The following is a 144,179-nucleotide window of genomic DNA, read 5'->3' on the forward strand; positions in this document are numbered from 1 at the left end:
TATATTAGAGAGGTAACTCGTGATTTAAAAATACTCTAAAATATATTAATGTATGTATCATGAAATATGTAATAATTTTGTCCGCCTCCGTAGTGTAATGGTCAGCACGCTCGGCTACCGTTCTGGAGGTTCCGGGTTCGATTCCCAAGGGGGTAAAATAAATATTAGTGATTTTTTCACTGTAATATTTATTCAAAATTACCATGGACTGGTAGGTACCTGAAGCGGTAGGCTGATCACCTTTCCTTCATGTATAAACGATCAAGATAACACTGCGTTTATATGACAGTGCCTTATGCACCATTTGGGTGCGGATAAGGGTTTTATATTATTATATATATATCATGAAATATATAGACAATACTGAAAATAAAGTAATGACAAAACACACTTTGTAATATGTTTAATTTCACAGTGCTTGTGGGTTTACAATATCTTAACAGAAATCAAGAAGTACGTAGTCCGCTATAAGTAATGTACAGTATTGCATGTACTCCTGTTCGTTCCTGAACGTTAAACAGATTGCTACTGTGGTAAAAATATCCTTTCATTAAAATACTTACATTCCGCATTATTTTCAAGTACTGTATGTGAAGCCAAGTCTAAATTTTAGAGTTGTATCCTTAGGACGTTGAAGGATGAGGAGGGGGTAGGTAATAAATGGATTTTCAAAAATAGTGGTATGAGTATTTACCATGTAAGACTTAAATAGAAAACGCGTAGTATTGTTTGCACGCTACTACTACAGTAGCGTGCAAACAATACTAAGCGTTTTCCTGACTGTCCTGACTAAGAGACGGGTACACTAAAACGTCGGTAAGTAATTACATACCAACATTACTAGCATTTTCTTAAAACAAAAAAAGGGAGTACGGAATGACCCACGGCAGTGACACCGATCAGATCACCCTGTCCCATTGGGATTTAGTTCTCGGGCTAACTGTCATGTTGGAGCTGAGAGATGAGTCTTAGTCCGGAGTGCCTACCCACGGCAGACCTGGCCTCTATACTCTTAGGCAGTAATTACTGATCACCGATCACCCTGTCCCTTTTAGATTTAGTTCTCGGGCTAATTGTCATGTAAGCCCGAGAACTAAATGTCATGTAAATGCCCTGTCATGTTGGAGCTGAGAGATGAGTCGTAGTACGGAGTGCCTACCCACGGCAGATCTGGCCTCTACACTCTCAGGCAATGATCACAGATCTGATCACCCTGTCCCATTGGGATTAAGTTCTCGAACTAACTGTCACGTTGGAGCCGAGAGACGAGTCGTAGTACTAAGTGCCTACCCACGGCAGAGCTGGCCTCTATACTCTAAACTCTCAAGCAGTGATCCTTGATCACCCTGTCCCATAGGGATTTAATTCTTAGGGTAACTGTCGCGTTGGAGCTGAGAGATAAGTCGTAGTACGGAGTGCCTACCCACGGCAGAGCTGGCCTCTATACTCTCAGGCAGTGATCACAGATCTGATCACCCTGTCCCATTGGGATGTAACTGTCGCGTTGGTTGGACGAGTCGCCTCGCGATTTGGCTAACTGTCCGATGATGACATTGGCCAGTCCAGCTGGCGGGGGGCGGTGGCGGTGCGCGGGGAGCCTCTCCCTACAAGGCCCGGCGGGAGCGGACAGTTCGCAGAAGGCTCCTGCCACTTTTTGTCCCCCGGCCTCGCTCTGCGCTGCTATCCCGTAACGCCACTGGCCTCCGACACGGCCATCGACATAAAATAATATAACTATATGCACGGTGTCGCGAAACTAATCACCCTTTCAGCTTCGTGTGATTGGGCTATTTTTTGTATATTAAAATCATTGTTTACTTTGTGGAATGGATAAGTTTGATAATAATAATAACTATATAATAATAATGATAAATAAGTTTGATAATAATAATGTTTGAGATGTCAAAAAAAATGAGGAAAGTGTTCCTTATTATTTTTTGACATTTTGACATCTCAACATAGATGAAGAAGAATATGGAAGTCTGGCATTTACGGGGCTTACGACCGTAATAAGCGATTTATTTTATCACTTTACGTGTAACATTCACCAATTCTACCCATGATTGACAACCACACTACTGAAATTCTTGAAAGTTCTATATATATATATATATATATATATATATATATATATATATATATATATATATATATATATATATATATATATATATATATATATATATATATAAATATATATATATATATATATATATATATATATACATATATATATATATCTATATATATATATATATATATATATATATATATATATATATATATATATATATATATATATAAACATGATCTAATTTCAAAACATGTATATTAATCACTAGAATTTCACTAGACATATATTGATGAGACGAAGAAGCCTTTTTATTGAGCAGAAACTCTTATCGTATGTGAGGTCCTAATCCTGGATTATAATCACATACATGAGAAACGACAGAAAATGTCCTTTTATTTTATAATTATATGTGGTTTATACATAAGACCAGATAATTTATAAACAACACTAAGATTCCGGATCTAGATTTGTCAACAAGTATTTGAACACACCCAAGTGTGTTCAAATACTGGTTCATAAATCTGTATTATCTCCAATTATAGGAGTTATTTATCACATTCTTATTTTGACATCTCAACGTAGATGAAGAAGAATATGGAAGTCCGGGCATTTCCGTAAATGCCCGGACTTCCATATTCTTCTTAATTAACGTTGTGATGTCAAAATAATAATATGGCTAATTATTTCATCGAATAGTGTGTGAATGGTTTGGGCCACCGCATACATCTATGGGCAGTGCATACAGTGTACAGTACACACGCACAGTGCGCATTCCTTACCAATATAGTACGTTATTAGAAGAATCTCACCGAGCCAGAGTGCGCGGTGTGAAGCTATAGTAAGCGTGGTGTGGAAGGCGAACTCTCGGGATAAACTTCACATGCGAGATTAACTAAATAAAATACTTGCGCAATCCAAGAAATATATTTGATTTTATATAAATATTGTAATACCTGGAAGGATATTAATACGAAGGCGCTAAGAAGGAATATGGAAAAAGACGTTCGCAAGCTCTCACTAGATATTGTCGCTCAAACATTAGGGAAGAAAATGTATACTTAAAAATATTACTTACTTATAACCCTTATCCGTACCCAATGGTGCATAGGGCACTGCATCGAATTTACGCAGTGTTATCTTGATCATTACTTACATGAAGGCAAGGTGATCACTCTTCGCTTCAGGAAGCAGTCCAGGGTAATATTAAATAAATATTACAGTGTAAAATCACTAATATTTATTTTCACCCCCCTGGGAATCGAACCCGGAACCTCCAGCACGGTAGATAAACACGCTGACCATTACATCACGGAGGCGCACAAATTTAAATTTATTAATTTATGTTAATTTGTTGGTACATAGGTAATGTCATAAAACTAGGAGTAAAATTTTAAAAGGTTGTTAAAAAAATACACTGAAAGTCTATTAGTGAAATCGGAAAACAGATATATCTGGAAAAATCCCAAGCACGATTCGAAATTATGAGAGGATAATATACATAGCATTTTTCTGTGAAATATATATATGTACGTAGTAAGATAACTAGGAGTTATATTTAATATGAGAATTAAAATAATAAACTTATTGTTTTTTAGTGAAAGCGGTTGACAAAACTGAAAAATTCCCAAACCCGATTTGTAATTATGAGAGAATAATATTGCAATATAATGAGCATTTTTCAATATATTATAATAAGGATTTTAACTAACTAACTAACTTACCATCACGCCGCTTCCCCGCAGGAGTAGGCAGAGAGAATAGAGCTCCACACCACTCTGTCCTTGCAAACATTCTTCGCCTCTTCCACGTTCATGCATCTCCTCATACATACCCGCCGATTGTTACGACTCCTAACCTGACCACTTTCAAGTATTTGACATACCTGATCGTGCCATGTTTTTCTCGGTCTTCCTCTGCAATAAGTATTTTTCAAGGTTTTATCGTAAAATCATGTGAGTAAGATTTAATATGAGTGTTTAAAAAATACACTTCGTCTTTGAGTGAAGCAATTTTCAAACCCGATTCCTAATTATGAGAGAATGAAATTAAATAAGCATTTTTCTACATTATATATAGACGCCAATATACGAGTATATTTAAGTATCTGAAAAAAAATTATGAATTTAATTATTTTTTTACTTTTTTTATTTTATTAATTTGGGAATTGTACAGCTTACATATAAAAAATGATATAATAAACAATAGTTACATTAACAATAATAAACATTACATTACATTAACAAAAAATAGTTTCCGTTAAAAAAAAAGCCAATTAAACAATTCCACATTTATGTTATAAAACTATTAAAAAACATTCAGAGATTAAACAAAAAAAGGGTATTATATAAAATAATAGATTTAGCAGGAAGGAGAAGGAAAGGAGAGGAGTTAATAAGGGTGGTTAAAGGTTTTTTTTTTCTAGGTAAGAAGTTTATAAATATATTTATAAATAAATCCGCCTCCGTAGTGTAATGGTCAGCACGCTCGGCTACCGTTCTTGAGGTCCTGGGTTCGATTCCCAAGGGGGGTAAAATAAATGTAAGTAATTTTTTCACTGTAATATTTATTCAATATTACCCTGGACTGGTACCTGAAGCGGAGGGCTGATCACCTTTCCTTCATGTGTAAACGATCAAGATAACACTGCGTTTATATAACGCAGTGCCCTATGCACCATTGGGGTGTGAATAAGGGTTTTATTATTATTATTATTATTATATATATAAATATATATATATATATATATATATATATATATATATAAATATATATATATATATATATACATATATATATATATATATATATATATATATATATATATATATATATATATATATATATATATATATATATATATATATATATATATATATATATATATATATATATATATATATATATATATATATTATATATATGTATAACATATATGTATACCTACATATACACACATACATACATATACATATACATTATATTTAGAGAAAAAAATTGTCATGCACCGTTCACCCCCCACCCATAACGTAACTAGGTTATTGGTGGAGAGTAAACAGAGTATGACAACTTTCTACTAACCTCTTGTTTATGGGTTGGTATTAGATATTGATTCTCGATTCGATCCCTTATTTAAAAAAAAGTTCATCAATGAACAAAATTAAATTTTGTTTTAATCTTCGAATATTTCTTTTTTTTTAAATTACAATTAACCTATTTTTCCATATTAACACCTATGTAATTGGAAATATGGAATCGGCGTCTAGTTAAGTGCTTCATACATTTCGTAACATTTCTTTTGATGTATAATTTAATAAACTCATATAATACATCAAAAAGACCGAAGTACTTTGAACGTAAACTTGCAAGGTACTTACACTTGTAAAATAATAATATTATTATCTCCATCGCTGCTTAGAGTTAGAAACACGGCTTGGTTTATCACGTGAAATGGCGTTTATGGTAACTGTCGGATGGTCTTTAAAGATAACTTTAAAACCTTTTATGATAGAGCATTGTTCTACGTGGGAAGTTGTATATTCAATTGCTGCATTTCTCTGAGTGAGCTAAATAGTATTGTAGGAACTGGACATTTTATCACTTTTAATGCTTCAGTAGCAGTTTACACGCATCGGGCTTATTCGCGTCTAACGGTGAAAACCCTTTGATGGCCGTGAATATATTTAATTTACTTTTTTTCTTTCTTTGCTGACCACCTCACGAACACCGATTGAAGAAAACAAAAATTAAATTATCATTTAAAAAACCCAACTTAAAAAAATGTGGATAGAAAATTATCACTATATTTTATGTCCGCCTCTGTAGTGTAATGGTCAGCACGCTCGGCTACCGTTCTGGAGGTCCCGGGTTCGATTCCCAGGGGGGTCAAATAAATATAAGTGATTTTTTCACTGTAATATTTATTCAATATTACCCTGGACTGGTACCTGAAGCGGAGGGCTGATCACCTTTCCTTCGTGTGTAAAAACGATCAAGATAACACTTTGTTCATATGAAGCAGTGCCCTATGCACCATTGGGGTGCGGATAAGGGTTTTATTATTATTATTATATTTTGAGTGTCCAAATCTTTATTCACAAATTCTGGGTTTGTCTCCACTTTGGAGTATTTTATGTCGAAATCTCGATTTAAAGATAGTAGCCTCATTATTTCTTATATTCAGCTTTTAATTTGTAAAAAGAAAATAAAAATGTTAAAAATAAATGGAGAAACCCTGATTTGTGAACAAAGACTTGGACAAGACCAAAATGTTGTGAATAAAATAACTGTCAAATTTTAAGCTGCAAAAAATCACGTTTTCAGACGTTTTCCGTAAGTAAAAGAATTCATTAATGATCTTGCATAGATTTAAATAAATGAGTCTCTGCTAAATAAAATCTTTCTCAGACCAACCATAGATACTACCGCGAACTCAAACATGAAGTGACGCGAGAATAATACGATATATGTATGAGTTCCAAACATGTTGGTAGTATGATTGTCAATCATGGGTAGAATGGTAAATGTTAGACGTGTATAAAGTGATCACTTAAACCAGCCTATGACAAATCGTAAACCTTGTAATATCTAGACTTTCATATTGTTCTCCATCCATATTGAGATTTCAAAAAATGTAATAATACCGCCTTGGTGGAGAAACCCAGATTTGTGAACAAGTATTTGGACACACCGAAAATGTTGTAAAAGGATCATCAATTCGTATTACACCGGATACCAAACTGTTTTGGTTTAACTGTTGAGGGAAATGAGCTTAAAAAAATGAAGTATTAAAAAAAATAATAATGAAAGAAATAACCCGCAAAGCTTCTATTTTAGATGCTTGTCTGCAGGTAGGATAGTAAGGATAGGGAAGGTAAATGTGAAAAGCACATTACAAACACCCAGACCAACTTAAAATAAATATTTCTTAAATTCATTTTGCAATTGGCGGGAATCGAACCCGCGACGCCAGTTTCGCAGTCGAGCGTCTACCCAACTACGCCACAGCGCCTGATTCAATTTTTTTATTTGAAATTCTCTTTTTTTAATCAATGTTTTACTTACTAAATACCACTATTTCTTCAAATCTACTGTGACACGTGTTTCGATGCATTCCGCATAATTTTCAAACAAATGATGCGGATTGCATCGAAACACGTGTCACAGTAGATTTTAAGAAATAGTGGTATTTACTAAGTAAAAGATTAATTAAAAATGGATAGATTTAACCACAAAGTGACTGCCGAATCAAATAATGAAATGAAATTCTCTTGTTGCGAACATGCATAATTTCATATTATTTTTTTGACATCTCAACAAAGATGAAGAAGAATATGGAAGTCTGGGCATTTACGGGGCTGACGACCGTCATAGGCTGGTTTATATGAAAAATACTCCTATAATTGGAGATAATCCAGATTTGTGAACTAGTATTTGGACACGCTCAAGATGTTATGTATAATTTCGTCAAATTAATCATTTAGGATTGTCTTAGAGCCTCTAAGACAAATAATATTTAGTATAAAATTCATACAAAAAAGCAAATTTATTAGAAATACAGGTCTATGTCTCTTACCTTGATCGTCAGTAGATTAATGGTAAAATACATTATACGTCAAATTATTTTGGGCATACGTCGGCACATATTTAGAAATTGAGTAATGCGTACCCACGGACATAATATATCATATGTTTATATAGGGTAAACATTATATAATATTACGAATACCCATGCTTATATTTTATAACAGGGCTCTTCAAAATAAGACCCGAGGGCCGCATACCACTTACATACTAATTTACTACTTACTTTCTTAATTTTAAGTTTGACCAATTTATTTATGTACCTTTTTAAGTATGTACAATTTATCGATATTATTATTATTTTAAAATAAAACAATATCTATTATGGTACTATAAATACGTTAGTTTCAATAATTTTAAATTTTATAACATAAATAATGTTTATGATCTTTTAGTAACATTATTTATTTATATTTCTCCATACACATAGTTACAGATAACAATAATGTGCCCTTACTGAGTTTTCCCGTGCCGAGGGCACATTTTACAATACATAATTATTTAAAAAAGTATATGAAAGAAATTTGTTTATGACATGCAATTAAATACATGGACAAATGATGCGATCTATTTCAGATCTATCCATTTTCATTATCCATTTATGGATTGCTCTTTTATACTTAAATTTATTTTTTGATGACTATGGATAGTGGGAGCAGGTTATAAAACTTTATTGCATAATAATCAAAGTTTTTTTTACCAAAAAGGTATGTGTTATCTTTTGTTTGATGTGTTTTGGTTTTTGTAGTTCTATGTACGTTCCCATAAAATTGTGTTTTGTGTGCTTTGCAGCGAGGTGCTTTCTTGTGTTGTGTGAGAATAATTATTAAATTTATGTGTTAGGAATAAGAGTAGTATCGGGATAAATGAATATATATTATATTTATATTAATTTACCACTATCGTTATCATTCATAGTTCACTTTGTGTAATTCCACATTTAAAAAATTATGTGGTATTACACAAAGTGAACGGCGAATGATAAGGAGAGTGATATACAACACATGTTATCTTACCACAAAGTAAAGAGTGCTTTCAAATTACAAGATAAAATATTATTAAAAGTATGTTTTAATTTTTAAATGATTTCATTCAATTACATTTGAGGATGTATGCTCTTTTTGGAAAATGGTGCCATTTAAATTATTCAAAATTACTATCATTTTACGGAAATATGTTCCATAAAATTATTATACTTTATTCTTTGTCAAATAAAACTGACCCTTTTACTAAGGGATTAAACATTAATGTAAAATTTACTTCGGATAAAATTTGCGCAATTAATTTTGCCTGGGAATTAAGGGGTTAATGGTAGGTGATGTATGACCATTAATGACTTGTAGTTCATAAATACCATACTTACGTATTTACAAACCCATATAGATGTAACCTATTTTTATTTATCATTATTATGGGGTGCTGGAGACTAATTTTCAACCACTGTGATGAATGGATGTAATCGCTCGAAATCAGTGCTAAATATAATTTTATCCTAATATTTCAGTGACTGATTTTTTTTTAAATATTTATTAGTTGCCTTACAAAAATCTCCTTGCGTATTATGTACAAGGATTTATAGCATATTCAGTTTATATGTCTTCAAAATGATAGTGGATGTGTATTCATAATAAATTCATAAAGCTGATCCCTAAAAACAATACAAAAGATACAACAATACAATAGACACAATGAATTTCATATCTTATATCAATCAAGATTTGTCACATAGATTTATTTGTCTAATTTAATATCTTATCTTTTAATTATTTTTTTAATAAGACACCACTGATTCCGATAAATCATTATGTCCTATTACCTCATCAATTTTTGTGAACTGTATACCTTCTTTTGCACATTCTGATTCCGATTTCCTGTTTTCAGTGACGGATTATCAGACGGAAGAGGCACTCACTTGGGGCCGATTTTTAGGGGCATCTAAATTTACTTGTTCTTTTCGAAATTTGCAACTAGCAAAATATTATCATCGTCAGAAATACGTTGAAGAGTCGTCGAATGGATTTTTCAAATTGACAATAAAGTTACAGATGTCTCAAATAGAGAAAAATCTATGTTTTTTTGCTGAAAAAAAAAACGGAAGTCCGAAAATCCCAGGGTAGCATTTACTACCTAGCATTTGGCTTTAAGTTAAAATTAGAGTTGAGTGATCAATTTATACGCCTGTGTAACGTTTACCATTCTGCCAATTATTCAACATCAATATCGAATTAATTTTTGGAACTTGTATATTTACAATGTCGGTGGATTCCTTTCACATGCTAGTTCTCAGTTCATAGATTTGGAAGTATTGTTGATTGTGGCTGAAGTTAAAAAAAATTGAGAAACCATCATGATACTTCTAGAACAAAATCTCGACTTCGAACCTCCGAGATGAAGACTCTCCGATCCATAACCGGAAACACATTGCGACCGAGTGAGAAATACCGATATCCGGAGCATGTGTAAGACGGAGGATATCGTGAGGTGGGGACGACAACGAAGGCGATACTGGAATGATCATGTAAACAGAATATCAGATGACAGATTTCCACATATCGCCCTTCAAGGAATCCTTGAAGTACGTAGACCCTCGGGCAGACCTCCAAAAAGGTGGAAAGACAGCTGGGAATCAACATCTCAAGAGCTACAAGCGGAGGCACAAAAAGATCCTTAGGATCTAGAAAAAGAAGAAGAAGAAGAAAAGAAATCATCATAAGATTCCACGAAGTTAATGCCAAATCAATAAATTATAAAACTAATTTTGAAACTACACAGTCATAACACATTTTGTGAATGCATTTTTGTGTTACTCAATTATTAAGTTTAAAAAATATATATATTTTAAATGCACGACAATTATAACACGTGAGCAAATGAGAATAATATTAATTCGATTAGGTTATGAAGGGGAGAAAGATTCGACCAAATAAATACATAAAATTATTGTTAGCGTTCCGGTATACGGCCAACTGTGCTGCAATAAATACTCGAGGATGATTTTACTTTACTCCTACTTACCTCCATAGCTACACGCATTAATTGATTCTACAATTTGACATCATTATAATACTATTACAAGTGTATACTTATTAGCTGTACCTGGCCACGCGTTGCTGTGACTCAATCTGGTTAAACGAAGAAGAAAAAAAGAAAATTGAAAGCATACATCGCTCACTCCTTTCAAGAACGTTATAAATCAAACAACCTGATTTTTCAGGAGATCGTTTTTAAAGTTTAAAAATATAATACAATGTTTTAAAAATAAATATCACGCCACTTATTGAACTTTTTACTGTGCAACAGATCTTTTAAGGTAAAACCTGAAGGTTTTTTTTCCATTTGAAAAATATTTAGTATATTTAAAAAAATTATTAAACAATACCTTTTCTTTAAAATGCAAAAACAAGTCTTTCTGCCCTGTAGCGGGTAAATATTAAGTTAAAAATATGTTATAGTACATTTTCTGGGCATTCCGAAAACATGCACAACTGAAAATTGACGATTTTTGATTTATGACGTTCTTGAAAGGAGTGAACGACATTTCGAATGTGTATAATTTCACTGAATTTGTAAAACAAAGAAAACATTAAAAATTAAGCACGCTCTCAGCCATGCCTGAGCAGTACATGGATTGCGTGTAGCTATTACTTTCGACAGATGGCCCTTATTTATATGGATGAATAAGGGCCATCTATAATACTCGAAGATGGTACTTTTTGCCAAGGTATGACATCTGTCATACCTTACGCAAACAAACGCAATGCTAAATAATCTGGCTAGGACCTTACATACATTCAAATAAAAGGGTCTCTGTTAAATAAAAGCTTTCCCAATCCAATCATAGATGACTCCAGTGAACTCACACGTACAGTGTCAAACGATTAATGATATGAGTATGAATAATAATATATTAATAATATTATTTTCATCTCACCAATAGATGTCTCTAGTGATGTTCTAGTAATTCAAGAATAATGTTTCAAAATTGGTTCATATTTATAGAACATCCAAGAATTTGAGTAATGGGTAGAATTGGTGAATGTTACACGTGTGTAAAGTGATCACTCAAACCAGCCTATGACGGTCGTCAGCTCCGTAAATGCCCAGACTTCCATATTCTTCTTCATCTTTGATGAGATGTCAAAAAATAATGTATGTAGGAGTTCCAAAACAATTGAGAAGTGTGGTTGTCAATCATGGGTAAAGTGGTGAATGTTACACGGGTGTAAAGTGATCACTTACCAGCCTATAACAGGTCATAAACCCTGTAAATACCCAGACTTCATTCTTCTATATTAATTACTAAGATATTTTAATTATTTTACCCAATGATCCCTGCAGGAAAATTATTTAAAGCTGTTAATTATAAGTGTGCTGTTAAAAATCTGAATTTTACACTAAAGAGAAATATTGAAATATTTTGATTATTTATTAGAGAAATATTGTTGATGCCTATTTGACTAGTTGATAAAGAAAATTTCTATTATTTGATAAAAACATGTAATGTAAATTTATCATATAGTTATACTTTTATATACATGACAGTTTATTTTTAGATTACTGAAGTGAAAACCTCTGATTGGAATGTTATTTTTTTGATTTTATTACATAATGTTATTTTTGTTAAATATTCTGTTGGTTTTCCATTAAATAAATAAAATTAAAATAAAATAAAGGTATCAAATAATCTATGTTGAGATGCCAAAAACTGTAAAAAAATTACTCTAATAAGTGGAGAAAACCCAGATTTGTGAACAAGTATTTGGACACACTCAAAATGTTGTGAAATGATCATCACTTTGTGTTACACCGGAAACTGTTTTGGTCTAACCGTTGAGGATAAGTGAGCTTATGGGTAGGGTACTTAAAAAATTGTAGTAAACTTGTCTCATTGATATCGACGTGCCCTACGTAAAGTGCTCTAACTACATTTTTGTCAATTTTGAGATATTTGGTGTATGTTATCAACTGACTGTTATCTACAAATATAAACAAACAAAAAATATATATAAAATAAATTATGCCTAGTTTTCAAACGTATAAGACGCTATCTACATCGAATTTTTTAAATGAAATGAACTCCTAAAACACTAACTTCTTAATTTTGACAAAGCATAAAGTTTTAAAACGATTCAATACATATTATTTTTTTACATCTCATCAAAGATGAAGAAGAATATGGAAGTCTGGGCATTCACGGGGCTGACGACCGTCATAGGCTGGTTTAAGTGATCACTTTACACACGTGTAACATTCACCAATTCTACCCATTATTGACAACCACACTACTCAAATTCTTATACGTTTTATATATATGAACTAATTTAGAAACATTATTCTTGAATCACTAGAACTTCACTAGAGACATCAATTGGTGAGATGTAAAGAAGCTTTTATTAAGCAGAAATTCTTATAATAGTATGTGAGGTCCGAATCCTGGATTACAATCACGCACATGAGAAACGCCAGAAAATACCATTTTCATTTTTATTATTTAAGCTTATATTTTGACCAGATAATTTATTTACATTTTGAGTAAAAAAAAATTAAAAATTGTTCGCAAAATCTGGATTATCTCCAATTACAGGAGTTATTTAATAAATAACTCCTGTAATTAGAGATAATCCAGATTTTGCGAACAACTTTTTTTTACTCACTTAAAATGTTGTAGACTTAATACATTATTTTATCGTGTTTTTGAATGTTTAATACTAGTTTAGAATTTCAGATAAAACCGTCAATTAATAAAAAAGAATACGTTGAAAAAATCTTCTAAGCTCTCTCCTGTAAAGTAACAGATTTGCAGAGTACTTTACGTAGGGGCCGTCGATATAGTATGTAGGTAAGTGTACTGGACGTATCGCTACTCTTATTGCTAATAATCTTTCAGGGAGTACAATAATTGGTGTTTGACTTTCCCTGGTAAATGGGTTCTTTCTACATGGAAAAAAAAAATCGCAAATCCATGTATTATGAAAATAGAAATTAAGTAAAAAAAAAAAATAATAATAAATAAAACACACCATCTCTAGGTTTTATTTTATAACACAATTATATACAAATTCCTTTTACAAAATTCCATAATGCATTGATACGCACCACTGAATATGGTACCCATGTTTTAATGACTTGTCGCCAAGGCACTTTTACGCATGCGCCGGTTACGCACGGAGATGTATTATCTTCACTGTTCTAATGCATGATTTGTCCCTAAGAGTTTAGTCTGTCTCGCTCATGTCACTATCCCGATGAATGTAAAGGTCTATCATGTTATAATAGTACAGAATCACGTGCAAACTAAAATATGCACGGTAACTCATTGCGCATCAAGGTGGTATTGAAGATAGTTTGGCATTAGTTCTAGTGGGACCTTTCATTATTCAAACAATACTGGATAACCTTTCCGGGAGTACAATAATCGATGATTAACTTTCTCTGGAGATTGGGTTAATTTTCTTCTTCTTCTTTCCATGTTCGCTTCCTAGGTGGAGCATATGGCCAACACAAGACGTCTCCAAGTCACTCTGTCACGCGCCATCCCCTTGGCTTCCTCCCAGGTCAGCCTGGCATCTCGAAGTTCCGCTGAGTATAGTCGGTGAATGGTCGTCAGCGGCCTTCCGGGGCGCCGGAATCCTCGGGGTTGGAAGAAGAGACACGGGGGGTTGATGCACTCAGGTGGCATTCTAAGGACATGTCCCAACCATGTCCACCTTCTCCTCTTTAGGACTTCCAGTATAAGGGACTGTTGAGTTCTTCTCCTCACATCGTCATTCCTGACGAAGTCATACCACTTTATACCCAGTATTCGCCTCAGGCACCTATTTTCAAAACTTGCTAGTTTCTTGCTTTGAGCTTTATGAGCAATTTTATCAAAAATATTTTACATTTTTAAATGCAGTATTACAAGTTCACAATGTTTAAAATGTCTATAATATATAGGACACACATAAATCCTAAAAATGACTCAGTTAATATGATTTGCCTCTAACATAAAGTTATTTTTTTACATAGGTTATTTTCAGTCGATTTATGTGACCTCTTTTCTGAGATACATATCAGTTAATTAAAGAATTGTGACAAATTTTTAGTGTCAATGTTTTTTAAAGTGTTAAAAATGACTTCATAAACAAAACAATTGTTTTTTTATTTACTTTTATTTTAATAAATGTATATTTATTGTGAGAACACAAATACAGTACACAAAATTTAAAAAAAGTAATTCTATCATTAGTGTATTTCCAGCATCAGGAAAAGCATTATGTTTTCTTACCTTTTACTGTTTTATTACCCTTTTAATTTTATGGATCACATTGAGAAAATAAAACACAAATTTGGTGGTTAACTTTGTATAGGACGGGAAAATGAAAGACGGTATAAAGTGCATAAAGTTTTATATGATATAATAGTCTTCATGTACAAGCGGAGTAATATTACATTCGAAATTGTCATCATCTAGATCTTCTCAAAATCAATTCATTATTATGCAAATATTTATTCTAAAATAATGAATAGAGCTCACTGCTGCGGTCACTGCCGGAGGTCGCTGCCGCCGCCCGCGGTGCGGTCCGGTGGCCGCGGCTTGCCCTGAGGCGGGCCGGAGGGGGCGCCGGGGGCGGGGGCAGGTGCCGGCCGGGGGCGGGGGGCGGAGGCGCAGCAGCTTGCGCGCTCCGCTCCCCCCTCCGTGTCCAGTCTGGACCCGAAACATTCCCATTTGACTAATGCTCGAAATGCCAGCGTCAACAGTGAAACGTATCAAGTTGAAGGTGGAACACTGCGCTAGGAATCTGGGCGCATGTCTGCCGCGACCGTTCGAGGTCGCCGGCGAAGGTTCTCCGTATAATAACAACGGGAAGTGTATATTATCCTTAACAACATCATCCTCGGCGCAAAACATACTATAAGGGGCGGACCGCCGACGCGTCGGCCCGAAAAATTATATAAAAATCTAATGAAAAATAAAGGCTCGTCTAAATAGTGTCCTAAAAGCCCGAGTTGTTTGGCGGTCCGGAAGGATCCCGCCGGAACAAATAATCCTAACTTAGTAAGGAAACTCAATGGGGATTATATATTGTATTCGATAAAGGAAAAGTATTCCCGTAAACTAGAGCGGGTGTTCTAAGAGCGCGCCTCGGAATTTTAGCGGGTAAGGTCTCGGCGGAACAGTCCGCCTACCCATTTGTATATACCGACATAAATCCTTTTCCATAATAACTACGGCCGCCGTATTAAATTAAAACGGCGTAAATAAGATTCAATAATGCCATCTTTAATATTTTTATCCATATAATATCTCTCTATTTTCTACTTCTCCTCCGTAGCGAAAAGATCCGTTACAATTGAATATCCGCAGCGTGCCGACCGCTCTCTAGGAATTATATAAAGTTAAAAAACAACAAGCGGTCAGCACGGTCCCGTCGATGCCGACTGCCGTCCCCTAACATCGGGCGACTCGAGTCGGTCACAAATCCTCGTCGCGCTCGGACGAGCGAACATCGGCAGTGAGTAGCGTCGGTAGAGGAGCGTCTCGTATAACAAGCGGAGTACGTCTATACATATCGGTGTACGCACACTTAACGGTAACAAAAATTATCTAGAAAAGCGTCCGAAGAAACTCTCCGTAAACGGACACACCAAGCGTGTGGAGATGCGAAAATTACCATTTTATGGAATAAGTTTTAAAATCCGGTGAAGCGACGCGAAGTGATCGACTGTACGGCGTGTCGGCGCCGACTCGGCCCGGCTCTGCTAGTGGGTCCACTTGCTCTGCCAGCCCTGCGGACAGAGGAGAGGTTAGCGGGTGTGGGGGCTGCGGCTGCGGGGCGCGGGGCTGCGGCGCTACGGGCACCAGCCACTCACCTGCGGTTTCTCCGGAGTATGGTGGTGCGGCGGGGCCGACTCCCAGGGAGGGGGGAGCTGGCTGGCCGGGATGTACGGGTGGTGAGGCATGGACAGCCCACTCACTCCGAACGCGTCCATCTGCGTCTGCAAAAAATATTGCCAACATATTAAACCTTAAATCAACCCATATTAACACATAAAGTGTTTGATAATGTATGTCTTAATAATGCGTCAGAAATTATCATATTTACGTAAATAAAAGTAGAATTCAATCCAATAACCGTGTTTAATTTGGATATATTACCCAACAATACAAAATGGAATTCTACCAACTGTCTGCAGTTACAATAAATGATGTAAAAATTGTTGTTGCAGAATTGCAACGGTATGCATTTAAGGGTTAAAACCCAGGTTTTTTTTACAATAAAAAGGCATGATGTTGAAGGCATACATGTTTTTTGCGTGCGTGTGTAGATTTTTTTGAAGCTTCGAAGGACATCATATATCACTCACTCTTTTCAAGAACGTCATAAATCAAAAAACTTCAGGAGAACGTTTTTAAGGTTTAAAAATATAACACAATGTATTAAAAATTAATATCAAGCCACTTATCGAACTTTTTACTGTGCAACAGATCTTTTTAGGTAAAACATGAAGGTTTTTTCTCCATTTGAAAAATATTAAGTATATTTAAAAAAATTATTAAACAATACCTTTTCATCAAAATGCAAGAACAACATTTTCTGCCCTGTAGCGGGTAAATATTAAGTTTAAAAAATGCCTCTTTTACTGGGATATAGTACATTTTCTGGGCATTCCGAAAACATGCACAACTGAAAATTGAGGATTTTTGATTTATGACATTCTTGAAAGGAGTGAGCGATATGTGACCCCTTTTTCTTGTTTTAGAATTTTCTTAAGCTTTTTAAACAGATACCAAGGTAAGCGAGCGTGGCATTACCTGATAGCGGTCCATCTCGTCGTAGTGCTGGTGGTGAGCGGGGGGCGGCTGGTGGTGCGAGGGCGGCAGCTGGTGCAGCAGCGGCGGCGGCGGGCCCGGGAAGGCGCCCCAGTCCTCGCCCGCGCCGCCCGCGCCCAGGTGCTGCTTCCACGCGCGCTCCGTGCCGATGGGGCGCGGCTTGCGCTCCTCGGGCGCCGCCTCCGCGCCCCCCGCCCCCGCCCCCGCCGGGCTGCCCTCCTGCCCTGGCGAGCCCTGGAACCCGCCGCCAAACGACGTCCAACGGCTCATGGTGGACAGCCCGCCCATGCCCACAGACATCTGGTTGCGGGCCGGCTGCAAATGCAAACATCCCAGAGTCAGTATTCAGTATATATATTTATCGCTACAAAATGAACGACCAAAATCTGATGCGAGCGTCGCATGTTAGGGATCTGGGCGTTAGGTTTGTGAGCACCCTGACATTTCACGATCACATAGAGGCAGTCAGTGGTAATGCATTGAAAATGCTAGGATTTGTTCTGCGTACTGCCAGGGTTTTCGAAAATACCCGCGTGCTGAGAACTCTTTATAACTCCTCGGGGCGAAGTAGACTCGAGAGTGGCTCGATGATTTGGGGGCCACACGAGCTTAAGTACTCTCTTATGGTAGAGAAAGTCTAAAAGAAGTTTCTGAGGTATCTCTACGTGAGAGAGTACGGCTATTATCCTTGGCTCTACCCGACCGAGTTTCTCCAGGGTATGCTTGGCTACAATAGTTTAGAGACTAGAAGGAATGTGTATTTGATTACGCATTTTTATCGATTGTTGCGCGGTATGATCGATAATCCTAAAATTATCCGGAACATTGGTCTGTATGTTCCCGATAGTTACCTAAGACAACGTCAACATAGATTGTTTCACATTCCTATACACAGGACCAACCTGCCGATGGTTATGCCTGTAGGAAGAGCTACCGCTATGTTGAACAATATCTCATTGGATATTGATCTGTTCCATGCGTCTGAAAGAGTTTTCCGATGCGGGATTCTTCTACACCTTTAGCAATAGTTCTTGCATATATTTTAAGAAAGTTTTCAATGTTCTATAAACTGGCAAAATACACTGAGTAGTTTGAAATTTCATATATTTGTGGTTTTAAAAGTAAATTCAACTTTAAGTTTAATAGCGGGTATTTTATTCAGGCTAAACGCTTTCAGGAACAGGAATTATTCAAACAGGGATTTCAGATTTAGAGTTGAAGACATAATGTATACTGCTACCCCTGAAAAGGCAGTGCGACTTACGCTGACTTGGTGGAAGGAGGGCGGCGGCTGGTGGTGCTTGGGGGGCGGCGTGGAGGGAGGCGGAGGCCGCTGGCTGTTGTAGGCCGAGGCCAGCAGCAGCGCGTGCAGCGCCCCGCCCTCCACCCCAGTGCTCGGGTACCCCGACGAGAACATGGAGTTCTAAAACAGACCATCCCGTACTTAAATAAATATCAATACAGTAAACCCTTCTAAAACATTCATTAATTCCATGGATCGTTAATTCCAGTAGTGATCAGGTCTTTATAAGAAATGTAGAAAGTGATTTCATTAAAGTCCAGGTGTAATTATTTTATTGTAAAACCTTTATACTGTAAATTATTATTATATCTCTTGTATGTAATGTATATAATCTAATAATAAAAAAATAAAACAAATAATAATAATAAATAATTTAATAAAAAAATTTAAATAAAAAATTGTATTAACCGGATCCACGCGGCTCGCATAACCGTATGTGTTTTCACAAAACATGCCCCATACGCGGCTGACATAAGCGTATGTGTTTTTACTTTGCTCCAAGTTTCGAACCTCAGTTCAACTTGGAGGGATTTTTTCAGGGTGTGGAACTTTGGAAAAAATAATACGTCAATCCTTGGCCTTATGACATCTGTTAAAATATCTGACTAATAATTTGTAACATCACAATTATAAATAAAAGAACAGATCCCTGATTTTTCTTGAGGTTGGTAATTAGTCCGCGCCATAATCTGTCTCACTCTTGACGCTATGCATCGCCAGTGGGTAAGAGTGACACACGATGCGTGCTTTGATTTATTTATGTTACAATCTTATCTGTTTATATTACGATATATATCAAGAACAATGTGACACAAGTGAATTATAGAGTACCAAAAAAGCACAATGAATTCCATTGAACGTTTTTGTTTACGAAAATAAATCGTTTCTTAACTAAATACATGATAAAAGTAATCATTTAAAAAACAGCGAAATTCTGCCGCGCACGGGCGTCTCTCAGGAACAAAGTTAACGCAGTTAAAAGGTTAAATTGTATTTCAATTTTAACCCTTTTTACTCTGGCCATTTTTCTCATAACTAATCAGCTACTCTGATAAAAAAATGCGACATTTTTCTACCATTAACCGGTTAACTGCCGGCAGGTACATGTATGGTGGTACCCAGCACGCCGCGAATTTTACTTCAAAAATAAAACCTTCTAAACATATTGTTATTAAAAGTGTATTAACGTTTATTTATAAAACTTGCCAAATAAATGAAGAACGCGCCAGTCGTTCAGTCATTTATCCATAATCATAAAATTAATTGTTTATGGTGCAGGGTTGTCACAAAATTTGTCATAGAAAATATGAAAACTAAATTATATGTCAAAAGTAATTGTTTATGTTAGTTTAATATTAAAAGTATACACACACACACATTGATTTTAAAAAATTAAAAATTAAAAATCATCAGAATCGACACTAAAATCACTGTCATCAGATTCGGCAGTGACAGCAACTCGGGGATTATTGGACAACCCTGAGCGCCATTAGTTGTTCTGACGACAAAGCTCTCTTTAATTTACCTTTAAAGTGGTAAAAACAAATTCTGTTTCAATTCTAAGTATGCAAAGATATTCTCAATAGATGTCACTATGCGTTCGATATATTTGTACATTTCAAATCATTGATTTTCTGTACTAAAAGCCCATTTAAAACGGCGCGTCTTAAGACGTAATTTTTGTATGAGCGGCACTCCGTTCACAGAAAATTATGCGTCTTAAGACGCTCTTAGCAGTTAACCGGTTAAAATAAATATTTTGGCTCCCTAATTTTGGGACACTCTGTCTGGCAATTCGTATGACCATGCAAATTAAGATTAACTGTATTTATCTGAAATATTTTTTGGTAGAATATACTTGGGTGATAGAGAAATCAGTGATTAAAGTTATACCTGCGCCGGGCCAGACATTGTGGCCCACGGAGCTGCCTACTAGAATCATACGGGCCAGAATGTCTGGCCTACAGAGTGGTAAGAGTTAAATGACTCATTTCAGTCATTTCCGCTAGTTAAAATGTAAGAATACAATTTCAAAGATTCAAATCAGCACTATAAACCGACTAGAGGCATTCGAAATGTGGCTACATCGTAGAATGCTACGCATTCCACGGACCAATATGGTCAGTAAGGCAAATGTGCTCCAGAGAGCAAGAGCAGGGAGACAGTTGCTGACTGATATCAAGGTCCGGAAGATGTCCTATCTGGGGCATGCGCTGAGAGGACAGAAGTAAGAGCTATTACACCTAGTAAAAATACAAAATAGGCAGATCTCCTGGATCAGGATCAGACGGGGATCAGGACATCATAGTTGACGTCAGGGGGACCTGACATGACACGAACAGAAGAAAGGGAAGATTTGTTACAGTACCTGAGCAGAGTGTTGCATGAGGTTGTTCTGCGGGGGTTGGCTGAAGTCGGGGGCGCGAGGGTTGAGTCTCGAGGGGCCTCCGGGGAGGTTGGGGAACCCTACAAGGCCCCCGCTCGTCTCATACACACTGCCCATTGACATAGGGACTTGTTGCTATAATTCAAATGCACTCATATAATCACAAGTATAAAAGAAAAGTATTTTAAAAGGAAATGTCATAAAATTATGTAAAACTAAGGAAATAAAAAAAGTGTAAAAAATAGCATTTATATTCTCAATTTTCGTAACATATACATACATACCTACTATGATTTTTTCAATTTATTTAGTTATATGTGGGAATTCGTTATTACGAAGAAATTTTTTTTGGTCTATTGCGATTCTACTGTAGTGCACAAACGCCCTTAGAGTGTAAAATCACTAATATTTATTTTCACCCCCCCCCCCTGGGAATCGAACCCGGGACCACCAGCACGGTAGCTCAGCACGCTGACCATTACACCACGGAGGCAAACAATAAAATAATATTTGATCGAAATTAGCCCTTAATGAAACCGGATGGTAAAATGTGGCAATAGGTAAAAAAAAAAGCAATACCATACAGCAATGATGATATCAATTTCCTTCGCAGAAACTATTGTCAAGACTGATTATCAAATTACTAAATCAAGCCCTAACAATAGTTTCTGGGAAAAAAACCAGCGCTGCACAAAGACTGGGTCCAAACTGGAACTAATTCATAAAAAAAAAATTAAAAAAACAAATTACCATAAGGTTGTGGTTGTTTCTTGGTGCGTCGGACGGGTAGATCGGTCCATTACGCACCATATTCCCCATATCCACAGATCCTATTCCATTTCCTGGAACAATCAAATACAATATATCATTCAGTAAGAATAAAATCGATGCAGAGGAGATTGTTGATTGAGAGCTATCACAAAAAATTATATGAAAAAATATATTTTTGAGTCACACGCGTAACTTTTTGGCAAACATTTTAATAAACTTTATAAAAATAAAACACGTTTTTTTAGTATTTTAATTTTATAAATATTCTATGATAGATTGTTTACTGAGGCAGAATGTGCTAACAAAGGAGAGCCTATTGACAAATAGCATAGCAAAGAAGCCATAAACAATAAATGTATATATTCTAATAATTTATGTAAAATTCTTGTAAATTGTTTGTCATTTATCAATTAGATATTAGTACATACTCATTAATTTCTTCATTTTTATGGCATTCATTAGTTTGAATTGCGACTTATTGTATTATATGATCATTCCAGATACTTTGTCTTCATGTTTATAAAAAATACCTATTCTCGGATATAACAAGTAACAGTTATAATGAGCAAATTCAGTCGGTCCCATCTTCCTTGTTATAACCGAGTTTGACGGCATATTATCATTTGAATAGCAGGCAATGGATAGTTAATGCAGATTGGTAAATAGGGAAATATACTTTTCTTATAAAATAAAAATTGGTAAAAAACAAAGTAGTTTTATTTTATAAAAATTAGGTTTCAACTTACCAGTAGCAGAGTTGGGCATCCTGATGGCTCCGATAGAAGGAGCTCCTTGTACCAGGTTCCCACCTATGGACACCAGTCCCGCGCTGCGTATGCCCACACCTTGGGCGCCTGCCAATCGCAAATCACATAAGTCAACTGACAATATATTTGCAGATTTGAAGACTTCGCGATTGTGGCCGCTTCTACATTAAGCCCTAGTATGAGGTCTTCAAAATAGCTAGCTTAAAAGTGCCCTCAAATTGTTCAAAAAGTACATATCGTACAAAGTTGTTTACGGTGAATTACTTTAAAGACTAGCTTGATCATTCAAAACAGTTCTACTGCTGTAGGAAAAAAACTCATTGATGAAAAAATCATTATGCCTGTTGGTATGAAGATTTCCATTCACACAAAACTGTTAATTTAATTTAATTAAATTGTAAATACATTGTAACATAATTCATATTCATTGCACTGTTTTGTCTTATCATAATAATAAAAAAATATTATTTTACCTATATTAACATGTAATTTATTATTATTAAAAAACGTGATAAAAATTATAAAATCCCATATTATGCTCCCTCAAATAAATATGAGGCCCTGATAAAATTCCTAACGAAAATGTGTAATAAAAATATTCTCTTTCTGTGTCTACATAAAGTCCTACATAAATTGCCCACTAGAGATTTTTTATGCTTATTTTTTTTGTAAATATGTACGAGAGGGTTAAAAGACCTAGGGAAAAGTAAAATTTAACTTGGGGATCCGTCGCAATAAATCTATGGTTCTGGAGCCCTACTTGCCGGTATTAACATATTTCGGACAGGTATTTTTTACGTCTGCGGAACTGCTGGCGACGGGATTTGATAATTATGCACATATCGCTCACTCCTTTCAAGAATGTCATAAATAAAAAATCGTCAATTTTCAGTTGTGTATGTTTTCGGAATGCTAAGAAAATGTACTATATCCCAGCAAAAGAGGCATATATTTAATGTAATATTTACCCGCTACAGGAGAGAAGGTGTTGTTTTTGCATTTTGAAGAAAAGGTATTGTTTAATTATTTTTTTAAATATACTAAATATTTTTCAAATGGAGGAAAAACCTTCAAGTTTTACCTAAAAAGATCTGTTGCATAGTAAAAAGTTCAATAAGTGTCTTGATATTTATTTTTAATACATTGTATTATATTTTTAAACTTTTAAAACGTTCTCCTGAAAAATCAAGTTTTTGATTTATGACGTTCTTGAAAGGAGTGAGCGATATGTGTGCGTTTCAGAAACATGTTGAGGTGGTATGCACAAATTCACATATTTGAATTTGTGCGTTTCAGAAATAAATTAATTATTTTTTTAAATATACTAAATATTTTTCAAATGGAGGAAAAACCTTCAAGTTTTACCTAAAAAGATCTGTTGCATAGTAAAAAGTTCAATAAGTGTCTTGATATTTATTTTTAATACATTGTACTATATTTTTAAACTTTAAAAATGTTCTCCTGAAAAATCAAGTTTTTTGATTTATGACGTTCTTGAAAGGAGTGAGCGATATGGTTAAGACCTTAACAAAGAGATTCTTATATAATATTCGTATAAAACATTGGATAATTCCTTCTTTTATTCTGCCTTTGAAATAAGGCTGGCCGGAATAGCCTGCACTGGTGCAGAAGGTAAGAATACCCTACCCGTAATTGAGTATCAATCAACCGAACGGGTGGAAATACCTTTCCCGCCCAAAGTGTGTGGCCTCAGAGCAAGAATAAGTCATAATGCATATATAAATAACATAAGAGGGGTCGTCTGAAGTGAATATAATTACCAGGAGGCAGGTCGGAGTACTGAGTGAGGTAGGCGGGCCCGGGGGGGCCGGGGGGGCCCGGAGGCCCGGGCGGGCTGCTGCTGTGGGAGGAGGTGCGCGAGGAGTGCGACACGGGGGAGCAGCCCGCCGTGCCCCGGTAGCCGGGGGCCTTGGACGCGTCCACCTGGATGGGCGGATTCGGGTTGGTGCTCTGGCTGTTCTCGGAGGAGACGTCGCCCGCATTCCCCCACATCATTCCGCGGGAGAAGTTCTTGAACAAGGAATATTCTAGCGTCGCACCGCCACCCAGATTAGGCTGGAAAGAATAAAACATTTTTTTTTAAATTATTTTCAATGCAGGTTTTCGCATATTTATTTTTTTACATGTAAAATTACTATCCGCCTCCATAGTGTAATGGTCAGCACGCTCGGCTACCATTCTGGAGGTCCCGGGTTCGATTCCCAGGGGGGGGTCAAATAAATATAAGTGATTTTTTCACTCTAATATTTATTCAATATCACCCTGGACTGGTACCTGAAGCGGAGGGGTGATCACCTTTCTTTCATATGTTAACGATCAAGATAACACTGTGTTTATATGCAGTGCCCTATGCACCATTGGGGTGCGGATAAGGGTTTGAAGAAAATGAAGAAGAAAATTATTAGGGCTACCTTAACCGCTATAATTGTACGATGTGAATGAAAAATTATGACTCTTCTTATCATTCATCATTCACTTTGTGTAGCACCACTTAAAAATACTACTTATGTACTGATGATGTACAGTACTTTACTACTGATGTTGGAATGGTTATTTGGTTTCGGAATAACCATTCTATCGCGGGGTCATATGAAGACTAATGTAGAAGTAGTGTTTTTATGCGGTATGATAAGGATAGTCTTATATGTATAACCATACCATAAAGTTAACAATTCTTTTTACAATAAAAATTAGGCTCTATTTTCTCAAATTTCATAAGTATATTCTGCCATCGAGTGAAAGCGTAAATATTAGATTTTTTTGCAAGCGAAGTTGCATACAACCCAGGATGGCAAAACGGTATGTGGTTGATAGCGCATTATAGTAATGAAATAGGCTAAAACATGTTTTCTAAGCAAGTTTCCAGTGCAATTGCACGGTCGGTAAAGTATTAGTACATCTGTATAAGTGTATCGGAAACTGGCAGGAATCGAACTCAACTTTAAGGAGACAGACAGATTTTTACATTTTAATTGCTTCAAGTTTGGTTCAGATTACTGACTGGAATGAATTACCTCTCCTTGTAAAAAATGCACTGTCTCTGATATGTTTTAAGAACGTCCGAGACATTACTATCTATCATTAGAATCCTAACTGTCCATAAAACTTTATCCCTTACTTTTTTCCTCTACCTCCTTCCCTAAACTCCCTTCTTCCTTTGCCTTCTTTATGATCATCAATTTGTAATTTTCAAAAATATTTAATATAATATATTCTTCAAACCCTCATTCGCACCAGATGGTGCATAGGGCACTGCATCATATAAATGCAGTGTTATTTTGATTGTTAATACATGAAGGAAAGGTGATCAGCCATCCGCTTCAGATACCAGTCCAGGGTAATATTGAATAAATATTAGAGAGAAAAAATCACTTGGTATATTTATTTGACCACCCTCCCTGGGAATCAAACCCGGGACCTCCGGCGCGGTAGCCAAGCGTGCTGACCATTACACCACGGAGGCGGACATATAATATTTAGTAGTTGCTAAATAAATACAGCATTAGTTGTTTTTTTTTTCTTCTCATTTATACTTTAGTGTTTTAGCACTATCTACTCTCTGATTGCAAACAGCTATATATGGCATCAAACATTTTGACCAGTATCACTAGTCTGTTTTTGATTGGTTGGAAGATATTAGCAATGAGCCCCCCATGTACATTTTTTTTTGTAACAAAGTTTTAATAAATAAATAAATTTATGTATTAATTTTAAATCAAACACAGATTTTTTGAGTCTACTAAGTTGTATTTTATTAACAAAAACAAAAACACATTTATTAACAAAAACACTTTCCCAGAAAATAAATATAAGGGTACATACCTACATCCCCCATTACCTACTGTTGTCTCCCATAAATTATTGCTGCACGTGTTAAAACTGTCACTTAGAATTGTATAGCTACATAAGGACCGTAGTCCATTTGATCTTCACATTCCTTTGATAATGCCCTAACAAGGCGAAACAATTGTCACATAAATTTTTTATGTGTTTTTGTTAATAAAATACAACTTAGTAGACTCAAAAAATCTGTGTTTGATTTTAAATTAATACATAAATTAAAATGGAGTTCTACAAATTACACGCCAAATCAATAAATAATACCTAAATTACTGAGTAATTAGTCTCACCTGGCTGGAGTACGGAGTGGAGGTGTTGATGGACAGCTGCGTGTTGTGGTGCATCAGCTGCTGCATCATCTGCTGCTCCTGCTGCGAAGGCAATTGCTGCTGTTGCTGCTGCTGCTGCTGCTGTTGCTGCTGCTGCTGCTGCTGTTGTTGCTGCTGCTGCTGCTGCTGCTGCTGCTGCTGCTGCTGCTGGTGGTGCGGCGGCGGCGGCAGGGGGTGCTGCGACGGCAGGAGCTGCGGAGGCGAGGGGGCGGCGCTGGCGCTGCTCGGGAGCGCCGGCACGGGGCTGAAGGAGGCCGAGGGCTCTGGGGCCGGAGGCGGAGGCAGCGGCGCGGACAGGGAGACGCTCACCGGACTCTGCTGTGGAAAATAGAGTCATTTTTATTGATATGCTATTTTTTTATTTATACATGGAGGCAGCGGCGCGGATAGGGAGACGCTCACCGGACTCTGCTGTGGAAAATAGAGTCATTTTTATTGATATGCTATTTTTTTATTTATACATATTATTTTTGCCCTCTATAAGGTTTTACACCAATTATTGAAGGAATCGTCTTAATGCCTATTTTTAAATGGTGTATATTTGGTGTATTTTGTAAATTATTTTGGACTGATTTGGCAATTCTGATATTTTTTTACACCTGTGGACCGCTGACGTCAGGATTTGATAGTTAAGACTGTAACAAAGAGGTTTATAATATTCATATGAAAACATTGTATAGTTCTTTCTTTTTTTCTGCCTTTGAAATAAGGCCGGCGCAAATGGTAAAAATACCCTACCTGTCCTTGACTATCAATCAACCGAACGGGTAGAAATACCTTTCCCGTCCAAAGTATGTTAACCCTTCACTGCATGACTTTTTTTGCATGACTGCATGACTGCATCGACAGTTCGTCTTCGAGAGACAAGTGAAGTTATTATTTTGGCGTTCACAGCGCGTCTCTTAGCGCGCTAAATTATGAACTATATACGTGAGTTATGAATGTATCTAATCAGTAACAACAAAGAATGGATGCTTATATTTTTAAAGAACGTTTTAACACTAACTTTTGGGTATGTAACAAATTTGATATATTAACACTGTGCAGTGAAGGGTTAAACCCACTCCCCAGAGAAAGTGGAACATCAATTTTTGTACTCCTGGAAAGATCAAAACTAAACAGTTCTGTTAAAATGAATAAACATACCGAGTGGTTTTGCACCGGGGCGGCGGGCTTCCTCTCCTCGAGTGAGGGGGGCGGGGGGGCTATGGGGGCGGACGCGGGCGCGGGGGCGGGCAGGGCCGCCGGCAGGGGTGCGGGGGCGGGGGCGGGGGCTGCGGGCGCGGGGGGCGGCGCAGCGGGCGGCGCGGTCGGCACGCTCGGAGGGCTGTTGCTGGAGGAGTTGCTACTGGCGCTGGTGTTGGCGCCGCCGCTACTACTGACGCTGGTGCTCACCCACTGGAAACATCAAACGTAGGTAAAGAATGATTTTCGGAGGCGAATGTAGTTGGAAAAATAAGCAGAAGACCGAGAGAAACATGGCATGATCAGGCATGTCAAATACTTGAAAGCGGCCGGGTCAGGAGTCAAAATCATCCTCAGGCATGTATTAGGAGATGCATGAAGTCCGACTCTTTGGTGTAATGGTTAGCGTGTTTAGTTACCGTGCTGGAAGTCCCAGGTTCGATTCCCAGTGAAGGGTAAAAAATAAATATTTGTGATTTTACTCTCCATATTAATTCGATTTCACCCTAAACTGGTCCCTGAAGCGCAGGAGTGATCGCTTTCGCGTCATATAAGTAATAATCAAAATACAATGCAGTGACCTATTCACCATCAGGTGCAGACGAGGGTTTGAAGAAAAAGGTATCACTAACCGTGGATTGCTGTTTAGAAGAGCGGGTGTTAGCGGTTGGCTCCGTGGACGCGGAGAGCTTGGCCGCGAAGGTGCCCCCTTGCTGCTGCTGCTGCTGCTGCTGGCGCCCGGAAGCCATGATAGCCGAGGTGTAAGACATGGTGGTCTTGGTGGACTGGGGAGTCGGCTGGCTGGCCGGAGGGGGACCCGTGCTTGCGCTGGCCGTGGCCCGCTTCTCTGCTAATTATTGAAATAGTGATTATTACAAAAATAGGCATTTAAGTATTGGATAAACATTATATTTAACCTTTCAGGGAGTATGGACGTAAATGAACATCGGTGCAAATTTTCCTCAAAGGAGTATCGACGTTAATCAAGTCCATCTGTCGGTTGGTATGATGTAACTTGTATAGCATTGACATCTGTGGATATTTGTATGTAGTTTTATCATGACATAAAACCTAGATTTTGTGAGTTTTTCTTAATAATTTCTATCTTCCCAATACAAATTTTGTGAAAAAAAATCATGTAAAAAGAACCCACTCTCCAGAGGAATTCGGATATCAATTATTGTACTTCCGGAAAGGTTAAAATAAAACCACTGAAAGCTGCTAGATTTAACATTTTTCAAGATAAAATTAAACATATTTATTTTTATTATATACTAAAGAAAAAATATTATTAGGGTAGCATTACTGAATTCAATACTTCTAGATGAAAAAGAGCGCAGTTACAACATTTTTTATTTAAATTTTACTTGGTAATTTTCAACCGATTTACGGTGTTCGAAAATAATGCGGAATGCAACACCGTGTTTATAGTATCACAAATTTTATTTGAAAAATCAAATTTGTGACAATTGTTTCGCCATGTTAGGGTATTATCAAACTACTGAAAGTAGTTTAAATGTAGTTAGAAAAAGAAGCAGAGGAAGACGGAGGACAACTTGGCATGATCAAGTAAGTCAAATTCTTGAGAGCAAGAGGTCAAGAGTCGAAATAATCGGCAGGTGTGTATGAGGAGATGCATGAATGTAGAAGAGGCAATGAAAGTTTTCAAAAACAGAGTAGTGTCTCGTTCTATTACCTCTGCCTAACCCCTGCGGAGCAGCGGCTTGATGGTTAGTTTAGTTTTTTAGTTTTTAGTTTTGAAAATACTAATAATGTGTTTGTTTGTATGATCGATAATTATGAAATTATCCGGAACATAGGTCTGTATGTTCCCGATAGTTACCTAAGACAGCGTCGACATAGATCGTTTCACATTCCTATACACAGGACCAACCTGCCGATGGTTATGCCTGTAGGAAGAGCTACCGCTTTGTTGAACAACATCTCATTGGATATTGGTCTGTTCCATGTGTCTGAAGGAGTTTTCCAAAGTTCGATTCTTCTACACCTTTAGCAATAGTAATCTTGCTTATTTTCTATTTTTGTTAATGTATACGATTTAAATTTAAGTTTGTAATGTGTATATTATCTATAAATAAAATAAATTTAATTGAATTGAAAAAAAACAAGAATGAAAAAAAGAAAAATGTCAATGTGGAGGTTCGCGTGCTTATTGCGTCCAATTGTGCTGTACCTTGCGACATGAGCCGGGGCGCCGTGGCGGCGCGCGCGGCGTGGTGCGGCAGCGGGAAGTGCTGTGGCTGCTGCAGCGGCGCGGCGGCCTTGGCGGGCGCGGCGGGCGGCGGCGGGTTGGCGGCGGGCGCCTTGCCCGCGCCGGCTCCCGCCAGCGTCAGCAGCCCGGGCACCTTGCCGCCCGCACCGGGCTTCGTCTTGGCGCTCACCTGGTACAACCGTTCAGTCTAGTTAAAATTTATTTATTTCATTGTATACATAATTACAATTACAAATAAAAATATACAGTGGAACCTCTTAAAACGAGCACCTCTCATAATGAGTCTCATCTCTCAAAAAATAATAAAGTACCGCTAGATCACACTGTGCAATGGTTAGAAATAGTGAGAGTGAGATGATCTTTAGAAAAAAACTAAAAGCATATTTGTTTGCTAAATTATTTCCACCATCGTCTTTTTCCCAATTCATTCACAGTGAAGCGCCCTTGAGGTAGTATTTTACGAAAATGGCGCTATTTAAATTATCTAAATTTATTATTATTTTTATTACTTACAGAGAGCTGGTGTGTTTTATCCCACACGGAGGAGGGCGCGGCGGGAACAACGGGTTTGGAGGTGCGAGGCAACATCTGCATGATGTCCACATCCGGGTCCCGGATCATGGTGGCGATGAGAAGGTGGGCTTGTCTCATCGCTTCCGCTGAGCCCCTAGCCAAACACAATTCGCATATAAATATAAAATGTGTTTCATCCATAATAGCTTCCAAAATAATGTTCTCAATATTATTCATATTTAAAGCATTTCTTGAATGTTTTTCGCAGATACTTGGTATGTTTTTGAGTATTTCAATATTTTAGAATTTAGTACATAAACCCTAATGATGACAAGGTTCTTGTCGAAATCAGTTGGATAAAGTGTACCAATAAAAACTGGTTAAAACAAAGTTTTTTTATTTTGTAAAGTTGAATATTTAAAGCATTTACTTTGTGGTTAGTAATTTTTACTTTTATATTTTTTTACAAAAATGTTAGCTATATCAGTATATAACCAGTGTGCATATCAGATATCGGCTCTTAGTGCATGTTTGTTCTGCAATCCCTAGTAGTAAGGATAGGGAATGTAAATGTGAAAATTGTATCCAAAATGCCTACTTACTGTTTGCGGGAAACGCTTAAAAGCGTCTTTTACATACTATTGTTACAGAACGAGAGACGCTTATAAGCGTTTTATTTGCTTACTTTTGTCCGCCTCCGTAGTTTAATGGTCAGCACGCTCAGCTACCGTTCTGAGGGTCCCGGGTTCGATTCCCAGGGAAGGGGGTCAAATAAATATAAGTGATTTTTTCACTCTACAATTTATTCAATATTACTGATACCTGAAGCAGAGGGCTGAACACCTTTCCTTCATGAGTCAACGATCAAGATAACACTACGTTTATATGATACAGTGCCCTATGCACCATTGGAGTAAGGCGCGAGAGATGCAAAAACATTGTACAGATCGGAATTGGGTTTGCGGTTACTTGTGATCAGTATATGACTTTAATTAGTACATTAATTAGGGTCGAATTGATAAAAAAACAATGTGTTAAGAGTTAATGGAGGCAAACAAAAAAGGGCCACCCCATCGTAATATCCATCTAAAATTCAAAGGCATTTTTTTAAAGAAAAGTCCCTGAAATACAATCAAATGATCTGGGATTGTGGTCGTGCGGTGAATGTCGCCGAAGTTAGAGTATCTGGGTTCGACTCCACTCTAAGTCTACTTTGGCCTTCAACAAAACATGAAATTAAAATATTTGTACTAAAAAAAAAAAAAAAAAAAAAAAAAAAAAAAAAAAAAAAAAAAATGGTTACATGGTCCTAAATATCGGAGTTTTACCTACCATTAAAACTCTTATTATGTTTCTATTGATTTCTGGAGTCCATCATGAGAGAAGCGTTCATTTTCTTTTCCGTTATCGCGGTTTCTACTGTCTATTCCTGGGTCAGTGTCCTACTCTATGGTCGCTTTGTCCGTTTCCGCTGATTTGGTATCCGGTCATCCATGGATTTGGGTTGTTCATAAAGCTCATGATGCACCAGGTAGGTCTTACCTGGACTCCAGAAATCAATAGAAACATAATAAGAGTTTTAATGGTAGGTAAAACTCCGATATTATGTGTTCTGAATTGATTTCTGGAGTCCATCATGAGAGATCTGTCTGTTATCTCCTGGTGACCGGGTGATGCCTTTATTTGATGTTAACTGGTTGAAACAGGCTTGCTAGAGAGGAGTCTTTTGAGACGGTGTGATTAAGCAACTCTCTTTGGTAATATTTCCTGAAGGTATTTTCACTTTTCCAATTTCCTCTCTCTAAGATATTATCAATTGGGTAGTTTTCTAACCAATTGAGGGATGCGACCGCTGAGCGTGTACTGCCGGGGGTAGCTTCCACTCCTGCCATTTTCAGCGTGCTCTTTACCCATCCTCCTATTATGGTTCTTGTAGCCGCTTTTACGGGGCCCCTCGTACTTATAAATAGGTTATTAAGGTTATCCACTTCCGACCTTCGATCCTTGGACAATTCTACTAGTTTTCTTGTCCAAAAGACTGGGTTTATATTAAGCTCCGGTGATTCTAAAAGTTTCCAGCTGGATTGCTGGTGTAACCGGGTGTCAGTCTTTGATCCAAAAGACGGATGTAATATAATAGAAGTGCCTTCATCCTGCAGGTTTCCATCCGAGATGTTTAGTAACGTCAGGTCGTGTACTCTTCGTCCTGACGAGAGCAGCAATAGTGTTGCCACTCTACACGATATCTCGTATAAGGAGTTTAGTTTAGGGCTATTTTTACAGAGCCAATCTTTAACAATCTGTGGATTCCAGATTGGAGATTTTGGGAGAGTAGGCTTTGCCATGGCTATTGCTTTAAGGGTATGTTTTACCAAAAAATTAGAGCTGAGACTTTCCTCAGCTGTTGGGTTACAGAATGTTGCTATCGCTGACTTATGTACTAGTATAGTATTGTATGACAATTTCTCTTCGATAAACAACTGCGCCAGGTATCTGGCCACCTGGTTTGCAGACGGTTTGTTAGGATGGAAATTGTTATTTGATGCCCAGCGGCACCATCTATCCCAAGCTGGCTTGTAGGTATTTAGCGTCGAAGCTCGCCACCCTGATAGAAGCAAATTCTTTTCCTCAGGATTCCATCTACTCAAAACGCCGTCCCACCCCCAATTTTCCAAACTTCTATTTCCAGTTCTTGGATTTTTGGGCGGAGGTTTGCCGGTGGATGTGTCGATTAGTACCGATTCCAGGTTTGCTATTTTGAGTGGTGGCGCTAATGATCGGCGTATTAGGTCTGGTCGCCAGAACGCCCTCGGCCACCTTGGGACTGCGAGAAGGTATGTTCCGGTCGCCTTGTTCAGGTGTGCTAGGATTCTTGGTATTAAATTTGGCGGAGGAAATATCCAGGCCAGATTGAAGTCCCAACATTGACTGAAAGCGTTTTGAAAGATTGCGCACGAGTCCGTGCAATCTCTTGACACGTATGTCGAAGTCACGTGTGCCGTTACGGAAGCAAATAGGTCTATATCGGGTTGCCCGAAGAGATTGAAAATCGGTTGGGTTGCTGCCGGTAAAAGGTGCCACTCCGGAGATGTTTTTCCCCGAGATAGGTGATCCGCGTCTCCGTTGTATTTTCCGGGAAGAAACTGAGCTGTCAACGAGATATCCCACTTGTCTGCAAGGATCAGGAGGTCTTGGGTCAGATTTAAAAGTGTTAAGGATCTGGTGCCCCCTTCCTTGGAGATATACGCAACCACTGATTTGTTGTCCGATTGCACTAAGACTTCTGAACCGGAGAGGTTGTGAGCTGAGTGTTGAAGGGTTGCAAGCACTGCGAACAACTCTTTTCGGTTTGAATGCCACTTTTTCTGTTGGACGGTCCACTGACCTGATAAGGTTAAATCGTCTAAAGTTGCTCCCCAAGCCAGGTCTGAGGCATCTGTTGTCAGGAAATGACTGAACATTTCCTTGTGAATGGTGCTTGACGAGTTCAAGTTCTCTAACCACCATTCCACCTCCTGCAAGCACTCCTCGGTCATTGGAACTAATCTTCTGGGTGGAAGTTGCTTCAGCGGTTTGCTCGCTATCTGCAATTGTCGGCAGTGCAGCCGTCCTCTTCTCACCACGAAGTTGGCAAAGTTTAACCTTCCCAGGAGACTTTCCGCTTGCTTTCGTGACCATCGGCGAGAAGACAGTATCGCTCGAAGTGATTGGTGGAATGCCGCACACTTCCGTTCTGACAGGGACTTGCGATTGTTGCGCATGTCCCATACGACCCCCAGGTATTCGCACTTTTGTGTTGGGGAGAGCACTGACTTTTGGAAATTTACATTCCATCCCAGATATTGTAGAGTGTTTACTGCTAGCCGCGTTTGTCGGCCTAGATCTTCCTTGGATTGGCTCGCAAGGAGGAAGTCGTCGAGATACACGATTGTCCGTATACCTTTCTGACGCAGTAACTCGGCTACCCAATTTGTAAGGGTCGCGAACATTCTGGGAGCAGATGAAAGGCCAAAGGGCAGACTTGTCATCTGAAGCAAGTTTCCTCGGTAGACCAAGCGCAAGAATCTCCGATGCTTTGATGCGATCGGGAGATGGTAGTATGCTTGTGAGAGGTCTATCTTTGTCAACCAATCGTTTGGTTGCAAAAATTCCGGAACCTTGCAGTGGCTTATGAGTTTGAATGGAGCAGGGTTTAAAAACAGGTTTAGGGACTTCAAGTTGAAGATTACCCGTGAGGAGCCGTCCGATTTTGGTGTTAGGAACATTTTTGATAAGAAGCTGGGAGTGAGATCCGCGGCTTCCAGAACACCGCTCTCGGTGAGTTCCTTTATTTGGGAGTCCATCTCGGCAGAAGGGGGTGTGCTGAAGTGATTTAAAGTATTCTTGTGTGGCATTATCAAAGGAGGTTTTGACACAAATGGTATTCGTGTCCCCCTTATCATTTTTAGCATAAATGCTGGTGCTCCCAGTGTCGCCCATGCTGCCTGGAATAACTTTAAGCATCCCCCGCGAAATGGATTCCTTCTGGCGTCAATTTCGAGTGTGCCTTCCTCTAAACTTTCCTTTTGAACTACCAGAAGTAGACTTGTCTCCCCCTTTTTTCTTGGTGGAAAATTTGCTGGGGCCAGCTTCTCCTCTGGGAGGACCGTTATTTTTGTTAGCGAGAGGCCTTCGCTGTTCACGAAAAAACTGGTTATCTGGCTTTTTTCTGGTAGGAACCTGGGGTCTTGATAAAGGATGGGTTGTTGCAGGTTTTATCGTAAGCTTGTCAGAGGTACCTACCCTAGAGAGGAAGGCCGTCAGATTCCCCTTTTCAAAGAGATATTCTGAGCAAGGAGGGATTTTGCAAAGTCCCTCTCTGACATGCTCGTCTCTGACTTCCCCGAGGATGGATTTTCTGCGGAATTGTACCGCCTCTGTGCGCCTGCCACATACCATCTGAAGAATATCTTCGGAAACCTTCTGGTATGCGGAGTCAGGAGCAAACAAAACTTTTACTTTATCGAATACGTTTCTTTTATTAAGAATTGTGTTCTTATCAGCGGCCCAATTGACCAGTTCTTGGAGCCCTGATTGAAACTCCTCTTTTTGTATGAGGAGGGCATGAGATAGAGCGGCGAAAGACCTTTCCAGCGAAGCCTGGGCAGGGGAGCTGACATCGCAGCGTCTGAGCTCGTCGTTGACTTTCAATTCAACAAACGATGGCTCTGCCAGAAATTTCTTCTGGACATCAGCATATCGCACGCCTGCCCAGTTTTCACTACCAAAGTGTTGCAGCTTTTCTAAGGCTCGAATCCTGATGGGATTTGCTGTTGGATGGATAGGTTCCTTGACTACTGTGCTGGGTTCCTGGAAATCCAGCTGCAGCTCTTCTTGGATATCCTGAGGATCCTCGTGTTCCTCTAGTCCAGGAGGCTGCTGTAGAAAACCGTCGTCGTCTTCTTGCGATCCCGAGTCTACGGGAGAAGTGTCGCCTGGCGCCGCGACCTTAGCCCCGGTTTGACTTTGGAACACGGCGTCAGTCAAAAGTCCTATCTGCTGAACTAGATAGTCTATCCGTGGGTCCATTAACACTTTAAGGCGCTTTTGCTGACGCGGTTCAGGAGACTCTGAATCTGACGATAAAACGGATGGATCGCAGGATCTTTTTCGAGATTCACTGCGCTGAGAAGGCCCAGCTACCGGCGATAATGGCGAAACATTTTCTGTATCACTCATTTTCTATAAAGATCGGTGTTTTCGGACAGATGTGAAAATTTATATGAAATTAGGCACAAAGCATAAAGTTCTATAAAAATTTAATTAACTATCCGTCGCCCTTGAAAATCTTGACTCGCACGATGTTTGTAAACAACAAACACGTGTTTCAAGATGGCGTCGTTTTGTTTATAAAATATTCGAAATGAAAAGTTTTTTCGGTAAATGCGCGACAATGCCGTTTGGATTGAAGCGAAAGTTTATAATACGAGCACTTCTTTAGTTTTGTTTTTATAGAAGACGAGACACTTAATAATAATAAGATTCACACACTTCTCACGGTGTTTGTAAACAATTACCGCGCACTCAAAATGGCGGCGGCGTCTCGCAATCAAAATAAACACGATAATTATCCGTTATACACAAGAACTTGACGTTTTAATGACGTAAATTAAAAGAACTAAATATGTTTTCAAAGTTTATAACACTATCTACGATATACTGCCCAGGAATGAATACGATTTTTTCGAATTGATCGGACAAAATCAACGAACGTCGTTACACGATGGGAAAATGACGCTTTATGAACAACCCAAATCCATGGATGACCGGATACCAAATCAGCGGAAACGGACAAAGCGACCATAGAGTAGGACACTGACCCAGGAATAGACAGTAGAAACCGCGATAACGGAAAAGAAAATGAACGCTTCTCTCATGATGGACTCCAGAAATCAATTCAGAACACATAATGAGATTTATTATCATAATGCAGCCTGCACGTAATTACATGCGGTCTATGCCTGACTTGATGTAAAGAGAATGCTTTGGGGTGAAATTGTGTGTGGATGCTGTAGTGGACAGAGTAGGGAAAGTTGTAGCTCACTTGAGGGTGATGGTTCTCTCCCCCTGGCCCTTGCTCTGCTTCTCCACCTCGATGTGCGCCCCCGTGGCGGCCCGGATGGCGTTGATGTTGCTGCCAGCTCGCCCGATCACCCGGGAGATGGCGTGGAGCGGCACCGACACTTTCTTACACCTGTACAAACCAAAACGCATCTCTCAATATCGCATTGAACAAATACGCACAAGGATTTCAGAGATAATATCGTGTTGAATGATTCGTATGCCGATTCGGATTCCAAAAGTTGGCAAGTCTTATAAAAGTATTATACTCATTAGTCCCCCTTTATGTATATTCAGTTCTACTTCCTGCAGCAATGGTGATGTTATTTTCATCACATTGTTTTCTTTAACAAGGATAATGACTAAAGCAGGGGTTCTTAACCTGGGTTCTATCGAACCCCAGGGGTTTCCCCCCCCCCCCCCCCCCGGTGAGTCGGTCTCTCGGGTTCGGCAGAGATCAAAACACACACCCGACTTATAATAAACCCATATCCGCTCCCTAGGTGGGGCATATGGAATCCATAAACTGTCTACAGGCTTTTCTGTCGGCTGCCAGCTCCCTTGCATCCTCCCAAGTCAGATCCGTGTCCCCAAGTTCTGACGAGAACTGCCGGCGAATTGTCAGCAGTGGTCGTCCTGGGCGGCGCGAACCTGATGCCTTGTAAGAGAGGCAAGCTTGATTAAGGCTCTCAGGAGGCATGCGGAGTACATGGCCAAGCCAACTGAATCGCCTTTTCTTGACGACAGTTGTGACCAAGATTTGCTGCGTCCTACGCCTTATCTCTTCATTCCTCACAAAGTCAAACCACCGCACGCCTAAAATTCTTCGCAGACAACTATTCTCAAAGCTTAGTACACGGCTGCTCTGGGCCCTTGTAAGGTGCCATGTTTCACAGCCGTATAAGAGAACAGGCGCAATGCAGGCATTGTATAGGCGGCATTTGGTCTTCACCGAATATAAATCGCACCAGACTTATTGTACGATATTTTGAAAAATGATAAGACGTAGTTGAGAAAGAAGCTGTTTACTTGGAAACTGTTCAGCGTTATAATTAAGTTATAAGATATATAGTGATTTTGTAACATAGTTATTAAGCAAAATTAATTATATCAACAATTTAGTTACCCTGGATCAACCGAAGAGACTTGCACGCTGGATTTGCGAACAACCTCCTTCCAGCCTTCTTCTCTTTTACCGCTTTGCTTAGGACTTTGAACTTTCGCTGTGTTTACTATGTCATTCTCATAGCTAAAAAGAAAAAAATATATGAAGGAAAATAAGAAGTAAAAGCTAGTCATAAAAACATAGAAAAACAGATAATTTTGTAATGAAAATACAAAATGCTAGATACTGCGAGATATATGTTGGCTGAAAGAGTTACGGTCGGTAATAAAATATGACTTTTTTTACAACATTTTGAGTGTGTCTAAATACTTCTTCACAAATCTGGATTATCTGATCAAATAATAAGCAAAATTGAAAATGATACATTCAAGCGTTTCTCAAGTATGTGAATAAAATCCAGGATTTGGACCTCATATACAGATGAAAGAGTCTCTGCTTAATAAAAGCATTCCTCATCCCACCATAGATGGTTATAGTAAATACTGTGTTACGAGTTTAATCAATATATCTAGAAGTCTCAAGAATTTAAGTAGTGTGGTGTCAATCACGGGTAGAATTGGTGAATGTTACATGTGTAAATCACTTAAACAAGCCCATGACGGTCGTAAACCCTGTAAATTCACAGACTTGCATATTCTTTCTTCTTCATCTATGTTGAGATGGCAAAAAAGAATGTAAAACATATTACTGTCAGTAAATGGGTATTACAGGGTACATACCGGTATGCGACAACGTTTTGAATCTTCTTTCCTTTGGAGTTAGGAGATGTAAATAGGTTTTCATTTCCAGTTGCTTCAAAGTCTTCTCTATCGGCCGGATGTCCACTGGATTCAAAGTCTTCTCTATCGGCCGTATGTCCACTCGATTCGAGGAAACTTTTGAAGAGGACACCGACGGGAACGGGACGAACGGGACCTTTGATTCTGGATTTCAGTAGATCATCGTCTTCTTTCCTACAAAATAAACAAGATGGGCTATGAAAAACAAGGAACTCACACTGGTATTCGGCAATGTGAAGGGAGTAACGGATGAAGAAATGGGAGATTGGGATGCAATGCACAAGGCGAGGAAAAAGAATTCTTCACTCGAACCTAAACTGAGTGCTGGTCAAAATAGCGTGGCCAAATTTTTTTTTTTTAATTCTGTTCTCCTGGGGACATTCAAATTCAAATTCTCTAGTGAATTTGACATTTAGAATTCAGGATTGTTTACATTGTACCAATTATATGATGTAAATTCAAGATTAGTTTACTTTATTTATTATTATTGCCAGATAAATTAAATATGATAATCACAACACTATTATTGCTACTATTATTATTAAAATCATTAAAGATATAAGCGAGATATGAAGAATCAAACCATGTGCAGTGAAACCCCTAAAAGGATGTAGGATTTTAAGAATAAAAAATAAGTAAAAAACAGAAAAACTTATTTAGGTCTATCTGAGGCATTTGAGACGTGATGCTGACCATGAAAAGCTAAGCTAATTTCTGCCAAGAAATGACACTATTGAGTTTTGCGCTATGTCAAACAAAAAATGTAGTAATCTTTATAAATTTAAAGAACTTTGTTTTAACCATTTTTTTATTGTTACACTTTATCCAACCGGTTTCGACAAGAACCTTCAGGGTTTATTTATGCACTAAATTCTATAACATTGAAATACTCATAATTAATTACCCTTCCCTTGCCAAATACTTCCACGCACTCCGTACACCATATGAAAATATGATTTAAAAAATATGATTTAAAAATATGATAAAAACTCCTAAATGTTGATTTTATTGTGCATTGCGTAGCGAAAATGTCAATTCCAAATGACAACTACAAATGGAATAATACGGTTGGATAAAGTGTACCAATAAAAAAGTGGTTAAAACAAAGTTGTTTAATTTTATAAAGCTTATAAAATGTGCCACAAAATATCTGCAAAAAACATTCAAGAAAAAATGTAGTAATTAAAAAAAACTTTGTTTATATTAAAATATAAATTTAAAATGTTTTTAAATCACTATAAATAGTGTTTTTAAAACAAAGTTATATTTTAAAATGGAAGATCACAAAGTTATTGCTTCAAATATAAATTATAAAAAATGTAGTAAATGGCAGGTGTCCAACTTACTTCTGCGTCCAAGTGAGCGGCATGTCGGCAGTCTTGGCGGGCTTGTCCTTGGGCAGCTTGGCGGCGTAGTCGTTGGGCGCGGCGTAGGCGACGGGGGCGACGTTCTCCTTCTCCTGCTTGGCGCTCTTAGGCCCCTCGCCGGCGCCGAGGTAGCCCGCCTTGTCCGCCTTGACGAGCTTGCCGGGCGCCGCCTTGGCGTCTGCGTGCTTGCCGTTGGTGTTGCCGGGCGTGGGCGACGCGGCCTTCTTCTTCTTCTTGCTCTTGGTCTTGTCCTGGGCCTTGACGTCGCTCGAGGAGCAGGAGCCCTGCGAGTTGGCGTCGATGCCCGAGTCACCCTCCTCCTTGTCGTGCGCGGCGGGGGAGGGCGAGGGGTTGGCCCCCTTCTGCCCGACCCGACTGACCACCTCCTCCCTGTCACTATCTTCTTCCTCCGCCTCGTTCTTCTCATTATATTCGTTGGCTTCATTTTCCTCGTGGAATTTGCGTTTCTCCTCCTGGAAACCAAAAATTTCACATTATAAAAAAGTACACAACCAACAATGTCTAATTCGACAGACGACAGGCGCCGTGGCGTAGTTGGGTAGACGCTCGACTGCGAAACTGCCATCGCGGGTTCGATTCCCGCCAAGTGTGAAAGAAATTCAAGAAAGATTTATTTTCAATTGGTCTGGGTGTTTGTGATGTATTTTTCACATTTACCTTCCCTATCCTTACTATCCTACCTGCAGACAAGCCTCTGATAGAGGCTTTGCGGGTTATTCCTTTTTTTTTAAATGTATTCGGAGTAAATATGTGGCCTATATCAAATAAACTATACTGAAACAAATTTCATACGTTGTTGTACAACTACAACATTCATTTCTAGAATTACGGTCACAATTTCTAAAATGATAATGTTAAACGCATTGAAACAAAAATTTATTTATTTTATTTTGATTGTAAATAAAAATAACATCTTCTCACTGTGTGACTGCCACAAAAATAAATTAATAAAATTATTTGTTAATCTATTCAAATGGTATCTCTTTTTACTATAACCTTATTTTGTATTCTGCAGAAAGCGCGAGTGACCTCCAATGTAAAGAAAGAGTCCATTAATGCAAAAGACTTGACACTGGCAGAAACATCCCCTCGCTTTGTTACTGCCAAATAAATAATCTATTCCAAAAGTATCTCTTTCTACTCTGATATGCATATTTTGTATTCTGCAGAAAGAGTCTGTCAATGCAAACACATTGTTGTTTGCATTATTATTATAATTATTTTCTTAACTAACTAACTAACTAACCATCACGCCGCTTCGCCGCAGGGGTAGGCAGAGAGAATAGAACGCCACACCACTCTGTCCTTGCAAACATTCTTCGCCTCTTCCACGTTCATGGATCTCGTCATACATACCCGCCGATTGTTTCTAACCTGGCCACTTTCAAGTATTTGGCATACTTGATCGTGCCAAGTTTTTCTCGGCCTTCCTCTGCTCCTTTATCCAATTACATTCGCCTCATAAATTTGTTTTACCGTTCTTTCCTCACTCATTCGTTCTACATGTCCAAACCATCTCAACACACCTTTCTTTGTACATAGAAACATCCCCTCACTGTGTGACTACCAAATAAATAAAATTATTGGTTAATGTATTCAAATGGCATCACTTTTTGGTCTGCTATGCGTATTTTGTAATTGGTAGTAATAGTGGGTCATACATACATTGCTGTTTACCTTCTTCTCGAGCTTCTTCTTCTTCTTGCGCTCGCGGCGGCGCGCGGCAGCGAGGCGCTTGGTCTCCTCGCGCGAGCGCTCCTGGTCCAGCTCCTCCAGCAGGATGGAGGCGTTCTTGTTGGCGCGCGCGGCCTGCGTCTCCTTGGCGGCGCGGATGGCGCGCACGCACTCGTGGCACTTCTCCAGCAGGTCCTTGTCCGACAGCGTGCAGATGTAGCGCGTCATCTCCTGGTCCGACGGGAATTGCGTCACCACGCCCACCATCCACTTCACCGTCTTCACGTGCCCCTTGCGGAACGCCGCCATCAGGCAAGATACCTAACCAAATATTACATCCTTATTTCTCCTCTGGATTAATACGCCGGGCGTATACTTCTTGTGGATGTTTCAAACTGCATCAGCAGTTACCTCAAAGCCATTGCAAGTGCATATCGCTCACTCCTTTCAAGAACGTCATAAATCAAAAATTGACAATTTTCAGTTGTGCATGTTTTCGGAATGCCCAGAAAATGTACTATATCCCAGCAAAAGAGGCATATTTTTAACTTAATATTTACCCACTACAGGGCAGAAAATGTTGTTTTTGCATTTTGAAGAAAAGGTATTGTTTAATTATTTTTTTTAATAAACTAAATATTTTTCAAATGCAGAAAAAACATTAAGGTTTTACCTAAAAAGATCTGTTGCACAGTAAAAACTTCAATAAGTGGCTTGATATTTATTTTGAATACATATGTTATATTTTTAAACTTTAAAAACGTTCTCCTGAAAAATCAAGGTTTTTGATTTATGACGTTCTTATAAGGAGTGAGCAATATGTATAAAAAAAATATTAAAATGCACGCTAATAGCATATAAACATTGTCAGTAATCAGTACCTTTCTATTGTCTTGAGAGTCGATGTCCGCTCCCGCATTATAAAGCATTTCTACCACACTGAGATGCCCGCCGTTGGCGGCCAACCACAGGGGAGAATTTCCTTTTTTATTTTTTACTTCAACCGCCGCGCCCCTGCAAACACAAAGCATAAGTCACCAAAGGTAGATATATTTATATAAACTTTTTTTTCCTTTTGTCTCAATCCTGCAGATTGGTCTGCAGCAACAAATGACATCTTCTTCAACACTCCGGTTTATTTTGCTAAACCCTCATCAGCTCCTCATATGTTGAACAGCCCATGTCCTCGTACAAGTCGCAAAGATATTCGCAGTGTGAGTGTCCTCTGGCGCTTGTTCCCTATCATCATTCTCTCTATTATGAGGTGCAGGAAACCATGCTGTCTCAAAATGTGACTGATCCATTTGGCGTGTCTATTCGGGATAGTCGCGAGTAGGTGCTTTCTTCGATTATTCGTAGTACCTTGTCGTTTGAGATGCGGTCTCTCTTTCCTCTCTTCCCTTAGCCTTCTTCTATAGGTCCACATCTCGAACGCATTCAGCCTATCCTTATCTCTTTCAGATTGTTCTTCCCAAGAAAGAACACTTTCCATTCCTCGCCATAACACATCATTCTTCAGTAATTCCTTTTCTGTCCAAGCGGCCAGGCTATGGAATGAATTACCTCTCCTTGTAAAAAATGCACCTTCTCTAATAACTTTTCTATTTATCATTAGAATCTAACTGTCCATCAAACCTCCTCCCTTAGTTTTTCCCTCTACCTCCTTCAGTAAACTCCCTTTTTCCATTGCCTTCCTTATTATCATCAATTTGTAATTTATGTTTTTTAAAGTACTATCTACCCTCTGATTGCAAACAGCTATATATGGTTTCAAACATTTTGATCAATATCACTAGCCTGTTTTTGGTTAATTGGAAGATATTGCTTTTTAGCAATAAGCCCGCCAATGTACTTATTTCTTTTCTGTACATACAGTTTAAATAAATGAAAGAGCACCATTACAAATTATAATCATATAAACATTGGCATTATAAATTACCTTTGCAAGAGGAGTTCGACGAATCTCGAATGGCCTTTGTCTGCGGCGATGGTGAGGGCAGTGTCCCGGGAGGAAGGCACCGGCGTGGCGTTCACGTCGGCCCCCTTCTCCATGAGGACTCTGCCCACTTCTACGTAGCCCCCGGACGCTGCCTCCATGAGGGGCGTAAGTCCAGTCTGGTGGAAATTAAACAATCTGTGAGCTCGGGTAAAGATAACATAGTTGACATTATTTATAGATTTAGCGTTTAATTTGTAGAACTCCATTTCAATTTATGTATTAAATGTTGGATCAAACACTAATTTTTTGAGTCTACTGAGTTGTATTTTATTGTTTCACATTCGTTTGAAAATGCCCCAACTAGGCGAAACAATTGTCACACTATTTATCATTAACAATTGTCAAAAATCACAAAATAGATTTTTATGTGTTTATTTAAACAATAAAATACAACTTAGTAGACTCAAAAAAATCAGTGTTTAATTTAACACTTAATACATAAATATTTAACATTTGTTGTTTTCGTTTTAGATGTGAGTTGCATTTATTATTATCATTATTATTTTTTTAATAAAAAATAAATATTGGTGTTATTTTATTTGTTATTTACAAAAATACTTCATTTTCATACTATTTCTGTGAGCCTATGAGGCTCAATATTAAAAATAGATATCAAATTGTTGTAGAGTGTATGCGAACCGAGAAACTCTGACTCGAGAGTCCACGACACTAACCACAGGACCAGAACTCGACACTATTATTTACCTTGCTTATTATGTACAAGGTTTATAGGATCATTAAGTGGATATTTGTTTCTTCTAACAAAAAAAGATGTTTTATTTTAATCTGTGTTGGGAACAGGAGGGATTTTCTAGTGTGGGCCAGTCGGGAACTTCTCAGCAACATACCTTTACAACATTTTGGCTTCTTTCATCTCACCATAGATGTCTCTAGTGAAATTCTAGTGATTCAAGCACTATGTTTCGAAATTGAACAATATATATATATATATATATATATATATATATATATATATATATATATATATATAGAAATTCAACGAATTTGAGTAGTGTGGTTGTCAATCATGGGTAGAATTGGTGAATGTTACATGTGTGTTAACCAGCTTATGATTGTTGTAAGCCCCGTAAATTCCCAGACTTCTTCAACTATATTGAGATGTCAAAAAATAAAAGTTTACCTTGGCTCGGTGCTCCACATTGGCCTTCCTGTCCAGCAGCAAGCTGACCACTTCGTGTCTGCCTTGGAAGCAGGCTAACGTCAGGGCCGTATTTCGGTTAGTCTCTATTTGGGCGTTGATGTCAGAGCCCATGTCTAATAGGAGTCTCACGGCGGCTGAAAAATTAACGGCACAATAAGAAATAAAAACAAAAATATAATGAGTTTAAACCTTTCGGGGAAAATGGACGTAAATGAATGTCAGTGCGAATTTTCCTCAAAGAAGTATCGACGTTAATGAACGTCGAAGTCTGTCTGTCAGTTGGTATGACGTAACTTGTATACCAATTACATCTGTGGATATTTGTATGTAATTTTGTCATAAAATAAAAGCTAGAGATGGTAAGTTTTATTTTTTGGATTATTTTCACATAATTTCTATCTTCATATTATGTAGATTAAGTGCAAAAATAAATTTTTCATGTAACAAGCATCCACTCTCCAGAGAAAGTAGGACATCAATTGTGGAAGTCGTCACCAAAACATTACATATCCATTATAAATGATTCTAAGTAATCAGGAATTGTAGCTTGTAAAATTGTTACGTTTTGGTGCAATTTGCTGATTTCATTTTGGTTTAACATAGGATTGGTCACGTTTTGTCGCAACTTTAATTAACCCTTCGCTGCATTGTGTATCAAATTTGTAACATAGCCAAAAGCTAGTGTTAAAACATATATCAATATCTCATAAGGATAACCATTGCATGTTGTTGCAAATTTGATACATAAGTATTTTCTTGAAAAGTTAGTTCCGTGTTAAAAGTTTTTCATTATTTTTTTATTAATTTTTTCTCTGATGTTTAAAGTAAGAAATTTTTTTTTTTTTTAAATAAAAAAGTCATGCAATGAAGGGTTAAGATTTTGATAGAATACAGTAAGCAGAACAGATTTGCATCAAAAGGATTTTTTTGCGCAATATTGGATATGTAATTTTTTGGTGAGAACCTCCACAATTGTTGTACTACCGGAAAGGTTAAATTAAATCTGGATAGATGTTAGCACAGAGTGACTCACTGGTGTGTCCGTTCATGGCGGCGAGCATGAGCGGGGAGATGCCGAGCTTGCTGCCGGTGCGCGAGTTGATCTCGGCCTGGTGGTTGAGCAGCAGGCGGATGATGTTGACGTAGCCGCCGCTGGCCGCCAGCGAGAGCGGCGTGTAGTCCGACACGTTGCGGTGCTCCTTGTTGGCGCCGCGGTTCAGCACCAGCTCCACCACCTCGTAGCGCCCGCCCGAGCAGGCCAGCGACAGCGGCGTGTCCTTGGTGCGCTCCGACTGCGCCTCCATGTCCGCGCCGTGGTTCAGCAGGATGTCCACCACCTGCCACACATCCATATTGCATATTTCTATTCTGAATATCCACCACCTGACCAGTCACAAATCCATATTGCATATTTCCATCGTTAGGAAAATAGTACACGCTTCCATAAGTTTTTTTTTTATTATTTAAAAAAAATACTTCAATTTCATACTATTTTGTGAACCTAAGAAGCTCATTATTAGAAATAGGTACCGTAGAACAGGGCTACTTGAACTTTGATGTGTTACTTGAGCCCGGTACAAAAAAGAGATTCAAATCTGTATTTGGTCTACAATAATGAATGTATCGTGACAATAAGTGTCACCTGTCAGGGAAACAATGAATCATGTCGATACATTCATTATTGTAGACCAAATACAGATCTAAATATTTTTTTTGTACTGGGCTCAAGTAACACATCAAAGTTCAAGTAGCCCCGTTCTACGGTATCAAATCGTGGTAGAATGGGTTCGAACCGAGAAGCTCTGATTCGAGAATCAGCAACACTAACCACGGGACCATAACCCGAGACAAGAAGTGCATATACAAGCCATGGGAATTTGTACAAATTCCTTGACGAAACATGAACATAAACATGGAACCAAGTCATCCAAAATGAATGAGCATATATATCCAGAATCCCGGCATAGTAATGAGTATATTGGAGAATCTCGACATAGAAATGAGTATATTTGGAATCCTGGCATAGGAATGAGTGTATTTGGAATCCTGGCATAATAAAATTAGTTATTATTTTACTTCTTACGATTTGGTATATTTTTTTTTTGTAAAATTTATATAATAAAAAAAAAACAGATCTTTGGTACAACTTCATCAGCAGAATCTCACTGCCAGACAAGTAAAATGAAAAGTGAAACGAGTAGAGCGATAACATTTGATAATCATTAACGAGTACGGTACCTTATCGTGACCCGCCGTTGCGGCCAAGATGAGAGGAGTGAATCCCTTCTTATCCCGGTGTTCGATATCCGCCCCCCGGGAGAGCAGCAAGTCCACCAGCTCATCGTGCCCGCCGGCGCACGCCAGCGTCAGTGCTGTATCGTGGTTGGAGTCTGTCTCGCTATCCACGTCCATGCACGACGACGGCGGCTGCTGCTGCTGCTGCTGTTGCTGCTGGTTCTGCTGTTGCTGCTGAACCTGTTGCTGATGTTGGATTTGCTGCTGCTGCTGCTGCGGTTGTTGCTGTTGCTGTTGCTGATGCTGCTGCTGATGTGATTGCTGCAACTGCTGTTGTTGCTGCTGCTGCTGCTGCTGGTGTTGAGGATGTTGTGGGTGTTGCTGTTGCTGCTGAGGATGCGGTTGACTGGTCCCCGTTGGTACGTATGGCTGATTGCTCATGTATTGTTGAGCTGGAAAAAATCACATATTTTAATTAATGTTTACTCTTTTTTCGAGACGAACAAATAACAAGAGATGACCTACTTTTGGAAAACGAAGGGTACCATCATGGATAAGCATGATTTTTGCTTGTCTACAGAAAGTTGCTTGCAATCAACCTGCGAATGAGGGAGTGCAGAAACCAAAGGTAGCAATTTCATAGAAGATCAAAAGGATCTTGTGCAAATTTCAAGCCTCACCACCACCATGGTGTCCAGAACTCTGGTTGAAGATGATTCACTCTCCGATATTCAATAATCTTTTAACCAGTAATACTGCTCCATAATTTGTAAAATGCTCGACATATGACATCTTTGCCAAATGCTTGCTGAATAATGTATGTCATTAAGTGCAATGCAGAATTAAAATGAAAAATTGGCACTTTTTATCGAACAATTCATGTATCCTCATAAAGGTGTCCCCATCTCACCCATAAAGGTGCCCCCATCTCACCCATAAAGGTGCCCCATATCACCCATAAAGGTACTTCATATTAGTTTTTAAAAAAGAAATAGGTAAGATACTTTCTAAAGAAAGATTTAATTAGCTACAAACTGTATATATATAAATTTCATATAATACTCAAGACAGATTTTTAAGATTCTCTTCAAATTTATAAAAGTCACAAATATCGGCAATTTTACTGATCATTTTCATTTGCAAAATCCGTTTATGGAAAAACAAGTTTAGTGTAAATTTGGTACTGGTGCAGTTACCAAATGTTTCCAGTTCCAGTGAGTTCTCCGCTTCCAACATGAAATACATGAACAGGAATCTCATATCCGTGTGTGCACTTACTCTGCATGATGTGGTGGTGCAGCGGCGGCAGGTCGTGCGGCTTGTCCAGCGCCAGGTCGCACAGGGCGGGCTCCTCGCGCAACCGCTTGTGCACGGAGACGGGGTGCAGCTGGTGGCGCGGCAGGGCCAGGAAGTCGCCCAGCTCCAGCGCGCCGCACTCCGGCCCGTCCAGCGCCTCCAGCGGCCCGATGGCCTCCAGCGCCTCCTCCAGGCTCGTGCCCTCCAGCTTCTGCTCCGCGGCCGCCACCGCTAAAACACAGGCTCATTGCAATCATTCCAAACAATACAAGCACTGCCAGCTCACCAATTTAAGTTTTACTTGGGAAATACCACTGTTTCTTAAATTGTTTGTGTTCATTTCACGTGTTTCGATGCATTCCGCATCATTTTTAATTTTTTAAGAGGACGACCGAAAAAGACTTGGCATGATCAGATCAATCAGAACCTTAAATCTGGGGGTGTCAAAAGTCTGCGTAATCGGAGGGCATGTATGACTAGATGTATGGATGTGAAGGAGGCGAGTGTATGTCAGGACAGAAGAGTGTGGCGTTCCATCCTCTCTGCCTACCCCTACGGTGAAATGGCGTGATGGTAGTAATAGTAGTAACTAACTAACCATCATGCCACTTCTCCGCAGGGGTAAGCAGAGAGAACAGAATGCCATACCACTCTGTCAAACATTATTTGCTTCTTTGCAAATATTCTTCGCCTCTTTCACGTTCATGCATCTCCTCATACATGCTCGCCGATTGTTTCTACTCCTAACTTGACCGCTTTCAAGTATTTGACATACCTGACCGCGCCAAGTTTTCTCGATCACCGTCTGCTCCTTTTTCCAACCACATTTAACTGACAAATTTGTTATACCGTTCTTTCCTTATTCATTCCACATGTCCAAATCATCTTAACACACCTTCCTCAATTTTATTGATAATGCTTATCTCATCTTTGCATTCGTTCTTTATTTTATCTTTTGAATATCTAACATACATCATTTTGCTACACATTCATGTGAAAAATCACATTTCGACTGCATTCAGTCTGCTTTCACCCTTCTTTTGCTAACTCCATGCTTCACTTCCATACATTAGGGTTGGAACTACCATATTAGAAAATAATGCAGGATGTTAGAAACGCATGTCACAATAGATTTTAAGAAATAGTGGTATTTACTAAGTAAAACTTAAATTAAAAATGGATAAACATTACCACAAAGTGGCTACCGAATCAATTAATGAAATCATCAATTTCAACTAAAGGCGCGGAGCCAAAGTAAAGAAGAGGTAAAAATATTTCAAGTTTAATTTATAAATAACCAAAAGGAAAGTTATGAAATTGCAATGTATCACTCAATTTTGGGTACTTTGCCAATAAATAAAAAAGATATGAAATTAGTAATTAAATTCAATTGCAAAGTTTTTTTTTTTTGTTTTATTTCAAATTATGAATGGAATCATTTTTTAAAATTACGATTTTGATTATGTTAAGGGGGTTATTACCGGTGGCGACATCGTCCAGGCTGAAGGGCTCGTCGGTGGCGGAGAGGGCCTGCAGGGCGGGCAGGGGCGCCGGGGGGCTCCAGTCCGAGGCGGCCAGCGCCGCCAGCGCCTCCTCGGCCGCGGCCGCTATGAGCTGGCAGCGAGCCTGCTGCTCGGCCAGGCTCACGCCGCCCATGCTGCACTGCGAGTCCAGAAATTTGCACATATTACTCATCAGCGGGGAGGGCCGTCCGCCTGTACATCGGCTAACCGGAGTGGATGTACTTACTTTCTCCTGCAGGATCTCGTGGCTCTTCTGCTGCATGATGAGCAGCACGAGGCTGCGGAGCTGCAGCGGAGGCATGTTCACCAGCGAGGGGACCTTCTTCTGCAGGTACGCTATCACATTGTTCAGGTAGGGGATGTTGGACAGGGCGTTGTTGTTGTTGTTATTGCCCGCGTTCACCATCGCTGCGTATTCACAAATACAAAACGTTACATATTCGCCCAACCTTTCTCTAGTCAATTGCTTCCATCTACGGTTTCGAATATAAATAGTTTATATTCAAACCCGTAGATGAAATCGTCTGTAGCAAGTAGAAACTAGTAGTTGAAATATTATACTCAAGTGGTAAAAAACAAGTGTTATTTATAATTTAATCATGTCTTACAACAAAGTGAATGCCGAAACAATAAATAACATCAATAAATAAGATCAAGACAATACAGTTTTGATGAGTCAGCACCCTATTCACCATTAAGGTACAGATAAGGGTAAGAAGTACTTATCGGTTGAGAGACAGTTATAGTTAAGATGGTAAATTTAGAGCCGATTTTCAGGACTGTATCAGTGTCCATTACCAATACTGACTGGCCTAAATAAAAGTTGTGATGTGATATTGCTTTACTCACCAGACTGGTTTTGCTGCTTGGTAGTCTGCAATGGTGCCACGGCAATGCTGGTGATGACGCTGACTTGCTGCGCATGCGCCGCTGACGCCATCATATGTGCGCCGCCATGCTACACACACAACACACTCTCGCATCACAAATTGGCTCTCATAGTACGCATTAAATCTAACAAAATGAAATTCAATTTCAGTTTATTTTTTCAAATTCAGATCCTACTTAGAATCACAAAGATTTAGTTTTTATTTAGAAAATTAAAAATATTAACGTTCATTTTTGACATAATCTCCCAAAACTCGTTAAGTTAGGTATATATTGCAAGTGGACTACTCAATTATAAAAAAAAAACTTATTACCTACTTAGAATCATACATAGATTTAGAGAGGGATTAAAAAAAATTAAATTCAAATCGGTACTCTGTGGTAGTTCATAAACCATGATTTTTATAATTTTTAAACAGTGTTTTAAAACTTAGTACCTACTTAAAAGGGTATTACGAATACACTTTGTTGAGTAAGCTAGCATTTGACATTATTAATGAACGATTCACCTTTTTTTATTTTTATTAAATAAATATAAGTGATTTTTTTTTCACTGTAATATTTATAAAATATTATCCTGGACTGGTATCTGAAGCGGAGGGCTGATAACCTTTCCTACATGTTAATGATCAAGATAACACTGCATTTATATGATGCAGTGCCCTATGCACCATTGGGGTGAGGATAAGGGTTTGAAATGAAAAATGAAATTCACCTTTACTAGGGCAAAAAAAAGTTAAATCTTTAAATATAATAAAGTCAGACAAAAAAAAGGTGAAGAGGTGAGGTTTTAATATTTTTCTGTTGCGGTATCCCCTCTTAAAGTCTTTTTAAGAGCTCAGAATAAGCTCATTTTAAATTAATTGACCAAATCATAATACAAATGAAGCAGTTACCAATTGTTGGTCTTCAAGCAGCGCTTGTTGGTGCAGGATTAGGGCATTCCGCTGCTCCATCATTTGCTGCTGATGCATGGCCAGCAACTGATGCTGTTGCTGTTCGAGGGTCTGCTGTTGCAGTCCAGGTGGTGGTTTTAGGTTCTGGAAGGTAAAAATCATATTGACACGCTGGATTTTTTATTGAAATTAGCGTGAATCGTTTAGTTTCACATTTGAGCATTTACCCTAATACACCATGGCATATCGCTCACTCCTTTCAACAACGTCATATATCAAAAATTGTCAATTTTCAGTTGTGCATGTTTTCGCAATGCTCAGAAAATGTACTTTATCCCAGCAAAAGCGGCGTATTTTTAACTTAATATTTACCTGCTAAAATCCCAATATGATACCCAAAATGTTGTTTTTGCATTTTGAAGAAAAGGTATTGTTTAAGTATTTTTCAAACGGAGAAAAATTATTCAGGTTTTACCTAAAAAGATCTGTTGCCCAGTAAAAAGTTCGATAAGTGGCTTGATATTTATTTTTAAAACATTTTATTAAAATTTAAACTTTAAAAACGATCTCCTGTAAAATCAAGTTTTTTTTATATATGACGTTGTTGAAAGGAGTGAGCGATATGTCAAAGGCAAATAATATCCAAAGGCAAATAAGTCTTCAACACAATAGGAGTTTTGTCAATGTGAAGGTTAATGTGAAAAATACGTCACAAACACCCAGACCAATTGAAAATAAATCTTTCTTGAATTTACTTATTGTACTTGGCGGGAATCAAACCCGCGACGCCAGTTTCGCAGTCAAGCGTCTACCTAACTATGCCACGGCGCATGAAAGCAAGACACTCTAGTAAAATTCAATTATCAATTTATGAGAAAAAACATTGTCTTTTTTGTGATGAGATCCAAATGATTGATTTGAAGTAGTAACTCACCTTGAGAGTTCTATTTGGCATAGGAAGTTGTTGCAATTGGAGTTGCAACTGCTGCGGGGATAGGCTTAGATTTTGTTGCGTGAGCTGCTGGTGCACCATCAGTTGCTGCTGCTGCTGCTGCAGCTGCTGCTGTTGTTGCTGCTGTTGCGGAGTCATTTCCTGAGGCGGGGGCTGCTGCTGCTGCTGCTGGGGTACCGGAGGCGCGATGCCCGGGGTCGGGTTGGTCACCTTCCTTCCGTTCTTTCCTTCCTTCTTCGATACTGGTTTCGCTTTCGGTCGATCTTGAATCGCGGTGTTCTATGCACAGAGCAGAAGAAGTATTGTTAAGATAAAATCACACAAATTATAAGACTAGCATTAGGAGCAAAGATCCCTTAATTAAAACAAGTATAATTTGTAATATTTCGAAGTTAGAAAATTTGCCCAAAAAGTATTCATGAATTGTTTCAACAGTTTAATTCAATGCTTAACTGCACTAAAAAGTGCGTAGAATCAGTGAGAATTAAGTGGTATTTGATGATTTACTGTATTTCTTAACAATAAAGATTGGATAGTGAAGTCGGAGGCCTGCAAGACTCCATATAACAGCTGCTGTGGATATTGGGTAAAACTCCATATATCAACTATCGTGGATATTGGGTGAAACTCCATTTAACAACTGTCATGGATATTTCCCACTAACATCTTAACCTTATTAACCTCCTCTAACAAACTTGTATATAAAATAATTTGTAAATATCTTAAAATTAATTGTATAAATTTGTAAAGGTATATGATACCTCACTAAACAAACTAACATTACTAATAAAACTAACCTCACTAACAGGAATACTAACACTTGAAAGTCAAATGTAAAAAGTGTAAATAAAAATAACTCTAGCTATAACACCCAAGATGGGTGAAAAGCCATTAAAAAGAAGAAGAAGAAGATATTAAGTGAAACTCCAAATAACAACTGTCTTGAATATTGGGTGAAACTCCATATAACAACTGTCGTGGATATCGGGTGAAACGGCTGTTGTGGGTATTGAACAAGTCAGCCTACTTGCTTCTCATTACCTGGCTAACTTGACTGGCGGGGTTGGGCGTGGTGTGGTGGGGAGGGTGGTGTTGCTGCTGCAGCTGGTAGAGCTGCTGCTGCTGCTGGAGTTGCTGGTGCTGCTGCTGCTGTTGCTGCTGCGAGGTCAGGGGCTGCGGCGCTGGCTGCTGCTGTTGCAGGGCCTGCTGCTGCTGTTGCGCGTACTGTTGCTGCTGTTGGGGTATCTGGAATGCGTTGGAGTACTGCCGCGCAAACTGCCTGCCCATCTTCAGACCTGGAATAACAGTTACATATTTTTTTCTTAAAACTCAAGTGTTGAAAAAATTTGAACTACAAATATCTTGATATTAAACTACTAGATATCTGATGCATATGTCTTCTTCTTCTAACCCTTATCCGCACCCAATGGTACATAGGGCACTGTATCATATTGAGTGTTATCTTGATCGTTACTTACTCCTGCGCTTCAGGGAATATTAAATGAATTTTAGAGTGTGAAATCACTAATATTTATTTGCACCACCCCCCTGGGAATCTAGCCCGGGACAAGCTAAACACGCTAACCATTACACCACGAAGGCGGACTTCATGAATCTTATCATACATGCCTGACAATTATTCTGACTCCTGAAGAATTTAATTTTAACAGTCAAATGGTCCAATAACCAATGTCCATATATGTATTATGCACAAGTTTGCCTTTTTTTATAGATTTGTATGATTTGCAAACAGAGTAAATCTCATTTACAACAAAATTCCTGTGTTTTCCCGACTGTGTGTGGAATATAATTAACCCTTTCAGTGTTTATTTTTATGACCACAAATAAAATCCTAAACAGAATACAAGATGGCCCCCTAACACTAGATGACATTCAACCTATTTGTTATATTATAAAAATTATGTTGATCAGTGTCATATAAACAAACCGCAGGGATGACAAAATAATTTTTTCATTCATTGATTTGGCAGTCGCTTTGTGGTAATATCTATGTATAAATTTCTCTTGGTAAATACCACTACTTCTTAAAGTGTATTGTGACAAGGGCTTTACAATAGATTTTAATATTTAACATTTTATTGAGCTCATTATTTCTCCATGCCTGGATAAATATTTTTTTTTGTTTTTAAAACTTTATGTCAAAAATTTCAATTGCTCTGGCCTGCATAAAGCGATGCCCTTCATTACGACTTGTAGCATTCAAATTCATATCTAAGCTTAGCTAAGCCATTAGTAAAAATACAGCCCATATGAAAAATACAATTATATTTGCTGTTTATCCTATAAACTTATATTTTCTATTGGACATATATCTGAATATGATCATGAATTCCAAATTAAAAAATGACTGCCAAATAAAATATATAACTATATATTTTGTCGGCCTCCATGGGGTATTAGTTACCGCATTTGTCTAGTGCTGGAGGTCTCAGGTTCAACTAAACATTGTATCAATTTGATGCAATGCCCTATGCACCATTGGGTGCGGATAAGGGTCAGTAGTGAATCTAAAATGTATTCTTTGGGATGGGATCTCCCAGTGAAGAGAACAATACAAAATTTGATCCGATTATTACATTCGTGAAATACTACATAAAAATCAAAATGATATTGTGTCCCTAAAAAGATCAATTCAAAAAATTCTCAGCGAGTCAATTGGTATAATGATTATTAAAAAAAAAAAATTAAAATGTCCGCAAACTGCTCAGCAGAGTATGAGCCAGTGAGCAATATTAGCCACTGAGTGTATGTAGTATGAGCCAAGCGTTGGAATCCCTTAGACCAAGTGTATGGAGCATGAGCAAAGAGTTTGAATCCATTAGACCAAGTGTATGGAGTATGAGCCTAGCGTTTGAATCCATTAGACTAAGTGTATAGAGTATGAGCCAGGCGTTTGAATCCCTTAGACTAAGTGTATAGTTCACCTTGGGCGTAATCTTGGAGTTCTTGCAGACTGGGGGCTACACCGACAAGGGTTGGTAGGGCCAAGGGTGCTGTATTGGCTAGCGACATACCTAGAGATATACGCATCGTTAGAGGCCATTGTTTAAAGAAAATAACCGCCATTTGGATTAAGTGTGCGATCAAAAATGGGTGTGAAACATTTGTCAGGTCATTGTATTCGAGGTCGTTTTATATTCCGATTCATTAAATTCTATTGTAAGAAAATACTATTATTTTAATTTAGATTCATTGTATAAGATTTCCACAAAAATAATAATATTTCCGATTAAAATAAATATCGACATAGTGTTATGCTTATGCGTAGATTCTAATTTTTAAATACATTGCAGTGTATATACAGCAAAAACTTGATAATTCAAAAGGTTTTATTTTGCTACTATTAAAAAAACATTAATACCTAATTCTGGCTCCTTCAACACTATTCTCATGCATAATTTTTCAATAATTGAAAAGTTACAATACAAAAAAATATTTATAAAAGTATTATCATTATTAAATTCATTTAAATCTCAGACTTTGCCGACAAAAAATACAAAGTACCTTTAAAACATGACTGTGCATCATATAGTATAGCTTGTACACATAGCTCAACCTTCTAATTCTCACATATATCACGTAACACTGATAAATCCAACTTATTGAGAACATGTTGTCTAAAGTGATAGTCTAATTAATACCTTGCGGTTGTGTGAGGTCCAGGAGTGGAATGGGCGGTGTGATGGGCTCGAGTTGGTTGTTCATTAAGGACATGGACCCACTCGCTCCCTTCAGGGCTAACTCTCTCTCCACCCTCTGTAACAAGAGACGTTGTTAATAATGAGCACTAATACAAACTAGCAATATCACCTTAACCTTTCCCTTACGGTGCTAAAATTTTCCACCTTCAACGGTGACATGTATTTTTAACACCATACGAAGAAGTGATTTAAAAATGGGAATATTAGAAAATGGTAAGTATTAGAAAATGAGAAAAAAATACATCGCAAGTTGCCGCTATAGCTGGTGTGCGCGTGTACTCAAAGCACGTCACGTACGCACAAACTGAGAAATGTTTGGGTGTTGGTGATTCTATTAATAAAAAATTAATTCCCATTAATAAAAAATAAATTTTTGAATGGTACATTTTTTTCAATACCCCCTTTTTGCATTTTCCCTCCAATTAAGTTTTTACATTTTTTTCCATAAAAAATAAAATTTAAAACGTTTTTTTTAATACCCCCGCTTACATTTTCCCTCCGTTTAAGTTGTTTTTTTTTCGGTCCCTTGAAAAATGTAAAATAGGGGTTTCACTGTATTACCCAACAAAAATCATATAGACCTCTGTTAAGGGGTCCAATTGCTTTGATATGGGGAAGATGCCAGTAGTGAGGAGTTGCTTTGCTGACCAATTGTGGTGAAGTGAACATTATCCGCAGTCACTACAAGAAGCGAGAGGCAAGTTTTACCTTTAGTTCTTCTAATATCTGTTGTTTCTGGAATATCTGCTCCTCTCTCGACGGCTTCTTGTCTTGCGTGGGGGGCGGTGCTGATTCACTCTCGTTGCCCATGGGTATCATCCGGACAACCTTCTGGAACAATTTGTGTATCAGCATCGCTACATTCACCACTAATATGCTAAGCACAAATGACATAATTAACCCTTAGCACTGAAGTGGCGGCATAGTTTCAGCATGCATGGTCTGCCACACTACTTAAGTGCCGCCACTATGGCACCACGAAAATAAAGTGTTAATACTAATGTGTTTAATTTACTTTTTCACTTTTCAATTTACCAGAATCAACTAGTAATATTTTCGGAACCCCTACTATCAAGTCGTCCGCCTCCGTAGTGTAATGGTCAGCACGCTAGGCTACCATGCTGGAGGTATCGGGTTCGATTCCCAAGAGGGTCGAAATAAATATTTGTGATTTTTCAGTGTAATATTTATTTAATATGACCCCGGACTGGTACCTGAAGCGGAGGGCTGATCACCTTTCCTTCGTGTATTTAACGGTCATTATAACATTGCTTCTATATGATGCAGTGTCCTATGCACCATTGGGTGCGGATAAGGGTTAGAAAAATAATTATCGAACCCATGTCGTTCAGAGTACACACATTGTTTACCCAAGAGTTAAAAGGGGGACCCTACACCAACAAGAAAATTCATACGACTTTGAATATCTATCCATATTCTCTATAATTGTGACGCACTTGCTCACAATCAAAGCCACATCCTTGGAGGGCCACTACTCGACTCGGAGAAGGTGAAGCTCCCAAGACAAGTCGTGAGTTTCATGACTCACTTGAGAGTGAGCTATGATAAGAGGGAGGTCACAAAAGACCTAAAATGTTCGCAGCAACACAAGGAATTCAAGATCCTTCTTTGAAGGTGCAGAAATTCTACTCGATTCGAAAGATATTTATTCGGCCATGGACGACTAGTATTACATTTTGGTTCGATAGTTAGAAAGGAATATATTACCTGAGTGAGGTCAGGCGGGGGAGGGAGGTGGTGGTCCTGGGGGGGCGCGGCGGGGGGCAGGGACAGGCGGGACTTGCGAACCACCATCTTGTGCTTCCCGCCCGCGCTGCCGCCGCCCGCCGCCTGCTGCTGCTGCTGCTGCTGCTGCTGCTGCTGTTGCTGCTGCTGCTGCAGCTGCTGGAGCTGGTGCAGCTGCTGGTGCTGCTGCTGCTGCTGGAGCTGCAGCTGCTGCTGCGGCGTCAGCTGCTGAGGGGGCTGCGGGGGCGCGGGTCCGCCCGCCGCGGGGGGCGAGTCTGGACCCTCGTTCTGTGGCGAGGACAGGTACAGGAAGCCATCATTCCATCCTGGAAGGGAAATGGGTTTTTTAGTAATCAAAATCCGGGAGGCCGATGGTGGGAAACCAGCTTGGCTCAGCACGGGTGTAAACTGTACACCTTCGAATTAAGCTTAGACTATGATGTTCTCTGTGTTAAACCATGTGTGAAAGCACTTAAAATAAAGAATTGATACGAAGTCAAGGTCCCGTAAAATCAAACAGTCTCAAGAGATTAAAACTATGATCAGGGGCAACTGTAAATATATCCATATGATGCCTGATAATCTGAACGGTCAATTTAAACACGACTCGAATGGAACTTCAAATAAGCAACATGTGACGATACATCAAATCTTTAGGACATTCCACTGAGCAAGCCTCCTATATCGGCCTAATCCCGAAACAATGAGACGTCCTCGAGTTAATCATTCAAACCTATTGGCTTGTTGTGAACGCATATTTCTTCGCAGTTAGCCAAACAGACCTATCGCCGATCTCACACATTGTGTTTTTGCTTACTTGCGTAATTTTGAAATGTTGACTCGAAATCTTGGAACGGATTTTATCATCGGAATGACTCAGTGAACTGGTCTTGTATAAATACTAAAATATAAAATGGTGCATAAAATCAAGACTTAGTGTACTATTGACAGTCATTTAACATTTTATAAATTCTCAGGAAGAAATGACGCTAGTTCACATACACTAGTAAACATAGCTGTATCTAGTTTGGGATGCAATTTATTAAAAAAATATTAAAACAGTTTATTTTGTCAGGTTTTAGAAACATCACATTTTTTTTAATGAATCATTTATATCCTCGACAAGAAAGTGCTGAATTTCACCTGAGATTTTGCTCCGAGCGTACGATAGACACATGACCGATCTGTAGATTTTCGCAGAGGTTTGGATGGGCGCTCATCTACTTCTAACCCTTATCCGCACCCAATGGTGCATAGGGCACTGCATCGTATCGAAGCAGTGTTATCTTGATTGTTACTAACATGAAGACAAGGTGATTACTTCTGCGCTTCAGGCAAAAGTCCAGGGTAATGAGTCTAAATAAATATTAGAGTGTACAATATTCGATTTTGCTCCGACCGCACGTTAGACACATTTGAAGATATTCATAGAGGTTTTGGACGGATACTCATCCGGCAAATATGAAATAATTATTAGAGTGTGAAATCTCCGATTTTGCTCCGAGCGTAGATACATTTGTAGATATTCGTACAGGTTCGAACGGGTACTCATCCAGCGAAATATGAAAAAAAAAATAGTGTTAAATCTCCGATTTCGCTCCAAGCGTATGGTAGACACGTGACCGATCTGCAGATATTTGTAGAGGTTCGGACGGGTGCTAGAGGCCGGCGAACTATGACCGAGAACTATGGAGTCGCAGTCGGGTGGGCGGTGCGCGCATGTGGGGGTCCTACCTTCCACATAGTACTGAGCTTCCTCGGGGTTCATGGGCAGCAGGTGTTGGGGGATCGGCACCAGCGGCTGCAGCGAGCGGGGGAAGCCCATGGGCGAGTACAGCCCGCCCGCAGCCGCCCCCGCGCCCTCCTCCCCACCTGCCGCCACTCCGCCACCCACATCCACCACTGGAAACATTTCAAGCTTATGACATCCTACACTCGCTGCGTACCAACTAAAGGCCCCTCAATCTTCATCTAGCAGATATCTACGTATCTTTACCGCTGACCACGAAAGCAACGACATTGTCGACAATTTATTTTTAGATTTGGCGTTCAATTTGTCTTCTTCAAACCCTTTCCTGCACCCGATGGTGCATAGGGCACTGCATCATATAAACGCGGTGTTATTTTGATCATTTACACATGAAGGAAAGGTGATGAGCCCTCTGCTTCAGGTACTAGTCCAGGATAATATTGAATAAATATTCATCAAACCTTTATCCGCACCCTAATGGTGCATAGGGCACTGCATCATATAAACGCGGTGTTATTTAGATCGTTTACACATGAAGGAAAGGTGATCAGCCCTCCGCTTCAGGTACCAGTCCAGGGTAATATTGAATAAATATTAGAGTGAAAAATCACTTATATTTATTTGACTCCACTGGGAATCGAACCGGGGACCTCCAGTGGGGTAGGCAAGCGTGCTGACCATTACACTACGGAGGCGGACAAATTTGTAGAACTCCATTTTAATTTATATGTTAAACATTAAAATCAAACACTGATTTTTAGGGTCTACTAAATTGTATTTCATTATTAAAAACACGTAAAAATAAAATTTGCCACAATTGTTTCACCTTGTTATGGCATTTTAAAACTACTGCACAGTTCGAAAATGTCATAACAAGGCAAAACAATTGTCACAATTTTTTTTAAATGTTTTTAATAATAAATCACAATTTAGTAAACTCTAAATATCATTGTTTGACTTTAATATTTAATGGATAAACTAAGCTATCTGTAAGTCAATTTTGATCTATTACACTTGGCGATCCACGTCTAACGGTGCATAAAGCGCCGCATCAGATAATGCATCATTATCTTAAATGTAAATTACACGAATGCCAAGTAAAAGTGTTAAAACACCCAGTATTAATGATAACCCTGCCGGGAATAAAACCCAGACCAATAGGATAGAAAACCAAGTCAAGTGGAATACAAACTATAGGTAATTTTGTCGCAAGAAGCTCTTAAATACAATTTCAATTAACTGAATATGAATTGATCAATTTATTGGACTTGTCGGTGCAGAGTGTAAAACGTATAATGCCCATGAAAGAGTGTGGAGGATGAGTAAAGGATTATATAATGTTTGTATAAAGGATGTCAGTTAGAGCCCAAAAGATTCAATGACTTTGAAAATGTGAAGAGATTAAACTCGGAGCGCTAGAAAATCCCTAATGCAAGAGAGGTCTAGAAAAGAGAAGAAGAAAAGTCATTTAACGCAATAAGATGTATGCCGAAACTATGCGAAGGTTGAATAGAAACGATATATCGGATGTGTCTATCGATGATTGAAGAGATACAAAATGTCCTTGAAAATGTGAGGACATCGACTCATCAGATGTGTATATTTTTTTATCGAATTTATCAATGGGTGTGGACAGAGTCCTCTAATGTTGTCAAGAGTGAAACTGTCAAATGCGATTTATCGTCGGACGCACTGAACAACCTAAAGGCTAGAGCACTGTTTAAAGGATAAAAAGTCATCAAAATATGATTATAACGCCGAAGAAAGATGTGCGGAGATTGATCGGGGAGTTGACTTACCAGCCTGCTGCTGGATGATCTGCAGGGGCGGCGGCGGAGGCGGCGGCGCGGGCGCCATCATGATGGAGTGCGGGTAGTCTAGGAGGCACTGCACCACGGCCGTATGGCCGCCCTTGGCCGCCTCGATGAGCATGGTGCTGTTGTCCTTGAGCTTGTGGAAGGGGTCAGCCGAGTGCGCCAGCAGGAACTTGACCGTCTCGTGGTGGCCCCCGGCGCAGGCCAGCGAGAGGGGCGTGTGGTCGTTGTTGCTGGTGCTCCGGTTCACGTTTGCCCTCTTGCCCACCAGGAACTGGACGGTGCACAGGTGACCCGCTCGGCAAGCCTGGATACACCACATCACATTATTGTTAAATAAACAAGCAAACGGGGATGCTAATCTCATCTTCCGCTCAAAATTGGTGGTTCTTAGAGGCCGGGTCAATATATACATTCATACATAAACGTCCAGCTTATTCTTAAAGAGTAATTATCCAGTATATAGTTAGGGCCGTTTTGCCCGCCTCCGTGGTGTAATGGTTAGCGTGTCTAGCTACCGTGCAGGTCCCGGGTTCGATTCTCAGGGAGGATGAAAATAAATATTAGTGATTTTACAATCTAATATTTATTTAATATAAGCCTGGACTGGTCCCTGAAGCGCAGGGGTGATCATCATGCCTTCACGTAAATAAAGATCAAGATAAAACTGCGTCAATACGATGCAATACCCTATGCACCATTGAGTGTGGATAAGGGTTAGAAGAAGAAGAGATATAGTAAGGACCCGAAAGCGGCATTTCAAATGAGACCCCAAATGAACAATTCCCAATTTAGTTGAATACCGAGTTATGTCATTGAATAGGTCTAGAAGGGAATAGGTAGGTATTGCCCACCTTCATGAGGGGGGTGCGGCCGCCCTCGGACTCGTGCTCCAGGTCGGCGCCGTACTGCAGCAGCAGGTCGGCCACGTCCGTGTGGCCGTTCTCCGCCGCGTAGGTGAGCGCCGTATCGCCCGACTGCGTCTGCGCGTGCACGTCAGCCGCGCCCGCCTCCAGCAGGTAGCGCACCAGCTCCAGGTGGCCCTCCTGCGAGGCCTCCATCAGCGGCGTGGACGCGCCCAGCTCCATGTCCGCGCCCGCCTTTATCAAGAAGTCCGCCACCTGCGCAAGTATCAGTATATAGAGTATTGATATCACAACTCTTTAACTTAAAGTTCATAACACTCGCAAAACTGCGGGTATTGAGATCATGGATACCCACAACTATGGACGAGTCACTCTCCAACAAAAAGTTCATCAAAAATACACTCGCAAAACTGCGGGTATTGAGATCATGGATGCCCACAACTATGGACGAGTCACTCTTCAACAAAAGGTTCATCAAGAATGCACTCGCAAAACTTCGGGTATTGAGATCATGGATGCCCACAACTATGGACGAGTCACTCTTCAACAAAAGGTTCATCAAGAATGCACTCGCAAAACTTCGGGTATTGAGATCATGGATGCCCACAACTATGGACGAGTCACTCTTCAACAAAAGGTTAATAAAAATATTACCAGATTTTGGAAATATTTTGGTAGATTGAATTTTGTCATATAATTGTATAAATAAACCATTCACTTCTCTCATATTTATCACTATTCACAATGGGTACATAAGTCTTAAACAATCAAATAAAAATCAAATCGATTTCATAATGCTATTGATGATAGTACTTTTACAGTGCATAGATTTGCACAATTTCATAATACCATTAGTAACACGTTCACAGTGTATAGATTTGCATAATGACAATGATAACACATTTACAGTGCACAGATTTTCATAATGACAATGATTAGTTTTTTCCTCTACCTCCTTCCTTAAACTCCCTTTTTTCCTTTACCCTCCTTATTATCATCTTTTGTAATTTATGTTTTTATTATTTGTAAATTTGTAATTTATGTTTTTTTTTATGTTCAAGTACTATCTACCCTCTGATTGAAAACAGCTATGTATATGATCTCAAACATTTTGATCAATATCACTTGCCTGTTTTTGGTTGGTTGGAAGATATTGCTTTTTAGCAATAAGCCCCGCCAATGTACTTATTTATTTTCTGTACATGAAGTTTGAATAAATAAATAACACTTTGACAATGCACGGATTTGACTTGGCAATAATCTTGGGCACAAAGATGAGATGACAATGAGGAAGTATTTACCTCGAGGAAGCCCCCGCAGCAGGCCAGCGTGAGGGCCGTCTCCTGGGTCTCCTCGGTCTGGGCGTTGATGTTGGCCCCCTGGCTGAGCAGCAGCGCCACCATCTCCTCGTGGCCCTCTCGGGCAGCCTCCATCAGCGGCGTGTACCCCTCGTCATTCACCTGAAAATAACAACAAATTATATTTTTAACAATACACTTAGTCCTCTACGTACGTGAATTCGTACTTAGACAATTTTTTTTTCAACCCCTAAGATTTAAAAGAAATGTTTTGATTATGAAGTTGATAATAAAAGAAGACATGCCTTTGGAACAAATTAATCACGTAAGTAGAGGACTTACTGGATAGTTGAATTTTTTTTTTTTTTAATTGAAATTTCACTTAGTAAATACCACTTTTTCTTAAAATCTTTTGTGACTCTAATATTAGTTGATACCTTAACAAAGAGATTGGTGCATAGTATTCATATAAAAACATTAAATATGTAATTCCTCTTATCCGACTTTAAAAATGAGGCCGGCGCAGAATGTAAAAATACCCTTCCTGTCCTTAAGCATCAATCGACCGAACGGGTAGAAATACTTTTCCCGTCCAAAGTGTGTTAAAAATGGATTAATATCCACAAAGTGACTGCCGAATCAATTGATAAAATATTTTGCTTTGCTGACAATCTAGAATTTCAGTATCTGATTGTGACAGAAGTTAGAATCTTTTGTAGATGGGTAATGATGAATAAAATAACAAAGGAATAATCCTTTGTATACCAACGACATTTATTCTTACACTTATGGTACAATCCGCAGTTTAAACATGTTTTTCAAAATTCTCCAACAGAATTAATACATTTTCAAAGACTGTCAACTAAACTGAATGAAAATACAATCAAATTTAGACTCAGAATCTATGATTGATTTTTCATTTAATTTTTCTATATTATTTTTAAGTTAATCGAAATTCCATATGAGATACATGAATAATAATACAAGGGGAAAAAAGCTTAGTTGAAGACACTGCGATCGTTTTGATTGGATTAAAATGCATAAGCAATCCAGTTGGTGAAGTTTATACAGCTGATGTGTTCAGTATTCCAGTAGATTTCATGCACGACAATTGATTAGGTAATGTATTCTGTGTTGACCTCCTTCCCAACCGAGCCTAAAATCCTTCAGTGCACTTGTCACACCGAGTTAATACAATCAACCACATACTCCAGAGCGGTGAGTCAATAGCAAAGGAATCATTCCTACTTGCAAACACTAATACATATACACCGGATGCAACAAAACGTTAATTCATTAAAACGCGAGTTATTTAAAATCTACATTTTGACATCCTAACATAAACGAAGAAAAATATAATACTAAATTCATTAAATTTAAATGCTTAAATTATTTAAAATCATGGTCTTTTACCCCTGCCTTGTTATGTACATAACATAGAATTTTGTCTAGCCTTCCACTAGTCTGATTGCGTCGATAACGACGAAACTCAATCACTGGTCAAATAAAATAAAAGTGGAAAAAACTATGGAGTAGTTTTATTAGAGAACTACAGAACTACAGAAATTATTAACTATTAACTAAAGAACTATTAAAGAACTACAGAACGTCTATAGTTCTTAAAACTAGTTTAAGTTTACATAAATAATGTTTACAAAAATGGTATTGTAAAAGTGTTTTATCATCATATTCAAATTAAGATAAAGATGAGATCGCATTGCTTGATATGTATTATTAAGTACAGATAAGGAAGAATAAAGAAGCATTTAAAAAGCAACATTTGTCTACGAATAAATTGTTGATTGAAGATTGAACCTGTGTCCTTTGGGTAGTAAGGTGTCATATTTGCTTAGTTGCTTTTGTTATATATTTTCACTGTCTATATTTGTTTCAATGGAGTGATAATGTAAACATATCATGTTGGAAGTTATTACATTAGAGGAATGTATTGAATGTAGATAGATAGATAACATTAATACGTACACCTGTTTGGTGCATTTTATCTACTGTGTAAACAATAAATTTACATATTAGAAAACAATAAAACTACAATTTGAGTATGGCATGGACATTCGGTACATATGTTATGATATATTGTGCCCATTCAAAGTTTTTGCCTTTTAATTTTTTTTGCAATTTGTAAATTTTGCAAGTCTTACAATTTTTTTTATTTATTTATCAATTAGTCAGATAAAAATAATAACAAAAGTATCACGGACACAATTATTTAAAACAAAATAATAAACGGATATGGTATTTATGGAAAATATTGATAATTAGAAATAAAAATATTATTTTTGCAAAATTAGCACAGATATCATATTATTATGATGAAATTGACTAATTTGAAACGTTTTTCAGATATGGTCCGTTCAATTTTGAAGTAACGAGTTTTCGCTGTTTCAATTTCAGATCTGCAAACACGTATGTTAATTTTTGTGTATTTCATTATTTTATCTATAAGGATATCTTAAAATCTCCACCAAATAACTGCATTTAGAAACATGTGATAATACAAATACAAGTATAATTTTTTGTATATAAAAGGGTTAGGCAATCCGGAAGGCACTTCAATAAAGGAATCTCCATTAGGACTATATTAAAAGCTGTCCCACCGCATGCCTAGATCTGATACAGAAGCATCTTGGCTTCCTGCCAGATCTGCTCTTGTTAAGCAATATTTTTTTTTAACTAAGTTGCGAAATTTATTGAAAATGTGAAACAATATAAAAATTGTATCCCGATTTTACTGTGAATTAACATTTAAAAGCTTTCAATATACCTGTCACCGCCAATCTAAATAAATACAAGATTGTAAGTCCATCACCAAATTTTCTAGAAGTACCCCAGTGTAGGCAGTGAAAGGGATTAGTGTTTAGTTCAATTAGTCAGCTAGATCCCCATTAGGACTTAACAGGAATTGGCTAGAAATAAATTGAATAGAAATATAATATATTACCTCTTCGATGTTCGCCCCTCTCTCGATGAGCAGCATAGCCAACTCTACGTGACCTCCGCAGGCAGCCAGGGTAAGGGGACTCTCGAAACTGTCTGTTGGCATGTTGACCTGAAACAAAATTACACTCATAATTCAATGCTCACAAAGAGACCAAAGTCTCCAGAAGGTGGGAGAGATGAGTAGAACTCCAATTTCATAATCCAATTTGATAATCAGATTTTTAAAATTAATTACTGTATTAATATTTGTTGGAAATGTAAATAAAAAAGAGCATTTAATTAATTAAATGAAAAGGCAACACTTTTACATGTTAAGCGTAGTTACAAGTCCTGTATAGGATGTACATATACTGTACTGTAAATACTTTCTTACTGTTCACACATTGTTTGCAAGAAACGCTGAAAAGCATTTTTTACATACTGTTAGTAGAGAGCGGGAGACGCTTATAAGAGTTCTATATGCTTACTTTCGATAGAGCCCGAGACGCCAAAAAACATTGTTCAGATCAGAATTGGGTCTGCGGTTACTTGTGATTAGTATATAACCTTAACAAGTATTCTAATAAGGGTTGGGGTTGATGAAAAAACCGTCTGACAAAAATGTGTGACTAATCAAAACGAACAGTGAAAGGTGGCTTCCGGAGGGAGCTATAGCGCGCGTAGACAAAATCATTATTTTGCAAATTGCAGTACGTTTCCCTCTCAATTTTTTATCCTGAAATTCTGAAAGGGATTCGGGTAGGCTTCGGGCAGAGTTTAGATGTTTGGAGTTTCAAGATCGAGCACGATCGAGATCGTCAGCAAAGAAAGGAGAGGGATGGATACCTGTGCCCCGCTGTCCAGCAGCAAGCGCGCCACCTCGACGTGGCCGTCCATGGAGGCCTCCATGAGCGCCGTGTGCATCTCGTCGGTCTTGTGCTCCTGGTCCGCGCCCGCCGCCAGCAGGAAGCGCACCATGTCCAGGTGCCCCTTGTAGCAGGCCAGCGTGAGCGCCGACTCCTTGAACTCGTTCGAGTGCGTGTTGATGCCGGCGCCATTCTCCAGCAAGATCTGGAAACCATGAAGGATCTTAACATATTTGTCAACTCTAGATTACGGGACATTTCCCTCATTTGGTGCAACAAGGACGTAATTTTTTAAAATATTTTGTGTCAAAATGTGCACGAAGACTATTTACATCGCGAGAAACACCGGGAGAAACATCAACAGAATTGATTTTGTGTTTGAAATGCCGCAAGTGTCATTGTAGAATTGAGTAAAATGGCACCATTTCTGTTGCTACAGCATCCGAATGGCATCTTCTGTAATATTCCTAAAAGTGTAATTATGCCATTGTGGCACCAAATAAGCAATTAGTAAAATTTAAGACGAATATCCAATTTCTGGGGAGCACTGAGGCAACACATGCAAAGAACGCAGTGACAACTAGCATGTATCATAATGTTTTACTAATATTTTATGTTCGTATTTTATACAAAGTTTTCAAAAAAACATGTTGCATTTATTTTTTAAATATTTTTAGTGAAATGAGAGTTTTTCTTATGGTCATACATTTACGATAGTCCCGTATTTAGGTACATTGAAACAAGTCCAGTGGTCTAAGATTAAGTTAACTCCTTCGGTTTTGAAGTTAATGTAGCTTTTAGACAGTAAAGCATCCCAAAAATTACAAAATCCAGTATTGAATTGATCTCACATTTTGAATCAGTGGTGACATTGACAACGCGCAACGCAATTACGACATTTAACAAAAATAAAGGGTAAATAAAAAGTTTAATTGATACTCTCAATCAATAATTACATTTTATCCGGTTTATAATTTCACAGAAATCACATCTTTTGTTTCCTTTACACAAGTGGAATAAACTACGGTTTTACATTTATTAAAGTTTTTCCGATCAAATAAACAAAACCTAGCAAAATGTATATACATACTGGCCAAACAAAACAAAAACCCTTTACTTTCTAAAAAGTATAATTATAGAATGATGTATTTGAAAGTGACTTTGTGAATCCAATATGTGCAGAAATTATCATAACAGGTCTATGCATAATATATAATGCAAAGGCCAATGCATTTGATTCCCTTAAATATGGGGCCTTTCTAAGCATTATGTCCTTGAATGCTGTTTAAATTCCAGTCAGATTATAAATTCATGATAATAATACACAGAATATATTATTAATGGTAAGATATACAAATATTATCTGCATTATGAAAATGCTAGCTGTGATAAAGCGCACTTCATTTCATTAGTTTTAGATGAGAGTATAATTATAACACATCGCTCACTCCTTTCAAGAACGTCATAAATCAAAAATCGACAATTTTCAGTTGTGCATGTTTTCGGAATGAACAGAAAATGTATTATATCCCGGTGAAAGCGGCATATTTTTAACTTAATATTTACCCGCTATAGGGCAGAAAGCGTTGTTTTTGCATTTTGATGAAAAGGTGTTGTTTAATTATTTTTTTAAAGATATTAAATATTTTTGAAATGGAGAAAAAACCTTCAGGTTTTACCTAAAAATATGTGTTGCACAGTAAAAAGTTCAATAAGTGGCTTGATATTTATTTTTAATACATTATGTTATATTTTTAATGTTTAACAACGTTCTCCTGAAAAATCAAGTTTTTTGATTTATGATGTTCTTGAAAGGAATGAGGGACATGTATTTTTTTAAACTTTAAAGTGAATATATAAATGCTTACTGCATAATATTTCACTAAGATTTTATGTTGTAATATAAGATATAATTTATTATGAGATTATTATCTTTTGAAACATGATGAGGAATTTTTTCAATTAATGTATATGACACCCAGTCTCAGATGCTTCTAACCCTTATCTGCACCAGATGGAGCAAATGACACTGCATTATATGGAAGCAGTATTTTCTTTATTAACACACTTCAGAGGATGCGTGTTTTTTTGCTTGCCGACCATTGGCGATGGGATTTGATAATTATGTACACATGGTTAAGATCTTAACAAGATGATTGGTAAAAAAAATCATATAAAAACATTAAATATGTAATTTCTTCTTTGCGCACAAGTTAAAAATACCCTTCTCATCCTTAAGCATCAATTGACGGAATGGATAGAAATACCTTTCCTGTACTTAAGCATCAATTGACTGAATGGATAGAAATACCTTTTCCGTCCAAAGTGTATTGATAATAAATCGCTCACTCCTTTCAAGAACGTCATAAATCAAAAAACTTGATTTTTCAGGAGAACGTTTTTAAAGTTTCAAAATATAACACAAAATATTAAAAATAAATATCAAGCCACTTATTGAACTTTTTACTGAGCAACAGATCTTTTTAGGTAAAACCTGAAAGTTTTTTCTCCATTTGAAAAATAATTAGTATATTTAAAAAAATACTTAAACAATACCTTTTCTTCAAAATGCAAAAACAACACTTTCTGCCCTGTAGCGGGTAAATATTAAGTTAAAAATATGCCGCTTTTGCTGGGATATAGTACATTTTCTGGGCATTCCGAAAACACGCAAAACTGAAAATTGAAGATTTTTGATTTATGACGTTCTTGAAAGGAGTGAGCGAAATGTCAAATATTTAAAATTGCACGAGGCAGCTATCTATTTTAGAATGATATTTCAATTTAATTTGGAATAGTCGCGTCCATAGTATGCAAATACGACCCTGGACTGGTACCTGAAGCGTAAGGCTGATTTTGTGTATTTAGCAATCAAGATAACACTGCTTCTATACGATGCAGTGCCCTATGCACCATTGGGTGCGGATAAGGATTACATAGATGTATCAAAGAGCCTTTCATACGCTTATCATAGGGAGCCAAAAAGAAGAAAATTGAGTTGCGAGTTATTACCTTAGCGACTGGTACATGGCCGGCGGAGGCGGCTTCCATGAGCGGCGTGTGGCCGTTCTCGTTGTGGTCCTCTACGTTGGCCCCGGCCTCCAGCAGCGCGGCCACCACGCCCTCGTGTCCGCCGGCGCACCCGTACATCAGGGGGGTGTTGCCTGCGCACATTTCTTCCGTTGTGACTTATTAACATTTATTTAATAACTGACGTAACAAAAGGTTAAAAAAAATCAAAATAAAAAAAAAGGATTTGAGTGACAAATGGTCGGAAAAAGATGCAATAATATTTGATAAACCCTTTGGTAACCTCGACTATTGGGATTACTATGCCAGAAACACCACAATTAAAACATAAATAATTCAAAAGTAAAATGTGTTTGATAATGTAAAATGTGTTTGATAATGTAAAATATCTCTTAACCAAATGTATGAAACGTTATCAATGCAAAAATCACATCTCTTTTTTACGCCTTTGCATAACAGATCAAACGAATCGCGAACATCCGGTGTTGAAAGAAATAGTGTAGGAGTGCGTGTAATTAACAATTAAAAAATGTTTATATTTTTTAGTTATGCAATAAATGTATCATATTTGTATTAATTTATTGCATATTGTTTATTAACCTTAAGAAGTAAAAAATTATCTTTTTGAATAATATCACAGCTTTAATAAACTTACTTTTCGCGAAAACAAATTTGGTTTTATGTCCTTTGATATTCTCGTTTCTCTTTAAGTATTTTGGTAACTTAAATTTTTGTAATATTACAAGTAATTGTAAGATATAAATGATCAATAATTTAATTCTGAGAGAAATCACACAATATGAATCGAAAATTTTTGCACAACACTGAAGGAATCCCTAACATACTGTCTAAAATGTTTCTGATACTTTAATAATTCAGATCCAACTGATCTGGTATCTGGCTAGAGTACCGAAAGCCGATATATTGAATTTTGGTAACCAAAGGGTTAAATATTATTCTCGAAACTGTGACAATTCTGCGTGATAAGCGAATCAGAGTTTTATCTATTGAAAAAAAGTTTCAATAAGATTTGCATAGACCATGAAGAACTTTTAATATAAAGAAATCACAATATTTCGAGTGTCCAAATTTTTGTTCCCAAATAATAGATTTGCTCCACATAGGAGTTATTTATTTCAAGATTTTTATTGATATCTAAACACAGGTGAAGTCTTTTAAAATGGGAATACCCGACTACCATATTCCCATTTCAATGGGCTTCTTAATCTATTTTAAGACATCAATAAAAATTACAAAGAAATATTTTTCTCGAAAACAGCAAAATATCATCTGGATACTAGATAGGTTTTTAAGCCTGTCAAATATTCAGCTAGTATATTAAATCAAACGGTGTAATTTACCGTAATTAGTTCCATTTTAAATTTAACTATTACAATTAAAAATATTGTTAAAATATATAAATTTATAAAAAACACTATTGTTGTAGTATTTATCATTGATTTTCATATGCTACAAAAAAGATAAATACAGCAGAAGCCGGTTATAATGCGTCTTTTATAACACATATTCCGATAAACCATGGGTTCTTTTTGCCATTTTTTTTAGGATGAAATAACCTGTCATATCTTAACAGGTGAAAATATGGTCGAAAATGTAAACAACAATACAAGTTTAGAGGAAGTTGATGAAGACATGCAATAGAAAGAGTCAGTTAATGTTCCAACATGCTATCAAGCATTGCAAGGATTAGAGACTGCGATCCGATGGCTAGAGAGGCTCAATCAGATTTTGACCCAATAAAAATCATGATTTTTTAAAAAATATTATGTTCTTAAAAAAAGATCCTTAAGAAAAAAATTGAAAATTATTTTATTTATAATTTATATTAAAAAAAACTGTAATAAAGAAAATTTTTAAAAAAATGTTCTAAGAAAAATTCTAATTTTGGACAATTTGTTTATGCCGGGGTGCAATCTGTTATAACCGACTTCCACTGTATTTACTTCCATTCATTCCTGTTTAATCACAAAAAACAAAAGGAATAAGTGCTTTTTAATATTAAACAGAATAATAATAAAAATTTATGAAAAAAGTTACCATAAAACAAAACGTTATAAATATGTGAAAATAAAAAAATAATTATTAATATTCATTTTTAAAAATCATCACAAAAAGATTTTTTTTAATTAAACATTTAATTAAACAGATGTTTATTTAAACATTTGATTTAATGTTCCTTATAAAATTCTTACAAGCATCTAATATTGCAAAAATATATAAATTCTGTATAATCTATATAGATGATTTTTTTCATATAAAATAATAGAAGTATTTGATAAAGAAAAGATAGTTACCAGATGAGGATTGAGCGTTGACATCGGCTCCGTGCGCAATCAGCAGCCTCACAATATCCTGGTGGCCTGCGCTGGCGGCTTCCATCAAGGGAGTGCAGTCTCCCTTGATACCGCGGTCTTCCACATTAGCGTGCATCGCTAATAACACCTGCAGAAATTACATTATTTTCAATTCGTTGTTTTGTGTGACACCATTTTATCATTGACATTTGACCGGAGAGAAGGATGCTACACATATCTTTTAGGGTGAAGACTGACTGGAGCATTTCTTCGTAAAGTAACGTCGTAACATTGCTTGCGGCGAGCATCCGAAACTATGGATGGAGCGCTCGGCTCGCTGTACTGACTATACGAATGCTCACATAGTAACGTGTTACGTTACGATCAAATGGCTCCGGTCAGTCTTCACCCTAAGGGACCGAAAAACTAATGTTTGGATAAGGGAAAAGACCAAAGTAACAGTGTGGCTCAAAGAATTGCGGAACAAAAGTGGAACTGGGCAGGTCATGCGGCACATATGTCGCACAGAATTTGTTAACATATTCTTGTAATTTTATAGACATTTTTAGTTTCAACCTTTATTTGGTCACACATGACGTTGAACCAAGTTAATCCCACATACAGCTGATAATCAGTTGTGGCTAGAATTTAACTAAACTGAAGTCTCAAAGCTTCAGTTGATGGTCTGTACAGCGTAATTAATCTGAAATGACATCCTTTTGACATTGTGCGATTAAATAAGGGTTTATCAGGATAAGACATCCTCAATAAACTGCATCTTTTTGTATTCTAATATATCTATAAAAAAAATCATTGCGCTGTAATCTATTTCATGCTCATTAATCAAGAACATTTAAAGTTAATTATTCTTATCATTATTTACGATTGATTTCCACGTGCTGTAAGTCTGATGATTTGAATAAATTTACGAAGTCAAAACACAACTTATAAATATATATAGATATAAGCATTTGAAAAGTAATAAATAAATAGAAAGAAAGATAAACCTGTGCCAGTTCGTAATATCCCGCGCTGCAGGCGAGGGACAGTAGACTCTCTCCTTCCTCTGTGGTTTCGTGGACCGATCTGCCTTCCGTTAGAAGCTTCTTGACTGTCCCGACATCTCCATCCGAACATGCCTCGGCTAAACTCGGTGCACACTCGCTACTGCCGCCACCCCCACTGAACAAAAATACACAGAATTCTTAAACGTTCCTTGGAATTTGAGTATCAACCGGGAATCCAATAATCTTGCAATCAAGACACTAATAAAATTCACTTAGTTAACCAGTTGCTGAAAAGCAGAGCGTGACTCGGGCAAGGAGTTTGTATTGCATTTGACGAGCCTGAGCACTGCTCGGGTAAATTGTATTCCGACTCGTCAGTCTTACTTTGCCAGAGTCAAATATTGACCCATTTGTTTTTATTGAATAACCCAAACAGTGTTCGGACATTCTTGTTTCGACTTGTTTCAAATTTTTTAGTTAAGTGGTTTTAAAATAATGGCACCGTTTTAGAATCAGATATTTATATTGAAAATAGTTATATTCAATTAAAGCACTAATATTGACAATGAAAATCAAAACATCCCAAATCGAAGCCTTTTAACACTTTTCGGAGGGGTTTTTTACGCCTGCGGACCGCTAGCGACAGGATTTGATAATTAAATACATATTAGTTAAGACCTTGACAAAGAGATTGGTGCATAATATATTCATACAAAAACATTAAATATGTAATTCTCTTTTTCTGACTTTAAAAATGAGGCCGGCGCAGAATGTAAAAATACCCTTCCCATCCTTAAACATCAATCGACCAAACGGGTAGAAATAACTTTCCCGTCCCAAGTGTGTTAATAACAAATGTCAAATATTTAAAATTGGATGAGGCAGCTAACTATTTTAGAATGATCTTTCAATGTAATTTGGAATAGGCTCGAGAGTTTGGAATAGGCACGTTTGTAACACACTCACCCTTTGTCTGTGTTGGTAGTGCGTGGTTGGTCGGTGCGCATGCGCGTGAGTGCGGCGGCCGCCTCGTCCAGAGCGCACGACACAGAGGAGGTCAGGCGCCGCAGAACCTCGGGATCCGCTAGGTGCTTGCCGTCCCCCTGGGTCAATTTGCTGATACCTGCGCCAAAGGAATACCATCGTTACATTATAACATATTACTTTGCACGCATAAATATGTACCGACATCTCTATAAAAACTCTTTCTGACCCCTATCTGCAATCAATAGTGCATAATGAAGGCATTAACGTGATCCATAAAGTCACAAGTCAGTCATGTTTGAGTGGTCCAATTCTCTCGGCATATGTAAAACATCTTGCTCAAATAATATTAAAGCATTTTAGTATAACGACATATGCACCCATAAAATAAAATTATATTAAATATTCTCTGTTATGTTTTGAAAAGGCAATTTAACAATAAACTCGTGAATCATGTGTTACGGTAATGATTTATATTTTTTGTTATCAATTTTGTATTTATTTCTCCTCTTTTTACGAGGGAAAGTTGATATAGAGTGGCAACATGTTGCAATCTTACATGATAATTCAAACCTACTACTATCAACGTACTGCAATGCCAAGCAAATCGGCATAATGGTATAGTACATCAAGGATTCAGTCATTATGCACGGCAAATCAATTTCATCAATATATTGATTTCACACTTACATTTCGGTTGCGAAAAACACTTGATAAAATGTGATGGTTTAAATATATATTTTACAGATTGCAAATAAATTATTGAAAATTAACTATGGCTATGATATTCCAGTGATTGAAAATGAAAGATTAACTTATATCAACTGCGTTCGAAAACCTGCAACGCTTCCAGTATCTTTGACTTCTGCAATGGAGATGTTGAGTTGCCAGAACCGTGAAAATGCACGCTTTGCAGTGAAAAACACTGTTGTTCATAGTGTGTTTTGTGAGAAATCTAAATGGGATTGATCGCTGTAGATGGAGGGCAAACCGTTGTATGCTCAAACCACGTAAACATATCGTATCTGCTAGTAACAATTACAAAGAACTACTTTTTAACGATTGCTGTAGATCAGCAATTTATTACTAAATTATATATAATATGTTATATTTACATACCGAGTCACAGCAATTCATTTGACAACCTAGATACAGTATATAGTATTTAAAATAAACAATTACAGTTCACTATTTTTGCATTACACAATTTCAGTACCATAATGGCCACTCCAATAGTGAAGGAAAAGTAGGAAAAAGGGAAATAATAACACGGGTCAACAACCCAAGAAATATATTCTGTAATGACAAATATTTTATAATTGTCCACAAATTAACATTTTTACCATCTAAACCATTTTTGCCAACTTTACGTTTGCTTGATATATCTTATATCAGCATCCATTTTTTTTATTTTAAATTAGGATTATGATATCATACACAATTTTAAAAAGTTATCATATCGCTACATAGTTATCATAGTTTAAAAAGTTTTTTAGGTCAACAAAATTTAGAAACAGAGTGATAATAAATTTGATTTTTTGGATGGATTGCAAGGAGTGTTATTCTTGGTTGGTTCAAAAATGTGACCATATAGCACAAACCGAACGATATTATCAATGCCAAGATACCAGTTAAACATTCTAAGTATGTTACATACCTCCCTACATCACAAATACTGCACTTTGCATAGAATAGCTGTGACCTTATTTTTTTATCAAACAATGAAATGTGACAAGTTTCATAACAATATCTAAAGCATGATGTTGAATTTTTAATTTACCTATATTTGCCCAATGGTTTTTATATATTTTTTTACTTATTACAAATTTATATTTTATCAGAAGTAAAATAAAATCATACTGGTTAAAAATTTAATATTTACTTCTGATACATATTGTGAACATGGTGTGAAAACCAACATAGTTAAAACTATTTTCAAATGAGTTGACATGACTAAACACTATTTTTAATTAATTCTTAATCATAGTTTTAAGTTCAGAAAAAAGTCTCAAACCTTAAAACAGCAATAAATAAGCTTATGTCAAAATTACTCAAATTTACTAAGTCACTTTTTGCAGCATGCTATATATTTATATCCAATCTCCAATACCATAACAAAATCAAGTATACTTAAATACTACTTCGAAGAAGGAAAAGTATTTGAATATTATTTTTCAAAAGGTAATAAATATGTAAATAATATTGTCTGAGCTAAAATGACATTCTATTTTTTTCTCGTATTATTTTTATCGGATTGGCACTATTCTAAGCAAATCGCTATGTGTTATAATAATTACAAACAGAAAATGTAAAATGAGTTTAATATATTTAGTGGCAATCAATTACAGAAAATTCAAAAGTCTATTAGCCATCTTAATATGAATATAATATGTTTAAACAAATAGTAGAATTTATGAGTCATAAGCAGATTTACAACACATTGTTTCCGATGTGCACAAATTCGTGCATTTCTGTTGTGGTGGTGTGCACATATTTATACGTTTCAGAAACCGTATGTTATGCGCTTATTTTTGGGCATTTTGGCTACCCTTCAACTTCATATACAAAAACCACGTCTTAAACGTCTAATTTCTTGTCATATTTGCTTTGCTGTGTATCGAATAGATGTCACTATAATACAAAAATATTATTGATTCTGTTCCGCCATCATTCTTTCGATGCGATCTGATAACACCCGCGTCAAATTACATTTCTTTAACAAACTTCACTATAGCCAATGTGTTGATCAATTCTCTGTTCAAGTAGATATAAATCACGGTCTATTTAAAAACTTCAAGTGAAAAAAAGATGCGGTGTTTAAGTGCAAGAAATGGAATTTTAAGATATTTAATATATCTGAATAATCACGCGAGTTGATATTGATACCTAAATCTTCCTATTGCTCATCCGCTTTTTCTTCAATCTTCTTTTTGAAACCTCATCAAAATCGATCATTAATTGAATTTATCAACAAAATCTTTAAATACTAAAAAAATCTTAATATGTTTATTGATTTTGTACTAACAAATATTCCAGAAAAACAAGTTTTGAAAATGGGAAAATAAAATAAAATATGCGTATGCTCAAAAACAAAGAATGTACAGTTATTGACATACAAATTAATGTATTTAATAGATTGATCATTATCTAGCTTTAGATAAATATATCAATAGGTCAACCACAAACTGCGAACAAATATTGCTATTTCTAAGGGTCAATGACCTTTATAAGTATCAGAATATAAACAAAAGATTACATTGAGGATTTTTGAAAATGCTACACAAATCAACCCATCTATCCGATAACAACTTATTACTAGACTAAGAATTCAATTATGATCGTAACAAAAATGGCTCAGTTCTTATGTATCAAAAGCAATTATCAGTTAAACTTTTCAAGGAAAAATTCAACTTGAAATTGCTTTACAAAAAATATAAAAATTAACCTTATGAGATCATATTTATTATTACATCTTATACATTTATGAATTGAAGTTTTATTGTTATAATTTATTCAACATAGTATTGTAGGTAAAAGCCAATAAACTATATGATATAACAATAAAAATAATGATATATATATAAACACTTAATGCATCAACCCGCATACTCAGATCAAATAAAATCTTACTAAAGGCGTAACAAATTCAATTTTTAATTTTACGTCTTCCCTAAAAAGTACTAAAAAATGAGATTCAGCATGTTGCCATTTGAACTATGTAAAGTACGAAATAATATAAACGCTTTCATTATAGCAAAACAGGTAAAACATTTTTAACCACGCCACTCTCAGGTTATTTTCTGAGTTAATTCTGGAGGAAAAATAAAAAAAAATTCTACAGAATTATAAAAACAATGTTTGTTGTATTCATGCCTGAATTTTTTTTGCCATAATTGGATGGAACTGATATTTTCTTGATGAATATAATTTTCATTTAAATAGCATGTCATTCATCAAAATATTCTTAATTTTTGTAACTAACTAATTAACCATCATGCAGCTTCCCCACAGGGGTAGGCAGAGAGAATCGAACGCCACACCACTCTGTCCTTGCAAACATTCTTCGCCTCTTCTACATTCATGCCTTCTGCATCGCCTGCATCTCCTCATACATACCCGACGATTTTTACGACTGCTGACCCGGCCACTTTCAAGTATTTGACATACCTGATTGTGCCAGGTTTTCCTCGGTCTTCTTCTGCTCCTTTTTCCAACTACATTCGCCTCATAAATTTATTTAACCGTTCTTTCCTCACTCATACGTTCCACATGTCCAAACCATCTCAACACACCTTTGTTAATTTTTTCAATAAAGCTTATCTCAGCCTTGCATTCTTTCCTTATTTCATCATTCGAACATCTATCATACATCTTTTTGCCACACGTTCGTCTGAGAGATCGCATATCGACTGCATTCAGTCTGCTTTCATCCTTCTTTTTTTCCAACTCCATGCTTCGCTTCCATATATAATGGTTGGAACCAGAACTCTGTTGCGTACTGCCAGTTTTGCTGATAGATTTTTATTTGCTACAACTGATTCAACTCTTTTTTCTTTGAAAATGAATCATCCGTCAATCTGGCATTCTGATGATGTAACAGTATAAAATGATGATAGTTACCTGCTGCTTCCAATAAGGCCTCTAGTCGAGCTTGTGTCTCGGGATCGACCGTTCTCTCTGAATCATCGTGGGAAAGCAGAAAGTTGGAGTTGTCTCCAGTGGTGCCCGTCTCTGACCCCTCTCCGTCCTCATCAAGTTCACCCTGCCAACACAGAACATCAACGTTAACCATCAAAACTCGCTCAACTGCCGAAAAATTGAACATTTCATAAACCCAGTAAACAAAAAGAGACTAACAATTTTAAAAACTGTTTTTGTTGTTTTTATTCTGTCGAAAAATACAAATTAACTTCGAAAGATCACCGTGCATCCGTTTATATTGTGGAAAGTGGTTTGTAATCAACAAGTTTTTACATTTATGTATTAATTTTAAATCAAACACAGATTTTTTGAGTCTACTAAGTTGTATTTTATGAACAAAAACACACAAAAAATTATATTGTGACAATTGTTTCGCCTTGTTAGGGCAAAATACAACTTAGTAGACTCAAAAATTCTGCGTTTGATTTAAAATTAATACATAAATGAAAATGGAGTTCTACAAATTAAACGCCAAATCAATAAATAAGTTTTTACATTTTCATTAATTGGTTTGGCGGTCACTTTACAGTAATATCTAACCATTGTTTAATTTAAATTTCACATGGTAAATACTACTCCGTATTTCTTAAAATCTATTGTGACACATGTTTCTTTGCATTCCGCATCATTTTCAAACACCGTATGTAAAACTTGGTCTAAATCTGGGAGTTGTATCCTTGGGACATTGAAGGATGAAGAAGGGGGTAGGAGCTGTTTCTTTTTTTTTCAGTGGGAACATGGACAATAGGGGGGAGACTTAAGTCACTGTCATATTGTTAATTATGGGTTTATTACTTTTGTGAATCTAAAATACTTTCTAGGTGGGTAGTGATTTCTGAAGTGGAGGAAAATACAGAAAAACTATTACTGTCCACTTTCAAAGCAAACAAGTTCAATATCTCATCAAGTGACCAAACTAAGATGGCCGTATACATGATTTTTTAATAAAAATTTTCCATAAGAAACGAGAGCAGTTGTTAAGATGCTGCATATATTGATAATTAATAATGGGCTGAATGGTAAATGTTACACAATGATCGCTTAAGCCAGGCAATGTCAGGTCATTAGCATAAGCCAGGCATAGGCTACTCGGATATCCATGAAATATTGCAATTATAATAAGAAAACTAGTCTATGGTAATAAATCATCATAAAATGGAAAAGGGTTGTTAGAAAGTTTTAAAATTTCACTAGAAATCAATTTTCATATATGACATTTGGGTATCGGTTTACTAAGGAAAGTAATTCTTGTCCACCTCCGTAGTGTAGTGGTCAGCGTATTTGGCTACCGTGCTGGAGGTCCCGGGTTTGATTCCCAAGGAGGGTTAAAATAAATATGGGTGATTTTCACTCTCATATTTATCTAATATCACCCTGGACTGATACAAAAAGCGCAGGGCTGATCACCTTGCCTTTATGCAATTAACAATCAAGATAACACTGTGTCGCTACTCGGCTGTCCAAACTCAAAACACAGTAAGGGACATTATTTTGTAGTACGTTTTTTTTTGCATTTTCGGACTAAGTAGATTCTACTTAGTCCAAAAATGCAAAAAAAACGTACCACAAAAAAAATGTCCCTTACAGTGTTTTAAGTTTGGACAGCCGTACTGTGCAGTGCCCTATCCACCATTGGGTGCGTATAAGGGTTAAAAAATAAAAAAGGAATGTATGGGTATGTTAATCAATCGCAATATTTCTTGATAGATCCTTAATTTCAGTAGCCATAGAAAAACATTCAGGCTGGGAAAACAGAAAAGATTTTAGGATGTCGTTTATTTTTTAAATAACAAAATTAATTGTCCTTATTCAATCCATTTTTAATCTTGAGTAGCAGAATGCGAGATTTGAAAACAATGATAATGTAAACATTCAAACAAATGATAAATAATCCCAATCATAGATTACAGAATGAACTCGGTATATTAATAAGAAAAATACAATAATATGTCGCGAACTCTTAAGTCAGAGTTTCTCGGTTCGAACCCACTCTACCACAATTTGTTACCCATTTCTAATAATGAGCCGCTTAGGCTCACAGAAATAGTATGAAATTGAAATATTTGTGTAAATAATAAAAACACAAATATTTCTCTTTTTTAATTAAAAAATTATTAAAAACATCATTAATAGCATAATTTCCAGAACATGTTTTATTGTTATGGTGAATTAAATGCTGTCAACCCACAAATAAGTTGAGAGTTCTAAATTGTTAAGATTTGATGCAATCCGCTTACACAAACTATTGTAAGATTAAACGTTTCGTAACAGTTGCAAGAAAGTGGTTGAAAAGCGTGTCTGGTAAATCAAATTTTGTTTTATTTAAATACAAAACTACTACGGCAATGTCGTTATCAATCCTGGGTACAATTAATTGAAATTCAGCCGTGCAAATTCATAGAATACTTTGTGCGGTGTGCTACTATTTTCTATTGTGAAAATTGAGATTCTGAGGGAAACTAGATATGAATTTAAATCGAAGAATAAAAAAATAATTTGACTATAGACATTTCTATATTTAGTACATTAAAAACTTCGTCTACGTAGTATAATGGTCAGCACGCTCGGCTACCGTTCTGGAGGTCCCGGGTTCGATTCCCAGGGGGGGTCAAATAAATATGGGTGATTTTTTCACTCAAATATTCATTCAATATTACCTTGGACTAGTACCTGAAGTGGGGGGCTGATCACCTTTCCTTCATGTGTTAACGATCAAGATAACACTGCGTTTATATGATGCAGTGCCCTATGCACCATTGAGGTGCGGGTAAGGGTTTGATTGAAAAACATTGTTAACTTTGTGGTATGGTAATATAACACCCCTTCGTCGTTCACTTTTTGTAATACCACTTTAAAAAACACTAATTCATGTAAGGAGGAATGCCTAAAATCTTAGCCTTGTATTTATTATATTTATAGAGATATTATGTTTATTAGAAGCAATGTGTACCAGGTACACAACACCGGGAAGGGAGGGTTAAAAACTCATTTTTCTACATTTCTATATTTTTTAAAACAAAGTTGTGTTTATAAAATTGTCAAATAATAATAAAAATAACCCGTGGATTGGTACTAATGTCACAGAAAATTAAGACAATCTCTTATGCAGTACTTACAGAATACAGAATTTTGACATGGTAATGAACATTCAATTCAAAATCAGCATGTCTTCAACACCAAATGATTTCAAATCTTTTAATACTATTTTTAAAATATAACGTAAATATATAAAACAATATTGCGCACTATTCACCATTTCAAAAAAATAAGTGCAGCAATATATTAATTTGTCAAAACCAATGACTAAAAACCATTTCATTATTTACACCTGTCCACTGAGTGCCTTCATATTTACCAATTAATTATTGTTCATGCAAGTAGTAAATAAAATATTAATAATGGCAATGAAATTTAAACGTAAAAATTAAAAAGTGAAATCCTGACGTCAATGCCTCATCATTATTATAAAAAGTAATAAATATTACAACAAAAATTGGCTGTAATAACACAATAAAAATGTATTGTTTTTAACAATTATTTTCACAAATATGACATTCAATTAGATCACACAAAAAGTTCATTGCATTTTGAATGTTTGTCATTTACTTACTGAAAACCACAAAATGAAATAAAACACACCAAGGTGTGTGATAAAATTCGACAATTAATTGTTTTATTCATATGAAGAAAAAAAAGATATATTCATTTTACAATTATTTTCAATCAATTATTTTTCATATAAGCCTAACCAGCTTATGTTCGAAAATATAAATAAAATTGTGGCATAGGGGTCGAACCCAGTAAGTCTGACTCATCCGAGATGTGACCCACAGGACCATAACCCAACTCCAAAGTTTACTGTAATTTGTAAATGTATACTTACAAATCTGTATGTTGGCAGGTTTACTGGTTTGGAAATTTTTTCCATAACTTATAATGAGTAAAAAAAACAATATAAAAATGGGTTTTGTTACTTCAAAAAAGGTTGCAGAGTGATAATGGCAATCACAAGAGGAAATTTATCCATTTTTTTATATAGATAATCAATTTCAAAAGCAAAATAGGGGTAATTATGAGGGTGGGGCTAAGTAGGATGAGTAGGATGAGTGGGTTTAGTTAGGTTATATTAAATAACAGAAAGAAAAACATGTGCTTTTTTAAAAATTACAAAGTTTGTGTAGGCTACATTTGACCTATTTAGAGAATGCTTATTCAATGTATACTGTTTTAAGAAAGTGTGTGTCTTTTATGAAAACAAATGTGCAAATGTCAATATGCCATCTTATTACACATGCAATATTTCATTTGTTATAATATTTTCATATTGTAAACCAATAAGGTACGTCATTCAGTCACATTATCAGTCTGCCATAAGTAAGGAAATAGTATTTTGATAACAATTGATCACATTTCTGTGGAAACAAGTTCAATATTGGCATTTCTACATACTAAGAAATGGCATATAATAACAAACCGATTGAATGACCTAAAGTGGATTCTATTTTAATGTGAATGTAGTTTTGGACAGGAAATACAGTCGCCGTAGTTATGAAGATGTGTAAAACCAAAATACAAGCAAACAAAAAACATATAAACTCATTACATGCATTTTCAAACCACGAAGAAAAACCAGTTCTGAACGACTTTTTAAAAATAGGTGTTTTATAAGAAACCGTATTTTACGATAAGGCGCCACCATCAGTTGGACCCACAACATTTGAAACGAATCAGCCGTCTCGTCAGAAAAACTTTAAATCTTCAGTCACAAAAATGATCGAGGCAGCCACGAAAATGTATATTTGCCAAGAGGACACACAAAAATGTAGATTGTTAAAATGCACAATGCGTTGTTAACATTGAAATTACAACACTTCAAGAGGGAAAGAAATCCAAAGTGTTAAAACAACCGGGCAATGTAAAAAGCTCCCAAAATAAAACCTGTCTGTGCCCTTGTTCAAACTGAAACAATCGAGTTCACAACCAGTGACATTTCCATAGACCTTTCAAATTAAGAACTAGCGGACACAAACAAATATTATCAGCGAGTCATTTAGCTTATTAGAGTTGACAGTAGCGAGATGGAATGTGAAGGAGCCTTCGTCACTTACCAACAGGTCTGGCCTGCTAAGGCACAAACAAGCCAGCAAGATCTACAAAACAAAATATTACAACCTCGTGAGACAGACAGTAGTGGCAGCTTACTAACATTAGTAGTGGAAACATTTCCCCTCCCCTGTGACAGTGCACCAGTTCAACAAACAACCCCGATTATGTAGATCATCTTGGCAAACATACAATATCAATGCAAATGAAAAATGTCCAATACTAGAATGTAGGAAAACTTGGTTCATTGTTTGTGCAAATAAACGTTCGAGTGCATAGAAATGCGTACAAAATTACGCTACAAGGACGATTCGAAATCACCTGCATTGAAATGAATACAGAAATGTCGACAATTGTCGTCCTTTGTTCGGAATATTTCCGTAGTCTACTGACGTGTTGGTCGCTCAGTAGAAGTGACAGCTTGTCACAAATAAAGGAAATGATGTGTTTAAATACTTTCATCGAACTTTACGCTAAGTACGCTGTCATACGTACAGTTTCTATTCACGCCGAATAATGCCCGTTGACTTATATAATGTGTGCATTATGAATGCATTTAAGCGACTTATTTGCTCGATACAAGGGTCAGCACTTTCCACCAGCGACCTATCGTCGTAAAAATAATTAATTATACGATCATTCTCGGCATTCGCGGCACTGACGGTGTTATTCTGCCAGAATACCGAATTGTGCCATTACGACGTTGAGGGCTATCTAGATCTTTTGAGGGCATGAGATAATAAATGGTCTTTATTCTGCCATAATTAGCCACACGCTACACTGCGCTATGAAAGTATTTATATTTAACCAGGTAAAAATAGTTACGTTGCAAGAAAAGTATTCACAGGACAGACAACATGTACGCAAGATGTCTCTCACTCAGCGGTACCAATATTTCACGATAATTGTTAGTGGCTATATCTATTAAATTAACGAGATTTACCTCAGAAACAGAATCTTCCTCACTTTCCGACGAATCCGTCATGAATCTGGGCTGTAATTCTGCAAAAGCCTCCGTTTCGGACTTGGCCGGACTCGACGTAAAACTTTGGGGAGTCGACGATTTAACTACATCAAGTTGCACATTCACCTTATCACGATTTTGATTTTCAGATTGTCCAACATTCTGCATTTTCAACCTAAGATTAACTACAAAAAAAACCTTCGGGAACAGATAATACTATTTCACAATAACACCACTTTAATATATTCGGTTAAACAAATCATTCTCCGTCATTTAGCCAGGTTGATGCCCGCCATGTCTACCACAATGTCCACTATGGCGAGTTCCCGGATGCTTCAAGTGGGCTAAGAACCAAATCACTCTGGTGATAAAAATCGGTACTACGAAACGCTTTTCTTGCCCTCTGGTGATAAAATTGTGCGGCTCAACTATTCAGGTATTGGGTGAGTAAAAAATTCATGATCTGCATCAACGACTACAATATATTTTTTTTACCAGAACGTGCATTTGTATATACATTTTTTTAATTTATTCTTTATGGGCTTTTATTTGTTTTATTTAATTTTTGTTATTTGATCACATTTTAATTCATACTTATGAAAGATTTCACCACAATAAAGAATGAAAATATCGTATTTTTTAAGTACAAGTGGATTGCCAGTAAATTATGTGCCTATTTAGATATTTTTCAAGATTTTTACAATTCCTTATTATATTTTATTAATCTTTCCATACAAATTAAAATTCGTGAAATTAATATAATTAAGTCATAACCTAAGATTTTTTTAACAAAAACAATATTAATCTCCTATTGCGTTACGAATTGCGCAATATGTGATTACTCGTTCAATCAATAATTAAACATCGATGACGTATAATGCGCAACTACTAGCTCTTTACTCCTTAAAATAAGTATTTTCTCTTTATTTTTTTCACGCTGAGCCATCATTATTGAACAAATTTCACATAAGTTTAGATAGTTTATCAAATTTTGCATTTAAAGTCAGGGATAGAAATTTATAAAAAGTAAAAACTACCCGATATTATTTTTATCCTGATTTATATTAAAACGAAATAAAATGTGAATCGTTTACATTTCAACTAAATATACATATTCCAAATATTATTTTGTTGTTTAAGTGAATTTTTATTCTATTTAGGAATATTGTTTTATCTAAAGTATGTATTTAAAAGATAAAAACTAACCAACTTTCTAACCATCACGCCGCTTCCCCCCGCAAGGGTAGGCGAGAGAATAGAATACCACACTAATCTGTATTTGTAAACAATCTTCGTCTCTTCCACATTCATGCATCTCCTCACACGCACCCACAGATTATTCTGACTCCTGACCCGAACTCTTGAAAGCAGTTGAAAAACTTGATCACGCCTAGTTTTTTTCGGTCTTCCTTAGCTTCTGTTACCAACCCACTGTATCACTTAAGGTGGTATGTAAAAGATATTTCACATTTGTAAATCATAATCAAAATTCATGTACCATTTCCAAAAAAAAACTTGTACAGTTCCCCCGCATACCGAACGGTTGCAGAACAATATTTCTGTTCGTCCATCACGCGACTCGCACAACGAACCTCACTTCACATAACGGACTGTATCATATTTCATTTTACTATTTGAATGCTCCAAGGTCGCACGCAGCCAATGCACTGAGGACAGAGAAGTAGTGAAGTGCATAATCACGGTGGCCCGAAAGTTGAAATTGGGGTACAGGAGTATGTGGAGGAGCTTATTGAAGAACACTAAGAAGGGCTGTAAACTGAAGAGATCCAAGTGCATCTAGTCCAGCAACATGATGAAGCCTAACCAATCTTAATTGCTGTCATCAAGGACATCCGGTCAAATGAGGAGAGGTTTAGGAGTTTACTAACACCCACTCACCTAACTAAACTAAGGCCAACAGGATCAACTACGACACCCTTGGCCGTTATTTCCGGCAGGCATTTGATTCTACAAACCTCGGTTTACTCGTCTAAATATGAATCTGAAAAAATTCACTTTCTTTTTTTTATGTAACAGGACCATAATTTGTGGTACTGAAGGATTTTTTAAAACATGTATTGTAACAGAAAAATGAGTTCCACATTACAAACTTTTCGCATAACGAACTTGCTCCTGGAACAAATTAAATACATTATGCGAGGCTTCACTGTACCTACCCGAAATATATTTAGGGCGTTCTTTTGGGTTTGGTTTTTAAACTGTCAACATTGCTTCTACAGACTGTAAATTTGACAGTTGACAGTTGATTTGTAGTCAGCACGTAACACTCTTCTGTCCTGACATACACTCCTAGCTTCCTTCACATCCATAGATCTAGTCATACATGCCCTCCAATTACGCAGACTTTTGATACTACCAGATTTTAGTTTCCGATTGATCTGATCGGACCAAGTCTTTTTCGGCCGTCCTCGTTCTGTTTTTCCGGTCATATTCACTATATATGTATACTTTCTTAGTCATTCTTTCATTATTCATTTGCTCCACATGTCCATACTACTTTAAAGAACTCTTCTTAATCTTATCAAGTATCCCTAGTTCAGCCTTACATACGTTTCTAATATCTTCATTTTTAATTTTTCACATATTGGTCTGAGGGAACGCATTTCAACGGCACTCAATCTGCTTTCATCCATCCTTTGCCAGTTCCATGTTTCGCTTCCATACATCAGTGTCGGTACCAGCACACTCCTTTGTGAACCGCCAGTTTGGCTTCCATGGATATTCTTTTATTTGCAATTACTCTGTTCAAAACACCATTTGTTGTATTCCTTATTCCATGCTACATTGAATCTAAAAATTAATGATGACACAAATGCGGATAAAATCAATATAAAAGAGGTGTTAGACGAGGTGATCACATTACCCAAACTTCTAAACATTGGCTCTAGAAAGCATCTTTAAAACGTTAAACGGAAAAAGGTACATATAAAGATAAATGGAACATATTTGAGTCACTTCCGCTTCACAGATGACATCAGTGAGGATCCAGAAGATCTTCATATCATGGTAAAAGAGCTCCATGATGCCTCCCTAATTTTTTTCAGATGAATATAAATAAAAACAAAATCATGAGTCTATCCAATAGCAGTATCACAATTAATAATAAGAAAATTGAAGCTGTTGAAGAATAAAACTATCTGTATCTCGTACATAAGATCAAATAAGAGAAGGAAAATCAGACAGCAGCTACACCCAGAAAAAAATGGACTAGGTTGGGCAGCTTTTGGAAAACCCAATCATGTCTTTGAATAATGTTATTTCCAAATCTTAAAAAAAAAGTACTCAAAACATTTATCCTCCCTGTGCTTACGTATGGTCTGGAAACTATTGCCTTAACAGCGGGGACCATACGTAAATTAAAATGTGGACAGCGGTCTATGAAGAGACAAATCCTAGGTTTAAGTCTGAGAAATAATATTAGAAACGAAGAAATCAGACGCCGGACGTCGATGTAAAAGAGCGTGTTGCCAAACTAAAGGTGGAGACTAATCGGAGCATTTCGTCGTAACGTAACAACACGTTACGATGCGAGCATTTAGGCAGTCAGTACACCGAGCCGAGTGCTCCATCCATAGTTTCGGATGCTCGGTGATGCTCGCTGCGAGCGATGTTACGACGTTATGTTACGATGAAAAGCTCCGGTCAGTCTCCACCTTAATATGGCAATGGGCGGGTAATGTTGCGAGACAAGGAATGGACAGATGGACATAAAAAGTTTTGCAGTGGAGACCATGGGACACGAAAAGGGGAATAGACTGGCCTAAAAAAAATGGTAACATTGTCCCCATTGCGGGTTGAAAAAGCTCACACTAGAGAAGTTTAGAAAGAAATAGAAGAGGTCTACATCCTGTTTTTATAAAAGTAAATTTCTTATAAGTTTGCTAATATTTAAAAAAAATAAACGTTGCGATTGTGTTGAAATCGAATGATTTATTACATTATTTGAATATTTTACGTGGGTATTAAATAAATATATGGGTAGGTACCGTATCGATTATTTTGCAGCAATCTATATTGTGTCCTAAATAGCGACTAACCATAGAAAAATTCTTTAAAATTTTACCTCTTGTAAATGAGTAAAAAAAGTACGAAACGAACAGCGGAAAATTTTGACAGATAGATGATTTCTCGTATTTTACCCCTTTTATCAGTGTTACAATTTATTACTGATCTAGTTTAGATTTGTAAATGAAATGTCGTTCTATACTGTCATAAAATTGTTAAAAATAATGTAAACTGGACATAACGTTTTGCCTTCATGCATTCATTAATATCGTAAAGTGTTTGCATTATGGTTCTTTTTTCTGTCATTAAATATATATATTCTTAAAAATGACGCGAGATGGTGATATTCCAACTATTTTTAATCCTAAACGAGTGAGAGCACCGTCGGTAGTCGTCACCAGCGATTCGGATGGCAGAATAAATGGACCTTTTGCAAATATTGCTCAAATACATCACGCAGATTCAGGTAAAATTTATGCATATAATACGTTTAATCCTAAAATACGTTTTTCCATTAATACTATATCACCGTTTGATTCTCATTTTTTACAAGAAATGTAATGGACACTGTTGAATCATCACTATTTGAGAATATATATTTTAAGTAATATAATTTAAAATTTTTACAATACTGGAATTTCTAAACAAGTGTGTCGTTTGAGAAGTCTTAATTTGGATACTAAATTGTTTTTCACTAATTGTGCAATCCAACTAGCAAGTTGTCAAAGCAAATGCGATTTCTGTGAATTGACCAATGAAATTAGATTGTATCTCAGGCCGTTTCCAATTTGTCTAACTTCACTAGTCAGTTGTATCCTTGAAGTTGAATGAGTCCATAATTTATTATTCATGGATATTTTTTACAGGTTCATAAACAATACGGTGAATTTGTTTAACCAAAAATTTATGTTCAATATTGCTACGTCAAAGCATAAGAAGCAATAATATTAGTTTGTGATGGTTTAAATGTGCAAACGCATTATTGCAGAGTTAAATTTTAGTACACAACCATAATACACGATTTACACACAGCGGCGGTTTCATAGTCCCAAGAATTAACAATAAATATGGGAGTCGAATACTGCAATATATCGTTCCGAACATTTTTGACTTGTTGCTGACGGATGTTAGAGGTTAAAATAAAATATGGAACAAAGGCAAAATAAAGGAATGGTTGAATGATCAAGAGTTAATTTTATGAAAATTTTAAAATGTTTATAATGAAAATTTTAAAATGTTCATAAAACATCAAAATGATAAATTATCCATTTGAGATAAAAGTATGAAGAGAATCTCACATGAAGTTTTTATTTTATATTGTATTTTTGTCATAGTTGCGAGTAGCCAACATGATGCGAGCGAGTGTCAGACCGATGTGCCCGACCAATCCGGTGGAAATGGCGGAATCCGGCATCAGTTCCAGCTATGCAGGAAGTCGTGCTGTTCAGAACTGGCTCAGAAAGTAAGTATTTCTTTACTAGCATATCGCTCACTCCTTTCAAGAACGTCATAAATCAAAAATTGTCAATTTTCAGTTGTGCATGTTTTCGGAATGCCCAAAAAATGTACTATGTCCCAGCAAAAGAGGCATATTTTTAACTTAATATTTACCCGCTACAGGGCAGAAAGTGTTGTTTTTGCATTTTGAAAGAAAAGTTATTGTTTAATTATTTTTTTAAGATTATAACTATATATTTTTCAAATGGAGAAAAAACCTTCAGGTTTTACTTAAAAAGATCTGTTGCACAGTCAAAAGTTCAGTAAATGGCTTGATATATATTTTTCATACATTGTATTATATTTTTAAACTTTAAAAACTTTCTACTGAAAAATCAAGTTTTTTGATTTATGAGGTTCTTGAAAGGAGTGAGCGATATGAGAAATGTATAAGTAATACCTCCTAAGTAGAGTGAAAACCTGCATATGCAATAAAGATTTGTACACACTCAAAATATACCGTATTTTATGGACTATAAGATGTTGCCTTTGTAGTGTAATGGTCAACACGCTCGGCTACCGTACTTTAGGTCCCGGGTTTGATTTCCAGGGGGGGGTCAAATATATATCAGTGATTTTTCACTCTAGTATTTATTCAATATTACCCTGGACTGGTACCTGAAGCGGAGAGATGATCAACTTTTCTTCATGTGCTAACGAATAAGATAACACTGCATTTATATGATGCCCTGCCCTATGCACTATCGGGTGCGGATTTGAAATGAAAATTAAGGTACTAAGGACTACAAGACATACCTTTATTTTTAAGCAATTTTTAAATAAAATTACATTTCTACTAGGTACCGTAGAATGGGGCTACTTGAACTTTGATGTATTACTTGAGCCCAGTACAAACAAAAATATTTAAATCTGTATTTGGTCTAATATTGTGACAATAAGTGTCACCAATGTCGATACATTCATTATTGTAGACCAAATACAGATCTAAATATTTTTTTTTGTACTGGGCTCAAGTAACACATCAAAGTTCAAGTAGCCCCGGTACTTTAATTATTAAATTGCAAGTCAGACTAAAAGAATATCTTAGTTTATAAAACTTAACTGGCCTTTAAAATCCTCTGAATTTAGGGGCTCTCGTGGAATCCTTGTCAGAGTGATGGGGAGGGGAGGTATTCGCCTCAAAAAACATCACTTTACACAATTGTAGGGTGTTTTTACACGCTACAAATGTACGTGTCCTGTTGTGTGGTGGATTACATTTTTTATTGTACGATTCCCATCACTACAATATTGCCAGATAGAGATAGGTTTCCCGAGCCATCGAATATATGGCCTTTTTTAAGACTGGTGGGAATTTTAAATCAAACACTAAACATTTTTATATTAATAAAGAGTATAAGACGCACCTAAATTTTGGAGGCAAATTTTATGAAAAAAAATTATAGTCCGTAAAATACCGTAAATATCTACAATGCGATCATTTATACTAATATAAATGCATTATATATTAAATATTAAAAATAAACACTGATTTTTGAGTCCACCAAATTGCATTTAATTATTTAAAACACATAAAATTTGTGACAATTGTTTAGCCTTGTTATGGTATTTTAAACCTGAAAATGACACAAATTTGATTTTTATGTGTTTTTAATAATTAAATACAATTAAGTAGACTCTAAATATCAATGTTTGATTTTAATATTCAATATTTAAATTAAAATGGAATTCTACAAATTAAACGCCTAATCTATAAATATAATAATATATGTATCATGTTTGTCATTTTCAGATGTACTTTGGTATATGTGTGACTGTTTTGCTGACGGCTTCATGGGTGGGGTCCACTCACTGCATTAAATATTTGTACTTACGGCTTATAACATCTCGCAGTCTGGGGATTCCTGAGAATAAGAATCAGTCTGTATACAACAGTAATCCACATCCGCTGCAATATGTGAGTCTACATATAAATAAAATTATAAATACATATATAAAACTTTAATTGAACGATGAATGATAAAGAGAGTGTAAACATTGATCTTGGATCAATAATATAAAAAAAAAACTAACTAACCATTACGCCGCTTCTCCGCAGGGGTAGGCAGAGAGAATAGAACACCACACCACTCTGTCTTTGCAAACATTCTTCGCCTCTTCCACATTCATGCATCTCCTCATACATAAACGCCGATTGTTACGACTCCTAACCTGACCACTTTCAAGTATTTGGCATACCTTATTGTGCCATGTTTTTCTCGGTCTTCCTCTGCTTCTTTTCCCAATTACATTCGCCTCATCAATTTGTTTTACCGTTCTTTCCCCACTCATTCGCTCTACATGTCCAAACCATCTCAACACACCTTTCTTAATTTTATCGATAATGCTTATCTCAGCTTTGCATTCCTTCCTTATTTCACTATTCGAACATCTATCATACATCGTTTTGTCGCACATTCTTCTGAGAGATCGCATTTTGACTGCATTCAGTCTACTTTCATCCTTCTTTTGCCAACTCCATGTTTCACCTCCATACATTAGAGTTAATAATAATATGTAAAAAAATATTAATGAACTTCTAATACTACTTTTACAGAGTCCTTACAATGCACCATTTTTCACTACCTGGTTCTGTACCAACTTCAGTATACTTTTCTTCCCCATCTACGTTATCGGGAGGATGATTAAGAATAGGTGTGATTCTCCGAGTGAAATAATATCGGAGAGCCTTCGAAACTTCCGAGATAAGGGATTTACTGCAGGTAGGACTTCAATATATTTATTATCAGACAACGCAATTTCAACAAATAAATGTTGATAAAATGAGAATTCCAAATACATTGTTTGTAAAGAAAAAAAATTGATTGAAAATGTCTCTTTTCAGCACGTTTCTTGACAAGATGCAGTCTATTCTGTCTGTTATGGGTAGCCACTAATTACATGTACTTGCATTCGCTGCGCATTCTCCTGGCTACAGATGCTATGGCTCTATTTGCAACAAATGTCTCCTGCGTCTATATGCTCTCCTGGGTAATCCTTCACGAACAATTTGTGGGTGTCAGGGTGAGTTTTTAAAATTTTTATCAATTTAATATTATAGATCTAATCCATCAATTTAATATTATATAATAGATCGGAGCATTTCGTGGTAACGTAAGAACACGTTACGATGCGAGCATTCAGGCAGTCAGTACACCGAGCCGAGCGCTCCATCCATAGTTTCGGATGCTCGGTGATGCTCGCCGCAAGCGATGTTATGACGTTATGTTACGACGAAATGCTCCGGTCAGTCTCCACCTTAAGGAGCGACATTTTGCATAACAAGTTGCAGAGAAAGAGCGTCTCTTTTACACGACATTCTCTTGTGAGCTGGGACTTCCGTGCCAGTCAGAACAAAAAATATTTATCTTAACTAGTAAGATTCTGGAACAAATTAAGCTCTTTATGAGAGGTTTCACTGTACCACTATTTCATTATTGGTATTTACCAAGTAAACCATAGATAAAAAACTATTATTTTCATCTACAGATTGTTGCCGTTATTTTGTGTGACACCGGCATAGCATTGTTAGCGTATATGGATGGTATCACCAGCAGTCCCACTCTCGGCGGGGTAGTCATGGCAACATCAGCAGCTGCGGGGTATGCAGTTTATAAGGTAACATTTCAAACTAAAAAGTTGAAAAATAATGTACTCATTTGTCTCTTTTCAAAATATCTTTTAAGGTAGCTATCCACACTTTATGTGGTAAAATGATGCAGAGTTTGTGAATTGTGTAAAGTTGTAGGCCATATGACAGGTTAAATTTTTAAGTACAATTCTTTTCTCATGTTGCCGTAAAGAGAGAACATTCACTAAATAATAGTCAAATGCATATACATATAATAAATAGATCTCCCAAGATCTGCCCAAGCTTCTTTCCCTAACCGTCAAAATATTTAGAATTTTGTTAAGTAGATAGTGTTTTAGTATTAATCATTATTTTTTTAATTAATGTTTTACTTAGTAAATACCACTATTTCTTAAAATCTACTGTGACACTTGACACTGTTTCTACTGTGAGACGACATACGGTGTTTGAAAATGATGCGGAATGCATCGAAACACTTGTCACAGTAGATTTTAAGAAATAGTGGTATTAACTAAGTAAAATATTAATTAAAAATGGATAGATTTTACCACAAAGTGACTGCCGAATCAATTAATGAAATTAATCATTCTTGATAAAAAAGCGGTTAGCTTCGAAACCGGTAGACATTATAATTAAGTTATAATAAAATATTTATACTGATTTTTAAAAAAAGTTACATTTTAATTATAAATTTGTATTTGTTTCAGGTCCTTTTCCGGAAGGTTATTGGAGATGCAACTTACGGTCAGGTGTCTCTTTTCTTCTCTATCATGGGACTGCTGAACGCTTGGCTAATGTGGCCGCTTTGTCTCACCTTGTACCTCACCGGAGTGGAGACCCTGTCGTGGGAGAGGCTCTCTTGGCCTATTTTACTGGCAGCCAGTGGAATGTTTCTCGGTAACAAGTGCCCGTTTTTTAATGACAGGGTTGCATAAATTTCCTTTACAAAGAAACGTACTATAAAATGCTTAAAATGTACTATAAAAATATCAAATCTCAAAGTAATCACATTAAACCTGGAATTTCTCAGCTTAAAATGTACTATAAAAATATCAAATCTGAAAGTAATCACGGTATACCAGGAATTTCATAGTTTAAGTGATCACTTTGCACACGTGTAACATTCACCAATTCTACCCATGATTGACAACCACACTACTCAAATTCTTGGAATTTCTAATTATATTGATTAATTTCGAAACAACCTGTTTGAATCAACTAGAATTTCACTTGAGACATCGTTGATGAGATAAGAGAAGCTTTTTTTTTATTGAGCAGAAACTCTTTCATTTGCACGTCATTTTTTCATACGTTTCTGATATTTAAATTGACAGTATAATTTCATACTTCTAGATTTCTGATATTTAAATAGATTTTTTTTGCAGCTTTTAATTTGCTCAGTCATTTTGGTAAAGCAGTAACCTACGATCTATTTATCACCCTGGGCCTTATCACAGCTGTTCCTGTATCGGCAGGTAAAATACCCTTTAAAGTTTGGAAAAAAAATTAGTGGGAAAGTATTTTTCCACTGAGTATATTATATATCATATTTAATCCTTCATTTTTTTTTGATCATGTACTTTTAAGAGTTTTTGTTTTGTTTTTTCAACTGAAAAAGTAGGCTAATTTTCATTAGAGTATCTAAAAAGACTTGTATATTGCTGTGATTTATAAAGCTCAAGTTTTTACATGATTTGAAGCAGAAATATAGATGTTCTCCTCTACTGATTACTTTTTCTTTTATATATATATATATATATATATATATATATATATATTTTATATATATATATATATATATATATATATATATATATATATATATATATATATGTATGTATATATATATATATATATATATATATATATATATATATATATATATATATATATATATATATATATATATATATATATATATGTATAATATGTTTTAATATCCTTATTTGCAATGGATAAATCGGTCAAAAATGATAACGATAATATTGGGATTTCACATCTTATTTCATGTAATAAAATACCATTATGTAAAATGTATTTTTAATTTAATTTTCTAGTACAATTTATTTAATTCCATTTTGAACATACATATCTATCTGCCTGTGTTTTAGTGATTCATGGATCTTCTGATATTTATTTATATATTTCTAGCATTGGATGTGGTATTATATGGTGCTAATTTCGCCGGCATGAAGCTGGCAGGGATAATTCTCATAGCTGTTGGATTTTTCTTGGTCATGTTCCCGGAAAATTGGCCAGATTATATCACAAGACTGCTTAGGTAAGTTTTTCCTAGCAATAATAAATATCGCAAACCATAGAACAAATGCAGTACACACATTTTCAAAAGTACTTATTTTATCAATGTCCTCCTCGTTTATTCTGGCGATTCCCACAAGTATCTTTGAGGGCTCAGTTAATATATTTTTATTGATAATTATTAAAATGCATTTTTGTCATGCTTATGAGTAATAGCTTCCAACTCTCGCCCGAGAACTGTCTTCAGCATGTAGGGCTATCTATGAGTGCGCATGTGACTGAACATGCCAATTTTGAACTTAATAATTGCAGCATACACTGCTCACTCCGTGTCCTCGTCACTTCTGTTGTGCCGGTAGCCGCGCGCAGAGACCTCGTGAACACCGTTTACGGTGCTTTCTATCCATCTCTGTCTCTAGCCAGCGACACCCAGTCATCATCAATCCCTGCCAACCTTATTGTGGTGTTCAGTTGATCCTTGTACCTCCTGTACTGCCCTCTTTGCTTTCGTCTTCCTTCGAGAAGCTCACCAAACAAAATAGCTTTGGGCAGGCGCGAGTCATCCATACGAATGACATGCCCCACCAATCTGAGCTGAGCCCTCGCTATAGACACTGTGTCAGGACTATAGACAACGAATGCCCATGAATAATATGTATTTCAATTGTTTATAATTTTAATATGCAGAAATATACTACTACATTCACACAAATCTCCCGAGTTTTGTCCCATATCATGTGTTGAATATTGCCCATGTTGTATATAATAGCCTAGTTTGAATATTTAGATCCACGTGAGTTGTGTAAACTGCACAGAATATTATGTAGAGTTGGTATATGCTCATTAAAAACAATAATTTTGGATTACATTATCTGATCTTTATATGACGCCTCAATCCACAACATACTCTCCCATTTGTTGAAATTCAGAATGTCAAAAATTGTTTTGCTTTGAGATTTTGAAGATCTTATTATCGACGCAAAATGCGGCTTTAATATCTGCAAAAAACATTCATACTTCCTCATATTCTACTTTTCAAAAGCTAAAATAATTTATTCATAAATTTATATTGAAAACGTTTTAAATTTGTTTTTCAAAAGTTATGAATCATTTTCTTTTTGTAATGTCTTTCGGCTTTATTGAATTATTTAAACTTACGAGTTTATGGTATTTCTTAACATATTACATATCAGACATGCATCATAAAAGTTACCTTTATCTGTTTATTGTACACAAAATGATGGTTGATATTACTAGAGTTGGTTGATTTTTTCTAATAACACTTATGATGATCAGTTTTGTATACTACAAACTGATATTCTCACCCACTTGTCATTAGGATTCGATTGTTTTTAAAAAAAAAAAAAAAAAAAAGAATTCTTGAATTTATCACAGCATCCAAAATTCCATTAGATTGAAAAATATTTTATTCTTAATTAATGATGTCTGTTGGTTCAAAATATTAAATCTTCATTTTCGCCAATTGCTTTGAAATTTTAACACATTGCTTTTGAATACGCTCATGCTTTTGGATATACCTGTGACAGGTGTTTTTACCGGGTTAAAACGGCTTTTTTTGACTGCTTATGGTGGACAGCATGCTTCTTGATAGCTGCTGTCATTTAGCATTTAGTTTTTTTTTTCAACTACATAGTTGTTTCATAGACTTTTCATCGGTCCAAAAGCGATGTGAAATTATTCATATTAGAAATGTGTGCGTGATTTTTTTTTTCTTTTCCATTTAACCAGACTTAATATACTACAATCTAGCAATCATGCCTGAGTAGATAAAAATTTAAGATGCATTTTTTATTATTGCTCAATTGTGGATGGTGTGAGTGCAACTTTGACAAAAGAAATTGTTTGACAATGTGTTTGCATGACGTGCATTGACCCTAGATTGTCAGTTCCCGGAATATCCCAGCTCTAGTAATGTTCATCATCCCTTTGACATGAACCATACAACACTAACATTATTTCTATTCTCGTTTATTTTCAACTCCATTCTGAAAATAAATTGTTCCAGAAATATCATCATGTTGAGCCACAGTGCAAGGTGAGATAACATTGAACATATTTCGGTTATGATTGTTTGTAAATTCAATGTTTAAATGGCTCAAAATTTAACATATTTTTAAACCAAAATTAATACTTTTATTGTGATTATTTTACAGTAGTTTTTCTTTTAAAAAATGCAGTTAAAAAAATTGAATAAATAAAATATAATATTCAGTGATATACAAAATCAATTGTTCAACTACAGTAATTTCTTGTCAACAAAATTGCTACTAATCCGAAGGTTCTCATTTTTCAATTTGATAATATTGACTAAAGTAAATTTAAAAATAAAGACTAATGTTTTAATTTTTTAGTAATTTAGAAAAAAAGCTACTTAATTATAAAAATACTATGCATATTACCAAGTTAAACAAAAGATTGATTCATACCTCTTCCTTACTCTCTGTTTTGATTTTCTTATTTGAAAAAAAAAAAAAAACTATTTATGGCCATTGATTGTGCAACCACAGAATTACATATAAGAAAAATATTTTTTTAAAGGTAGTGTGGTATTTCAGACAGTAGAAGCATATAAACAGCGCATAATTGTGAATCTTTCAACATTACATTTGCAATGATTAGACGATTTTTATCTATGGTATAGAAAAATGTAACAAAAAAACAATGGGAAGTATTTGGAAAAGTCTATTTTATTCAATACATGTGAAGAAATTTAACATTTTAAAAAATAAGTCACAAAATAGCAAATTCAAAGAAGGTGCTGTTTTATTGTGAATGAAAATATATATCTTTTATTTTTAATGATGTTTCTGATGATGCGAGCATCGAATGTTAGGGATCTGGGCGTTAGATTTGTGAGCACCCTGACATTTCACGATCACATAGAGGCAGTCAGTGGTAATGCATTGAAAATGCTTGGATTTGTTCTGCGTACTGCCAGGGTTTTCGAAAATACCCGCGTGCAGAGAACTCTTTATAACTCCTTGGTGCGAAGTAGACTCGAGAGTGGCTCGATGATTTGGGGGCCACACGAGCTTAAGTACTCTCTTATGGTAGAGAAAGTCCAAAGTTATCTCTACATGAGAGAGTACGGCTATTATCCTTGGCTCTACCCGACCCAGTTTCTCCAGGGTATGCTTGGCTACAATAGTTTAAAGACTAGAAGGAATGCGTATTTGATTACGCATTTTTATCGATTGTTGCGCGGTATGATCGATAATCCTGAAATTATCCAGAACATTGGTCTGTATGTTCCCGATAGTTACCTAAGACAGCGTCGACATAGATTGTTTCACATTCCTATACACAGGATCAGCCTGCCGATGGTTATGCCTGTAGGAAGAGCTACCGCTATGTTGAACAATATCACATTGGATATTGATCTGTTCCATGTGTCCGAAGGAGTTTTCCGAAGCGGGATTCTTCTACACCTTTAAGTCTTCTTGCTTACTTTTAATGTATACGCCTTGAATATTGTTTGTTATGTATATATTATTTTTTTGTTGAATAAATTGAAAATTGAAAATTGATATTGAAATGTCGAAAGCAATGTTTAACAGGAGATTACTGCATTTGAAATTGTACAGTGACTATATACTCGTACTATACTCTTTTCAAAATCCAGATATTGAAATATTTATGTGTATATTGATGACAAAATAATTATTTCTTTTATTATTACAGTTAATAATTTAGAAAACTAATGTGATTACATCGGAAGGCCTTTTATTTTTTGTATCATTGTCAAGCATGAACATATAATTTAACTTTTTTATTTTTAGTTTTCATTAAAACACATAATAAAACTACTAGTTTTGTTGGTATATGTGTACAGTAATACCCTGATTAATGCTAGGAATTCATTACTATGGACAAAGTGCTAATTCGAAATGGGATAATTTTAGAGCATAGTAAAAGAGGGTTTTCTACAGTTTTGGGTAACTTTTTATTCTCTTATCTTAATATTGATGAGAAAAAAATTTAAATAACATTTCACGCAGAAATTAATTGTATTGATAGCATTAGATACTATTTCATTACTAATCAAAATTTTCACACTAAATCGATTTGGGATTGGGAGGAATTTTAGGTCTATAATAAATTATTGGGTTTTTTTTAGATTAGGAAAAAAATCATAATTTGTCTAAATTAAATGTATTGTTATAATTCCGTGTTAAAATAAAAAAAAAATCTAAATTTAACACTTGGGATAGAACCACTTTTTATTAAATTTTGGAGCAGTTAGTGGTTTTTAGAATAAAAAAAAACAGTATAAAATTAAAGTCTTAATAATCATTAAACAGGATTTTACTGCATTTTAATTTTAGATAGATTTATTACTGATCAAAAACATATAATTATTTGATATAACACATTTATTCACTTGTTATTTCATGTTACTTTCTTCCTGATCATTGATTTTTAATCACATTTTAAGGCATTTGTAATAAAATAAAATAATATGTATACATGGTTTGATTAAAACATGGATTATTTCGAAGGATTGAAATTATATATTATGTAAAACTAAATACATAATTAAATGCTCACAAGGGTTAATTTTTTAAATGTCAAATATTTTTGTCATTGGATTATCATAAAATTTATTAATGGCTACATATTTTTACTGTAATTTTAGTATAAATAAATTCTGTTTTGAATATTGAAAGCATTAACTTTGTGGATCATATTGATATATTATTTCGAGAAATAAAAATACTTTGTGTTCTGATCCACTCACATTTTTATTAACCAACTAGTTTCGGCAACAACCTGTTGCCCTCTTCAGGGTTACATTTATTACAGTAATAAATGTAACCCTGAAGAGGGCTACAGGTTGTTGCCGAAACTAGTTGGTTAATAAAAATGTGAGTGGATCAGAACACAAAGTATTTTTATTTCTCGAAATAATACAAATAAATTCTTCCTCTAATAAGTTTTTCAATAATAAAAAGGTATTTTTATTTTTCAAAACTAGTAATTTTATACAGATAATTTGAAAATAATAATAATTGATAATAAACACTTATACATTTTGAACACTTGCAAAACCAGCATTCATACACCCATAAATACATTGAAAACTTTAATGAAATAAATCAAACACAGATTTTGAGTTTACTTAATGTTTTATTTTTTTCTTAACTAATGTTGACTGAATGTCTGTATAACAACCTATTTGAAAATTTACGCGGTAATTAAAATTTATTTCATTTACCTGTACATCAGTTTATACTGAGTGAAAAATCTGTAGTTAGCTAGATTATTAATAACGTAAACTTTAACAGTCACATTAGTTCTTTTTTTTTTTTAATAAAATGATTAATTTGATATATAATGTTCTGACTTATGATATTATAATAATTGGGGTTGTTTTAACAGCATTATAACCTCTACGGGAAACAGTGCTTTGGGGTCTCCTATCTGCACTACCCTCGCAAACGGTCGCTGTCCCACCCCCAAGGCTGAAAATATAAATTAAAAATAAGAGAAAAAAAATATTAAATTTGCCAGTATGGGGAAGAAATGTTTCTACCTTGAACTTAGTACACTTTTAAAAGTCTCTCTTCTTCTATTCTACTTTATTGACTAAAATAAATTCAAGCTAAATTGTCAAAGATTAATTTTTTTAAACAATATAAGCATCATGATGTCCCTAGAAGCGTGAGGCCCCGAGCAACTACCTGGTGTTTGGATAGTAGTCATTGAAATGATAACATTTTAAATTCTGTGTTTGATATATCTTTATCGAGTTTGTAATTTAATGAGAATTCTATGAAATAAACACCATGTCAGTCAACATAAATACATTTTAAACACAAACAAATCACGTACAAGATTTCTAGATATAATTTTGTTACTCGTAGAGCTTGCTTTATCATGTTTTAGTTGCCCGCTTAGTCATTTTTAGTTTTGTGTTTTGATTTGGCCTTGTTAGATTGCGGTGATGCTTTGTCCTGTTCACTGACCAATACCGTTTTTCCCCCAACCATTGGTCGCCTTGGATTTGCAAGGCCGGCGTTCTTTCACCACCGAGACATACATCTGCCCGCTCAGGATCCATTCCCAAGCTAGTTTAGTTCCGCCACACCTCGTCACCAGTAAGTAATCATACAGTTGTATCGTCTTTGCTACTGCAATATCTGTAATATCAAAATATCATGTATTTATCATACTCTGGAAACTGGTTTCTGTTGACTCTTATCCTTCATTTAGTGGCGTGACTCATTGTGAACTTCTGTCAACTTCCATCTTTACCGCAGATGATGTACCGACCGCAATCTTTTGGCAGGAGATGAACTATTTTGTAATGTGACATTCAGCTTGTATTCTCAAAATGTGAACTGTTTCTGGATTATCAATATGAATCCAGAAAGTAGAATTTTCTTCTTCTCATCTTCAAACCCTTATCCGCACTCCAATGGTGCATAGGGCACTGCATATAAATGCAGTGTTATCTTGATCGTTTACACATGAAGGAAAGGTGATCAGCCCTCCGCTTCAGGTACCAGTCCAGGGTAATATCGAATAAATATTAGAGTAAAAAAATTACTGATATTTGTTTGACCCCCCCCTGGGAATCGAACCCGGGACCTCCAGAAAGGTAGCCGAGCGTGCTGACCATTACACTATGGAGGCGGACAAACAAGAATTTTTTAGTTTATATATTTTTTAATGTAACGTCAAGATTTAATCAACAGATCTCGGACTGGCCTGTTCAATATCTATGATCATACTGAGCATCTATGCGTTTCTTTAATTTAGTCTTGTGCTTAGGTTTAAGCATCTCCCTGCGACCAAATGAAGGTTAAATAATTATATTTTTATACATTTTATCAATATAGGTAGAATAATGTTACGATCTTATTAATATTCCAACTTTGGATAAGGGTTGCCCTAATCTTTTATCTTAATCTTCATTATAACCTTATTTAAAAAAAATACATATGAAAATAATATGAAAACAAAAAAAACTAGTATCGCACGTATATTTTATAAGACATAAATGACAATAAATATTCTAAAGTCAATTATTTTTATATTACAATATTGCAGCCGGATCAATAATGTCTAACTCTTTAAATATTTGTATAGCACAAATAGGAAATGTTACCAATGTTATATTGTCATATTTATTATGTAAGTACATCAAATTGATAAATTTTAAATATACCACAATATGATGTGTTATATTCATTAATAAACAGGAATGGGAAATGATACAGGTATGCAGTTTTTTTTTTATTTTTATCATTAAGTATAAAAATTCAAAAGTATGTGACATGTTTATGAGTGACCCATGCGAGAATTGCCAAGCGAGTGATGATTTTGACAAGCCAGAATTGTTTCATGCATTTTATTTTTAAATATCTAAATCTGTCACAATACAAAGATGTATCTTTAAATTTACTAGTTTTAAAAATTTATAAACCTATCGGCGCACAAGTTCTTGCAAACTTATTTATATCTGAGGAGTAAGTTTTTTAAAATTATTGAATGTTAAAAATATTAAATTGTGATATAAACACAGTGGATCTTAGTACTTTTTAAATCGTCAGTGTAGCCAAGACTGATTGATATTTTATCAAAATTTTCACTGTGGTTATTACAGGTAATTGTATAAAAACTTAAGAATTTACATATATTGCTACAAGTAGTAAAGCCTAAAAATATTAGTTTTAATATTTTCGGAAGGAAATTTAATTCAAGCTATTTAAAATTTCACCGGGACATTAGTTAACATTTTCAATTATGCCCTTAAAAATTGTCACTTATTGTATCGTTTGATAATTATGTAGTACTAATCAATATAGAAACTTGCCCATAGATGGTGTTCATTTTTTTTTAATGTATCAAAATACAGCGCCTTAACCGGATCCACGCGGCTCGCATAACCGTTTGTGTTTTTACAAGACATGCCCCATACGCGGCTGACATAAGCGTTTGTGTTTTCACTTTGCTCCAAGTTTCGAACCTCAGTTCAACTTGGAGGGATTTTTTCATGGTGTGGAACTTTGGATAAAATAATACGTCAATCCTCGGCCTTATGACATCTGTTGAAATATCTGACTAATAATTTTTAACATCACAAGGATAAATAAAAGAACAGATCCCTGATTTTTCTTGCGGTCGGTAATTAGTTCGCGCCATAATCATGCCCTATATCTGTCTCACTCTCGACGCTACGCATCGCCAGTGGGTAAGAGTGACACACGATGCGTGCTTTGATTTATTTATGTTACGATCTAATTTGTTTATATTACGATATATTTCAAGAATAATGTGACACACGTGTATTATAGAGTACCAAAAAGGCACAATGAATCCCATTGAACGTTTTTGTTTAGGAAAATAAATCGTTTCTTAACTAAATACATGATAAAAGTAATCATTTAAAAAACGGCGAAATACCGCCGCGCACGGGCGTCTCTTAGGAACAAAGTTAACGCGTTTAAAAGGTTAAACTAAAAGTTCCTTGACTTCAGTGCATTCGCACATACATTATTTTGTGCGAAACGATGTTGTCATTTAAAGGTATGTGAAGTTAGCAAGGTAAATTTACTTTGTGCTTTTAACACCGATACGCAGTAGCGTGGAGAGGACTGCGTTTGTAGTGCGAGTAGGGTTCCCTTAAACTCTCGATATTGTAGCTCTTTACAATAATTACCATTTTTATATGTTGATTTGATTTACAGGCGGACCTCAACTTTCGCATATTCGATTTTTACACAATTCGCTATTTTGCACATTTAAAAAAATCTTTTTTGGAAATTGTTTCCCTTTTACACTATGAAATGCATATGAACCAGGTCCGTACTGTGAAAAGTGTTTCGTACGTTCTGAATTATAAAATGGAACAGAATAACAATATTGGAAATGCATGGGCTGAAATAAAAGAGTAAAAAATGAAAAGTTCATGGAGACAACTATGCCCACAAGTGATGGGTGATTTCAGAAATTCTGATAAAACTCCAGAAACCATCACATTTGAAATAGTTTAGCTAATGAACGAAGTAAACCTGGACGTTAACAGTGAATATTTTAAAGAGATGATTGAATCTTATTCTTAAACCCTTGACTAATGAATTTCCAATGGACTGACAAGGTAATGAAAATAAAATACAAAATGAAAGTGAGGAAGAAGAACCTGAAGAAATCATTAAGACCATTACAATAAAGAATATGAACGCATCTCGTGACATTTCAAAAAATTATGGAAGAAATGATCCCAATGGAGAATGCATATCCCAAGGCGATCCATAATAGTAATTCAAGTTACAGAACTCTCTATGAAGAAAAGAAAAAAATAGTAAAACGCAACTAACTCTTGAAAAGTTTATTAAAAAAATAAAATGTTAATCCAATATGTATGTACTTAGTAAGTTTTTCGTATTTTTTTATTTTTATTTTTACATCCCTCTTCTTTCGAACATTTAACTTTCGTAAACATTTTCAGGAAGCAATCATGTGTGAAAGTTGAGGTCCGCCTGTATTGTATATAGGTAAGGTAGGGTAGGCGCAGCTTTTGTGCCTATATGAAATACACACCAGTGATGACAAGTCCTTTTTTTTAAACAAATGAAATATGTATTCCTTGATTCATAAGGGTGAATACAATATTGTCTTTTATTATTATTTTTTTAAACCCTTATCCGCACCCAATGGTGCATAGGGCACTGCGTCATATAAACGCAGTGTTATCTTGATCGTTTACACATGAAGGAAAGGTGATCAGCCCTCCGCTTCAGGTACCAGTCCAGGGTAATATTGAATAAATATTGCAGTGAAAAAATCACTTATATTTATTTTACCCCCCTTGGGAATCGAACCCGGGACCTCCAGAACGGTAGCCGAGCGTGCTGACCATACACTACGGAGGCGGACAAAACGAATAAAAACAGATAAAATAACTAAGTGTCTTTTATACTCCTTTTAAACTAATTTTGTTTGGACTATGAGGCCTCTGTCAAGGTTTACCAAACAAATAATTCTGCTGATACCTATTTTGGTGCTGGAAAAAGAAGAACAAATGTTATTAACAACTGTTATAAGTATGTATTCTTAACCCATATGTATGCCAACCTGAATTTTATTTGAAATAATCTAGGTAAAATACTAGGTATAATAGCACCAAGTATTCATTACTGTTCCACGAATTTCTAAGTAATCATTTTACGTACTTTTTATCCCGCTACTTTATTTCTCATGTTGTTGCATAATTTGCACTAAAATTGAATTTGAGCATTAAATCACGTATCGTTGTGAGTAATTAGTATTGTAATGTATTTTCTTACGACTACAAAATTTAAATGTTTAAAATGCATTATTTTACAAATAAAGTTTTTGAACCATCTCATTTTAGGCATAATTGAAGTTGTGTGTTTTATGAAGCAATGTTTAAAATAAATCCATTAAAATATCAGTGCTTGCCTTAATCAAGATATATCACATGACGTTTTTGATGTATTTGATTGGTGGAAAAACACGATTCATTATCAAAAACTACCCAACCAAAGGTGTTGGTTCTTTGTAAAAAAAAATTAAAGTTATTTTGGCATGGTAATAAAATAGTCAAGAAAAATAAGCACTATATAGATGATTAATTTTTAAGCACCCATATGCCATGCGCAAAAGAGGTAGCCCACAGTCGGAGCATTTTTTTTTGGAAATATTCGTAAATACTAATAACTTTATTATAAGTCAGTGTAATCCAATTGCAAAATGTACCATAATCAGTGGTCCCATACATGACTGTAGGGCATTGAATAACGCAAATACGCGGTCATGCACAAATGTCAAAGGTTAAGGCGTTGTCCTAATACAACGCGATTACGCAATCATCGCACATTCTCATCAAACATACAGATCTCGAAAAAGTGTCCTAATTGGCATTTGCGCGATGTGATTGCGTGACGTAAATGTTTGATAATCTATTAGTGCGAACTAAGTTTGTACAAACGCCCGATCAAACATATTGATGCCAAATAGGTGTCCTAATTGAGATCCGCGCGGTAATCGTGTTGCATCTTCGGGGACGAAGGAAAGATATCGCGTGAACAAGGACTCGGGGGGGCTATCTATTAGGACACCTGTTGCTCAATCGCGTCATGATTGTGTCATGATTCGTGTTGAATTAAGACAATGCCTAATTCTGCTACACTTGTTGCTAAAATTTGGTTTTTACAATTAAAACCAGCCCTGATGAATGTGTTATGTTCCCAGGTGGTCATTGCGCCGTCACGTCAGGACTTGCAGCTCCCGAAGAGAACTAATCGACTATAGAACGGGATATATCCGATCCCATCTGCGCTCACCCAGCGGAACGGTCAGGTGACCCTTCATGCCTCCAGCTACTCCGGTCTAATCCCTCCTAGTACCAAATTATCCCACAATACAGGAAGAATACAAGGAGCAGTTGAGAACAAGAATTACATTTAACGAGATTAATAAAATTAGAAAATATATTTCCGTTCAGACAGAAGTCTAATAAATGCTATTGCAGCCTTTTTCAGTCAGTAACATAAAACACCAAAATAAAAAACGTAATAAACTGAACTCCCTTTTTACACGATTTCTAAATAACAGTGCAAAAAAATTAAATGAGTTGAAAATTCATTTGACAATGCGTAAAAGTAATTTGGAATTTCCAATATTCTAAGCATGCACTTACTACTCGGTACTATGAGCAGAAAGGTATGCGGAAGGAGGCTAGGTGATAATTTTTGTTACCTTTGATTATTTAAATAAAATTAAGATATAATAAGCAAATATCCTGAATAAATTTTTATACCATGTACCATATTTTAATTTTTATTTCAGTATACTTTTTTACATATTTGTTTTTCTCACGATATTGCATGGAATGTATCTACCGTGTTAATGGGGAGTTCAGTGTGTTTATAATTTTCTCAAATATATGCTGTAGCAATATTTATTTTATTATTTATTTATTATAAATTTATGTAGCAACTTCTTGATAACATTAGATATTGCGTGCTGCAGGTAAAAAGTTGATTGGGGCAATAGTAAATTTTTGTTTTCTCTCTGAACGGGGATCATATATATTGTATGTATCGATGACAGCCGAATTATTTTAAACAATATTTTCGGAGAACTACGCAATGCTAATAGTATTTTCAGTGCACAGCTGGCCATCTCCTTTCGGATATCAGTGGATATTGAAATGTGTCCAAATGTTGAATGTTTTAAAGTAAAGCGATGTGGAAAGAAAAACAAAATTATTTTCCCGCTTTTTACATTGAAAAATTATATTCTTGTTGTATAAATTAAAAATGTTATTCTTCACTTTATAATACTTAAAAAAAATGTCTATGCAAATTTTAAACCATCAAAAAAAGGAAGGAATCAAACCCTTTTATGCTTGTGTCTAAGTATAATGCATGCGAAAATGTATGTGATGAATCATCCAACATTTTGAGGCCTTAAGTTTGAATTTTTCGTGCCATATGTATAACCCAAACAAGCTATTCAGATCAGTTTGGTATTATTAAAAAGGGTAAACCATAGCTTTGAGCTGTATTAAAAATGCACCCAGTGGTGTTGACCTTTTTGATTTACACGCGACATTTAACATCCATTTTTGTCATGAACAAATTTGTAATAAAATCACTCTTATTGTGATCCCTGGATGTTTATACGTTATCAACAAAAATCTTTAAAAATGCCCGAAATAGAAAATCGTGCAAAACTCAAGGCGGCTTGAATTTCCGAAATACGTTAACTCAAAAATGTAACATGTATTTTTTTATTAGGTATATAATTTGTTCATTTTCTAAATATCTTTCTTTACAATTTGCAAAATGATTGTTAAGATAATTTGGTTGTCGTACCGATACTTGTTCTCTGGAAAGGCAGACCTCTATGTCTCAAAATTTTGGTAAAAACTCTCTTTAGCTGCCTGAAAAAAAGCATCACTAATGTTTAATAAGAAAAATAGTTTATCTCTATGTTGAAGAAGTTGATGGGACAGTAGCCTTCAATAACAAGTAACATTTACTTAATTTGGGATACGTAAGTCTGTTTTTCCAGAGATTTTTTTAAAATTTGGTCACATTACTGCCAAAATAAATGTTGATTTATTTATTTATATTCATATTGCCTTTGTAGGATTTTATAGGAATGAAATCATTTGAATTTATTGTTCTTATTATGATTTCAAAACAATTGTTTGCTAACTATGAAGTCATATTATGATGACGGTAAATGATTACGATGACTAATCTTTCATGAATTTAAGACGATCAAAAGTAGTGATGACCTAATTATTTTGCACTTATTCATATTATATTGATTTTGCGTTATATAAAATTTGCTTTTTATTTATAGAATTCTTTAGATTGTTACTCAAAATAAGACTAGCATTGCTTACCAAAATCGTCAAATCGGAATTTGTTTTCGTTCAATATACATATCGCTCACTCCTTTCAAGAACGTCATAAATCAAAAATTGACAATTTTTAGTTGTGCATGTTTTCGGAACGCCCAGATAATGTACTATATCCCAGCAAAAGAGGCATATTTTCAACTTAATATTTACCCGCTACAGGGCAGAAAGTGTTGTTTTTGCATTTTAAAGAAAAGGTATTGTTTAATTATTTTTTTAAATATACTAAATATTTTTCAAATGGAGAAAAAACCTTTAGGTTTTACCTCAAAAAATCTGTTGCACAGTAAAAAGTTCAATAAGTGGCTTGATATTTATTTTTAATACATTGTATTATATTTTTAAACTTTAAAAACGTTCTCCTGAAAAATCAAGTTTTTTGATTTATGACGTTCTTGAAAGGAGTGAGCGATATATGAATTTTGGCATTAATGTGACAATTATAAATTCTCAAATTTCATTAGCCAAATGCTGAAGTTCTTATGTTAAATCATACTTGAAACTTTTTAATATTTGATTGGAATAAAGAATGGACTGTATACATTATACACACAGCAAATTTTTCTCAAATTGAATATGTGATCCAGATATAGTCACGCTTAAAATAGTTTTCAAAATAAATGCAATACTATATTGCTGCTTACAAATAACCTGCTAACTTGTTATCTGCTTGTAAAAAAGAGCCCCAAAGTATATGGCACATCTGTCTCGGACGGTCTTTTAGCTATTGCTTGATGAGAAATCCATTTTGCAGCTCTATGCCTCACATCTTACTTGTTTTAGATTGGTTGACATTTCTTAATGGAACTGGATTTATAATAAGATAAACTATTTACATTTTCCACTTAGTTATTTTATCTGTTTTTATTGGTTTTGTCCGCCTCCGTAGTGTAATGGTCAGCACGCTCGGCTACCATTCTGGAGGTCCTGGGTTCGATTCTCAAGGGGAGTAAAATAAATATAACTGAGTTTTTCACTGTAATATTTATTCGATATTACCCTGGACTGGTACCTGAAGGGGAGGGCTGATCACCTTTCCTTCATGCGTAAACGATCAAGATAACACTGCGTTTATATGACGCAGTGCCCTATGCACCAATGGGGTGCGGATAAGGGTTTTATTATTATTATTATTATTTTATCAGCCACTGGGTTTCAATGCAACCGACATTGTCAGATTGGAAGCCTTGATAAAATAAAAGTAAAATTATGTCCACAATGTTTTGAGCTCATCTAAATCCTTTCTAAAAAATATTGGATTTAGATTTTATTGGTATCTCAACATAGATAAAGAAGCTTTTTTTTAGATGAGAACTTAAAGTCTGTGTACCCCCTGTTAAATTGGTCACTGCATTACACCGTAATGTTTACCATTCTACTCATGATTGACAACCATATTACTCTAATTTTGAAAAGTTTTATATGGTTGTCTATCATGCGTAGAATGGTGAATATTACACGTATGAAGTGATCAATTAAACTAGCCAATGACGGGTCGTAAGCCTGTAAATACTCAGACTTCCGTATTTCCATCCCAATAAAAACTTCTCCATCTATGTTGTTTACGAAACATTGTAAGCGCTGAAAATATAAACTCACGATTTTGCCTTGTTTTGTATGAAACATAAAATAATAACCTTACTCGAGATGTCTGTTATGTGACGCGACATCGTTCGCTGCCTTTTGGCAGTCCACAGTTTCAGTCTCTTTTTATTATTTTCGTATCCATAATATCTATATTAATTAACAAAATTTGCTATCATTTCAACTAGTTAAAATTTTGCAAAAACTTATAAACATATTTTTAATTTTTTTTAGTAGAATCTGCAATGACTTCCAAAACTTCCTACTCTATCATATAAATTATATTATATGTAATGCTGTCATGATCCTATATTCGTAACACTGGATACACAGGGGCATTTAATTTCACTATGATTTTTTTAGATAATATTTCCCACTTAGCTGCGCAAGATTTTATAAATAATGTCCGCATTGTGCAAAATAAATAAATTACATATTTACCGAGAAATATTAATGCTCACTGTTCGGAGTAGTATATAAAGATAGTATTAAACAAATTTTGTCTCAATTTCGGAAAAATTGCAAATTTACGATACATAATTGCATTTTGTATGTATTTGGGAATACTCACAATTCTGTATGTAGTTGTGCGAATTTGTATTTATTGGGACAATATTAGCTTCTAGGCGATATCAAAGCCCGAACTAAATATTTTGTATGTCACATTCCATTCTTCACAATTATTAAAAAGAACTATTCTAGGCACTTTATTTAAAGTTGTCCTTTATAATCTCGATGTTTCCTATTTACTAAATATATAAAAATTATTTAATAAGTCTGTATTATTACGGTAGAAACATATATGCCACACGTGTTCATCGCAACGTGAGCTTACAAGATCGTTGAATGAATAGTGAATTTGATTTTAAACTTTTATTAGGAGACTGCAAAAAAGATTTAACAAAAAAATACTAACCCAATTATTACATTTCAAATCCTTTATGACATTTTCTTCTTCTCCGTCTTAATCCTCATTGCTGAGGGTTGTGACCCTTGCAGAAGCAATGACTCTTCTCCAGTTATCCCTTGACTGCGCTGCACGTAGCGCTCCAACCACTGAGGTGCCTGCTGCTGCCTTAATTTGATCGGTCCATCGTGTGGGGGATCTTCCTCTCCCTCTCTTTCCCTCCAGGCTACCGATCACAACTAGTCGTTCCAGGCTATCCTCGTTGCCACGCGCAACGTGTCCAAAGAACTGGAGAATCTGTCGGGTACAGATATTGGCCAGAGACAAGCCATCCAAGCGTAGTTCCTGGCGAATGGACTCATTGGTGCGTCTAGCTGTCCATGGAATTCGGAGCATGCGCCTCCAACACCACATTTCGAAGGCATCAATTTTTCTCCTTTCTGCTGCTTTTATAGTCCATGTTTCAGCAGCATAGAGAAAAATGGAGTGGACCAACCTCCTGACAAGCTTCATCTTGGTGTTGTTACTCACACCCCGGTCTTTCCAAATTTTGTCTAGCTTAGACATGGCACTTTTGGCGATGGCGATACGACGTCTAATCTCTCCTTCACAAGTTCCTTCATTGCTGATTTGAGATCCAAGGAACTGGAACTCGTTTATTATCTCTAAACCTTCCAGTGAGTTCCCGAGATCACCAAACTTCTTAGATCGATCTATGATCATGATCTTGGTCTTGCTTTGGTTAATCTCTAGTCCCAGTGCCTTGCTCTCAATCTCTACTCGTTTAAGGAGATCTACCATCTCTTTTGGGTCTTTGGCCAGAAGTGTTGTGTCGTCCGCATATCGTATATTGGACAGCTTTACGCCACCAATGGACACTCCTCCATTCCATTCGTAGAGAGCCCTGCGCATGATGTATTCCCCATAGATGTTAAACAGGTCAGGGGAGAGTATGCATCCCTGTCTTACACCTTTCTCAGTGGGGAAGCTTGCAGTGTTTATGCCATTGATTCTTACGATTGCCTTACTTTGGGCATAAAGTCCATGGATGAGTTTTATCAAATGGGATGGGACTCCCATCTCCATGAGTACTTTCCACAGATGTTCCCACTTCACGCAGTCGAAAGCTTTTTTGTAATCGATAAAGCATAAAACTGTTGGCGTCAGGAACTCTCGGCTTTTTTCGATCACTTGGCGGATGTTGAGGATCTGCTCTCTTGTTCCTCTTCCTTTCACAAAACCAGCTTGTTCCTTTGGTATTTGCCATCCAATGTAACTGTGTAATCGTGACATTTTCACCACCGTGCAATTATGACACCTTTATTTATTACTTTAAACATTAATTCCCTAACACATTATTGTCGAGTGGTGTTTTCATCAACTCCGACCTTAATTAGACTCGACAGTTTGCCGCCCGACCTTTAGTATACTAATTTGCAAGTAACTAAAAACTCAATTCCGATCTGTGCAATTTTTTGGTGTATCCTGCATTTTACTAAAAGTAAGCAAATACAACGCTTTTATCCGTTTCTTGCTCTCTACCAACAGAATGTAAGACACACTTTTAAGCGTTTCCCGCAAGCAATGTATTAGGAAGTATTGATTTTTTTACCACGATAACATGATAAATTATTTGTTTAGTTTTGAATGAGATGTCATATTTAGTTTAATACATGATTTCTACGAAACTAAAACTTTATATTGTGCTTTTCTCTTATTCTTGAACCCTCACAATACAGCGTGAGCGAGATACAGATATATTTTGACGAATGACAGTGGTCTTAGTTTTGAAATTGCCATTCATCTCCCCTCTCACTTTCAGTCTCCATTTTTTTTTCTGTAAAGGGTATGTCTTGCGCATCCTTATTCGTGGAAGGATTGACCAAATAAATTTATCTCTACTGCATACTGGGGTAAATATGATGATATTTTGTGGTATTTATGTATCTATCGTAATGAATCTCTTGTCCATACCTTTTTACACACAAATGGACAGAATATAAATTAATATTGTTGTTGTAAACGTAAATAATCTAGTCATATTAGCTGTGAATTATTATTAAGACTTTTAATTTGATTAAAAATTGAGATACTAGGTTGAATGTTTATATATGTATTTTACTTCTCAGAGAAGGAATCCATATGTTATTCTTTCATAATTACTATCCATAGACCATATTTTTCTTTGTATTATTATGTTAAAAGTAATTAAGAAGACCATAAATATTTATTTACAAACTGATTGTTGTTGTATTTTTAGTTATCACTGTGTTGTCTCAAAAATGGAAAAAAAATAGGTCAGCAAAATAAATTTTTACCATTTGGCAACAATAAATATTTAAATTATATCTAATGCTTTAGATCAAGGGTGGCCAACCCGCGGCCTGCGGCGACCTTACGTGCGGCCCGCAGTCATGTATGATGAATTAAAAAAATCGGGTCATTCTGGATTGTATATATTAAATCATATTTTTAAAACCAATTAAGTTTGTGTAATTATATGAAATGCATACATTTTGGTGAAAACAATCTTAAATCTCGCACATGGCCATTCATAAATTTGTTTTGTTTCAAATAAAATCAGTAATATTTTTTGATTTATGTATCGTAATTAATAATTTTGGTTATTAAAATTGATAAAAATGGTAATAACTATACGGATATATTTCTTGTTGGTTCAATGTGTGCTTTCTTCTTACATCTGGTTGCAGTAGTGTGTTTTTTTTTTCATAATTACCCTGATTGTTATTTCTGATTACCTCTGCATTCAAATGATTTATAATACTAAAAAATCAATAAAAAAAAAAAATTATGTCTGTATGCGGCCCTTAGGAAAATTTTAGGTCATGGATGTGGCCCGGGGTGCGATTTGGGTTGGCCAGGCCTCCTTTAGATATTAATATAAATAACACCTTCATTATTTCTTATGATCAAATAAAATCAAACGCTTAAAAATTTAATACATTAAATAATCTTATTAAATATTATAAATCATGACTGGGGTTTTAAAATTAGGTAATGTAACAGTATTAAATTTTTTGATTTATATAGTTTTGTTGGTTCAAAGATGTATAGAACGACGGCCCAGATCACGCTTAACAGTTTTATGTCATTAATAGTTTTACGTCATTCATAATTTTATTGCATTTTTTTCAGGTTTTTAGGAATATGAGTTTAATCTTTAAACCTACAGTCTGATTGATAACGAAAAAAAGGTTCTCTGGTTTCTTGCATAAAAGGGAGCCAGATAGGGTCCAAAGTAGTCCAAAGTGTGGGAAAAAATATTCCTACCCTTGCTTGATTTTTTTTGTAATGTATGTAACAGCATTGGCCGCCTCTATTTCATTTAAAGGAAATTCAGAAATCTTTTTCGTTCGTTGTCAATGTGTTATATGTATTAGTAATAACTCGATAATTTGAATTTGGCAAAAGGAAAGTATTTCAAAATTAAGGTCCATCAATTTAAAAATATTTGAAAAAATCATGTCTAATTTTGGAAATTAATTTATAAAAAATAGAAATAAAAATGTTTAATTCATTTGTGTCGATTTTATCCACTGCTTTCTAAAAAATTTAATTTGTTCCGAAACATTGCCGCACATTAGTATGTATTATAGAATGCAATGAGGGTTTGATTTAAAAAATATATATATATACATATATATTTGATTGTTTGAATTATTTTTTATTGGCTAATTTGGATGTTTTTCATATTTTGCTACTTTCAATATTAACGAGTTTTTACTGAAGCTTTTTTTAATATTTCAACTTCTAAAAATCCTAATTTTCTGATAGTTACTAATATTACTGACTTTTACTAGCTCTCATTTAAAAAAAACACAGTAATTCCTAATGCCTGCAGTTATTATTTTTGTTTGTAAAATGTAAAATGCTCTGTATTAATTTTTTTAAATGATTTTATTCTACGATTCATAAGATATACTCCTGCTTGGCTTTTATTATTACGGCGATGCCGTTTATTGTTACTGTTTTATATTTATATTATCGATTAGTCACTGATTTGTATTGAAATGTTTACAAATAGTAAATATAATGTACCTTAGCTTGTTTTATACAGGTGTAGTTAATTTAGTCAAAATGAAATCCATCTTTGTGGATATAAAAAAAGACTTGAAATGAGAATTATGTGAATTTATTTTATTATTGTATACAACCTTTAGTATGACATAGTTATTATGTAGCATTAATACATATATAATACTCAGTTTCCTAGTCAACTATTTGCTAATAATAGTTGCGTATTATTTTTAAAACTTAAATGTATTATTTTTATACTTGTTCATTTGGTTTTCATTTAGAATTTCATATAAAAATAATTATCATTTTGCTTTTTTTACAAATCGCCCACTCATTTCAAGAACGTCATAAATCAAAAAACTTGATTTTTCAGGAAAACGTTTTTAAAGTTTAAAAATATAATACAATGTATTAAAAATAAATATCAAGCCACTTATTGAACTTTTTACTGTGCAACGGATCTTTTTAGGTAAAACCTGAAGGTTTTTTCTCCATTTGAAAAATATTTAGTATATTTAAAAAAATAATTAAAACAAACCTTTTCTTCAAAATACAAAAACAACACTTTCTGCCCTGTAGCGGGTAAATATTAAGTTAAAAATATGCCTCTTTTGCTGGGATATAGTACATTTTCTGGGCATTCTGAAAACCATGCACAACTGAAAATTGACTATTTTTGATTTATGACGTTCTTGAAAGGAGTAAGCGAAATGTCAAATACACTAAAAATTGCAATGATTTATTGAATGTTAACAGCAGATCCAAGACATTTGACATACAAAGATATTTTTTTCTTCGGTTTTTAATAATAATAAAAAAACTTCTTTCTTTGGGAAAGATTTTAACCTAACGATGTTAGTGTAGCGGTGTGAAATATTTTATGTATGTTACATTATGTTATTTTTTGAAAAAAACTATCAGAACACCGTAGTTACACAAATATCTTTGTTTATAAATTCGATCTTATTTCACGTTAAAATGTGCATTAAAATATTCCTTCTAGGAATTCCATTTAGTTTCTACAATTTTGTAAGAAATTTATTATTAGTGTATAAACATATGTCTGAAAAAATCCCCTTAAGTCTGGATTTACACTGGTTGAATAGAATTTAACTGTAATCTGTAGGAACATTGGTATTGATCCACACAATACATTTTATAAAAATGGTTTTCAAGTCTTATGATTTTTACCACCGATTTTCAACATAAAAATTATAACTATTATTATACACTACAAAATTTAATGGTTATTGCTCCTTTATTATAGTCGTAACTGAAATATTTATGAGAAAAAGTACAATTAATTTTGTCCATCATGTTACTACAGCATCTGTTAAATTATACTATAAACAATATATTTATCTCGAGTACTTACTAATTCACATTTTTATATCTTGTTGTATAGTTTATAAATAGATTTAACACAAATGTATTATGTAGTTAAGGCCACCGTAAGTGTTTAACTTGTAAAGTCATGTATTATTATTGACCCAATGGCGTAATATAAATATTATCTTTTGTTTATAAAATGGATGTACAAAAATATAAAGTATACCAATATTGTAATACTTCGGGTCCACTAGTACCCTCAGATTATCGTACATACCAGAGAAATACCAGCATTATTATTTTAAAATTAAATAAATTTCTCTCCCTTTATTTTTATGTACATAGATTACGCTTTATTGTAGAAATTCTACATTTCATCTATGTTTATTAAATATTAAGAGTACTTTAGCTTGCAACATTGTATGTAATTATTTATTTTTTCATATTTAAATTTATATTATATTATCATCTGGGATCAAATTTTTTATTTTAATTTAGCATTTATAAAAAAATTATCTTTGCTTGTCCCAAATATAAAATGAACAAAATTACTGCGCACAATTGGAAGCAGAGAATTTATGAAAAAAGCCATATACGTTATATTATATTATTTATTTAAATATTTTAAAGAAATCACAATTTGGATTATAAGTATATTTATATTTTTTCTCTATATGCATGATCGATAAATAACGCATTTAGGCAAAGCATATTACATTTTATTACGGTAGACTCGAAAGTACTTATTTGATATCCCAAAATCATAAATATGATATTATTTCAGGATTATTTAGATAACTTAAGTATTTTGTTGACCTAATTTATTACGCCTTTGTTGTATTTATGTGAAAAGTGTGCTAGAAATTTGGACAAAACAAACGGTTATGCTAAACACGGGAGTTGGTTTATGGGTTTTTTTTAATTTTGATTGCGTCATTATGCCATGGTGTATCACCAGAAAGTTTAATCCAATAAAAAAATAGTGTAATCTATTTACCTAGTGAACCATAAACTATAACTTTACTATTCCAGTGCCTCCTAGATATGATTACAATGCTGTATGGTGTAGTGGATTCGACAATTTCACTATGCAGCAATATAATAATGTCATAACACAATTTAAATTAATTTAATGAAGATTTTTTTTTGTCAATATTGATTGGCATTGAAGATAAAAAATTCACGGGTTACACCTACTGGTTGAATTTCAACATACAGTGATGCCTCACATAATGTAATTAATTAGTTCTAGGAGCAATAATACATGTTTTAAAATAAAAATAAAACATTCGGTACTCTTAACATAAGTTTATTTTTTTAGTCAGGCTCAGATTTAGAGGAGTCTACCGAGGTTAGCAGGGTCAATTTGTGTTGTTCCATTCTTTGTTTCTTGGGTGCTGGCTTCTTGAAAAACCTTTCCAAGGTTGTCTCTTTCTCTCTCTTCAAAACATGCTGGAAATAATGGGCAAGGGTATCATTGTACAGATGGATGATCCTGTTGGCTTCAGCCATATTTGGATAGTGAGTTTTTGTAATGTCACCATTTGACCAGGATGTCTGGCAGCAGTTGAGATTAGTTGATTTAATCAAAGTAATCACTCTTCTTTGTTGTCAGTGGAGCTTTCCTTTGAGCTTCATCATTTTGCTGGACCAGAAGTGCTTGGAGCTCTTCAGTTGTCAGCTGTTCATGCGACCTTGGACCATTTGAGAGCCAAGATGAAATACAATACAGACCATTGTGTGCAGTGAGGTTCGTTTTGTGAGTCGCATAATGGGCAAACAGAAAGTTCATTGTGCGCAGAGTTCGTTATTTGAGGCATCACCGTATTATGATCATTTAATCTGTTTGCTATAAATATATAAAACTTCTATACTGAAGGTTGTTTTAGTAGCAAAGTATAAAAGGAATATGTGACTTTTAAAGGTATAATATGAATCGCTTTGTCGACATTCATATTCATATTCTGATATATTTTTACAATGCTATAAGTAGTGTACAGAGAACTGATTCACTAGTAACAGTGGAAGCGATTTTGTCAAGTCTAGGCCACAACTTGTTTTTGATATAGAAGGCACTGACTTTCCTTGATTTCTTTAAGTTCAGAGTTACTTGAAATACATAGCGTCAATCTACCAATTAAGTTTTATTATAAAATATTTAGACACATTAATAATATTATTATACCTGATTAAAGAATGCATTAAATTGTTTACATACATATTACGAAATAGTATATTTTAATTATGTTACGCCATATTTGTAATTATGTAGTTTACCTGATGTGGTATTTTAAGTTCTCGAAAATCCGTTTTCTGTGAACATAGTAGTCTTACAAAATTGTGATATTGAACCTAGTCGTTATTTTGGTGTTTTAAAATGTTAGAATAGTATAAATTATATACACTAAATTGTATTATATGTGATAATCCTTTACCATAAATAAAACAAAAACCTTCATTAAATTAATGGCTTTTATTAATTTTATACTTGCCATTTTCCCATTGCATTTATCAAATTTGTCTCTACTTGTTTTTGATGTTTGATAATGATGCATTGTTTTCAATAATTATTGCAGTTTTTAACGTTATTTGCAGTCGTGAGAGAAGAAAAAATTGATACAACTATGCCACTCAAATGAATTAATATTTTTTCAGTAATTCATATCGCTCACTCCTTTCAAGAACGTCATAAATCAAAAATCGTCAGTTTTCAGTTGAGTATGTTTTCGGAATGGCCAGAAATTGTACTATATCCCAGCAAAAGAGGCGTATTTTTAACTTAATATTTACCCGCTACAGGGCAGAAAGTGTTGTTTTTGCATTTTGAAGAAAAGGTATTGTTTAATTATTTTTTTAAATAAACTAAATATTTTTCAAATGGAAAAAACCTTCATGTTTTACCTAAAAAGATCTGTTGCACAGTAAAAAGTTCAATAAGTGGCTTTATATTTATTTTTAATACATTGTATTATATTATTTTTAAACTTTAAAAATGTTCTCCTGAAAAAGATTTTTCCTCAAGTTTTTTGATTTATGACGTTCTTGAAAGGAGTGAGCGATATCTCAAAATGGATACTAATGACTTGAAGCAAAACTCATTGAAGTGTTTACTTTGCTAGTGAACATGTGGCGCTTTGAGCATTTGTTTCACCTCCAATGAAGAGGCGTTGTCACAACCGCCAAAACATGGGCTGTGTAGCTACGAGTGTTGGCTGTTGGATCCGATCAGACTGGATCACTAGACAGAGTGCGAAGCGTTGCATGCTCGGGATGTATCCTAGTAATTATAAAGTACATACTACTTGCTCACGATCATAGAAGATACGCATCTCTGTGAATGTGCAGAAACGCTGTGTATGCACAGAGATTGAATTAATGTAATGTTAAATAATATACAGTGGAACTTCTCATACCGAGTATAATTCGTCCCAGAATCTTAGTCGTTAAGAGAAACATTTTTTGTTTTGAATAGCGCAGAAGTCCCGGATCACAAGTGAATATCGTGAATAAGGGACTTGCCCTTTCTTTGTAACTAGTTTTGTGAAATTTTGTTCGTGAAGGGAGTAACTTTTTTTTTTGCTTGCTATGCGAATTGCTTGTTATGAGAGGTTCCGCTTTATATTAATTTTTACAATTTCATTAATTGATTCGGCAGTCACTTTGTGGTAAATCTATCCGTTTTGAATAAATGTTTTACTTAGTAAATATATGATGCATTCCGCATCATTTTCAAACACCGTATTTATTTGAAGCTAATTCCAAATTTTAGAGTTGGGTCCTTGGGATGTTGAAGGTTGAAGAGGGGGTAGTAGCTGTTTCTTATTTTTATGTATCTATTTAATTTTTATTTTTATTTCTTATCATTAATTTTTACAAATAAGAAATGTTTTAAATGGATACTTTTGTTTTTAATTTATCCCATAATCAATAAAAAATAAACATGTGGTATTTTTACATGTGGTCCGCCTCCGTAGTGCAATGGTTACCGTGTTTAGCTACCGTGCTGGAGGTCCCGGGTTCGATTCCCAGGGGGGAGTGAAAATAAATATTAGTGATTTTACACTGTAATATTTATTTACTATTACCCTGGACTGCTCCCTGAAGCGCAGGAGTGATCGTCTTGCCTTCATGTTAGTAATGATCAAGATAACACTGCGTCAATACAATGCAGTGCCCTATGCACCATTAGGTGCGGATAAGGGTTAGAAGAAGATTTTTATTTGTAGCTTCAGTGATTACAGTTTTTATTCAGTGAAAGCAGTTCATGCAAAAAATTAAAACAGTATAAAATGAAATTATTTATTTCTAATACACCAAATTGACTATAATGTGTTTGTAAAACAAACAAAATTACGTTACTATATATTAATGCCCAGGATACAAATACAGTAATCTAGAAAATTTCCTGTTTGATTAAACATTTAATGGTTCCAATAAATTATGCTGGACTGATACAATGGAATGAAAAGTAAGTACAAAATACATGAATAATTGTTCGCAAAAAATGTCTTTATGTTATGAATGTTTGGGTATTGGAAGCTCTATTGCTACAATTAAATTTCTATAACTCGTCGTGTGATTTTTCCAATTGATCTATCACAAATTCATACAGATCATCCAAAGTCCTGGTACCATCGTATTCTGAGATTTTGACACCGTTTCTGTACATTAGCAGGGTAGGGAAACTTTCCACCTAAAATGAAAAATACATACGTTTAAAATTTTATTGGTAATTTTACTAGTATTTAAAAAAAAACTAGCAGGAATAGTCAAATCTTGATGTATCAAAATTGAATTGATGTATGTAATTGATAATAATTATCGAGGTATTACAAAGAAATGAGAAAAATGTAAAATCTATAAATATGTAATGTTGATCCAGCTTTATTAAGAAATTTGACTAAATCAATATTGGTTTAGTCAAATTTCATTACATGTGCGAACGTACATTTTCATCGGTGCACAGTTTTCTGTTGACTTCTAATGTGCAATCAACCTTAGCAATAACAACACGTCCATCATTGACAAACTTTGCGCCCAAGTCTTCCCAAGTTGGCGCCAGGGCCTTGCAATGACCACACCTGAAATGATCAAAATACGCATAAATAAAATCTTTGTGAACATACACACAATATTTGTTGGGCATCTTACAAAGGGACATTACTTAAATTTGCAATTATACAGTTTACTCTCTTAAAAAATACTAAATACAAAATATATTTAGTATTTTTTAAGAGAGTGATACATCAGTCTAATTTGATCCCAAATTATTGTAAAGGAATTCTGTTTTTTAGTTAAACTCATTGAAATTGCAATTTATATCTTTTTGCAAGATTTTTATGCCCGATAACAATGGACAATTTATATAGTGACGTTTTCGAGAAAAATCACCTCAGGGGGATTTTAAAATTTGCATAAATTTTAACATTTATTCAGTAAATAAACCCATATACAATAATGTTAAATAGGTTTATTCACTTCATTATTTAATGTTCATTTTATAAAAAAAAATATCAAGCCTATATTAGCCAGAGTATGTTATTATAATATTCCATCTATGATCTGTGGAAAATAATCAACTTTTTTTATGTTGACCCAAAAAAGGTACCATAAAACCCTAGGAGGTCCGGTGTGAGACATTTCTAGCGGTCTCTATTTGGGAAGCACTATTCTAGATGAACTACAACATTATGTATGAAATTAATTAACTATGTATGAAAAAAATCTCTTTTACTTACCAGGGAACAAAGAATTTGACAAAAACTGGCTTCTTTTCAATGGCGTGTTTGAAGGTATTATGAGTGAGAGTTGCAACAACATCGGAATCTCCTTCCGCCTTCTCTGTCTGGGTTTTATCCTCAGGAGCATCTCCACCGCCCAGCATCCTGTCCACATAGCTCTTCAGAGCTTCGTGGGTCCGCTGACCAACGTACTTCTCAATCTGAAATAATTACGTTAACAAACCCCAATGTCAAAAGCCCAAACAAAATTAAATCAATGACTTGATTGAATAATTTAAAATAGCCCCTCCCTGAATGGGAATAGAAATAGATTAGAAAGGGTATGGGCGCTTGTCCACTACCCGGAATTTTGTGTAATTTTACCGTCCGGCACGTCAGTTACCGTTTTGAAGTGACGATTGGCTTGGATTGGCATGTGCTTTGTCCATATTTTTTCGGATCGGTGTTCTTGATCGGTGCGTGAACACGTTGCGCGTAAATTCGATCACGCTAAACTGTCGTAGTCGTTTTCATTTTTCAAAACCGGACTGCCGGACGGTGAAATCCCGTGTAGTGGACAATCGCCCTATCTGGGTTAAGTATGACCAGTGGGACTATTCTAAAGAGATCAAAATCTTTATACACTGACAACAAAAAGCCGACTATGTAGTCGGCTTTTCGCTGCAAATCGTAAATGACCAAACACCGATTAGTTCTACCCTACGTACTGGAAATAAATCTCAAAATTACTTCAATCATTGTATTGATTTCAAAATTGAGCTGTTTATTTAAAAATTACATTTACTACGAAGTATTTAAAAAAAAAATAGTAGTTAGATTACAAAACATTTATTCCCGTTACCTTTTTTCCATCTTCAATCCACAAAAGAGTGGGATATCCTTTGACCTCAAACTCTGCACAAACTGGCCGGTATAGAGTACAATCAATCTTGCTTATGGTAACTGTTTTATCATGGCTCAGGCTGTTTGCTAGATCTTCCCAAGTCGGAGCTAGTTTCTGAAAGTATTTTAATTTTGATAACAACCTACACAAATGAAAGATACGTGTCGTTTATTATAATCAAAAGCATAATCTCCTTGGTTATAAAAAATTCAAATTAGAAATCTGCAAATAAGTCTAAAACGTAACTTAACCGAATTTGTAAGTCACAAATAAGTTGTTAAATAATAACATCATCAGTTGTGTATTTTCATTTTTAAAAAAATACAAGGTTACTGAACATTGTTGAAATCACATGCCCAGTTTGAAATTTTAATATCATACAATGTAAAAGGTTGAATCTAAAAATGACTAGTGCACAAATGTAACTTTTTTTGGTACTATAAAATTCATTCGCGATGAGAAATATATAATTAATATAAAATTTACTACACTTAGTCTTTCTTCATAAATTTTCTGCCACTGATGCATATATTGAAAGTTTTGCTACAGTGAAAAACATAAATTGCCTTTCCATTATAATAAATTGAATAACCTCAAATAATATCGAAGGGAGACAACAAAACAAACCTGACAGTGGCCACACCAGGGAGCGAAGAATTCAACAAAATGTTTTCCACTGGAAACATGTTTATTGAACGTGTCTTCAGTAAGGTCAACTAAACTGGTCAACACTTGCAACTTGGGTAAGAATTCATCATCATCGTCATCATCACCCTAAAACAATTAAAGTATTATTTATAATGCCAGTTCTGGTCTTACTTGTATGTATTTTCAAGGGGCGTGTGGTGACTGTTTTAAGAAAGGATACAGATAAAATAAATATGTAGGTATTTCACATAAAAGCTATAAATAACGCAAAACAAGTACACATTTAAAACATCATGATTGATTAGTCAAGACCGTCTCGACTAATTAATCTAACGATTTTATTATTTATTTAACAATTTTATAAGTCGAAACAGTCTTGACTAACACTAAAACTAAAGTTTTTATTTTACAGCAGTCTTAAAAGTTATTTTGCTTCAAAACCGGTCGACTTTTTAATTAAGTTACTTTGAGATATACAATACTCGTAAAGTGATTTTTCAACATTATTAACTTTGTGATTAATTTTTTTAGAATATAATTTTAAATTTCTTAGTGCTTATAAAATAAAACGGTGTAAGAAAATGATGCGGAATGCATTGAAACATGTGTCACAAGAGATTTTAAGGAACAGTGGTATTTATCAAGTAAAATTTTAATTAAAACTGGATAGATATTACCACAAAGTGACTGCCGTATCAATAAATGAAACGTATTAAATGAATCTTAAAATTCCTAGTTGTTTACTTAAATTTTTTTTCACAAATGTTTGAACGCATTATAATGTAAAATTACATTTGGAATTATTAATGTTCCACTCGGCACATAGTACTAATGAAGTAGTCTAACAAACCGACCTCCATTATCTATTGTTCCCCTGGTATGTATTGGGTTTTTAAATTATAGTTATTATGATAGCAATGAGACTAGTGAACCAGCGACCATAATTAAAAACATTTCGCCAACGTTTGTAGTCAATTAGCTACTTTGGACTTTATTTTAATCATTTTTGTATTATATTAGCGCTTTGTTTGCGGAAACTGCTTAAGCGTACAGTTGATAGAGAGCAGGAGACACTTAAAAGCGTTCTATTTGCTTACTTTTGGTAGAGCGCGAGAGACGCCAAAAAACATTGTACAGATCGGAATTGGGTTTGTGGTTACTTGTCATTAGTATACTAATTTGGGTAGGGGTTGGTGAAAAAACCGTCCGACGACAATGTGTTAAAATAGTTTCTCTATGTCTACAAGGTATGCGCTTAAAGCGTATGCGCAGGAAAGATCACGCTTTGTATAGTGATAAAATTTGATTCCGAGTGATAACCAGCCAATACTAAATTAATAAACTCAATATGTGGGTTGCACATATCAAAATGGACAGGTTGATAATTGATTAATATAATAATTTACAAATGTTTTCTAGTACCTTCTTACTATATATGACAGATAAGGGTTTTATTGATTTGGTCACAGACAAGAGAATAGGTACTAGAGATGTATTTATAGATTTGGCGTTTAATTTGTAGAACTCCATTTTAATTTATGTATTAAAAGTATTTTATGAGATATTTTATGAGACTTTAAAGAAGACTCATAAAATCAGTGTTTGATTTCACATTTAATACATATACTACAGCTGTTTTTGTCAATGGGATGGCTAGTATCTCAGGTTTTCTACATTACTGATGTGAATATATAAGATGTGAATAGGTAAAGGCCTGGTGATACGGCCTCCTCGAGTATAGAGGTACAGATACACATGCTACTAATCAAGCATGCTAACGAGCATGCTTAAATCGAGCATGCTGTCTAGCTGCATACATTTGCTTGAAACAAGTATTTATTTATCGGACAATTTATATAGCGCCGTTCTCGTGGGAAATCACCTCAAGGGCGCTTTACAATTTACAGTGATTTTAACATTGAAAAGCGACATAACTAAATAATTATTTTTCATTACAACATTTACAAAATGATGATATGTATATATGTGTATACATATATACATATAAACATATGTAAATAACATACACACATATAGATAAAAAAGCAATACATTGAACTAAACAATAAAAATCCAGTTATTAAAAATTGATTAATATAACGGTCTTCAGGGTCCCGTCGGACAGCGGCTTGCTGAGCTCCCTGTCACTGTGGATGGGCAACTGCACGTGGCGGGCATAATCCTGGTCTTCCTGTAGTTCCTCGTGGTCTTCGTGTTGCCGCTCAACTCCGACCGCGGCGGCTAGGTACCCCATGATGGCAACGAGCCCGGCGCTGTTGCCACTTCTTGCGCCCTGCAGATACAGCCGACGGATTGTAGATTGGCACGGGGACTTTGCATCACTTTCCGATAATATCACAGTTTTCCGCTTTCGTCGATAGTACAAGATATGTTGTTTTCAACAATTCTGAGAACTGAACGCACACGCTATAAACTGATTCAGTATTAAATGGATCATAATAATTTTGCACTTTTCTCAGATAACGTTGAGAAATTTTTTACTTTTAACCATTTAAAATCAAAACCGATCACGATATTTATATGTACGCAAAAAGACTCGAGATGCAAATGTCCGGCGGAAACAAAGTAAAAGATAGAGCGGGCTTGTCATGAAACCACTGTAAGCGTTCGACAATCCTGTACTCGTACGCTCGTTTACATACATCAATATTAGCTCGCTCATTAGTAAACCTGTTCAGACGCGCTCAGAGTAGGCCCCTCCCTCCTATACTGCAGGTAGCATGCTCGAAAATCCAACAACTGTTGATTTTTTAGCGTACTTATTTCTCGCAAAGTATGTACACACATGTTACTTATAGTAATTGCTTAATAATAGCATGCTTTTGTGCTAATAATGAGCATGTGTATCTAGACCTTAAATGATCATAATCTATTCAGATTTACAAAATTGCAAAAATATTCAGACAACTTCGCGGGGTGGATAACAAAAATAGTTATACATTGTGTTATAAAAAATTCAAGGGATGCGGCGCATCTACAGCATATATGGGTGGAACGCCTCTAGAATTTTCTCCGGAGGATGAGTTCATTTAATATTTGGTCCTCGCATAATATGTCCTAAACATTGTAGATGGACACTACTCTATTGACAACTAATCTATTAATTAATAACCGTGATAGTTATATAAATTATACTATTTCTATTGAGTGGAACATTCGATAAGAGGTTAATGTTAATATGTTAAGATAATAGACCAGGTTTAATTATAAAATGAAATTTAAAATGGATACTTACGGCTGTAACTTCGCCAAGTTGTTCATTAATAAAGCCTGTAAGGGTAGAAAGATCTCTAATGCCACGGAATTTAACCCCCTCAGTGTCACCAACTTTGAAGAATTTTAGTGTAGGATACCCTGGAAGAAAGTAATACTTAACATATAATGATAAAGTTTTGGAAAATGTGATTTGTAAATTTAAAAAAAAATTCAATCTTAACTTTCATAAAACGGTTTGCGAGTTCTTATCAAAAACGGTATATGGTAGATAAATAAATAAGGTTAAATAATACAAAGCGAAACCAATAAAATAAGAAAACTTTAGTCTAAAATTTGTTCTAAAATAATACTGTCGATAAATTAAAATTAAATTCGATTTCAATTGGTATTCGATTGAGGACGAAAAATTAAATGAAACAACCTTTACTGTTATACTTAAAAAGAGTAATTATCTATAAAGAAATTATGCACTACGTACAATTTTAAAATAAGTTTTCTAATGATATATTCCACTAACTTTTTTATGATATTTTTGAATTCTTACAGTACAAAAATATTAATTTGAATAAACTTTTGACAATATAAAATCAGTATAAAAATAAATAAATAAAAGTCATTTTACAAACTCTTAAAGTTGGTTCGGGATATAAAGAATTTGAATTTTTAACTGTGTATAGACAAATACATAAAATAAAAATAGCAAATTTGTACTTCTGTTACCATTGACAGATGTGCGCTCATACATAAATTCTGCATACTTATTTGCCAATATTTATCAATGAGTCCACATATCATTCAATGTACCTAATAAGTTTTATTTGAATTTTATCCATGGACACACTTTATTGATTAAATTAAAAAAGGTGTAACCTGTAACGTCATTTTCTGAGCAAATATCTTTTTCTTGTGTGCAGTCTAATTTGGCAATAGTCACTTTAGAATCCTCGCCGACATTCAATAGTTCGGCCAGTTGACTCCAAATCGGTGACAGCCTTTGGCAGTGGCCACACCTTAAATATAAACCTTTTTTAGCAGACACAACAATAACGATCTTTTCTGTATACATAAAAAAACAGCATTAAGTATTAACATTCTGTGTAAAACAGTGCACATTTTATTTTAATAATAATATTGTAACATTATTTTTTCGACATCTCAACATAGATGAAGAATATTGAAATCTGGGTATAACAGGGCTTACAACCATCATAGGCTGGTTTAAGATCACTTTACACACATGTAACATTCACCAATTCTACCTTGAATTCTATGACAACCACACTATTCAAATTCTTGGAACTTATACATATACTGATTAAACTCAAAACACAGTCCTCGAAGTCAAAAAACTTCATCTATGGTACGATTAGGCAAGCTTTTTATTAAGCAGGAACTCTTTCATTTGTATGTGAGGTCCGAATCCTGGATTATATTCACATACTTGAGAAACGCTAGAAAATGACATATTTTTATTTGACCAGTTAATTTATTTACAAGATTTTTAATGTATCCAAATGCTTGTTCACAAATCTGGATTATCTTCGATTCCTAAATGGAGTATTTGTATTTGGACATTGAGAGAGAAGTATTTGGACACACTCAAAATCCACTCAATGAGCCAACAGGTTTTGACCACTATGTGGACTGTTTGACATTAAGAATGTGAATGTGTGAGCGTCAGTTTTTGTCAACATGTCAAAGTACAGGAAGTTTATTTGGTATTTTTGTTGATGGACATTGGTGCGATGTCACCCTGTAGTTACAACTGATTTATTAGCCAGCTAGTGATACTAATGATATCTATCATGTTAGCCCGTTTTTCTTGGTAAAGGGTGCAGAGACCACGCTACAAATTAATGGTGTAAATTAAAAAAAAATTACACAACTTTTATGTACTAATACAAGTAATAAGAGCATTACTCATAACTTTATAGGGACTTTTGAAAAATCTGCATCCAGTAATGGATGCAAAGCTGTGAACAAAATGTAGATATAGTTTTTTTTTGTGTACACTACTAAAATATTTAAATAACAAATAATAAAACAATTGTAGTTTTCCTTCATTCTATTCCTCTCCCATTAAATTGATAAGATAATACAGATGTCAACCATTGATAACATATTTTTATTCAAAATACTTAATAAAACCAGCAGTGCGATATCATCTGTATACTGAATCTGATGTATAATTACACTATTGTTATTATTTTTACTACTGTGATGAATAACTACTTATCATAATTATTGTTTATCAATATTTGGAGTCAAGCCATAAAACATTACCGATTGTATACTGGAATATCTAAACTCTTGGCCCATATTTTGAATAATAAAAATATATTTAAAAGATACAATAAACAAGGGGCGGAAATAATGTTATCTTGTGTAAAATGTGATAACGAAATGTTGCTTTACATCTTGTTTAAAATAAAATAAAATTTTGTGCAAGTAATTATTACATATTATATTATGATAATGGATGAAATAAAATATTGCAATGGTCAAAGCACGATATTTTTAGAAGATTTCCGAGAAATATAAATATAATTTTAGCGTATATTACAATAAATGTAGGGCATACCAAGGCGCGAAGAACATCACAAAGTGATTCTTTTTCGGGACCTCAGTTCTGAATAAGTCAGCCGTGTAATCAACGGTAAAGGGGTCATCATCAGCGCATAACACGGTACCAAATAAAATAAACGGTAATAAAATATACATTGAAAACATTTTTAATACTATATTAGAGTCGTTTCCAAAAACGCCTCCAACCGGCTGATAAACTAAAATGACATGTGCGATCTGCGATAACCACAGTGTTGTCATTACCATCACATGACGATATGACACATTTTCTTGTGACGTTTTGGGGAAAAAAATAAACTAGCTAAGTACTTGCTTATTCTATTGTAAGTAAATTTACTTATAATTTTACATCTGTCGTTTACCTAGAAACATATTGTTACCAAAAAAGAAAAAAAAAGTATCCGGAAAATAATGAAAATGTTAAAATAAAGGTTATATAATATAAATGGCCAATGCTGTATGGATTAAAAACCAAGGTGATTTAAATAATATTATGAATTTATACTAAAGAAAATGTTTCTATTATAAATGGTTTTGGTATAATTTATTTACTCTAAATATGTAACTTATTAACAAATCTTATGAGGTTTATGCAAGTCATTTGTAAACGATTGGATCTGAATAATTCGTTCACATACATCAAATAAAAAACTGAATCCCAATTTTGATAGAAATTTGTTCACTAACATACATATTTGCTGGCTTACCGGTCTACTACAACTACCACCACGCCGCTTTCCCGAAGGGATAGGCAGAGAGGATGGAACCTTACATACAATCCTAGCTTCCTTCACATCCATATATCTAGTCATACATGCCCTCCAATTACGTAAAATTTTGACATCATCAGAATTTAGGTTGTGATTGATATGGTCGTGCCAAATCTTTTCGGCCGTCGTCATTCTTTTTTTCTGTACACTTTCTGTATACTTTCTTAGTCATTCTCCCGGTATCCATTCGCTCCACATGTCCATAACACCTTAAAGAACTTGCTGGCTTACTAATTTGCAGAATTATCAATTTAATAAATCTCTGATTTATTGATTGATTGATTCAATGATTTTGGTTAGTAAGTAAAGAAAAATTGTGTAGTATGCAAATAATAAGTTAAGTTTCATGATACCAAAAATCTCTTGGCTAACTCTTGCAACATAACAATTAAAAGATGAGACAAAAAGATTTCATTCCCTTTATTCCTGCTCTAAGTTTGGGTAATACTAATGCAGGTCGCAAGGTATGCAATAGAGGAAGAGTACAGAGTACGGTAGATGAAGCACACTTATAATGACAGCATTACGATTTAAGTGCGTTGACGGCAATCAAAATGAAAAAAGCTCGATCCTTTATATACCCTAGACAGTGGCGTGCACAGAGAATTAATTAGGAGGTAGGTATTAAGGTAAGCCAGGTACTACTTACTAGGGTAGGCAGTAAGGTAATCTAGGTACTACTTAGTAAGGTAGAGTAGGTACTGGTTACGTTTTTAAATGTCACGCGGGTAAGTTAGGATAGGCACTGCTTATCTGCCTATATGGAATGCACGCCCCTGCCTATAAACAGTAATAATTATGGTTCCCTATGATCTTCAAATGATTTTTTCAAAGTAATGTATTTGGTAGTAAAAAACTAATAATTCTGATTTTTATTATTCCTACATTGTTATTCAATATTTTGATATGGTTCGACAACCAATGCGATGATTTGCTATGAAGGATATAAATTTTATTAAATATATTTGTTTATACACCTAATAAATTAGGGTCTGAAAATTAATTTTTCACAAAAATATTTATAAATCATACCTGTTTATAATGTATTTCTTTTGCTGCCATTTTATTTTTGTAAAATAAATAAATGGTAATAAATAAGGTTTCATTATTCTAGGCAACATAATATAATTCATTCATCAATAGTAATGTATTATTTTGTTTCATTAGTTTTTATAATGATGCTAATCGCTCTCTTGCATAGTATAATAAGCCAAGTACAATAAAATACGCTACTATTAATATGATGATATAAAAAATAACAACAACTTCCAATTTTGACATTTCAGAATAATTCAAAATTTTAGTTAATTGTTTTTGAATTTCGAGGTAGGAACAATACAAAATATCAATAGATAGATACTTTACTCAGAAATAACATTGGTCTCAAATAATATTATAAGGTTAGTCGTTGTAGAGTAGAAGTGGGTTCATATACACTCTGTTCATGTACACAATCCAGTCATTTAAAAGATCTGCTTCAGTGGATCTGCATCACTTAAGTGATCCGTTCAATAAGACCCATCAATTGAATTATGAATCTTTTGTAAAATACAAATCTATGTTTTATGAGGAATTTTTGTTACAAATCTTATCAACGGCAGACAGTAAAAAATCGTTTTTAAAATTTTGCTAACATTCTTCCCATATTCTTCCCAAAAATTCCTGGCAATCTCTTTTTTAGCCTTTTGCTCAGAATTTTCTGCCAATTTTCAACAAGCTATAACCAAAAGAAGGTCGTCGCTTCAGTGAATCGATGAATCGATGTATCAGTGAGCGGGTCAGCATTTGTGAATGAGATTGATTTAAAATTAGGATCTAGTCGCTCAAGCAATGAAAATGAATGGATCATTAGATTAGGTTGTTCACAAATAACCCTGGTCAAATGTGGGCGCTACTAAAGAGTAATACATGAAATTAAATTTGAAGTTACCCAAAGGACGGTCAGATGAAAACTATGAAGCCCTGTGTTGCCAGATTAGAACAGTGATGCCAGTTCCAAATAATTGACTGAAATCATCAGGTAAGTGCCACAGCTCAACCTTTCTTTTTTCTACCTGCCATTCTATTTCCATTTCCTTTCCTTTATGCTAGTAGTAATGTTTTTCACCCTAATCTCCTTCAGTTCTGTTTCTATATCCCTTCAAATACGTTCCACTGCTCTATGTTCCAGATATTCTGTATTTTTGTAATAAGAAGCAAGTTAACACCGTGTCCATTAGGTGTGGTGCCTTATGAATATTTTTGCATAATTTTTATGTGGATAGGGGTCAAAGAAAATGAACCGGTTGGGAAAATATATTTTTTAAAACTTCATATTGACTTATCTCCTAAATATATTGTTTTCAAATCACGTGTCTAGACTTTATGAAAAATAAATAGTCGGTTCATATGTTTGGACATTTTTTATTATTATTATAACTTTAAATTTTTTACAAATATTATTTTGACAAACGCACACTTTATAAAACTTTTCATAGAATATAAAAATGTGGAAGAAATTTATCATGGTTAGGATAAACAGTGATGATTAATGATATTTTAAATTAACTGAAATCAGTTATAGCAAAAAAAAACCTTACAGTGAAAGCTAAAATGTCAGTATACAATTGAATCCTGGTACCAACCCTAATGTATGGAGGTGAAGTGGAGTAAAGAGTTGGATGAAAGTAGACTGAATGCAGTTGAAATGCAATCTCAGACGAATGTGCTGCAAAACAATATATGATAGATGTTCAAATTGCGAAATAAGGAATGAATGCAATACTGAGATAGGTTTTATCGATAAAATTAAGAAAAGTCTATTGAGGTAGTTTGGACATGTGGAATGAATGAGTGAGGAAAGAACGGTAAAACAAATTTATCGGGCACATGTTGGAAATAGGAGTAGAGGAAGACCGAGGAAAACCTGACATAATCAAGTATGTCAAATACTTGAAAACGGTCAGGTTAGGAGTCAGAATAATCAATGGGTATGTATGAGGAGGTACATGAATGTGGAAGAGGTGAAGATTGTTTGCAAAGATAGATTGGCATTCTCTCTGCTGCTCCTGCGGAGAAATAGCATGAGGAGATACATGAATGTGGAAGAGGTGAAGATTGTTTGCAAAGATAGATTGGCATTCTCTCTGCTGCTCCTGCGGAGAAACAGCATGATGGTTAATTATTTAGTTTAGTTTATATTTGTGATGTGGGTAATGATAAGAAAATATGTAGATTCAAACATTGCATTAAATTGTTTTAAAAAAAAAACACTCAGTAAACGTAAAAAAAGTGTAAACATTGATTCTTATTTAATACTTGTATCTTCCGAATGGGTCTATTCAAAGATTTATAATTTTTTATTCCACCCAACTATTGTACAATATCGATAACACAACTTGGCCTGAGCAACGAATGGACATTGTCTTACCATTAAGTAAATTAAAAATTATGTAATTTTATGTGTCATAAAAAATAGTGTATTTTTTAATGTTATTATAATATGTTTAGAAATATTTAGAAATGTTCTTATGTTTAGAAATTAAGATTATGTAAGTTGTAAAGGTAGTCGAGAAGAACAAAGAGACGCAGTTCAGTAAGTTTTAAATGCTACAAATACTGTCCCCACCCCATGCAACGCCTTTAAAATAGTATTTAAGGGGTGGCGGACAAATATTTGTGTGTTCAGATTAGACAATATTCAAAACGCGTATACGCCGCGCTCGCTCTGTTTTTATATTGGTGTCGCTCTGTTCTTCTCGCCCTTGTGTTTGGTAATTTAAGATATATTGGTGAAAATTTGTTATTTTCACATTTATAACTTTGTAATTTTAATAAATAAAAGATTGTCTTCATTTGTGCGTTTTCGTCTTCCTAATAAAAGTGATCCAGTACCGTTAGTAGTAACAATACTAATTTCTAATTTTATGTGCACGGTGATGATAAAATTTACTTAAAAAATATTAATGTAAATAATAAAGTACAAATAAAAATATTCTAAAACTATGTTTTCCTATTCATTATTGTATATTTTTGTAGTATTTTTATCAAATTCAAACAATGATCACATTCTTTGTTATTAACTTACTAACTGCTCTAGAGTTAACAAGAATTTTCAGGAAATAGAAACTTTAGGTGTTGTATTTATATTTTTTTCTGAAAACTAAATGACGTTAGATAAATACACTAAAAAGACTGATTCCTGCCACTTTTAGCCATTTGTTGTGTTAGTCACATTGCTTATAATGGTACTGTTAGACAACATAGCATTAGTTGTCTTACTGGGATTAACTTGCATCAGCAATACTGTATATGTGGCGACGGCTCCTACTAGAGAGAGTACAAATGTCATATCAAAAGGGAAGAAATTACTCGCAGTTACGAAGACTTCTCTTACTGACAAAAGTTGAATGAAGTTCTCAATAAGTTCATTGTTCCTTGATCCTGCAATAAGAAGAGAGAAAGTAGTTAAATGTACTTTAAGATATCTCAGGGGAGGCGAAGTATCTTTTAATACAAAGGGAATATGGACGTTCGGCATACACAGGGCTTACGACCTGGTATTGGCTGGCTAAATCACTTTATACTTTGTATATCTTTGAATATATTTAATGTTGAATTATGAACAATTGTACATGTAGAATATCTATAATGCATCCATTCATGAATGATGTATATATCATAAAAACAGTAATTGAATCTGACAGAAGTTACTGCCATCTGTTTTTTACTTTATGAAGTAAAGAGGTTTCGTCTTTTGACCATAGGTGAGAATGCTTTCAAATTAATTTTTACTGATTAAGAAAATTCAGAACATAGAAAATGTACACCGATGATGTATATGGATTTAGAGCATTTCTGATTTTTCTAGCACATAGAAAAATCCATCCAGGTAAACAAAGCTGCTGGAGTTCTCCTTTAAATAAATTTACACTGTTGTTCCGCATCAGTTATTCATTCATTCCTCTAATACAATGGATGTATCTATCATCTCATTAGCATAAAATAGTTCAATCAACTTACACTATGACAAATACATAAACTATAGTAAAATGATACTTATGTTAGTATTTCTACTATCACTCAAGAAGTAGGAATTTAGTCCTGAGATGTAACCATCTCTTCGTCAGAACAATTATTATATCAGCATGCAAGTAACTTTGTATAACACTACAAAAGTACTGTTAACAGTCATATACCTAGATAATATATTCAACACATGCATTATTATTCGTAGCGAAGACCAACATGTACTAAAAGTGTATGGCGGTGTAAGTAAAGAAATGGTTTTGAAACCAGTAGATTGAGATCTCCGTGCAGGGTTTTATACTTGCAAAACTAATATTTTAATAAAATGTCTGACCAAAAGGTTTTAATGCTTTAATCGTTAAAAATATTAACAACACGTGTATCATAAAATAGTTTATACAGGCGCCGTAGAGTAGTTTAACACATGTTTCACTGCGAATCTGGCATCGCACGTTCTTTTCCTGTTTATTTCAAAATGGATTCAAGAAATATTTATTTTCAATTTGTCTGGGTATTGTAATATATTTTTTTATATCCACTTTCTTAATACTAACTATCCTACCTGTAGACAAGCTTCTAAAATGGAAACTTTGTGAGCTATTTCTTTAAATAAAAAAAGGAAAAATTATTTGTACCATGTTCTGCATTAATGCTGAGTTTATCGATGTAGCCATTTGTCTTTTCAACTTCAGTTTTCATGGATTCACTAATATAGGCTGCCGTGACTAAATAAACTGTATCTGGTAGGCACCAACCAATTATATAAATATAGGAATGATGTTCCTGAAAATAGGAAATTATAAATTATGGTGTAAGAAATTGCTGATAATATAAGATTCTGACATAACAATAAAATATTATGTAAAACTGATGCATTTTCAGTCACTTACATCTTTATTATGTAGGTCATCAAACATAATAAGTCCGTTTACAGTAGATATAATGTACAGGAATGCTGAAGTTGAAGAAAAAAGTATCTGAAATATATTTTCAGTTTGTTATACGATACAAAAGAATTTATTTATTTATGTATATGTTGGATAAGAACTTGTTGTATACAACCATTACATTTTGTTGATCTGCTGAAATTTTAGTAAATATAAATACATATATTTATTTACTAAAAAAATATAAAAAATACCGTATTTTATTAGATATTCTTCTTCTCTCTTTTGTCCACACCCAATGGTGTATAAAATCGATGCAATGTTAACTTGATCGTTGAAGGCAGACGCTTTGGTACCAGTCCGAGGTAATATTATATAAGTATTAGAGTGGATAAAACATTAGATAATGGTATAAAAAATATGCTCACCGAAAGTCCAAAACAGGATCCAATGATATTAGCAATGTCAGCGAGCTCGTCAAATATTTTCATGAGTCTCATCAAATTATCCGATATGTTTTTTTCATTATATTTTACCTGCTTTAAAATATTTCCTCTCGAGAAAAAATCTGAATTCTTGTCGTCGTCAGTTTTATCAGGAGAAAGGAACGATTCACTGTTATACGGTTTTTCAACGTCATTTTCTTCTTCGGTTAGTTTAGCCAATTGAGTGTTGAACGCTTTGAACCTTGTGACGACTATCCAGATGAGACTGCCGAAATCTAACCACTGAGTGTAAACAGTAAAGTCCACAATGTGCATTAAAATAGCGCGACCATTCACATTCCACTGTTCCACATCAACGTATAGTTCATAGCCGAGGTGTATCAAACTAAACGAGACAAGCGATATTTGGGCAAGCATGATTCTTCTTCTCAAATAAATGTAATTTTGGATTCGATTCAAGCCTAGCTTTTCGTCGACAGATTCAAATCCTTGCAAAGCTCTGAGCATGAACGGTGAAACAAGAAAGGCCGAAATCAGTATCGACACGCAGGTCGTTATGGTGATGCAGATATTGGATAGCATATCCATTACATTTATAATGGGAGGTTCTCCAGCTCCTCTAGTTCTCAAATCTCGTAACAAAAAGTAGCTTTGAGTGATGATGAGGGATAAGAAAATGATGGCATATGTCTTAGCAACCCAGCCGATGGTCCTAACGTTTTTTCCGTCGTATGTAAGTTTTTGCAAACCAAATATTTTGTTGAATATATTGTTTACTCTGTAGACGTAAAACATGTTATATTCCTTGTCAATTTTTGATTGTTTCATTTTATCCGAACTTTTTTTATCGTTGAAGTATGGAGCAGATAGAGAAAATACTTTCCTGGTCATTTTTGTTGTTAAAACACACCTTCAATGTTACAATGCTTACCACACACTAGACTGTAACATTTCGTAAGTAATCAATTACTGTCTAAGTATAAATAAATAACAATGCTTGATTGAAAAGCATAAACTCGACATTAGTATTTACCTAATATCATGTATTCTTTTTGCGTGACGAATTGACATAAATGTACACATTACTTTTACATTATAAACATAAGTATTTGTATAAATATATTTTTTATATTTTTTCGTGTATTAATTAATTGCTGAATCAATGTGTTTTCTCTTTCGAAGTTCTTTGTTTATGTACTTGAAACAATATCAAAGTGTATGAAACTACTGCGCTAATTAGGGTCCATAGAAATGAAAAGTCGTAGACGAAAAAATTATGAGCAGTTACAACAAAGTTTCGTTCATTGATCATTTCAGAGAAGAAATTTAATACTTCAGTGTCAGCGTCATCTGGAAAGAAAATGTGTTTAGGTTTTTCACCGACTTTTGACTGTTTTAAATAATATTTAGTTCAAAGCTTGATACCTTATTATTTTAATCGGGGTATCGATTACGTACGGACGTCAGTGTTATATCTAAGTAGTGTAGATAACGTTAACATTACGGCTCACAGTGTGAGAAACAGCCAATCTAGCTGTACTAAAGTCCTAAAATGAATTTCTTCATTTAGTATTAATTGTGTGTCTAATATGATTTAGAAAGGTTGATCTATATAAAACTTAAAAATTTTGATTTGTAAAAATCTATGTGTTAGTTTGGCAGCGTCGTAAACTATGTTATGGCGGAAGTGCTGTGAGTTTTCAGTTATCAGTCAGATTTTATTAGTGCGTTCGGATGATTGTTTTATGCGTTGTGGTGATTATTTTTACGAAAACTGTCATGGAGTCTACAAAACAAGGTATATTCTCTATTATTTATATTAAAAAAATGTCAAATATATAATCGATCCATTTTAAATAAAATTATAACAAAATTACAATATCAATTTTTTTTTAGAAACTTTTGTCAAATTGAATAGACTTTAGAAAAAAACTTCTTTGAACACCACTCTAAAAGTATCACTTTATTATATTTTCATTCTTTTAGGCCCGTAGATTTTTGCTGCCAAAAGGTGCAAACCTTAATTTTTTTCCCTTTTTTCAGTGAGCGGGTGAACTTTTATTCGGAGTGAATTGTTTAAGCTTTGGCGTGATATCGATGTAGCATCGCGAAAAGAAAATATTTGCACTTACATAATGAACTTCTATGGTTTTTCTTTGTGCAATAAAACTACTTAAATATATTTAAATAATTTTGTGAGTGCTTTATGTTGCAAATTTTATGTTCGTTGGCAAAAAAGTAAGAGAAATATGAGTACATTCTTGAAATACAATTCTAAATGGCTCAATGTATCAGTTACTTTGCCAAAGCATATTCTTAGTACTATGCCGTTTGTTAGTCAACCGCATCATAACACTCGCACTAGGATTGGACGACCACTGAAAATTTTCGAAGAAACATGTGAGAGGGCAAAAAAATTCAACTGAAATTAAGGTGAATGAAAATCACAAAATGTTATTTACGATGGTAGATGGACAAATTTGTAGCACTCTTTCATCATAAAAATCTTCAAACAGATGCTATATTTGTGGTGCAACTCCTCGAGAGATGAACAATGACAATTTTATCACCAAAATTCCAGATCAAAATATGTATTCATTTGGAATATCTCTCCTCCATGCGTGGATTCGATTTTTCGCATGTCTCCTGCATATTGCATATCGTTTGAATATTAAAAAATGGCAAATTAGAGACAGGAGTTATGGAGAAAACCTTCAATCAAGAAAAATGGTTTTACAAGAAAAATTCAGGGAAGAAATGGGTGTTTTAGTGGACATACCTAAACATGGTACTGGCAATACAAATGACGGCAATACTGCAAGTAAATTTCTAAAAATTCCTCAAAAACAGCAGCTATTACAGGGTTAAATGAAAAATTAATCCAACGATTTAAAACTGTTTTAGAGGTTTTATCTTGTGGATATGACATAAATATTAATGCTTTTGATAAGTTTGCGTGAGAGACAAGACTAATTTTTTAAAAACATTATTCTTGGTTTTACATGCCTGCAAGTGTCCATAAAATTTTAGTACACGGTAAAGAAATTATAGACTCTTGTATACTACCTATCGGTAAACTTTCGGAAGAAGCTAGACATAAAGATATTAAAAGATTTAGAAGGGACAATACGAGTAAAATATCAAGAATGGATACAAAAAGAGATTTGCTGCACATCCTTTTTATATCTTCTGACCCTTTCATAACAAGTTTGAGGAATCTTTCACAAAAAAAGCTGTAAATTATCTTCTGATTTTCTACGTTTATTAAAAACTCCTGAAGTACCATATTCCGGTTCATCTGATAGTGAAAATAGCGAAAGTGACTGAATCACAGTGATTTATAAACATTTTTTTTAAATATATCCTATTTGAGTTCAAATTTTTTGGCTTTATTTTTGTTAGAGCTTTTATTGTATTTCTGTTTTCAATTACCAATATTAAAAACGTGATAAATTGAATGTATTATTTTATTAAGTGAAACAACAATTTATTTTTAAAACGATTATGTACAATGGAAGGTTCATCGAATAATATCTCGACCTTTGAATGACATACTTTTACCGTGTACTTACACATTTTAATAAAACTATTTCTAATCTCTATTTCTGGTTTCATTACCTTTAAAATGATGTATCACACATAGTATACATAACTAAGGTTAGGGAGTTATTAATTTAGTACAGCTAGATTAGCTGATTCTCACACTGTGCGGCTGTCCAAACTTAAAACACAATAAGGAACATTTTTTTTAAGTTCGTTTTTTTGCATTTTTGGACTAAGTAGAATCTACTTAGTCCAAAAATGCAAAAAAAAACGTACTGCAAAAAAAACGTAACCAAATAAAGTAAAAATAAAAAACACAGGTAGAGGAAAAGTCAAATTTCTCTACACTACGAAGTTAAAACATAAACTTCAGCATGGAAACCATGAGCAAAATTACAGTGAAAAGTTAACAACGTATTGTTGATTACTTGAATTTTGAACCTTTACTTCAATCGATCTTCGCATTTTGTTATTCTCGATCAGTATTCCCATAAGAAATTTAACCCTTGGCACTCCATAATTTCTAAATTTTTATTATTTTATTTACAGTATAAATTTAATAACGGGTGTGTTAATTTTTTATTCGTATTATTTTAGAAGTTGCGTTATATAGAGTGGAGTGCCAGAGTCCATATCCGAGTAGACGTAATAAATACAATGTCGAGGTATACTCCACATAGTGCCCAGGGTTAATGAATATGTATTTATAATATGAATATGTATATACTGAATAAAAAAAAAATAAACAACTTTTTCCTAACCACTTTTTTATTACTAGTACACTTAAACCTACCGGTTTCGACAAGATCCTTGTCATCATCAGGGTTTATTAAATTCTAAAATATTAAAAACATTAAAATATTCATAGTTAACTACATTCCCTTACCAAAAACTTCCACACACTCCGTACACCATATGATGCACGAATGTATGTTTTGGTAAGGGAATGTAATTAACTATGGGTATTTTAATGTTTTACAATTTAATAAACCCTGATGATGACAAGGTTGTTGCCGAAACCGGTAGGTTAAAGTGTAGTTATAATAAAAAAGCGGTTAAAACAATGTTGTTTAATTTTATAAAGTTTATAAAATGTGCCACAAAGTATCTGCGAAAAACATTTAAGAAAACAATTTATATTATCTACACCACGTAGTTAAAATATTAACTTATGTATGTAATCGATGCCCAGGGCCGGTATTAAACCTATTTAGTCGTATTCTACAGCATGTTTGGCTTATAGTATACATCAAGACCTAGTTTGAATGGTACAATAACTTACCAATTAATGGTTTCACCAACAATTTATTGACTGTGATAGAAAGTTTATTCAGAGCTT

The 144,179-nt window shown here is 35.2% G+C and overlaps 3 protein-coding genes across 5 annotated transcripts; 1 reads left to right on the plus strand and 2 right to left on the minus strand.

The window, feature by feature from the left end:
- Positions 1-15,025: 15,025 nt before the first annotated feature.
- On the minus strand, positions 15,026-86,727 carry LOC148302109 (ankyrin repeat and KH domain-containing protein 1-like). Of its 2 annotated transcripts, none has more exons than XM_088272150.1 (47): positions 86,417-86,727; positions 85,479-85,520; positions 80,290-80,431; positions 75,652-75,808; positions 74,686-74,860; positions 73,679-73,826; positions 71,346-71,497; positions 68,314-68,538; positions 67,490-67,597; positions 64,534-64,692; positions 63,221-63,487; positions 62,352-62,673; positions 60,537-60,704; positions 58,785-59,128; positions 57,765-57,887; positions 56,997-57,111; positions 56,280-56,369; positions 54,376-54,629; positions 53,317-53,613; positions 52,383-52,526; positions 51,448-51,556; positions 50,825-51,006; positions 50,557-50,737; positions 49,058-49,306; positions 47,783-48,231; positions 46,578-46,881; positions 45,524-45,678; positions 44,323-44,498; positions 43,265-43,397; positions 42,387-42,704; positions 40,668-41,161; positions 39,262-39,495; positions 38,543-38,665; positions 37,400-37,549; positions 30,817-30,970; positions 30,265-30,472; positions 28,703-28,920; positions 28,032-28,283; positions 26,847-27,203; positions 24,477-24,771; positions 22,675-22,782; positions 21,908-21,999; positions 21,140-21,292; positions 18,733-18,891; positions 17,451-17,783; positions 16,508-16,633; positions 15,026-16,423 (listed from the first exon to the last, which is right to left on the minus strand). In XM_088272150.1, the coding sequence occupies exons 1-47, from the start codon at positions 86,603-86,605 to the stop codon at positions 16,397-16,399; spliced, it is 9,360 nt and encodes a 3,119-aa protein (XP_088128276.1). In that variant the 5' UTR covers positions 86,606-86,727; the 3' UTR covers positions 15,026-16,396. The 2 variants fall into 2 exon arrangements, with proteins under 2 accessions (XP_088128276.1, XP_088128275.1); XM_088272149.1 differs by having other exon boundaries at positions 42,375-42,704; positions 71,346-71,521; positions 86,417-86,726.
- A 3,794-nt stretch (positions 86,728-90,521) lies between these two features.
- LOC148302110 (solute carrier family 35 member F3-like) lies at positions 90,522-109,263 on the plus strand. Of its 2 annotated transcripts, XM_088272154.1 has the most exons (11): positions 90,527-90,929; positions 91,798-91,925; positions 93,714-93,878; positions 94,518-94,683; positions 94,806-94,984; positions 95,450-95,578; positions 96,260-96,449; positions 96,938-97,027; positions 97,704-97,833; positions 99,838-99,867; positions 103,844-103,904. In XM_088272154.1, exons 1-11 carry the CDS (start codon positions 90,791-90,793, stop codon positions 103,902-103,904), a joined length of 1,407 nt encoding a protein of 468 aa, XP_088128280.1. In that variant the 5' UTR covers positions 90,527-90,790. The 2 variants fall into 2 exon arrangements, with proteins under 2 accessions (XP_088128279.1, XP_088128280.1); XM_088272153.1 differs by lacking the exons at positions 99,838-99,867; positions 103,844-103,904 and adding an exon at positions 109,053-109,263 and having other exon boundaries at positions 90,522-90,929.
- Positions 109,264-123,377: 14,114 nt separating this feature from the next.
- Positions 123,378-132,398, minus strand: LOC148302111 (thioredoxin domain-containing protein 5 homolog). Its single transcript, XM_088272151.1, has 8 exons — positions 132,183-132,398; positions 130,472-130,611; positions 129,621-129,739; positions 126,344-126,490; positions 125,675-125,830; positions 124,831-125,033; positions 124,041-124,173; positions 123,378-123,785 (listed from the first exon to the last, which is right to left on the minus strand). Exons 1-8 carry the CDS (start codon positions 132,329-132,331, stop codon positions 123,654-123,656), a joined length of 1,179 nt encoding a protein of 392 aa, XP_088128277.1. The 5' UTR covers positions 132,332-132,398; the 3' UTR covers positions 123,378-123,653.
- Between the last annotated feature and the right edge of the window lie 11,781 nt (positions 132,399-144,179).

The sequence above is a fragment of the Brachycentrus maculatus genome, unplaced genomic scaffold (assembly GCF_059751285.1).
Source record: "Brachycentrus maculatus isolate JH-2025_06_01 unplaced genomic scaffold, ASM5975128v1 h1tg000477l, whole genome shotgun sequence".
In the NCBI taxonomy this organism is placed as follows: Eukaryota; Metazoa; Arthropoda; class Insecta; order Trichoptera; family Brachycentridae; genus Brachycentrus; species Brachycentrus maculatus.

Bases quoted from the DNA above. Each gene is read 5' to 3' on its own strand.
- LOC148302109 (XM_088272149.1), bottom strand. From the start codon at position 86,605: ATGCAGAATGTTGGACAATCTGAAAATCAAAATCGTGATAAGGTGAAT. The intron at 68,539-71,345 runs GTAATAACTCGC...CATGGTTTCCAG, and splicing joins GCCATGTACCAGTCGCTAAG to ATCTTGCTGGAGAATGGCGC. The intron at 57,112-57,764 runs GTAAAACTTGCC...CTCTTGTTACAG, and splicing joins AGATATTAGAAGAACTAAAG to AGGGTGGAGAGAGAGTTAGC.
- LOC148302110 (XM_088272153.1), top strand. From the start codon at position 90,791: ATGACGCGAGATGGTGATATTCCAACTATTTTTAATCCTAAACGAGTG. The intron at 94,684-94,805 runs GTAGGACTTCAA...GTCTCTTTTCAG, and splicing joins AGATAAGGGATTTACTGCAG to CACGTTTCTTGACAAGATGC. The intron at 96,450-96,937 runs GTAACAAGTGCC...TTTTTTTTGCAG, and splicing joins AGCCAGTGGAATGTTTCTCG to CTTTTAATTTGCTCAGTCAT.
- LOC148302111 (XM_088272151.1), bottom strand. From the start codon at position 132,331: ATGTTTTCAATGTATATTTTATTACCGTTTATTTTATTTGGTACCGTG. The intron at 129,740-130,471 runs GTTACACCTTTT...ACTTTCTTCCAG, and splicing joins CTCAGAAAATGACGTTACAG to GGTATCCTACACTAAAATTC. The intron at 126,491-129,620 runs GTAAGTATCCAT...TAATTGTTTTAG, and splicing joins AACTTGGCGAAGTTACAGCC to GGTGATGATGACGATGATGA.